Source organism: Neoarius graeffei, chromosome 11 (genome assembly GCF_027579695.1).
Source record: "Neoarius graeffei isolate fNeoGra1 chromosome 11, fNeoGra1.pri, whole genome shotgun sequence".
NCBI lineage: Eukaryota > Metazoa > Chordata > Actinopteri > Siluriformes > Ariidae > Neoarius > Neoarius graeffei.
In genome coordinates this window covers 37,237,326-37,381,504 of record NC_083579.1, presented here as the reverse complement: position 1 = coordinate 37,381,504, position 144,179 = coordinate 37,237,326, and the positions used below count along the sequence as shown (strand labels likewise).

Genomic DNA, 144,179 nt, shown 5'->3' with positions numbered 1-144,179 from the left:
CTATCCCAGCTGACTACGGGCGAAAGGCGGGGTACACCCTGGACAAGTCGCCAGGTCATCACAGGGCTGACACATAGACACAGACAACCATTCACACTCACATTCACACCTACGGTCAATTTAGAGTCACCAGTTAACCTAACCTGCATGTCTTTGGACTGTGGGGGAAACCGGAGCACCCGGAGCAAACCCATGCGGACACGGGGAGAACATGCAAACTCCACACAGAAAGGCCCTCGCCGGCCACGGGGCTCGAACCCAGACCTTCTTGCTGTGTGGTGACAGTGCTAACCACTACACCACCGTGCCGCCCCATACTGAACATTGCTGGGATATTTAAAATCACGTCATAAGCCATTCAACTGAGATAAGCATGAATTCGCAATCATAAGCATAGTGCATAGGGGGTCAAAGATAATGGTTTGCATTATTTTGTTGTTATTGGTTTTAAGCTTTTCTTTTTGAGATGCAATTTGGCCTTTTTTGAAGATTCATTATAAATATAGTAGGTTAAGTTTTAGACTTTGACATTCTGGATTGTAAATTTGATCTAGTCCAATCAGTTATGCTGGTCGCCTTATTGGAGAGTTTTTGTATGCATTCTGAACTTGAATAAACTGCATAATGAGTCAAAGTTTATTATCCATGAGCTTTAAGGAACCAAAATGTAGACAGTGTGTGTGTGTGTGTGTTGTCCTGACAGAAAGAGGAAGAGAGTTGAGAAACTGGTCATTCCACAGTTTCCCCAGCACAGAGCTGTAAACACGCAGATGGACCAAAGCCCAGACTTTCTGCTGTTATGCTTCCAGAATTTCATGTGAAAGTCCAGGACGTCCTGTAACACCCAGCTGGGACATTTTACACAAAACACCTCTCATCAGATAACCGGAGACATGACTTCCTCATAAGGCTACACTTTCAGTTCTGTTCTGTAAAATCAGGACAGCGCCCTAATTAGTGCACTTATTGTCCATCATGCACAAGTGTTCATATGAAAACTTCTTCATGAAGTCTAGTTTATCAGCATTTTTAAAATTTGTTTTGAGGGGATGGGTTTTTTTTGTTTGTTTTTTTTGTTTCATGTTTCCTTCTCCTTATAGAGTGCACTTTCAGTTCTGTGACTGGCAGTTAAAATGCTACAAGTGCAGACTTGGACACTCAAAATGCTGCACTGTTTACAATACGGCGTTACTGTTTTATGGATTTTTTTATCTCTTTATTCTGATCTCAGTCAGCCTGAAGACAGAGTGGTGCTCACAAAATCAATCATCAAATCATACAGTACCTGTTCCAACCGTTACTATCAGGGATAGTGGATATCAAAGTCTACACACCCCTGCTAAAATGGCAGGGTTTTTGTCTCATCTCATGTCATTATCTGTAGCTGCTTTATCCTGTTCTACAGGGTCGCAGGCAAGCTGGAGCCTATCCCAGCTGACTACGGGCGAAAGGCGGGGTACACCCTGGACAAGTCGCCAGGTCATCACAGGGCCGACACATAGACACAGACAACCATTCACACTCACATTCACACCTACGGTCAATTTAGAGTCACCAGTTAACCTAACCTGCATGTCTTTGGACTGTGGGGGAAACTGGAGCACCCGGAGGAAACCCACGCGGACACGGGGAGAACATGCAAACTCCGCACAGAAAGGCCCTCGCCGGCCACAGGGCTCGAACCTGGACCTTCTTGCTGTGAGGCGACAGTGCTAACCACTACACCACCGTGCTGCCCACAGGGTTTTTGTGGTGCAAAAAAATGAAACCAAGAAAAATCCTGTCAGAACTTATTCCAGCTTTAATGCAAAATTGCAATATATACAAAGAGCATGAAAAAAATCAGAAACTTTTTCCGGTAAAAAAAAAAAAAGGAAAATACAAACCATACAAAATCTGGTTTCATTTTTTTAATCACAAAAAAACCCTGCCATTTTAGCAGGAGTGTGTAGAGTTTTTACATCCACTGTACCTGCGTGTTTGTAGTGCAGTGTTTTGTGTTAAACCTCAAGTCACTGAGTCACTTGTCCTTTTTCAAGTTCAAGTCGTTTTTAAAAATAAAGGGTGTTTTTCACTGCAATAATCTGGTGACTTATCCAGGGTGTACCCCGCCTCTCGCCCATAGTCAGCTGGGATAGGCTCCAGCTTGCCCGTGACCCTGCACAGGATAAGCTCTTACAGATAATGGATGGATGGATGGATGGTGTTTTTCCTACATCCAGGCTTTTGCTGATGGACGTAAGAAACCTTCACACCAACACTGCAGTGAAGGAGAACCAAATGAACTCAAACAGCGTTTATGAGAAGTGTTTCGAAAAACTGCAGTAGAATCGAAGAAACAGCTTCAAATATCAGCACAAGTAGAAGCAATTCTGACCGTCTCTCAATTTTATACACACTCTTAATGAACTAGAGTCAAAGCTAGATAATGCGAGCAAAAAGGACGCTGTTGGTGATAAACATTTTACTTTTAACTCTTTCACCTCACTCCGGTTTTATCATTTGTAAAGCGATTAATGGAAATGAACTGAAATGTGCAAAATATGAAATAATACTTACACAACATCAATTATCTTCATACCTAGCTACACATCATTAATGCTAACGCTTGTTCATCTTCAAACCATGGGCATATTTTCTTTACAGGAGAGCGCATCGAATTCACAGAAACATTGGATTTATTTAGTCATTTGATAAATAAAAAAGCTTATTAATAGTGTGATAAAATCTCCTGCATCCTGCACACACATTACAATTTCATGGCCTCAATTTGATGTCTCATGGCTTCTTTAAGTTTTGCTCAAGGAGTAAATGTCAGCATACAATAAATAGAGGATATTACACGGTTGCGCGAATGTATGAAGTTTATCTAAAAGTGGTGAATATATTCACGAGTGAGCGAAGCTAAACATAAGATAAAGTTCATATCTTCGCACCACTGTGTAATGTGCTTCATATTATATGGGCACAGCCACCAAAAAAAAAAATTGCAAGTTAATCAGAAGAATTCTAATCTTGAACCGGTTCACCATTTTGACAACATGCATCCAATCAGTGGGAAAACATTGGGAGTGACGTCATTGGAGTGAAATATCGGGAATCATTATACATACAGGACACTGTTTCAATGGAATAAAAGTCAAAGTCCTTCCCGCACCATTCATGGCACGGATCTCCGTTTCGTAGCCCTCGGCCTCTCGCCTATATTATATAGCTAGGGTTACAGTGGGGGGCTAGTCTTCTGGTAACCGCGAGAGTTTGAGTCCTCACTCACGTTTGTATTGCAGCCTGCCTTGCCAGAAAGCACCATTTTTATGATGGTCTTTGGTATGACCCGACCGTGAGTAGAACTCCCAATCGAGAAGTGGATATGCTAACCACTTAGGCCAACTCACCAGTGAAATAAAAGCATGTATTTTACTTTCTTCTAGCAGGTTTCATTCATTTGGTTTGACAGCATGCAATATTGTTAGCATATCGCTTATCCTACGTGTATTACATTAATCTACCCAATGGAGAATGAGCGTTGAATATGGTTTAAGATATTGCATGGTTGTCAAGACAACATGACATCACAGGTCGGAGACGTAAAACTTCTGCGCTAGCGGGCGACTGTGACCATTTGTAAACAAACATGGCCACCAGGTTAAATACGGAAGATTTTGAGATAATTTTGAAAGAGAAAGACACGTTGAACACCCGAAAGGAATGTGTATGGATAATAATAATATTGGCTGCTTTTTTTTCATGGTATATCAGATATATTCCATTCAGCTAGCATGATATTGAACTCGTCTTTGACTCGTTCAATATCATGCTAGCTGAATGGAATATATCTGATATACCAATCAACACCAGCCAATATTATTTAAATATGTCACTCAGATCCATGATAAATTTCATATGAAAAATGTGAGTTTTTCAACATGAGAAGATAAACTTCATATCTTCAAGCCAACGTGTGATTTTCTTTTTATTATATAGACACATTCCCAAAAAAAATTAACCAAATTTATCAAAACAATTCACCAATTTCCTCACAAGTGACATATATATATATATATATATATATATATATATATATATATATATATATATATATATATATATGTTATGTTATTTACCAGCTGGGAGGTCCGTATCGTGAAATACCGTGACCGAGGTCTTGAAAGTACTGAGCGAGGCCCTCTGGGTGGAGGTCAGTATTCAAGGCCGAGATCACGGTATTTCACCATACGGACCGACATTGAGCTGGTAAATAAGATATTTATTTTTATCTTTACCAAATTCTAGCAGAAAACGAGAGTGCCCGAAAGGGAAAAACCGAGCCGAGCCGCCATTTTGAATCGTCATTCACGGCTGTAATGCAAATGGCTTCCTCCTCAGTATACAAGTGCACTTCCATGGCAGGGAAAAAAAACTACATTTTGCTGCCTATGTAGTCCCCTATTTATACAAAACTGAGTCATTCAGGATTCAGCCATGTTTTTGCTCGGCGTGAGCAACAGTTAGAGGTTTTTAGCTTTCTCCTGAAATGTTTTCTTTTATTTCTTCTTCCTCAGGGTAGTAAAACTCGCTTTCGCTGTGAACACTGTCGTTATCACTATCCATGCTGTAAAATTAATGCTATTCTCCTGAGAAATGCTGGCAAAAATTTACAAGATTTTTGATAATCTTATAAATAAATCTTATAAAAAAAGATAAATGTTGACAAAAAATGCTACTATGTTTGTTGTTGTTGTGAACGAGCGAGTCTCCAGAGGTCCGTAACCGGGGTCCGTAACTGGGGTCCATATCGTAGCATACGCACCCGCTCGCCAGCCAGTCAGAGCGCAGGATTTGATGGAAACCGGACCGCGAAAAAAATAAAGAGATGTATGTCACGGTTTTGATTATCCATGTCCCGGATGTAGCTCGTATGAAAAATATGAGTGACGTATTTCCCAGTAAAACACTCGTGTCCATATAAAATGAAAAAAAAATAAACACAAGAAAAATCTGGCAATATTACACAGAGACATGAACTACACAGAATTGCGTAACCCAACTCTGAATACCAGGAACTTTGGGACTTTGAAGTTGCTGACTCTGAATATGGTGCTTGGAATTCAACAAGAAACATGCATATAATGGACCTTTAAAAAGATTTATGGCACATAATTGGACGTAGTGAGATCTTATCTTCAATATGATGGACAAACTGAACATGCGGTGCTCTTTTTTTCTTCTTCTTTAGTTCTCCAACAGGCGGCACGGTGGTGTAGTGGTTAGCGCTGTTGCCTCACAGTAAGAAGGTCCGGGTTCGAGCCCCGTGGCCGGCGAGGGCCTTTCTGTGCGGAGTTTGCATGTTCTCCCCGTGTCCGCGTGGGTTTCCTCCGGGTGCTCCGGTTTCCCCCACAGTCCAAAGACATGCAGGTTAGGTTAACTGGTGACTCTAAATTGACCGTAGGTGTGAATGTGAGTGTGAATGGTTGTCTGTGTCTGTGTGTCAGCCCTGTGATGACCTGGCGACTTGTCCAGGGTGTACCCCGCCTTTCGCCCGTAGTCAGCTGGGATAGGCTCCAGCTTGCCTGCGACTCTGTAGAACAGGATAAAGTGGCTAGAGATAATGAGATGAGATGAGTTCTGCAACATCATTGTTGTGGTTGTGACTTTTCACATATTTTTAGTCTGTTTTTGCTTTGGGGAAGCATCAGTATTCTGTTTTGTAACAGTTTATGCTTCTGGTGCATATTCAATTTCCCGTGCAAATCTCTCACATGGTGTAAATATACTCAAGCTGTGGTAGGTTGTAGTGGTGTTTTGGAGGATTTGCCCCAGTGTGTACACACACTGCTGTCTCACTGCTCCACTTGTGCAAATGGCTCCTTTGTGTTTCCTTAGAAACAATCCACTCTTAACACATGCTTAAACACACACACTCACGCTCACACGCACACACACGCAGCGGGGTTTCCCACACTGCAGGATTAGTTCAGTTTATTAAACAGACATTTGTGTGGGGAAAATCCGTACTTCACTACACCCTCCTTCTCCTCCTGCAGGCACTGTGTGTGCACGGACATTGTGCGCATTTAGTTTAATAATCAAGTTTCAATTGTGTTTGTTTTGGGTTTTTTTGCCAGGCTTTTTGTCTCAACAGATTGCACAGTGCTGCCAAAAACATGTACGCATATCTTCCTTTTCTTAGAAAGTTTTGCATCATAACTGAGATGTGTTGCAAGCCCAGGCCTGTAAGACATTATTTCCCAAGTGTTAGTGGATTTTGGGGAATGTTTTCTCTCTGATTGCAGTATTAGTAGCGCTCACTGTGCAGCCTGCTCTGATGAAGAGAAAAAAATTTCCCTAACGTCCCAGAATGCTGTTACGGTAACGTTTTCAGCAACACCCTCACTGACTTTCCCTCAAACCAGGAAGTGTTTACTGTTCTGATCATAGCAATGTGCACACGTTGCAGCAGTGAAATCTTACATAAAATGTTATTCTTCAGCTGATCAAGCGCTCTTGATAACTAGATACAAACTAAGGTGCTAACTAATAAAATATAGTTTGAATAATATCCTTGATCAAGTGATTATTGTAGTGATGTTGGATCACGGGCGGCACGGTGGTGTAGTGGTTAGCGCTGTCGCCTCACAGCAAGAGGGTCCGGGTTCGAGCCCTGTGGCCGGCGAGGGCCTTTCTGTGTGGAGTTTGCATGTTCTCCCCGTGTCCGCGTGGGTTTCCTCCGGGTGCTCCGGTTTCCCCCACAGTCCAAAGACATGCAGGTTAGGTTAACTGGTGACTCTAAATTGACCGTAGGTGTGAATGTGAGTGTGAATGGTTGTCTGTGTCTATGTGTCAGCCCTGTGATGACCTGGCGACTTGTCCAGGGTGTACCCCACCTTTCGCCCGTAGTCAGCTGGGATAGGCTCCAGCTTGCCTGCGACCCTGTAGAACAGGATAAAGCGGCTACAGATAATGAGATGAGATGAGATGTTGGATCACGACCAATCTAGTATGCTAACTCATTACGGTGCTATGTAAATAATAACACATGAGAACAATATTACCTGAAACATTGTGCTTATATTTTCTGTAAACTATATCTACGTTGCCACAACTGAATACATAGCTAGCTTGAGTACTAATTAGCAAGACGCCTAACTAGCTAGCAGAATAAAGTAGCACAGTTCCGCACGCTCTCGATGTATCACAGGAATAAAACACAAACTCAACCAAATATCTAAAGAGTTTTAAATTGCTTGATATTTTATTAATTCTTTTTACAGTTCATTCATTTGCAAAGACCTTCATTTGCAATTTGGAAACAGAAACTATGTCAGAACACCGTGCCCTAGATACTAGTTAGTGCACAATTTGGGGAGTTTTGTAAGAATGTTTTTTTTTTTTTTTTACAAAAAATTATAATCATATCTAAGCTTAATTAGGAATATCCACACTGAAAATCCCACAATGCACTGCTGTTGGTACTGGTCGGGAATACCCATAATGTAGTGGTTAGCACGGTCGCCTCACAGCAAGAAGGTTCTGGGTTTGAACAGCGGCCGGCGAGGGCCTTTCTGTGTGGAGTTTGCATATTCTGCGTGGGTTTGCTCCGGTTTCCCCCACAGTCCAAAGACATGCAGTTAGGTTAACGTGGGGCGGCCTTGGGCTGAAGTGCCCTTGAGCAAGGTACCTGACCCCTGACTGCTCCCCGGGTGCTCTGGTGTGGCTGCCCACTGCTCTGGGTGTGTGTGCGTGTGTTCACTGCTTCAAATGGATTAAATGCAGAGGATGAATTTCACCGTGCTTGAAGTGTGCATGTGACAAATAAAGGTTTCTTCTTCTTCTATCATATCAGTGCCTTCTGCATTTCTTTTTTGTAGATTTTTTAAATCTAAGTCTGCGTTTGCCTGGATGTACGATTCCGATATTCTGACACAGATCTGATATTTACTTTTCTTTTGTCCTTTCTGTTTATATCTACTGTATACTGTACATCAGACCTGTATTTACATCATTCACCCACCAAAAAAATATACCATCTGAATCACTTTGGCTGTAGAAAAGACATGATTCTCTTGTTTCCATGGTGATGACTGCACTGTTAGCTTCTTTGTAGTTAAAGCCTTAAGACCTTTAAATTTACATTGTGGACCCATGAAAGACCATTACCAAACTCTACAACAGCCCAAGAAATTTCCAGCCAAATGCATCTTTTCAAACCGCTGCTCGTGCTGCATCGCAGAGCCGAGTAACACGCTCAGGGGATAGAGCTATCTGCCCTCTTCCACATACATAAGCTCACAGAAGCCTGTGTTTCCTCACACAGCTAACACAGTAAGACGATTTATTTCATCTGATGTCTGTCCATCGTGAGTCACGTGTCTTCTGAGCACCAAATAATGAATATTGGACGAGAAAAATAAGTCGTATAATAATAACGATAAATTCGGAATGAACCAGTTAATCAGATGTGAACGACTCCAATGACCAATGTTTTGGATTTAGAAGCTCATTTCACTCACTTTGTTTACATGCATGAAATATTTTGTTTATTATGCTTAATCCAATAAAGCAGGCAGGGTGGAGCGGTTGTAGCAGGATTTCGGGAGTCATTTGTGATAGGAAAGTCCCAGCAAAAGTGAAAGGTAAGATGTATAAGACAGTAGTGAGACCAGCTGTGATGTACGGATTGGAGACCGTACCCTTAATGAAGAGACAGGAGGCAAAGTTGGAGGTGGCGGAGTTGAGGATGTTAAGGTTTGCGATGGGAGGTTGGACAGGATAAGGAACGAGCATATCAGAGGGACAGCATGTGGAGAGCTTGGGAATTAAGCTAAGAGAGATGAGACTGAGATGGTATGGGCACATCCTGAGAAGAGATGCAGAGCATGTTGGAAGGAGAATGTTGAGGATGGAGCTGCCAGGCACATGAAAACGAGGAAGGCTAAAGAGGAGATACATTGATGTGGTGAGAGAGGACATGAAAGTGGCAGGTGTGGTAGAGAAGGATGCGGAAGACAGGGAGCAATGGAGACGAAAGATCCGCTGTGGCGACCCCTAATCGGGAGCAGCCAAAAGAAGAAGAAAAGAAGATGCTTATTCCAATAAAGACAATATTACTACTAAGTAATATTCCTACATGGCTAATGAAAATGAATATTCCTGTTTACATGCAGCTGTGAATACTCCAATTAACATACAACGCCCCCATGTTGGTTTGTGTACAATGCACAGAGAGACCGTAAACATGCAAGAGGCCATGCCACAAAATGCCATAAAAACCCTAAGTGACATGCGCATTCCAAATGTGCTGTACACATATCCAAAGAATGCTCCTAAAAGAAGAAGAAGAAACCTTTATTTGTCACATGCACACTTCAAGCACAGTGAGATTCATCCTCTGCATTTAACCCATCTGAAGCAGTGAACACACGCACACACACTCAGAGCAGCCATACTACAGTGTCAGGGGTTAAGTGCTCAAGGGCACTTCAGCCCAAGGCCACCCCACATTAACCTAACTGCATGTCTTTGGGGGAAACCGGAGCACCCAGAGGAAACCCACAATGACACAGGGAGAACATGCAAACTCCCCTGCTGGCCACTGGGCTCGAACCCAGAACCTTCTTGCTGTGAGGCGACACTGCCACCCAGGCTCATACTGCAATTTATATTTTCTCATTAATATAGATGTCTGTCTCATCTCATTATCTCTAGCCACTTTATCCTTCTACAGGGTCGCAGGCAAGCTGGAGCCTATCCCAGCTGACTATGGGCGAAAGGCGGGGTACACCCTGGACAAGTCGCCAGGTCATCACAGGGCTGACACATAGACACAGACAACCATTCACACTCACATTCACACCTACGGTCAATTTAGAGTCACCAGTTAACCTAACCTGCATGTCTTTGGACTGTGGGGGAAACCGGAGCACCTGGAGGAAACCCACGCGGACACGGGGAGAACATGCAAACTCCGCACAGAAAGGCCCTCGCCGGCCCCGGGGCTCGAACCCAGGACCTTCTTGCTGTGAGGCGACAGCGCTAACCACTACACCACCGTGCCGCCTAATATAGATGTTATAGATATGAACTAGGGTTAGGGTTAATAATATCGGCTTAATGGGAAAATGCGAAATCCAGATTAAGGCTAATATCCGAATGGGATAAGCTGTTTATATGAGCTGTATCATGTCATATAGCATTGTTCGGAATAATTGTTGGAATATTAGTGTGCATGTAAATGCAGGATACTGAATGTGAAACATGGGATGTGAACAGAGAGAGAGAAAGAGAGAGATGGTTGGAGAAAACTGGAGCTCAAGCGGTACGGTGGTGTAGTGGTTAGCACGGTTGTCTCACAGCAAGAAGGCTCTGGATTTGAGCGGCCACCGAGGGCCTTTCTGCGTGGAGTTTGCATGTTCTCCCCGTGTCTGTGTGGGTTTCCTCCGGGTGCTCTGGTTTCCCCCACAGTCCCAAGACATGCGGTTAGGTTAATATGGGACGGCCTTGGGCTGAGGTGCCCTTGAGCGAGGCAGCTAACTCCCAACTGCTCCCAAGGTGCTGTTAGCATGACTGCCCACTGCTCTGGGTATGTGTGTGCATGTGTGTGTTCACTGCTTCAGATGGGTTAAATGCAGAGAGGAATTTCACAAGTGTGTGATGAATAAAGTTGCACTTTCTTTCTTTCTAAAGTAACACCATCGGATCGCAGCCGCAATGCCTTCTGGGTAAACTGCGCACCTTCCTTAGGAGGCTGCGGTCCTTTAACATCTGCAGGAAACTCCTGTGGATGTTCTATCAGTCTGTGGTCGCCAGTGTCCTGTTTTACACCGTGGTGTGCTGGGGGGGGCAGCACATCCAAGAAGGACACATCCAGGCTGGACAAACTGATCAGGCGGGCCAGCTCTGTGGTGACGGTGGCAGAGAAGAGGTCTATGGACAAACTACTGAACATCATGGACGATGCCAGTCACCCTCTGCACACTGTCATCAGCAACCAGAGGAGCCTGTTCAGTGACAGAATGCTCCTTCCCAAGTGCAGGACGAACAGACTCAAAAACTCCTTTGTCCCTCACACCATCAGACTGTACAACTCCTGTCTGGGAGGAGGAGGGGTAACAGGAGGACAGAGGATGGGAAGGAGCAGTAGCCTAGCCTGACTATAAGCAATACCGGACAATGTGCAATATAAAGTGCAATATCTCTCCTACCACCGCCCCCCTTTTCTCTTTTTTTCCCCCTCCTTCCCCGTATCTTCTCATCTCATTATCTCTAGCCGCTTTAAAAGTGGCTTTTAAAGTGTCCAGAAGAACTGTGGCTGGTTCTGTAAGATGCTCAGTAAAACCTACAGCTCATTTCCTTATCAAACTGCACTCATTGTTCCCATCCATTATCTGTAGCTGCTTTATCCTGTTCTACAGGGTCACAGGCAAGCTGGAGCCTATCCCAGCTGACTACGGGCGAAAGGCGGGGTACACCCTGGACAAGTCACCAGGTCATCACAGGGCTGACACACAGACAACCATTCACACTCACATTCACACCTACACTACCATTCAAAAGTTTGGGGTCACTTTGAAATGTCCTTATTTTTGAAAGAAAAGCACTGTTCTTTTCAATGAAGATCACTTTAAACTAATCAGAAATCCACTCTATACATTGCTAATGTGCTAAATGACTATTCTAGCTGCAAATGTGTGGTTTTTGGTGCAATATCTCCATAGGTGTATAGAGGCCCATTTCCAGCAACTCTCACTCCAGTGTTCTAATGGTACAATGTGTTTGCTCATTGCCTCAGAAGGCTAATGGATGATTAGAAAACCCTTGTACAATCATGTTAGCACAGCTGAAAACAGTTGAGCTCTTTAGAGAAGCTATAAAACTGACCTTCCTTTGAGCAGATTGAGTTTCTGGAGCATCACATTTGTGGGGTCGATTAAATGCTCAAAATGGCCAGAAAAATGTCTCGACTATATTTTCTATTCATTTTACAACTTATGGTGGTGAATAAAAGTGTGACTTTTCATGGAAAACACAACATTGCCTGGGTGACCCCAAACTTTTGAACAGTAGTGTACGGTCAATTTAGAGTCACCAGTTAACCTGACCTGCATGTCTTTGGGGGAAACCAGAGCACCCGGAGGAAACCCACGCGGACAACATGCAAATTCCGCACAGAAAGGGCCTTGAACCCGGAACCTTCTTGCTGTGAGGCGACAGTGCTAACCACTACACCAGAAGTTTTTCTCTATTTCTTTTCTCTGTTTATCTGTAATGATGCTGCTGGAATCTTCATTTCCCTGACGGAACCCTTCTAAAGGGATCATCTCATTCTCATTATCTCTAGCCGCTTTATCCCTCCACAGGGTCGCAGGCAAGCTGGAGCCTATCCCAGCTGACTATGGGCGAAAGGCGGGGTACACCCTGGACAAGTCGCCAGGTCATCACAGGGCTGACACATAGACACAGACAACCATTCACACTCACATTCACACCTACGGTCAATTTAGAGTCACCAGTTAACCTGACCTGCATGTCTTTGGGGGAAACCAGAGCACCCGGAGGAAACCCACGCGGACAACATGCAAACTCTGCACAGAAAGGGCCTCGAACCCGGAACCTTCTTGCTGTGAGGCGACAGTGCTAACCACTACACCAGAAGTTTTTCTCTATTTCTTTTCTCTGTTTATCTGTAATGATGCTGCTGGAATCTTCATTTCCCTGACGGAACCCTTCTAAAGGGATCAATAAAGTTTTATCTAATCTAATCTTTTTGGGGGGGGCTTTTTTCACCTTTATTGGATAGGACAGTGTAGAGACAGGACAGGAAATGAGCGGGAGAGAGAGACGGGGAGGGATCGGGAAATGACCTCGGGTCGGAATCGAACCCGAGTCCCCGGATTTATGGTATGGCGCCTTAGCCACCTGAGCCAATCTAATCTAATCTAATCTAATCTAATCTAATCTAATCTAATCTTTTCACCCACACTGAATATTTGGATCCCGATCTGAAACAGCAAATTTTCTTCCCAAACCAGTGGGAAGTGCACGAGGGGAGGTGTTTAGAACAGGAATGAAACGAGGCCCTGAATAAATTCTCTACAGGCTTGTGTTGGAAATCCCCCACCCGGACCGGAGCTCCTCCTCTGTGCATGCGGAGGTTAAACTCCTCCACCCGAGCGGATCGGCTCAGATCAGATCTCTCTCTCTCTCACACACACACACTCTTAAAATGTCTCTTTATCGGAACATGACCGGCACGAGCCCGATGGATTACGGTTCGGAAGGGCGCGCGCACAAAGCGGGGACGGTGACAGACGAGCGTCTAGACAGCGGGCTGGACTCCCTGCGCGAGGACGACACGGAGGATTACTGCAGCGCGCGCGACGAGTCCGTGAGCGCTGAGTTCGCGAGGCTGAGTGTAGACGGAGCGCACGAGGAGCCCTGGATGACCGAGATCACGGAAGACGGAGACACGTGCGTGGTGACCCTTTTGTTTGTTTGTTTATTTATTTATGTATTTATTTATGTCCCCCCCCCTCTCCTCCTGCACTTTAATACCCGGCTGTTTACTAAAGGGTCAAAGTGGTGTTCAGGGATTGAACTCAACCCCTACCGTGCGCGCGCACCTGAAGGGTGGAATTAAAGCTCGCGGTGTTGATTAAACACGTTTGTAATTAAACTGCATGCTAATGTAAACGCATTTAAGCGCTGATTAAACGCACAGACTGTTCCATTCTCATGCCGAAAAAAATGATTTATTTTTTTCTCAAATACTCTTGTTCTTTTAACATTTTTTTTAATAACCTTGTGTTAATGGATCAACACTCCACTGTTAAATGTGCAGCAGCTAGTTTGGAAATGCATTGCATTAAACACCTAAACTAAATATGCAGATCAATCAGGGCAAAGTGTTCACTGTTAAATAAACACTGTAGGGGTTCATCCAGCATGGCTGAGGGCATTAAAGTCTTAACTCAATGCAGTGTTTTTTTTTTGGTGTGAAGCAGTGTTTTAGATCTGTTTAAATACCTATGTGTTGATTGCAATAAGTAGCTGTTAATAATAGTCTATAGAATATACGTATAATGTAATGTAATGCGTATAGAATAACTGCATCTGTGTAGCTTTAGTGCACACACAAGCTCTGCAGGAAGAACTGTTCACTATAGTGCTTTGTACTTTGGCTGTGTGTGTGTGTGTGTGTGTGTGGAAAGTCCCGGGCTGTCTGCCAGTAAGGCCCTTCTAGGAAAAACACCACTGCCTGCAAAGAAAAAAAAGTCACTGCTTGTTTTCCCCCAGTGAGCCGTGTGCAGCACGCACAGTGTATAACATTAAATTCCATTTTTACCGTCACTGATTGTTCCTTATTTTCTTTCTCACAGGTATTTGCATCTGGCTATCATTCATGAAGCCCAAGACATTGCAGCGAAAATGATCGAAATGTTTGTCAAGCACCCGTTCCTGAACAAACAGAACTATCAAAGACAGGTACAAAACCAAAAACTTGTTCGGTTTTGTTTTGTTCTATTGCTAAAGTCGAAGTCGTGAGCAATATGTTAATCCGGATCTTTCCACAGACGGCGCTGCACTTGGCTGTGATCACAGAGCAGCCTCTGGTGGTGGAGCGTCTGCTGAAGGCAGGCTGTGACCCCATGTTAGTGGATAACAACGGCAACACGGCTCTGCACATCGCCTGCAGGACGGGATCGCTCACGTGTTTCGGGCTCCTCACTCAAAACTGCTTGGAGTATCTGCCGTCCATCCTGCAGATGCCCAACTACAGCGGTGAGCTTCAGCCTCACGCTTGTCAAAGCGTCCGTTCCCATTCTCATGAACGCATTAAGATGAAAAGTGCATTAATCAGCTCAAACGTGACTCGCTTCAAATTGTGTGAAATGATCACTTTGAGTGAGAAGTTGTATTTTGTTTTTCCGCAGGTCAGAAATGCTTACACGTGGTGGCCGCACACGGCTTTCTGTCATTGGTGGAGAATCTCATCTATTTGGGAGCAGATATCAATGAACAGGTAATAATAATAATAGCTCTTTTCATATGATTGAAATGCAAATCAGTGCATTACACTGACAAAACAGATCAGTTAAGAAGCTGTAAATATCAAATAAACCTGAAAGATGTTTAAGACCAAGTGTAAATACTGTATAAACAAACAAAAAAAAATGTCTTTTGCATTCTCAGGAGCAGTGTAATGGCAGGACGGCTCTCCACTTAGCCGTGGACCTGCAGAACCTCGAGTTGGTGAAGCTTCTGATCAGCAAAGGCGCTGATGTGAACAGCTTGACGTACGGTGGCCACTCGGCGTATCATCTCACGCATGGACGCCAGAACACCAACATCCAGAAAGTGCTACATGACGTCACGGATCGGGACCTGCGTGATCTGCCTGAGAGCGAGAGCGAGGAAAGCGAAGACGAATACGACTACGTTGGCAACGAGCAATCTGACGATGAGGTGTGTATGTTTTACAGGTCTGCGTATCTACATCCCTAGCAGTGTTGTTGCATTCAGGGTTTTGCAGTAAATTGACATCGTTGTACTAATTTTTTTTTTTTTTGCATGAGCATGGTAAGGTATTTACGGTAGCCCTGTTACTCTAAAAATTACAGTAGTTGGAACTAACACGAAATCGTACAGCCACTATGATATCTGGACAAACAGAGTCCAGACACAACTTATAAAAATGATAAGAAATAAGAAAGCCTATAATCTAAGAATTATAGTGAAAACACAAACCATTTCCTTTGTTTCTTTTTTTTTTTCACTTTTCCTGCTCCTAATTCTGATTTCTCCTTCTTTCCACAGTATGATGACATTAAAATGATGGGGCAAGAGTAGAAAAGTGCTTCAGCGGTTCGGAGAGTTGAGATGATCGCAAAACTTCCGGTCCTGCAAGAGGAGACGTGGGATAAAAGGCTACAGGAGGACATGCTGAGAAAAATGTGACCCTGAGCCTGGAACACGCATGCAGAAGACCACGGATGCAGAGGAGAAATGTGCAGGAAGAAAAGATCCAAGTCATAAACAAACTGGAAGCTAGAAAAAGAGAGAAGACGGCAGATGTGCTGCTAAGGTCCGCGCCGATGTTGAGTTTTAATATCATAATTATCTAACAATACATCATGGTTTACAATAATATCGCCAAGGGCATGTGTCCCTTCCAACATCAATACATCCGAAATAAGGACACTTGGAAAAGAACTAGGATGATGTGGTGCGTTAAATATCGCGGTGTATCATATAACTGATAATTGGCGCACACCTGGTGTCTGGACTGAAGCTCCGCCCCTGCAGTGCTCTTGTATGAAACTGTAATATATTGTGGATAGACAGATTTATTTTTATATGTGTAAATGTGTACAGATGTGTATTCTGTTGGAAATTCCGACATTTTCTGCTAAATTAAAACCCCATAATTGCGCAGTATGTTGTTCCTCTTTCTTCTTTTCTTGGAGCGAGTGGAGGAGGAAGGCGGGCTGTAACCAGAGCTAGTCTGGTTTTTGTGCGTGTGTGTTTTTATGGCTGTGGAGAAGTGTGTGTGTGTGTGTGCGCGTGTGCGCTTGGGCTTCAATCAGCTGAGAAAGGCTGGAATTTCCTGTGGGGGATGAGACACTCAAGATTGGCAATGCTAAAAATCCCCCCATCCGAGTCATTCGGCCTGCCGAAATTCCAGATATGAGACACTTCATGGAAAAAAAACAAACAACAAAAAAAAACCACTCAGCTCTGTTCTGTGAATCTGAACATGATGAATGAATGACACAATGTTTTCCCACAGTGATGGCTTTTAAAAAAACAAAACAGTTTTTCGCCTCTGTGTGGAAGCCAGATATTAAAAGCAAATCCACAGGAACTATCCTGATGTTGAAGAGATTTAATGCAGCATGATAAACTGGAGGCTATACACTTCCAGTAATTGTTAGCAGAGTTCAACTGGGTTTTGTAAAGAGGGAAAGCCCTTGTTTTCATGAGCCTGTCAATGGCCAACATCTTTCAAAGTACCTTAGTGTGAAAATAACCAAGAAATACTTGTAAATTATGGCCACACCGTGTGGAACTTGGACTTAACTTTGTTCATTTTGGTGCAGTTTCATCCTACAATTCCTGTCAGTTCCAGGAAAAATACTGTCTGTACAGTTCCTGCTAAGATATGCAGTTAGAACGGATATGCAATGGAGTACAGATAATGAACAACGAGAACACAAGAGCTTTAGTTAAAAATGATGAAAAATGACTTACTTTACACGCAACTTTGGGCTTTAATATTGGCTTCATTCCTTTTCAGCAAGCATGACTGCAAAATTGCTTCAGAACACAAAACAATGCCGTTACCACCCCAAAAAAAAAAAAAAATCCTTGGGTCCTCTTCCTGAATAAGTGACCACAGTTAGCTTAATGAAGTAAAAAGCTGTTAGTTATCTACTCTTCCACTTATCCTACTCCTACATGACATTCTCCCTCTCTCTCATATAATACATGATTTGACGAGTTTGAATGTGTCACTAGTTTTAGGCTTTATGTGCGCTACTCCTAACGTTAGCTTAAAGGGCTGATGACACGAACATGACTCTATGCAATTTCTTAAATAAACTATACAACATGGCAAACATGTTAGATTTCTGTTATAATTACGTGAAAAGAAGCTGTTGTTACGCGAATATCCAACTTTTAATTGCACAGCGCAAGAAAACTGGGTCCGTGGCTCGCGGCCATGTTGTGACGTCAGCGGAAGAACACGCTGCGGTTCACTGGCTGTTCTACTCTGGTTCTACTCAATGGAAATGGCGCATGAAAACGCCGGTGAACTCTCTAGTGCTAGCTCTTCCTCTTCTGGGAGTCTAGAATTGTGTTGATCTCTTCCGAATAGAATCTATGATAGCCTACCCTCTTTACCCTTTGCCTCTCGTTGCTAGGCGGCAGTTACATGAAAGCCGCAAGCTTTCACAAGCAAATACATGACTGATATCACGCCGACTTTATGATTACATTTATGATTATCATGTAGAATCTATAGCTCTACGTACCTTTATCTTATGTCGTTTCACAACACATGTTCTGACAGGAGGACTGTCTTTGGATCTGGCATAGCTACTAGTAGACCCCCTCCGGAATACTGGCAGTGTTGCCAGATTGGGAGGTTTCCCACCCAGTTGAGCGGTTTCAAGTGCATTTTGGTGGGTTTCGAACATATTTTGGGCTGGAAAACTTCAGCAGTATCTGGCAACAGATACTGCTGACGTTTTCCAGCCCAAAATATGTTCGAAACCCACCAAAATGCACTTGAAACCGCCCAACTGGGCGGGAAACCTCCCAATCTGGCAACACTGTGTAGGCACTGCTGATGGTAGTAACACACATTTGTGCTGAACTGAACACCCAAGAGATTCTTTTAAGCTGGGAAGGGTGTCAAAACAATCCAAATCGAAGTGTTCAGAGCACAGGACGGATGTTGGTGAGGGCTCCCACTTGTCATGAGTGCGCCTGACTTGCTTCACCCACTTCGCATGCAGCTCGGGATCTCTGGGAAACTTGAATAAACTTACCCCATCCTTGTGGGTTTTGGAGCAAAAGCCGGCAACACAACGTGAAGGCATAATAACTATATATATAATGTATAATAATGTCTAATAAAAATACTAATAATAATAAACTGAACACCTGTCGCATCAACAACAAACTGGTAAGTTAGGAGGAAGGTTCTTTCGCTGACGTCATATAGCTCCTCCTCCGTCTCCTGGGTGCTGCTGCCCCGTCAAATTTGCCCAAATAGCCGCGTTTTTTATCATAACTTGTAAAATAGGCGCCTTCGTGAATTAATATATGGATCATCGGGAATTACTTTTTATGTTATAAAACATCCCCAAAGATGTCAAAAACGTGTCATCAGCACTTTAATTTCAGCTCATTCACACAGTTCCTTCTCAGTATATTTGCCTGAGAAGCTAAAAACAGCCATTGTTTAGTTTATGTCGTTCACCAAGGAAACACACAGCGGATTAATCCTGATTAACATTCAGCTTTGTAAATAAATACACATAACATGTTCACTAACTCAGAACTGAACTTCTGAAAATGTACCAGATAGAAAAATGACGTGACTATGTTGGAGTGTGATTCACGACATTATAGACTGTTACATGCACACACATGCGTTTAAAGACATCTGATATTTGATCTCATTAACCTATAAAGCCTGTTGTTTGGGTTAGAATTTGCCTCAAAAATTTCTCTTTGTAGCCTAGAGAATTACTGATCAAGACCCGTATGCTACTGCATGTACTGGGAGATGTGATTTGGATTTGGGGAGATGGAGCTCAGCTCCAGTGGGTTCTGACCACTATGCTATGCTGTGGCAGCCTGCTAGCATAGCTAATAAGTAACAGAAGCTAGAAATGTGAATTGTCACACAAACATCTTGCACTAGTTTTCTCTTACACTCAGGGATTATTTATAGAGCATGCTTTATACATTTAAAACGAAGCTCAAAGTGTTATACGGTGTGAAATAAAACAGCATTAAACAAGTGTTGCCAGGCAAAACAAACCTCGCCCGGTAGCACTTATGATGAATATGAAAGAAGATATTACGAAAAAAATAGGTACCCTATGGGTCCATGTGGCTACTGCTTATAAATAAAATTGTTTTCTGATCTCATGTCCATACAGTAAATATAGTATACTGTATATATTTACTCTATGAAGCTGTAGCTACAAAAATGAAGCGTAATCCAAAAATGAACAATTTAAAAATCACAGAAGTAAAATATACCAAGTGTCTGCACTTTATATTATTCTAATCTTGCCTCTTACAGTTTTCCAAACTGAAACCTCCGAACCAAGGTTGACATACACAGTCTGTCACCATGACCCAAACTCTTATTTCCTGGAAATGGCCCGGCGCTAGAGCTCAGTGGAACGCACTTTTCCTCTGTGATAAGCATAAACATGTCTGAAAGTGATTTCTTTAGTTTAGTCCATTTATTCCGAATGGTGAACCAAATTGCATACACTCACCAGCCATTTTAATCGGAACACGTGTATACACATGCACAGTGTGTGACTGTTACACTCTTACAGCACGATGACGTAGTGGCTAGCGCCTCTATATGAGGCAGTAGACACAACAAAAACGATTTTGACCTTTTTGGTGACCTTGACCGGATGACCCTTAAAATGTTGGAGGTTCTATTTGAGACAAATGCCCATCTATCCTGAAAGTTTCATGAAGATCGATCCAGCTGTTTTCTTGTAATATCGTTAGCAAAAAACCAAAGAAACCCGACTGAAAACAATACCTCGCCCCCGGTGGACTCCGTACCGGGTGAGGTAATAATAATAATAAGAGTGCTCTGAGAGCACAATATCCCCCGCTGGCAACTATATCCATGCTATAAGTGCTTAATACACCCTCATGAAATTGTCAAAGTACAAGTTTGGTAATCAAGGGCCATAACTCTATAGCCTGGGCCCGCCCATCCTAAGCGTGACGCAACACGAGGGCCTGTTGCGAGCTTATGCTGCGTTCATGTGCTATGGGAATTATGGCAAATACCAAATGCCGACATGGAAAGCACACATGAACGCCCCCTCTTGTGGTATTTTCCACTGGGCAACTTGTAGAAAATTTTGATACACGAGTTGCCGAGATGAGATGAACTTTAACCTTTTCAACATGGCGGCGAGCAGTACAAGACACTTGAATGTTAAGCATTGTACGCTACTAAAGTTTTTTTTTTACTAGTATTAGTGGGTAGTTTTTTGTGTCTATGCAATGTTGCGTCATTAACAAGTGTAATATAATACGTTAGAAATCCGTTTCCTTTAAAAATGTGTTGTTATGGTTTGTTTTTACCTATCCAGAGCAGACGCTATTGCTAACGATAGCTAACTAACTATTGCTAACTTGAATCTGGTCCACCATCTTTAATTTGTCAACAACAACAAAAGCATGTGAACACAACACACTGGTAAATACCACTTCCCAACTGGAAAATATCATCTTCCCATAGCACATGAACGCAGCATTAGTCTGGCCAGGCAAGCTATCTACAGCTCTTCCAAGCTCCCGAAAAATCGGGAACCAATCAACTTTGAGTATCTCCAACGGCCCTGGGTAGAGGCGTGTTCAAGGCAGTGACGTAGTAGAACTGTGACCGGAAGCCATAGATTGTTTACAGAATCTATGCCGGAAGCGCTTCATTCACGCTTCCGCATAGATGCTGTATTGAAAGCATTCAACGGAAAGTTCTCATTGAAAACGGAGCAAAGAGCAGCCCTGGAGGTATTTATTGAAAGGAAGGACGTTTTCGCCTTGCTCCTGACCGGCTTCGGTAAGAGTTTAATCTACCAGTTAGCCGCGTCGCGTCGCATACGTCAGAGGAAAGAGTGATGTGATTGGTTTAAGCTTCGTCACAGCCTTTTCTGGCTTCGACCAGTAGCAAACTGAGGCATTTCAGGGAGGCGGGTCAACCACGGGCTCTGGGAAACGGTTGGGCTTAATATCTTGGCCAGACCAATAGCTCGGAGAGCTTTGAAGTCGCATTAGCCAGGCTAATAACTCTAGTAAAATGCAACTGAATTGAATGAAATTGCAATATGTGTATTATCGACATATAACAAAGAATCCTCTCAAGTTTCATGAAATTCCTCCAAAAATTGTGAGAGGAGTTGATTTTAGAAGGTGAGCACCCTTCTCGGGACGGACGGACGGACAGACATCGCCATGACATAATCCCGCTTCAGGGCTTTCGGCCAGCGGGGGATAATAAAAAGGGTAAAATTGGGCAATAATAATGAAATAAACAGAAGCAGTGGCAGAAAAATTCAGTGTAAAATAATTTAAAAAGAGCATACTAGTAGAATAAACGTTCATCTCATCTCCTCTAGCCACTTTATCCTGTTCTACAGGGTCGCAGGCAAGCTGGAGCCTATCCCAGCTGACTACGGGCGAAAGGCAGGGTACACCCTGGACAAGTCGCCAGGTCATCACAGGGCTGACACATAGACACAGACAACCATTCACACACACATTCACACCTACGCTCAATTTAGAGTCACCAGTTAACCTAACCTGCATGTCTTTGGACTGTGGGGGAAACCGGAGCACCCGGAGGAAACCCACGCGGACACGGGGAGAACATGCAAACTCCGCACAGAAAGGCCCTCGCCGGCCACGGGGCTCGAACCCGGACCTTCTTGCTGTGAGGCGACAGCGCTAACCACTACACCATCGTGCTACCCATAAACGTTCAACAAAATATAATGTAAGAAAGTTGCTGAAGTTGAAAATGTTTTCAGCTGCACTCTAAAGTTATTAATATATTAAAGTTGACAAATATTTGTTGGTAACTTTTTCCAAATGTTCTGCATATTTCTAAACTTTTTCTTTTTGTACAAACCATTACTTTATTTTATACTGAGATATTAGCTAACTACCGAGCTAGCTGTTTAACTTTTGATGTTTAGCATAACACCAGGCAGCTAGCTTAATATATAACACTGTATTTGTATAAAAGAATAAAGTATAAGGAATATATTCATTTCGGTCTGCTGGTGTAAGTGTTGTGTAGGAGGTGTAGATAGCCATGTGTGGGATTTTGCACTTTAGCATGGTTTATGCCCAGCATGACTAACAGAGATGTGCTCCGGATTCAACATTTATTCAAAAATCTGTCCGAGTGGCATTTTAGGCCAAATTTATTAAGGGTGTCAAGATGTAGTTTTTGACTGACAAACACTCACAGCAATGTGGGTATATGAAATTAACTAAGATTTCGATAAAAATGAGGTTATTAAGCCAATTTTGAGATATTTTCACTAATTTGTTCATGAAAGAAGTGCTTGAGAGAAGAGTAAAAATGTCTTAATGTTAATCTTGTTAGTTTTTTGTAATCATAGTGGAGCTCCCTGTGCGCAAAGCATACAAAGCAGAGCCTCATACTGAAGAGAATATGGTAACATATCAACCTGATTTTTGATGGCGTTTGACTGACTGTATGACGTCCGTACGGATGACGAACGTGTCCCACCACAGAGAACCCGATTATAAGTGCAAGGCAACGTATCTCATAAACAGGAGCACCGGACAATGAAATTTGTATCTTTATTTACATAAGACAGATGGGGTTTTATTTTTAATTTGCTTTTTAAAAATAATGTGGGATACTTTACAAACATTTTATGGAAAATATTCACAACAGTTTCATATAAAACCAGGTAAAACAGTTTTATTAGTCCACTAGCCTGTTGGACAGGTGACAGCTTCTGTCATGTGTAAGGGCGATCGACGGATGTAAGCGCAGGAAGATTTTTACTGAAAACATGCTAGCAAACAGATAAAAAATGGAGAGAAAGGCAAAGTCATAAAACAGGCAGTGATCGAGTGAGGCACAGAGAGGATATGAGAGGTAATACAATACTCACAGTCCAAAAACACAAACAGGGTCAAAACCAGAAAAGTGATACAAAATACAAGGCTTGGTAAGATTAGACGCAGGGTACAGGACGTATACTTCACAAAGTCTGTGTGTTACTGAGAGTCTTTATATGTATGTGCTGTGATTGCGCTCTAATCAGGAACAGGTACATGGCAATTAGTCCTAACGGTGCTGTGTGTGCCAATGACAGATGTAACCAGACAACTGTTTGACATATCAAGTTTAATATTTGATGGTAACTCTATAGTAATGATGTAAAGTGAAAGCACTGGGTCACTGCTGTCCACCAGGCACCCAGCAGAGTCACACCATAATAAATGTCGTAGTGGTGTTTCTGGCGCAGGGCATGCAGTGTCAAAGAAAGGAATAAATATGTATTTTAACAATGCAGCAATTTATTGATGTGAAATGCACGACACTACACAATTCGATGGTTCATATGCTGTAATATTATTCTTCTATTCAGGTTGATTTTGTGCCTTTGCAAATATTTTGCTCATACACTCAAGAGCTCTGCTTGTAGGCAGTGCCTAAATATCTATATTATATTTTCCTGTATTGAAGATATTTTTATTTGGGATTACATTTTAAAATGGACTATTTAATTTAAACCCATTAATTCTGATAATTACGAGAGGGTCAGTTTGACACAAAAAAAAACAAATCAGAAAAGGTTTAGTGAGATTTTGAGATGAAGAAATAAATCTGTCATGCTGTACCTTTTAAGACCAGATTTTTGTTTAAAATACTGAGCAAGTTCTCCACCAAGCAAGTTTTTTTTAATTATTATTTATGTTATACCACACAAATTTGCCAGCAAATAAATTTGTTTATTAAAGAATGATGCATCATACTTTAAAAAAATAAAATAAAACAGGTTGTTGTCACTTACTTTATAGCAGCTATAAACAGTCGTTCCCTCATCAGCCTTGCCATGTTACTGAGAAACCAGAAAAAGTGTAAACTCCTCTGTCCTGAAGATGTCAGAAAACTTAGTTACAGCTTTATCTCTTACTGTTACAAACCACTGACTCCATAAACATTTCATAAATTACAGAAATACCATCAGATAAGTAACACCATATCATCAATTGCATGTTTATTTTCAATGAACTGTCTGCTGTACAAGTCCCTGTGGATGAGCTGCTACTATAGAAACGATAATGTATCAGAAGGAGTGCATTAATATAAACCTGTGATCGCTGCTGTTATGGAAAGTTTAATAAAGCCCATACTGACTGATGATTTAAATTCGCACTTCTCTCAGAGTGAGACTGCAGTAAAGTGTAAACATGTAGTGTTTGCTGACATTCACACACCACACTGATTGTTGTTAACGTGTGTGTGTGTGTGTGTTGTGTGTACTGTGACCTCTGCCATCTTTAACTTCCCTTTACAGTAAATAGAGATGGAAAGGTAATGTGTGTGGTTTTAGTGATTTAAATACAAACCTGAGAGACTGGCACGGGGCTGTACCTGCGTCTCAGACTCAAGCGTCACTCTCCAGAGAAAACTCACACACTCATGCAAATCACAGAGTCAGAACTCTCCCTCTTGAGTACACACACACACACACACACAAGTGCAAGAACCTTCGATGATTCAGCTTGATCCGAGAAACGTCAGCCGGAAAACCCATCTCTCTCTCTCTCGCTCTCTTTAATTTTTTCTTTGGGGATTTATCACATTTCAGCTTATTAACCCCGATACTGGACCGTCATCTCTATGCAAATACGGGGGGGAAAAATCAGAAAGGACATGTGGGACACGTTTCATTTACATTTCAAGGGAAGTGCTCAACATACAGAGTGTGAGAAAACTCAGAAAATCCTTGTGACAGAAACAGAGACAGACAGACAGTTAGCGATACACAGGCAAAGTCGCCATCGTTTGTGCACGCAAAATATTCAATTGTGCTCAAATACTTTCAGAGAAATTAACCGTTAAATGTTTTAATGACCCAGCACCACAATAACACCCAAATGATTCCACACGTTTGATTAATTTGTGTATCACGTGTGCACATTTATACACAAGAAATAAACGTTTCATTATTTCTTAAGTTATTAAACATTTTCTTGACTCGTCATCACTCCATTAATGAAGCACGTTTATTTTGCGATGCACAAATGAAATGAGATGGATCAAAATACTTTTATTCACATTCTCATCATATGGGGTGCCAACTTCACGAGGTCACAGGCAGAGGTCAAATCTGGAACCTTTAATGGGTCTTCAGCTTCTGTGTAGAACATTACAAGAGCATGGTCCTATCAGAAAGTGTTGGAGAAAACGAGCAGGAAGCTATGAACCCTTAATCCCAAAAATAAAGATCTGAAGAACCATTGAAGGACAGACAGATAACATCACACACACCTGCAGATAATTATTGGCACCCTTCATAAAGATTGTTTAAAAAATATTTTGGAAAATGTCTTTATGGTTAATTAGATTAGTTCAGTTGATATCCGAGCACTGTAACTTTTAATTGAAAACATTTATTCTCATCTTATTATCTGTAGCCGCTTTATCCTGTTCTACAGGGTCGCAGGCAAGCTGGAGCCTATCCCAGCTGACTACGGGCGAAAGGCGGGGTACACCCTGGACAAGTCGCCAGGTCATCACAGGGCTGACACATAGACACAGACAACCATTCACACTCACATTCACACCTACGCTCAATTTAGAGTCACCAGTTAACCTAACCTGCATGTCTTTGGACTGTGGGGGAAACCGGAGCACCCGGAGGAAACCCACGCGGACACGGGGAGAACATGCAAACTCCACACAGAAAGGCCCTCGCCGGCCACGGGGCTCGAATCCGGACCTTCTTGCTGTGAGGCGACAGCGCTAACCACTACACCACCGTGCCGCCCAAAACATTTATTTTAAATTAGAAAATGGAATTTAAAATTTTACTGTAAAAATGAATATGATTTCTCTCATTCTCACAACAACGGTGCCAATAATTCTGCCACTGACTGTAGTTATATGTAAAGACGCACAGGATGACAAACAGAAACCTGTTCTTTCTTTTCTTTCTCTATTTCTTTTAAACTTTAGCATTAGGTAGGTTTATTTTCATGCCTATTCATTTAATCTTCTTGCTCTACTTTCATTTTCAGTTAAATTTTTTTTTTTTATCTTTTATACTTTTAATTTTTTTTTTGCATTTTTATTCAACTTTCATTTTTGGCTTTGTCTTAATCCTTTTTCTCTTTTTAATTTAATGACATCTGTAACACCTCACTTTAAAACACCAAGTTATATGTATAAAAGGTGCTATGTAAATGCAATTTTTATTGTGACTGTTTATTAATTTTATTATTATTATTCCTCTGTGTGTATGTATATATAAAATATATAGGTTTGGTCAGAAGTTTACATACACTCATCATGGTAATTTTGGGCTGTTAATGATTTCCTTGAACTGTTCTTTTTCCAGGGTGGAATGACTGTACATCTTTAATGACCTCAAAAAACAAGAATTGAGTGCACAAGTATGAATTTATTTTGGATTTTCTCTTATCCACACAGGGTCAAAATTATACATATAGACTCAAATATATACATACATTCACTTAAATCTGTTAATAAGTGGTGCTAAAGGTTCGACAAATGTCTTAAAGTGCATATTCTGGACCAATTTCATTTTTTTTATATGAAAGTATGTCCCTTTACACAATCATCCAGAAGGGTAATTTTGCACAAGGCCATCTGTCTACAGCAGAAAGAAAAAAAAAGCGTCTGGAAAAATCCCAAGGGAGTCTGGAGCCAGATTCGTGACGTTACCTGCGGAAGCGCCAGCAGGCTGCGCGAGCTTTGCACGGTTTCAGTGCACAGCCTGTGTAGACCAAGCGCTCCCATTTCTCTCTCATTGTCCGGTCTTTTGGGAAACGATGAGTACTAATCCCATCAAGATTGGTGTTGCTACACCCTCCTACGATACATCTGTTCACCATTTTAATAATTACGTGATAACGTTGAAGAAATTTGCAGAAAACCACCAGGTCGTTTTCTCATAAACAAACCAGCGCTGACGTAGGATTCAGAGGGAGGCGTCCCGCACGCGACGTCACGAAAATCAATGTTTCCCGGGAAATCCAAACGCCAAGTTTTTTCAGAGGCGGACCAATTCGCCTCAAATGGCTTGATTTCAACTGAATTTTTCTGGTATTGCGCAAGGTAAAAAAAATGGCAGAGAATGCAGAATGTGACAGATATTTGACCAAAGTTTAATATAAAATAGGAGAATTACATTGATCTTGCTCCTGAATTTACCTGTGATATGCATTTTAACTTGGCAAGGCCAAGGCTTATTAACTTCTCATTAGTGATCATGATTGACTACAACTTGTAGTTTCTCTTTGTCAGCATAAAAAGGATTTGTTTGGATTGACCAATACTCAGAACCATGGGAAAGTCCATGGAACTCAGTGAAGATCTAAGAAGGAGAATTGTAGATTTACACAAGTTGGGAAGGTCTCTTGGAGCCATTTCTAAACAACTGCAGATTCCAAGATCATCAGTTCAAACAACTGTACACAAGTACAAGTTATTCTGATGTCTCACTCCTTTGGCAAGGTCTGGAAGAAGACACAAACTGTCATCCTCAGATGAGAGGAAATTGGTTAGGATGTTCAGGAACCACCAAGGCTCAAGCCTGCCATGAACTGGAAACTGCTGGAACACCAGTGTCACTGTCCACAGTGAAGCGAGTTTTACATCGCCATGGACTGACAGGGTGCCGACTAAGAAAGAAGCCCCTGCTCCAAAATCGACACCTTCAAGCTCAACTGAAATTTGCAGCTGCCCACATGGACAAGCCAAATGTCTTCTGGAGAAAAGTTTTATGGTCAGACAAGACAAAGATTGAGCTATTTGGCCACAGTGACAAGAGGTATGTTTGGAGGAGTAAAGGTAAGGCTTTCAAACCTATGAACACTGTACCAACTATCAAGCATGGTGGTGGTAGCATCATGCTCTGGGGCTGTTTTGCTGCCATTGGTACTGGTGCATTGCACAAAGTGGATGGAATAATGAAGAAAGAGGAGGACTACCTCCATATTCTTCAACTTCACCTCAAATCAACAGCTAGACGGTTGAAACTTGGACACAACTGGGTGTTCCAACAGGACAACGATCCCAAACACACATCAAAACTGGTTATGGAATGGATAAAGCAGGCTAACATTAAGCTTCTGGAATAGCCTTCCCAAAGCCCCGACCTCAACCTTATTGAAAATTTGTGGACTACTCTCAAAAGCCAGGTCCTTGCCAGGAAACCAACCAATTTGAATAAACTCTACCAATTCTGCCAAGTAGAGTGGTCAAATATCCAGCCAGAATTATGCCAGAAGCTTGTTGATGGCTACCAAAAGCATCTGGTCGAGGTGCAACTTGCTAAGGGACCGTTAACCAAATTTTTGTGGGTGTGTAGGTATACTAGTGCATCTCAAAAAATTAGAATACCATGAAAAAGTTCCTTTTTTCATAATTTAATTCAAAAAGGTAAACTTTCATATATTCTATATTCATTACATGTAAAGTGAAATATTTAAAGCCTTTTTTGTTTTAATTTTGATGATTATGGCTTATGGCTCATGAAAATCAGAAATCCAGTATCTCAAATTATTAGAATATTCCCTAAGATCAATAAAAAAAAAGGATTTACAATACAGAAATGTCCAACTTCTGAAAAGTATATTAATTTATACACTCAATACTTGGTTGTGGCTCCTTTACCATGAATTACTGTATCAATGCGGTGTGGCATGGAGGTGATCAGTCTGTGGCACTGCTGAGGTGTTATTGAAGCCCAGGTTGCTTTGATAGTGGCCTTCAGCGTATCTGTATTTTTGGGTCGGGTGTTTCTCATCTTCCTCTTGACAATACCCCATAGATTCTTTATGGGGTTCAGGTCAGGCAAGTTGGCTGGCCAATCAAACACAGTAATATCATGGTCAGCAAACCATTTGGTAGTAGTTTTGGCACTGTGGGTAGGTGCTAAGTCCTGCTGGAAAAGGAAATTAGCATCTCCAAAAAGCTCGTCAGCAGATGGAAGCATGAAGTGCTCTAAAATCTCCTGGTAGATGGCTGTGTTGACTTTGGACTTGATAAAATACAGTGGACCAACACCAGCAGATGACATGGCACCCCAAATCATCACAGACTGTGGAAACTTCACATTGGGCTTCAAACACCTTGGATTCTGTGCCTCTCCACTCTTCCTCCAGACTCTAAAACCATGATTTCCAAATGAAATGCAAAATGTACTTTCATCTGAAAAGAGGATTTTGGACCACTGAGCAACAGTCCATTTCTTTCTCTCCTTAGCCCAGATAAGACACTTCTGACATTGTCTCTGGCTCAGGAGTAGCTTGATATTAGGAATGCGAAAGTTGTATCCCCTTTCTTGAAGATGTCTGTTCGTGATGGGTCTTGATACACTGACACCAGCCTCAGTCCACTCCTTGTGAAGCTCTTCCAAGTTCTTGAATCAACTTTTCTTGACAATCCTCTCAAGACTGCGGCCATCCCTGTTGCTTGTGCACCTTTTCCAGCCACCCTTTTCAGCAATGACCTTTTGTGGCTTGCCCTCCTTGTGGAGGGCATCAGTGATCATCTTCTGGACAACAGTCAAGTCAGCAGTCTTCCCAATGATTGTGGTTGTGTGTACTGAACTAGACCGAGAGATACACTGTGTTCATATTGTTTTACTCAAACTCGAAATTAAATATTCTAGTATTTTGAGATGTTTTTTTTTATGTTTTTGTACTGTATGCCATACTAATTAAAATTAAAATAGAAAAATGCTTGAAACATTTTAGTTTATGTGTAATGAGTCTATAATATATAACACTTTCACTTTCTTAACTGATGGAAAATATTGAACTTTTTCACAATATTCTAATTTTATGAGATGCACTAGTATATTTGAGCCTGAATGTATAATTTTGACCCTGTGTGGATTAGAGAAAATCCAAAACAAATTCAAACTTGTGCATTCAATTCTTGTTTTTCAAGGTTATTAAAGATGTATTCTGTACAATCATTCCACCCTGGGGGAAAAAAAAAAAAAAAACGCTCAAGGAAATCATTCACAGCCCAAAATTACTATGACATCCATGCCCATGATGAGTGTATGTAAACTTCTGACCACAACTATATTTGTATATAAATTATACATACAAAGCCAGAGAACAAGACTGAAGAACAGAAGTGTGTAGAAGGCAATATGATACACCACCAATATTGTGGTGCATTATTCCACAATGCACTTTGAGATACTGTGATCTCTGTCACCATTTTATTATTTTTTATAATTGGAAAATAAACAGAAGTAGCATTTAAAAAAATATTTTTAATAACCGAAACCTGACCTAAATACTGTGATATGCATTGCCTATCACAGAAATGTCTTAAGAGTATCGTGATATGATATTTTTGTCAAATCATTTGGTCCAGTAGTAGTACAGACCAGCAATGAGACACAGAGATAAAGAGACATAAATATTAAGTTACAGTCAGATGGAGAGAGAAAGAGACAGCTTGTGTATTGATGTTGTAAAGGAAACTGCAGTGTTCCACAGAGCACAGGAGAAAATGAAGTGCAGATACAGAGCGAGTGATAAAACACAGACCGCGTGATGGAAAATACTGATAAAATCCTGGCATTCAGCTGTCGTTAATGTGAAACTCATCTCGAAATGCACTTTAATAAATGCAGACAAGAGAGAAGAATCCACTCTGTATAGCGTTTCATGTTGAGTGGTGAAGAAACTTGCACAGGAAATCACATGTTGCTGCAATAACCCATTCCTCAGAACACGACAAGGAAGCAACAGATTTCGTAAAATAGTTACAGCATAAATAATGCAGGCTGGGAAGATTTATTCACGTTTTAATGCCATCGCCTGAGAAACATATTAAAACATTGGTTTTAGAGAAAGTCAGAGCAGTTAAAAGAAACCAGGACTAATGGATTGTCAAAAACAGTTGTGTTTTATTGAGGTGGTGCAGGAGAAAGCGAAATAAACAGCAGAGAGCAGGGCAGAGGGTGACCTGAATACTGAGGATATGACGTAGTGATATTCTTACAAATTTACTGTCTTCAAATCTCATTCACGCTCAGACAGGGCCACGAGATGGGCGTCGATCTCAGACTGAGACAGAATCCTGAGACGGAAATCAAAACCACACAAAACAGTATTATTAAATACAGTATACAACATAAAACAAAACGTTACTGTCTCCCTGACTGTCTCTTGTGCACTTTTACTGTGTTTACACACAGAGCACTTGTTTACTTTCACTTCACTCACTTTTGCACCAAGTGTGTGTGCGTTTTCACCGAGCTTGCTTTTGCAGTAAGTCATGTGCACGAGTAACTGTCAGAGCACGATGGAAAAAATAAAGTGTAAAATAACAGGATGTGCTGGATCAAGTGCTATTCTGTGTGCTGCTGAATAACGAGTGTGGAAGCCATTTTGTGAAATTAAACCAGTGATTAATGTGATAATTATTCAGGATTATTCATGCAGTAATTCTGTATACTGGTGATACACTTGACTCCTGTTTGATTTATTTCAACACTCGCCACCTTCTCATCGCATTAGTATTATATTCCTTTTTACTTCGCCCGGTACGGAGCCCACCGGGGGCGAAGTATTGTTTTCAGTCGGGTTTCTTTGTTTTTTTTGTTAATAATATTACGGGAAAACGGCTGGATCGATCTTCATGAAACTTTCAGGATAGATGGGCATTGGTCTCAAATAGAACCTCCAACATTTTAAGGGTCATCTGGTCAAGGTCACCAAAAAGGTCAAAATCGTTTTTGTTGTGTCTACTGCCTCATATAGAGGCGCTAGCCACTACGTCATCATGCTGTAAGAGTGTAACAGTCACACACTGTGCATGCGTATACATGTGTTCCGATTAAAATGGTCGGCGAGTAGCCTGGGCCCACCCATCCTAAGCGTGACGCAACACGAGGGCCTGTTGCGAGCTTAGTCTGGCCAGGCAAGCTATCTCCAGCGTTTCCAAGCTCCCGAAAAATCGGGAACCAATCAACTTTGAGCATCTCCAACGGCCCTGGGTAGAGGCGTGTTCAAGGCACTGACGTAGTAGAACTGCGACCGGAAGCCATAGACTGTTTACAGAATCTATGCCGGAAGCGCTTCATTCACGCTTCCGCATAGATGCTGTATTGAAAGCATTCAACGGAAAGTTCTCATTGAAAACGGAGCAAAGAGCAGCCCTGGAGGTATTTATTGAAAGGAAGGATGTTTTCGCCTTGCTCCCGACCGGCTTCGGTAAGAGTTTAATCTACCAGTTAGCCCCGTCGCGTCGCATATGTCAGAGGAAAGAGTGATGTGATTGGTTTAAGCTTCGTCACAGCCTCTTCTGGCTTCGACCAGTAGCAAACTGAGGCATTTCAGGGAGGCGGGTCAACCACGGGCTCTGGGAAACGGTTGGGCTTAATATCTTGGCCAGACCAATAGCTCGGAGAGCTTTGAAATTGCGTTAGCCAGACTAGTCGGTGAGTGTATACAATTCGGTTCACCATTCGGAATAAATGGAATAAAGAAATCGCTTTCAGACATGTTTATGCTTATTACAGAGGGAAAGTGCGTTCCACTGAGCTCTAGCGTTGGGCCTTTTCCAGGAAATAAGAGTTTGGGTCATGGCGACAGCATGTGTATGTCAGCCTCGGTTTGGAGGTTTCAGTTTGGAAAACTGTAAGAGGTAAGAGTAGAATAATATAAAGTGCAGACACTTGGTATATTTTACTTCTGTGATTTTTAAATTGTTCATTTTTGGATTACGCTTCATTTTTGTAGCTACTGCTTCATAGAGCAAATATATACAGTATGCTATATTTACTGTATAGACATGGGATCAGAAAACAATTTTATTTATAAGCAGTAGCCACATGGACCCATAGGGTACCTATTTTTTTTCAAGATATCTTACTTCATATTCATCACAAGTGCTACCGGGTGAGGTTTGTTTTGCCTGGCAACACTTGTTAAATCTTGCTTTTATGTTGCGGTGTATTTCCATTTGACAACAAAGAAAAACGCCATTTCCTTCTTCTATCCCTGAGTTTCTTTTCTTTTTTTCAGGTTTAAAGGCGAGTGTTTGTGTTTAAAGGCCGTGGTCTAGTCTCTATTTTAAAACTCCATCTCAGATGCTTGTACTCAGACGTGTGAACCACATGCAGATGATTTTAATGATCAGAATGTGGAGCTCCACTTAAGTAGCTGCGTAACCCGACTCTTAATATCAGGAACTGTAAAGTTTTGGATTCTGAATGTGCATGCTCTTCTGTGTTAAGTCTGAATATTTTTAGAAACCTGGTCACATCAAAGCATCAGTTGCTAAACTGTAGTGTTGGGGGGGGGGGGAAGCTGTTTGACTCACCTGAACCTGGGTTCGTCTGTGGTGACCACGCCCACTTCCAACTCTGAAGGCTTAAAGTCAATTGACAGAACTGTGGACAGGCAGCTGACGGCAGTCTGTCAGATTGAAAATGTGCGTTACGTTTATATGAATATTTGCAAATTCATTTTAATAAATGAAAGAACAAAGGCACTGTGGAGGAATGTTACAGCCATATGAAGGACATCGTTACCTCGATGGTCTGCTCGAAGGTCCAGTCTAATTTCTTCTTGACCTTTTTCTCCAGGAAGCTGGTCGCCTCGGTCTGTTTGACGCCAGCGGCCGTGGCTTTAAAGCCACAGTAATACCCAGCGGGGTCGCACTTATAGACTTGCGGCCCGCATTCCTCATCCACCCCGACCACGATCATACCTGACACAGGACAGAAACCTGTATTTAGCAGAGCATGCAAAGTTATATCACACTAACTGGCAGGATGCAAAAACCTTTGCACTGAACACAGAACAATGCTGAGGAAGTAGTGTAATCCGGGGAAGTCATGTCCTAATGGTTAGGGAAGCAGCTTTGGGACTAAAAGGTTGCTGGTTTGATTCTCTGGACCAGCAGGAATAGTTGAAGTACCCTTGAGTAAGGCACCTAACCCCCAACTGCTCTCCAAGCTGCTCTGGGTATGTTGTACGTCGCTCTGGATAAAAGCATCTGCTAAATGCCATTAATGCAACGTAACGTAACTCAATTTGTCACAGGACATTTAGTGTGTTTAATTTCACTGGTATCTAGTGTTTAGGAATCAGCTTTTTGGAACACAGCCCTGTGATCGATATCGATATCTCGCTCTCCCACTACACAGTGACGCTGACCTCTCCTGCTCTTCGGACCTGCCTGATCCATCCTTACGCCCTACTTCTGGCTGGATTTCTTATCATTATGCTCCAGTTGAGGATGGCCCCATATGAACAGCCTAAAATTACACTTAGGCTACGTTCACACTGCAGGCTGAAGTGACTCAAATCCGATCTTTTCGCCCATATGTGACCTGTATCCGATCTTTTATTGACAATATGAACGACACAGATCCGATTTTTTCAAATCCAACCCAGGCCGTTTGGATATGTGGTCCTAATTCCGATCCCTATCCGCTCTTTTCATATGCGACTTCAGTCTGAACCGCCAGGTCGCATTCATCCGACTTACACGTCATCAACAAGCCACAAACGTCACTATTCTGCGCTGAAGTAGGCGGCGGGTCTCTCAAAAAAAGTTACAACAACATGGCGCATAATCATGGGCGCAGATAGAGGGGGGGACTCGTCCCACCCAGATTTAAATTCACCTCGTTCGGTCCCCCCCACTTATAGGGAGGAAAAAATGTCTATGCTGTCTTTCTTTGCATAAGGCAAACCTCACGGAAAAATCAAAAGACTAATTACCATTCGGTTTATTGAGGTGCACAGCAGTGTATACATAGTTGCAACAACTCACATAAAACAAAACAAAGACTGATATTCGGTTGGTTGAGCTGCGCAGACTGCACAGGTTGCGAGCTCGAGCTTGGTTGCTATGGTTACTAACAACAAGTTTGACAGGCATATTGGGGTTGGTTTGCTGGCAGCTTTGTCCCCCCCAGTTTTTTGTCCCTCCCAGTTCAAAAAACGTATCTGCGCCCCTGCGCATGACATCAATGCGAGGGACGCTTCGGGCTGTGAAGGTTCTGAATCTTCTCAATGGAAGGACGCAGAGGTTAGGGAGCTGATTTCCATTTGGGGGGATGCAGCTATTCAAGCTAGATTGGATGGGTCATACCGCAACCGGGCGGTTTTACTTCCGTAAACACTGGCCATGCTCACTGCGTGTGACGTCGTCGTATCCTGCAATGCGCATAACAACAAGTTTGACAGGCATATTGGGGTTGGTTTGCTGGCAGCTTTGTCCCCCCCAGTTTTTTGTCCCTCCCAGTTCAAAAAACGTATCTGCGCCCCTGCGCATGACATCAATGCGAGCCCGAAGCGTCCCTCGCATTGATGTCATGCGCAGGGGCGCAGATACGTTTTTTGAACTGGGAGGGACAAAAAACTGGGGGGGACAAAGCTGCCAGCAAACCAACCCCAATATGCCTGTCAAACTTGTTGTTAGTAACCATAGCAACCAAGCTCGAGCTCGCAACCTGTGCAGTCTTTTAGGTCGCTTTTCGTTCATACTGAGGATCACATACAAGTCGCATATATTTGTTAATGTGAACGACCTCACAAAAAAATCGGATATCACAAAAAAATCGGAATTGAGCATTAAGCCTTGCAGTGTGAACGTAGCGTTAGAAAACATCTCTGGAGCATTAATACAAACAGTTTTGTTTCGATGGCTTAGGACTACAATTGACACAATAACTTTCGGACTGCAGTTGCCATGAACAGTTCTGCACTCAAATTTCCATCAGTGAACAGTTGATAACTTCAACAAAACCGACTTCACATTAAAACTATAATTATTTTCCTATAATTCCTAACAATTGCACTTGTTGACTATACAGGACACACTTATAGAAGCGAGTTCTTTATAATCGTGCTATCTGTTATCACCCAGATGAGGATGGGTTCCCTTTTGAGTCTGGTTCTTCTCGAGGTTTTCTCCTCAGGGCGTTTTTCCCTCACCACCGTCGCCTCAGGTTTGCTCATTAGGGATCAATTTATGAATTCATTTGGTTTAAAATGTATATATTTCTGTAAAGCTGCTTTGTGACAATGTCTACTGTTAAAAGTGCTGTACAAATAAAACCGACTTGATGTCTGATGTGACTTACAGCAGCCGAGCGGTCTCATCTCTGCGTTCTGTGTGTACACCTGAGAGATATCCGCGATCCTCTTACACAGCATGTCCACTGGGATCTCGTATCCGTACTTATACATCCAGTTAGCAGCTTCATAGCGAGCCCTTTGTACCTGCGACCTGCTGTCAGCTACACACACACACAATTTTGCAAAAACAACACACTCACAAATGTTTCAGTCCTCTTATACCACAGCAATTTACTAACAATTCCAATTTTCTATTTATTAAACATATCACACTTTCTATCCATTTCTAGTTAGATTCAATACTATGAAATGTCAAGTTACTTCCTGTTCTCACTTTATTGCTTCTTATCTTAATGAGAAAGCATAAACTCAAACGTGAACATAGCGCTCACCTGTCATGCCGGTCATCACACAGCCGATGTTCTCCGTTATTCTGAATAAGTGGGTAACGGTGGAGGCGTCTAGGAGTTTATCCTAAAAACAGTGAGAAGGAAAACTGTTGTAGCCATTAATAACTTGTGTGTTGTAAATATATCTGAATGTTACTATTATTTATGCCTTTTGAATCTGCATCGATTTGTTAAACTGGTAAAATGACACTCTTTATGATAGTTTATTCTTATCTTTACGGTAAAGCCATGGCGTGCTGACGTCACCGGTGAAAATGGCAGAGGTTAGAATTGGAATTGTGTTTTAGGTAGAAGAGCGATTGAGTGACGGTTTTGATTTACTTCCTGTGACCTCATGTTACAAGTTTCAGTTAATTTTCCTTTCCTTTTTGCATTACTGGAATTATCAAGTCCTTTGGGTTGATATTGTTTGTGTCAATAAATGGAATTTAATTTTTCTAACAAAGGAGTCAGAAGTGTGTATGAAACAACTACCTGCTCATTCACTCCACGGTCTCAACTTGGAAAATGGAAAACTTTGAAAGGCCAATACAAAAACAAACCATTAAAGGGGAAGAAAGGGCAATATATAGAGTAAATATAACAATAAAACACACATTAACGAACCTTATTCAAGACTTACAAAAGTTTTTTGTTCTAAGGTTGGAAAGTTCTAGTGTTTTGAAAGTAGCTTGAGCAAACTATTTCCGCAGTTTGAACAGCCCGCCATGATATTAATTTTATCCAATCAGAATGCACGTTCATTTTCTCTGCGTAACACTCATGACGTATGTATGTGCCCAGTTGTGTTGGCTCATTGAGGTTGGGACGAGCACGTGTGAATCGGAAAGTAGGATGAATTGTAAGTGATCGGCTACACAATGCCACAGTGTGTTGCTTTCGGGTGTAATAACAGGACCGACGGAAAGCATAACGATCCTCCAGACGTGTCTTTTCACTCGTTTCCGCTGAAAAACACCAAGCGAGTTCGAGCTTTCTTCTCTTCTTTCGTCATCACCGGAGTCGAGAGTACCTCTCCTAGGTTCAAACTGGTACCCTTCTAAGCCATAGCCTGCTTGCAGTGTGTCTTGCGGGATCTCTTCGTACGATTCGACAGAGCTGTCGCTTTCAGTTGATGCGCCCGACGCCATAATTACACGCTTCTCTCCTAGTGCAGTGGGTAGGGCTGACGTCACGGTCTTTTAAAAATGGCGACTCTTGTGCGGTTTAGCGTACCGACTATTATACAGTGGTGCTTGAAAATTTGTGAACCCTTTAGAATTTTCTATATTTCTGCATAAATATGACCTAAAACATCATCACATTTTCACACAAGTCCTAAAAGTAGATAAAGAGAACCCAGTTAAACAAATGAGACAAAAATATTATACTTGGTCATTTATTTATTGAGGAAAATGATCCAATATTACATATCTGTGAGCGGCAAAAGTATGTGAACCTCTAGGATTAGCAGTTCATTTGAAGGTGAAATTCGAGTCAGGTGTTTTCAATCAATGGGATGACAATCAGGTGTGAGTGGGCACCCTGTTTTATTTAAAGAACAGGGATCTATCAAAGTCTGATCTTCACAACACATGTTTGTGGAAGTGTATCATGGCACGAACAAAGGAGATTTCTGAGGACCTCAGAAAAAGCGTTGTTGATGCTCATCAGGCTGGAAAAGTTTACAAAACCATCTCTAAAGAGTTTGGACTCCGCCAATCCACAGTCAGGCAGATTGTGTACAAATGGAGGAAATTCAAGACCATTGTTATCCTCCCCAGGAGTGGTGGACCAACAAAGATCACTCCAAGAGCAAGGCGTGTAATAGTCGGCAAGGTCACAAAGGACCCCAGGGTAACTTCTAAGCAACTGAAGGCCTCTCTCACATTGGCTAATGTTAATGTTCATGAGTCCACCATCAGGAGAACACTGAACAACAATGGTTTGCATGGCAGGGTTGCAAGGAGAAAGCCACTGCTCCTCAAAAGAACATTGCTGCTCATCTGCAGTTTGCTAAAGATCACGTGGACAAGCCAGAAGGCTATTGGAAAAATGTTTTGTGGACGGATGAGACCAAAATATAACTTTTTGGTTTAAATGAGAAGTGTTATGTTTGGAGAAAGGAAGACACTGCATTCCAGCATAAGAACCCTATCCCATCTGTGAAACATGGTGGTGGTAGTATCATGGTTTGGGCCTGTTTTGCTGCATCTGGGCCAGGACGGCTTGCCATCATTGATGGAACAATGAATTCTGAATTATACCAGCGAATTCTAAAGGAAAATGTCACAACATCTGTCCATGAACTGAATCTCAAGAGAAGGTGGGTCATGCAGCAAGACAACGACCCTAAGCACACAAGTTGTTCTACCAAAGAATGGTTAAAGAAGAATAAAGTTCATGTTTTGGAATGGCCAAGTCGAAGTCCTGACCTTAATCCAATTGAAATGTTGTGGAAGGACCTGAAGCGAGCAGTTCATGTGAGGAAACCCACCAACATCCCAGAGTTGAAGCTGTTCTGTACGGAGGAACGGGCTAAAATTCCTCCAAGCCGGTGTGCAGGACTGATCAACAGTTACCGGAAACGTTTAGTTGCAGTTATTGCTGCACAAGGGGGTCACACCAGATACTGAAAGCAAAGGTTCACATACTTTTGCCACTCACAGATATGTAATATTGGATCATTTTCTTTAATAAATAAATGACCAAGTATAATATTTTTGTCTCATTTGTTTAACTGGGTTCTCTTTATCGACTTTTAGGACTTGTGTGAAAATCTGATGATGTTTTAGGTCATATTTATGCCGAAATATAGAAAATTCTAAAGGGTTCACAAACTTTCAAGCACCACTGTATTTACAATTACCAAGATATTTCGTTGTTTTCTAGTACATAAATTTGATAGAATACGTTACTTTGTCACATCAGCAACCGTATATATATTGCCCTTTCTTCCCCTTTAAGTGCTGCTGGAGATCAGTGATGGGAATTCCAGCTCTGTTCAGTAAGCCAGTTCGTCAATAACTCTTTCAGCTCCCAAATGACTCACTGACAGTTTTTAAAAACCTGACGACGTGATGAGTCTAACTATGAGTGAACTTGTTTAATGAACTCCTACTTTACCTTGGAATGAGCGTAATAACAACATGAACATGCTGTACCATTTGATAACATTTATTTAAATAATCATTATACTAAATCAACAACATGCTACGAAGGTCACTGTGCCCTGTTATAGCTGTGCTTCACTGTAAAGAGAGAGAGAGAGACAGACAGTCATAGGCCTGTTTTGTTAAAACGTCTTACAGGAACTTTTTTCTGAGTGACGACGACGGCGCAGTCTTTCCCCCGCACCGCCACTGAGGTCAGTCCTCCCTGATTAATGGCCTTGAATGCATATTCTATCAGAGGGGAAAAAAAGAAATTAATTCAAAATCATGTAGACATTCCATCAGTTATCATCAACAGAGACAAAAATTATCTGCTGGTGGAAACTGAACCACGTTAACATGTTCTCTGATTACCAGAAGTGCACAAAACACACAATGTGTCATTATTAGAACCTTTGCATAAACATAATGATGTTATTAATATTAATGAGGTTTCTTAATTACTATTCATGTGCAAAACTGTCACTGTGGGAAACAATGTGTGAACAGTAAGCGCGTTATTTACTGAAAATAAAACTGTGCAATTGCTAAACTTACTTGCTTAAACATTAAACACTGAACATATTTTTAAATACATACACGTCTACAGCACAGCTCATTATCAGTGTATGTGTAGCTAAATGTGCTAACTGCTCCACCCACTGCTGTTCTTTAATAAGTGAATTTCTCTCCAATCTTCTGACCTCATATTATACCACTTACACTTTCTTTGCCAAGAGTGACATGAAATAAATAATAGCTTTAAAGACTAAATAAGCTAAGCCAAGCTATGCTAAGCTAAGCTAACGCTAGTGTTGCTGTCCATGACTGAGCATTGACACACTTTCGGTTTTTTCAGCACACTGTCGCTCACACATTTACCCACCGACTTGATAAAGTCTACCCTCCGGAGAAAAGATGGTGATGTGGCGATCAAATCCCGCACTCGAACCCCGAGACATTGCAATTTATTTATTTATTTAAAACAAATCCCCAAAGATGTATAAATATCAGAGCCGGTTACTTCTTACTTCAGCAACTTTAATTCCTACCCGTATTCCGACAAATCCCGCCTCCTGTAAATTTGATTGGGTAATTAGGTTGTATTGCAGCGTTGCGTGAAAGGTTAATCCAATCACAGCACCGGATAAGGCCACTCAAGTAGCCAATCCTAACAAGGAGGCGGGATGTTACCGCAATTCAGGCGGGATAAATGACGAGCAACACCAAATGGTATGAAGTATTTAACAACTCCGGAAACACTTGCACCAACATTCAAGATGGTGGAATCATATCCGGGTTACGGGGCTGGCTAGTATTTGTGTATATACTAAGATCTTGACTCACCAAAATGATGACTACAAGTTTGTTAGACTGAAACCAATATTGAAATATTAAATTCACATTTATATTGGTAAATGGTCAAATGTTTGACCTCAGTTTTTGTGAAAATAATATATATACTTTAAATATAAGATCAAAGAACAATATAATAAGTTAATATAAGCAGTTTTGTGTCTATTTCCTACACATACTGTATATACACAGTTATTATTTTATTATTATTTTTCCACAAAATCTGAGGTCAAACATTTGACCATTTACCAATATAAATGTGAATTTAATATTTCAATATTGGTTTCAGTCTAACAAACTTGTATATTCATTATTTTGGTGATCTTAGTATACATACACACATATATACATATATATATATATATATATATATATATATATATATATATATATATATGAGTGATTCCACGCTTATGGGTACTGAAATGGGGACATGAACTTATTTTTAAAAATTCACCTAAAACCATTTCTTTTTTTTACCATCAGGTCACAAAACATGTAATCTTTAATGAATGATATGTTAAAAGATAACTTTAATTTTCTGAGATGTAATAAAAACATATTTATATGCCAAAGTCAAACCTATGAGTTCCAAAATGATGTCTGTTACATTACTTCTGTTGCGATTGTCCATCTCGCGTCTGTTACAAATTAATTACAATCTAGCTATATACCATGTTAATCTTATTGAAAGAATGTGTATGTTTATTCTACTACACATGTTTATTAATTATATTTGCTAAAACATCACCTTCCTATGTTTCAAAAAGTAATTCTACATTGTTAAAATTGAGAATATATATGTCCACAACACTTCTGTTACGTTCTGACTTTGGCATATAAATATGTTTTTATTACATCTCAGAAAATTAAAGTTATCTTTTAACATACCATTCATTAAAGATTACATGTTTTGTGACCTGATGGTAAAAAAAGAAATGGTTTTAGGTGAATTTTTAAAAATAAGTTCATGTCCCCATTTCAGTGCCCATAAGCGTGGAATCACTCATATATATATATATATATATATATATATATATATATATATATATAAACAGCAGTAAGCCATAATAAATGAAACAAAGTCAATATTTGGTGTGAGACGACCCTCATCTCATCTCATTATCTCTAGCCGCTTTATCCTGTTCTACAGGGTCGCAGGCAAGCTGGAGCCTATCCCAGCTGACTACGGGCGAAAGGCGGGGTACACCCTGGACAAGTCGCCAGGTCATCACAGGGCTGACACATAGACACAGACAACCATTCACACTCACATTCACACCTACGCTCAATTTAGAGTCACCAGTTAACCTAACCTGCATGTCTTTGGACTGTGGGGGAAACCGGAGCACCCGGAGGAAACCCACGCGGACACGGGGAGAACATGCAAACTCCGCACAGAAAGGCCCTCGCCGGCCCCGGGGCTCGAACCCGGACCTTCTTGCTGTGAGGCGACAGCGCTAACCACTACACCACCGTGCCGCCTGAGACAACCCTTTGCTTTAAAAAACAAAACAAAACAGTAGTCTCAGGTACAGTGAGTGCAGTTCTATAAGGAAATGAGCTGTAGGTTTTACTGAGCATCTTACAGAACCAGCCGCAGTTCTTCTGGACACTTTGACTGTCACACTCGCTTCTTCATTTTGCACCAAAACCCAGCAGCCTTCATTATGTTTTCTTTTTTAATCTGAAAAGTGCTCTTTTATGTAATATGCTGCTCAGATACAAACATCTGTTTTTCTGTAACATTTAATTTTGTGCTGGAAAATGAACGTTTGGACTCTAAAATGTTTTTGTACCGACTCGATCATGTAAAAGTCGTAAAATAGAAACCTATGACAAAGTTTGTATGACAAAATAGGGTGCCTAAGACTTTTGCACAGTACTGTATATATCATTTTAATCCATTTCAACTCACACAGAAAACCATTCTGCTTATTTCTTCCCCCTTTTTTCTTTATTATTGGTTCCCAAAGCAATATACAAAAAAGTTTAACTATACGAACATCACATTAACCAGCAAATCCATTTCATTCTTAATTTGTATAGTTTGTACACATTTTACACATCATTATTTAGACACAGCCACCTCTGTGGTACTTCATATGTGCTCCGCTCTCCTCCATTCTCATCATAGGGTATGTGCCACGTATTTCCACGGCTCTGGACTATCGTATCGTAGAGTGACATCCTCTGAAATTAAAAAAAAAAAAAATTTGAGATGTTCCTGCACAGATCAATGTGGCTTTATTTCTGTATTTGTCCTCACCTGAAAGCGAATCCTTTTCCCTGGGATGAAGTTGCTGAGCACAAGCTGATGTCCTCGCTGCCACTTGAAGAAGAGGCGTCGTGTGGCGCTGTCCGGGAGACACGCCTTGTGATCCCTCATCAGGTCACGGCTCACAAAGTTACAGTGGTTCCCAGAATGCAATGCGGCGTACAGCAGAAACGGGTCGTCCTCCGAGCTGAAATCAGGCCATAGAAACAGCTAGGACATGTTTACTGTGTGACATCACAACTTTTGTAAAAAAACAAAAAACAGGGGGTGCATGTGGATGTGCTGTTACCCTACATGAAAATAAAAATTCATTATCTGCACTCCATTTAGTCATCATTGGTGTAATAGATTTCCTAATGTTTAGCGAGTCTGGAGAGGAGTTTATTCTGCTACTTCACATTAATTATACCCTCTGCCAAATGTATTTTTTCTTCCAATTATCTGCTGGATATGGACACACATCAGCAGTGTACTGTGTGAGTGTTTGACTGCGTGTCACTCACATGTTCTCAGTGAAGAAGCAGTGTGCTTTCTGTTTGATCTGGTTCATGTTGTGTCTGTTCCAGTTTCGTGATGGCTGCTGCATGTGTTTTCTGCCCAGAACCAGAACGTTCAGACCCTGAAGCTCTGAGACCACCGCTAACAGCTACAGGGGACACACACACACACACACACACACACACAATGCATTGTGCGGTTGAGTGGACAGATTGCCTCTGTATTCTCTTCAGTGTTTACACGGAGCAGAAAATGCTGCTTGGTGGAGATCCACAGAGACTGGAATTCTGAACTTTATCTAGATAAACGTTTATCAGACTGCAAGGCATTTCCACCCACAGAGCGGCTGCTCACAGGATGTTTTTTGCACCGTTCTGTGTAAACTCTAGAGAGTTGTGGATGAAAATCCCAGGAGATTTCTGAAATACTCAAACCAGACTGTCTGGCACCAACAGCCATGAAATGCCCAGAGTCACTGTGGTTAGATGTGAACATGAACAGAAACCTGAATCTGTGTGATTGTATGTATTACACTGCTGACACGTGATTGGCTGACTGGATAATTGCTTGGATGATTAGGAATAGAGGTGTTCCTAATAAACTGGCTGGTGCATGTATTTATGTACATATTTAAATATTCAACTTTTTTTTAAATAACTGAAAAAATAATTAACATTTTTAAAATATATATATATATATATTTTTTTCATACAGTTTTTCATGGGGCGGCACGGTGGTGTAGTGGTTAGCGCTGTCGCCTCACAGCAAGAAGGTCCGGGTTCGAGCCCCGTGGCCGGCGAGGGCCTTTCTGTGTGGAGTTTGCATGTTCTCCCCGTGTCCGCGTGGGTTTCCTCCGGGTGCTCCGGTTTCCCCCACAGTCCAAAGACATGCAGGTTAGGTTAACTGGTGACTCTAAATTGAGCGTAGGTGTGAATGTGAGTGTGAATGGTTGTCTGTGTCTATGTGTCAGCCCTGTGATGACCTGGCGACTTGTCCAGGGTGTACCCCGCCTTTCACCCGTAGTCAGCTGGGATAGGCTCCTGCTTGCCTGCGACCCTGTAGAAGGATAAAGCAGCTAGAGATAATGAGATGAGACAGTTTTTCATATTTGATTATTATATACGGTACTGTGCAAAAAGTGTTGTGAGAAGTAATGGCAACATTATAAAGAAATAAATGCTTTACCTTTTTTTATGTCCCAACTTTTTTGAAATGTGTCCCAAGAATCATTTGGAAATGTGTTTATTTTGAAAAAAAAAAAAAATCACGAGGTGAAACATCAAATAAATGTGCTGTTGTATTGTTTCGAGTGCAACACAGGTCAAAAATGATTGACAAATCATTCTTTTCAGTTTTAACTTCAATTTCAACATACCGTCCCAACTTTTTCTGATTTGGGGTTGTATTATGGTAACCAAAAAATTCCTCAGAAAAGTTTGTCACAGTTAAATCACTGTATTCCAGTTAATACGGAATACGATTATTCATGTCTCAGCATTGTTACAGTCAGTGATTACATCACTGTCGGGGAAAAAAGGAAGCTGCTGAAGAAAGTTTAGTTCTTAATGATGATGTGAAAATGCTGTTTGTTGATGGTGATATTTATTCATCAGGGTGGTGGTGATGATGATGATGATGAGTTGCCACGGGATATGTCTGACAGGGATTCCCCCCGTGTTGTGGCTGTTGTGTCCGAGACGCACTGTGTGAGAATCACACAGCAGCGGGTGGGAAAGTGACTCATCCCCAACCTGCATGCTGGACACACTTCCTGCCTGGTACATAGGAATCTGTGTTTCATACAAGCGAAGGAAATGCGCCGAAGCTGCCGAGTAAAAGACCAAATGCTAATAATAACTGGCTGAGGAAAAATCTGGAATGTTACATAACAGAATAACGAGCTGTACTGATGTTCACATCCTTCTTCCTGGAGTTATGAATAGCAGCACCTTATCGTACTGTAATTAACAGACAAGGAAGTGATGCTCAGCTGGGGAATATGGTGCCGGTTTTACAGATTTCTCTAAACTCCTGTAAATACAAATCAGTGATGCTGCATGAATAATGATGCGCTGTTTTTATACACATTTACTTCACAGTTGGTGAAAAAGGAAAGGGTTAAAAGGTTCTCTGATGAACCACAGCGTTCTTTGGAACCTTACATTCTACATTATATATTTATTTAGACACGGAGGTTGTGCATCACTTTAGTCGCTCATTATTAGGTGATTAAAACTATTTTAATCATTTTATTGTCTGAAAAAACTCACAAATAAATAAAGGTTGCTGATAGCACAAGACAATTTTAAACTAGAAAAGTTATGCATTACCGAATATATATATATATATATATATATATATATATATATATATATATATATATATATATATAAAAATGTACGTACATGTTCATCTCATCTCATTATCTGTAGCCGCTTTATCCTGTTCTACAGGGTCGCAGGCAAGCTGGAGCCTATCCCAGCTGACTATGGGTGAAAGGCGGGGTACACCCTGGACAAGTCGCCAGGTCATCACAGGGCTGACACATAGACACAGACAACCATTCACACTCACATTCACACCTACGCTCAATTTAGAGTCACCAGTTAACCTAACCTGCATGTCTTTGGACTGTGGGGGAAACCGGAGCACCCGGAGGAAACCCACACGGACACGGGGAGAACATGCAAACTCCGCACAGAAAGGCCCTCGCCGGCCACGGGGCTCGAACCCAGGACCTTCTTGCTGTGAGGCGACAGCGCTAACCGCTACACCACCGTGCCGCCTACGTACATGTTTTAAAACTTTGTTAGGGTGTATTCTTTTTAGATATTTTTAATTCAACATTTTACTGTTTATTTTAATATACATTTATTATATTATTTCATCAATGCATTTTTTTATTTTCTTGTTTATTTTACTTCATATTTAATATATCGTTTTATATGCTTACGCTGATATAATTTATATTTGATTTAAACAACGGGGATTTTTCACTCATTTTGAGACAGAAAGCTGAATTTTAAAGAAAGCGATCGAGGTTATTCGTACAGGATAACAGCTTTCTGAGTTTCTGATTTGTCGTGAAGTCCGGATGTTACATGCGAAATTTGAAATACGGTCAGTGAGTGGACGAGGGTGTGTTTCCTCTGTTCTCTCACACACTGCTATTATCAGCAGTTGGTATCATTTCTGCCGATTCATCATAAGGAAGTGAACCGTGTCCTGAACATGAGCTGGAAATCACCACACTCGCCAGAACGACGTGTTTAACACTCGAACTTTAACCCTGTCATGTGAAGAGGAAAGAATCAGCAGAGCACTAAAGATTTAAAAAAAAAAAAAAAAAAGACAAGTACGCCGAGTCCTGTAGACTGGAACAACGGAACTTATCCTCATGGCTAGCGTGGTACCAACAAGGGTACGACCTTTTGTACCTTCAGCGTGCATCTTTCAGCTGGGAATGTAGAATGTGTACCTTTACAATAAGTTAACGTACATTAAGGAGCACTGAAGGACCTGTACTGTTAAAGCTAATTACAGCGACACCACATGCAGGTAAAAGATACAAAGGAAAAGTCCAAAAGCAACGAGGAAAAGTACTGTTCAGTACCTTTATTTCTCAGACTGTACACCATCAACAACTCTTAAATGGTGTCTATCGGCTTTTATCTCAGAGGTACAAAAAAAAAAAGTCATGATTGCGTAAGTATTCACTGTCAGTGCTGTGAAACTCCTAAATGAGTCATGTTTACAGCCTCAATTTTTATCTTGCGAATTAACAACTGCACGAGTCACACATTTTATGAGTAGCTGAGTTTCTTGCTCTGGTTCGCCCCCTAGTGGAGCAACAGCTCTTTTTTTTTTTCCCCAAACGATTTTTACATTCAGTTGCAGTTGAGATGATTTTAATTTAGAACACAGATTGTAAATTCATTCAGTGGCCTGAACTAGAACTTACATCAGACCGGTTCCTGCCTGCAGGCTGTATGTTTGACACCCCTGGATTAGTGGTTGACCTCTGACCTTTTCCCATTACATTACGTAGACCTTAAAAGGATAGAAATGAAGCGCAGCGCTCACGTGTCTCTACGTTGATGCCGGCGGGTGAAATGGACAGAGTAGGGGAATAAACACAACTGAAAATGGCCTACTAGTCAAAGCCAAGAAACATTTTGAGAACAGAAAACTGGAACAAGGTCAGACGCGAAAATAAAACGAGCAGGGACTCACATTCACACCCGTGGAGGAGGCTCTTAATTAATCAGAAGGCTTTTCCCTTTTTCAGCGCTGAGTAATTGTGGGTTTTCTGAATTATTAAGCTCGCTGAGTGGAAAGCGTCCGGTTAAGCTACGCAATTAACATGCAGTTAGATTTCACCCTCACGTTTTCTTCATTGAAAGGCTGTTTTCAGACACTTTACAGACTTTACTGGTTAATGTAGCATTCCCTGAAATTAACAACAGCAACAACACACATCACTTATGAGAACTTCACAATTATATGATAATTTCATACATAAATATTTATTACTGGTGATTTTTTTTACTGGTTTTAAAAAGACATCATGTACAAAGTGTAAGAACTGCAGACATGATGACGTATTAAAGTAACAAATAAAATACAGTACAGTGTGCAAAAGTCTTAGGCACCCTCTTTTTTTCATACAAACTTTGTTATGGATTTCTATTTTATGACTTCTACATCATCGAGTCAGTACAAAAACATTTTAGAGTCCAAATGTTCGTTTTCCAGCACAAAATTAAATGTTACAGAGAAAAAAAAAAAATTGTACCTGAGCAGCATCTATATAATAAGCGGCAAAGTTTGTTTGTCTTGAACAAACGTCACCATTTCTCAACGGATTTTCATCAAATTTGGCAAGTAGGTCCGGGGATGACCTGGAATTTTGCAAATATAAACAAAATTCATGTATGGGCCCCAGGGAGGTCCCTGAGGGGCACAACATCCACCCACCCCCTCCATCAATGCCTTTCATGTTATATTTATCAACACAAACTCTTGACAGATCTTCACTAAACTTGGCACGTAGGTACAGGAGGTAGCCACAATTTGGCAGAACTCAGAAATTCCAGATTTGGGCCCCAGCGGGTCCCTGGGTGGTGGATGTTTGGATTTTTGCTCGTCTTGGGTTCACATCACCATTTCTCGACGGATCTTCGCCAAATTTGACATGGAAGCCCGGGGGCAACCTGGAATTTTGCAAAACCCAGCAACACCCAGGTAACCTGCTAGTATTACATAAAAGAGCACTTTCCAGATTAAAAAAGAAAACATCATGAAGGCTGCTGGGTTTTGGTGCAAAATGAAGACGCAAGTGTGGCAGTCAAAGTGTCCAGAAGAACTGCGGCTGGTTCTGTAAGATGCTCAGTAAAACCTACAGCTCATTTCCTTATAGAACTGCACTCACTGCACCCGAGACGACTATTTTTTTTTAAAGCGAAGGGTCGTCTCACACCAAATATTGACTTTGTTTCATTTATTATGGCTTACTGCTGTTTATAGTATTTTTTTTAATGTTGAAACATTTCATTTCATTATTTTTAAGCCATTTTTGGTCTACAGTATTTCTTTACATGTGCCTAAGACTTTTGTACACTACTGTATATTTAATGTTAACATTAAGGGTTGCGTGTTCATCGTTTATTATGCTATTTTAATAAGCATTTCAGTGAATAAATAAGGTATTATTTTTATTTCTCATCTGATTTTCCAAATCCACTGTCTTAAAAGGAACAAAAAAAGGAACGTTCTCTTCTCCCACAAATCCGACAAAACCCAAGTCTGAAGTTTGCTTCTTTAGTTTTCTACACAATGCTTATGTCGCTGGCTTGTAACGACTCCATCATCACACGTACCTGAATAGAGATCATTTCACTCAGTCACATTTTACATTTCAATATAATTTCTACCATTTTACAACAGGATCTAATCTGATGAAAGGGTTAAAAAAAAAAAAAAAAGAAGAGCGTGACATCACTTTGTAATTTGTGGCTCGCAGTTTGAAAAGCTTATCAATCTGAATTGAACCGAACACGCTGAACACTCACCGTCTCTGATTTTACACACTTCGGTGTGATATTCGCGACATTCAGGCCATCGATGATGACATCAAACGCAGGTCTTTTCTTCACAAAGCTCTTAAAACTTTCCAGCTCCTGTTAAAAAAAAAAGCCACAAAGTTATTTTTGGTATTTGTGCAAGCTGAGAGGAAAATAATTCAGAGAAGAACCACACAATGTTTTTGTTTATAAACTTACACTCACTGGCCACTTTATTAGGTACACCCACACACCTGCTGTTTTATGCAGTTCTCTAATCAGCCGATCCCTCGACAGCAGCACAATGCATAAAATCATGCAGATACAAATCAAGCGCTTCGGTTAATGTTCACTTCAAACATCAGAATGGGAAAAATTGTGATCTCAAAGTGTGACTTTCACTGTGGTATGGGTGTTGGTTTGAGCCAGATGGACTCATCTCATCTCATCATCTGTAGCCGCTTTATCCTGTTCTACAGGGTCGCAGGCAAGCTGGAGCCTATCCCAGCTGACTACGGGCGAAAGGCGGGGTACACCCTGGACAAGTCGCCAGGTCATCACAGGGCTGACACATAGACACAGACAACCATTCACACTCACATTCACACCTACGCTCAATTTAGAGTCACCGGTTAACCTAACCTGCATGTCTTTGGACTGTGGGGGAAACCGGAGCACCCGGAGGAAACCCACGCGGACACGGGGAGAACATGCAAACTCCGCACAGAAAGGCCCTCGCCGGCCACGGGGCTCGAACCCGGACCTTCTTGCTGTGAGGCGACAGCGCTAACCACACCACCACCGTGCTGCTCCCAGATGGACTGGTTTGAGTCTTTCAGAAACTGCTGATCTCCTGGGATTTTCACACACAACAGTCTCTAGAGTTCACGCAGAATGGTGCGAAAAACAAAAAACACTGAGTGAGCGACAGTTCTGTGGGTGGAAACAAACGCCTTGTTGATAAGAGAGGTCAGAGGAAAATGGCCAGATTGGTTTGAGCTGCCAGGAAGGATAGAGCAACTCATAGCAACTCTGTACAACCGTGGTGAGCAGAAAAGCATCTCAGCACGCAACAGCAGAACAAAAAATTGGGTTCCACTCCTGTCAGCCAAGAACAGGAATCTTAGAATCAAGAACAAGTTCCTATTAAAGTGGCCGATACGTGTATGTCACTATTGCACAAATATGAACGTTATTAAACTATTAAAACACACTGCTGCTGAACTGTGATTCTGATTGGTCAGAAGGGTGTTGATTAATTCTCTAGAACAGCAGCTCTGACAGTAGTGCAGCTGCAAATCACAGGTTTATATGAACGCACTTGTTCTAATACGTTACTGTTTCGATAGTAACAGCTCATTCACAGGGACGTGTACAGCCAACATTTTCTGTCTTATTAACAAAAAATGATTGTGGTCTAAGAGGAATAAAAGACTCTGGGATGTGCTGTGTGTGTGTGGAGGTTGCAGGACTTCAGTGTAAATATACACACCACCGTGGAATGCGATGTGGCATACGAAGATCGTGTGGATTGTGCATTTTGTGCAGAACTGAGGCACGTGTTGTGGAGATGAAGCTCTGAGGTGAGGGTGGAGCGTTCCTGGCTCGGCTCCAGCTGGAATTTCCCCGCTCTGTTTGCTTTCAAGTTCTGTTCAGTATGTTCTTGGCGACACGCCAGCTTCCCATTCAAACCAAAACAAAGGAAGAAAACCCAATGAGGAAGTCCGAAAATTCCGTGACCTACAAGTTAGAGGAGATGATGATTGATGTTCTGTCTCTGAACAGATGTGTGTGCAGATGAGCAGATTTGTATGCACAGACAAGCTACTGTGTATGCGCAGACAAGTAGCCGTGTGCATGCGCAGACATGTAGCCATGCGTGTGCAGACGAAAAGTTGTGTGCATGTGCAGATGAAAATCCATGTTTGCACACACATGAGTAGCCGTGAGTCTGTGCACGTGTGCAGATGAGTAGCCGTGTGTGTGTGTGTGTGTGCAGGCGAAAATCCTTGGGTGTGTGCATAGAAGAGTACGGGTATGAGTCACAGCATTAAATTTACAACTTGAACACAAAAACGAGTAGCCGTGTGTGTGCAGATGAAAAGCTGTGTTCATGTGCAGGCGAAAATCCTTGGGTGTGTGCAGATGAGTAGCCTTGTGTATGCACAGAGGAGTAGGTGTGTGTGCGCGCGCGCAGAAGAGCAGCTGTTAAACGACATTCTGTCTGTGTGATGAGCAGCTGTGTGTGTGTGCGCAGATGAGCAGTCATGTGTATGCGCAGATGATGTTTGGTTAAAGTCACAGCATTAAATTTACAACTTGAACACAGAAACGCAGCGGTTTTTTTCTGCTCCTCAACAACTGGAATGTCCTTTAAACATCCTCTGAACCAATTGTGCTGAAGCTGTCTCACTGCTGCTAGAGAGACAGACAAGTGTCTCAGGGTCATGTCTCACAGATCGAGTGGAATATATCGCTTATAAAGTATTTATTAGCATCTAAATCTTAATATCTCTCACTCATTACTGTATGCACTGGAAATACCTGTCTGTCTCTACACACCTGACCACCTGCACGTGTCTGTCTGTATGCACACATCTCTCTGCAGATCTGTCCATCACTCTGTACACAGCTGTCTGTCTCTCTGTGTACCTGTCTGCCTTTGTCTCCCCTTATCTGTCTGTCTGTCTCCCCTTATCTGTCCGTTTGTTCCAAAAAACTTTGTCTGTACATTTTTTCTGATGATTGATGCTTCAGCATTGTTAATGTATATATATTTGTGTGTGTGTGTGTGTGTGTGTGTGTGTGTGAGAGACAGAGAGAGAGCGCGAGAGGAAGCAGGAACCAATTCTTGTGTTTATCCAAAACTAAAAGTCTCTCTGAACCAAAGTGTTGGCAGCAGAACACACACACACACACACACACTTTCAGTTCTGTCACTGCAGATTTATATAAGTTCCTGATACCAAAACAAGAATGTGAAAAAAAGAATGTGAGGGAATAACCACAAGTACACTTTATATATATATGTGTGTGTGTGTGTGTGTGTGTGTGTGTGAGTGAGAGACAGACAGACACCGGTTTGGTCTGACTGGATGACGTGGCTTTAATAACCAGTTTTACTCCTCCAGGGTTCCAGGATTAAGTGCTGTGGGCATTCGCACTGTGTGTAGTTAAAACACTGAAATGTAATATTTATGACTTATTATTTATAATTATTTATTGTAAATGTATGCAGTATAATCTGCCGCATGCAGGAAAAAAGAGACACATTAAAGAACCACATCCCCTGCATGCTTTTTTGTATTTTATTCCCCTTGTTTGGTTTTTTTTTTCCTGACTGTACTTTATTATTATTATTAGGGCGGCACGGTGGTGTAGTGGTTAGCGCTGTCGCCTCACAGCAAGAAGGTCCGGGTTCGAGCCCCGGGGCCGGCGAGGGCCTTTCTGTGTGGAGTTTGCATGTTCTCCCCGTGTCCGCGTGGGTTTCCTCCGGGTGCTCCGGTTTCCCCCACAGTCCAAAGACATGCAGGTTAGGTTAACTGGTGACTCTAAATTGAGCGTAGGTGTGAATGTGAGTGTGAATGGTTGTCTGTGTCTATGTGTCAGCCCTGTGATGACCTGGCGACTTGTCCAGGGTGTACCCCGCCTTTCGCCCGTAGTCAGCTGGGATAGGCTCCAGTTTGCCTGCGACCCTGTAGAACAGGATAAAGCGGCTACAGATAATGGATGGGTACAATGAGTGCAGTTCTATAAGGAAATGAGCTGTAGGTTTTACTGAGCATCTTACAGAACCAGCCGCAGTTCTTCTGGACACTTTGACTGTCACACTCGCTTCTTCATTTTGCACCAAAACCCAGCAGCCTTCATTATGTTTTCTTTTTTTAATCTGAAAAGTGCTCTCTTATGGAATATGCTGCTCAGATACAAACATTTTTTTTTTCTGTAGCACTTAATTTTGTGCTGGAAAATGAATGGACTCTAAAATGTTTTTGTACCGACTCGATAATGTACAAATCATAAAATAGAAATCTATAACAAAGACTGTATGGAATAAAGGCTGCCTCAGACTTTTGCACGGTACCGTACGTGTTTCTATTTGTAGATGATCAACGTTATTATTAACGGAATCACGGTTACGTGCGTGTATGAGAGAAGCTCGCTGACATTTCACATTTTAAATGGATGAAAAGTGATATGTAAATAAAGCTATAATTACACACAGAGGCAATTCTAGAGTCTGTTGTGGCCCCAAGCAAAAATTTCCAGGGGGCCCTTCTGACCAGTGTTCATCACCAATATGTTATATTAAATAATCTGACACCAATGAAAAAGGTATGAAACCAAAGTTTTTTTAAATTCCAAATGTGAAAATACAATGGTAAAGAACAATAAAAAACAAAATAAATAAGCCCTCAGGCCCCGACTCTCAGGGGTCCCTGGGCAAGGGGGCCCCAAGCAGTTGCCTGGCTTGCCTGTTCACAAGCTGCACGTCTGGTTACACACGCTGTAATATATTTATCCTTCCTGAGAACAGGAGTATATGTATAGTATGTGTGCGTGCGTATGAAGGCGTGTTTGTTGATGCAGATGTTGGCTTTGTTATCACGACATGTCAGAGCTCAGTGAGAACAGAGAGTGCGGGGATTCCCACTCTGGGGGAGAAGGTCACGTGTGTGTATGTGAGCGTGACTCCGCCTTGCATGTGTGCGTGCAGAGGGTGTGGCACAGCAGGGTACATAACCATTAACCAGTAACACCCCCATCCCCCCCAACACACACTTGCTGTTCTGCAGGATTATTTACACTGCAGCTGTAAAAGCATGAACTCTCATTATTTCTTTCCATTTAGATCTTAAAAACGGTCTCAGATCACACAGTAGAACCCTTTTAGGAGGCTAAGAACCTTTAATTATCCTATGAATCCTGTAAAAAACCCTCTAGTTGAAACTCTTACAGGTTCTAGTTATTAAGAAGAAAATAAGAAGCAATAATTTGGAGCTTAGAATGCACTCTTTCGAAGTTACCACACTCTTTAAATAAAAAAAGGGGTTTTCAAGGGTTCACTGGATAATTAATGGCTCCAAGTTTCTAAAATAAAGGCTCTGGTTTCTAATACAGAACATTTACCAGGTCCCCTGAGAGACATTTGAAACCCCTTAAAGGGCTGATGACACGAACATGACTCTATGCAATTTCTTAAATAAACTATACAACATGGCAAACATGTTAGATTTCTGTTATAATTACGTGAAAAGAAGCTGTTGTTACGTGAATATCCAACTTTTAATTGCACAGCGCAAGAAAACTGGGTCCGTGGCTCGTGGCCATGTTGTGACGTCAGCGGAAGAATACGCTGCGGTTCACTGGCTGTTCTACTCTGGTTCTACTCAATGGAAATGGCGCATGAAAACGCCGGTGAACTCTCTAGTGCTAGCTCTTCCTCTTCTGGGAGTCTAGAATTGTGTTGATCTCTTCCGAATAGAATCTATGACAGCCTACCCTCTTTACCTTTTGCCTCTCGTTGCTAGGCGGCAGTTACATGAAAGCCACAAGCTTTCACAAGCAAATACATGACTGATATCACGCCGACTTTATGATTACATTTATGATTATCATGTAGCATCTATAACTCTACGTACCTTTATCTTATGTCGTTTCACAACACATGTTCTGACAGGAGGACTGTCTTTGGATCCGGCATAGCTACTAGTAGACCCCCTCCGGAATACTGGCAGTGTTGCCAGATTGGGAGGTTTCTCGCCCAGTTGGGCGGTTTCAAGTGCATTTTGGTGGGTTTCGAACATATTTTGGGCTGGAAAACTTCAGCAGTATCACTGCTGACGTTTTCCAGCCCAAAATATGTTCGAAACCCACCAAAATGCACTTGAAACCGCCCAACTGGGCGGGAAACCTCCCAATCTGGCAACACTGTGTAGGCACTGCTGATGGTAGTAACACACATTTGTGCTGAACCCAAGAGATTCTTTTAAGCTGGGAAGGGTGTCAAAACAATCCAAATCGAAGTGTTCAGAGCACAGGACGGATGTTGGTGAGGGCTCCCACTTGTCACGAGTGCGCCTGACTTGCTTCACCCACTTCGCATGCAGCTCGGGATCTCTGGGAAACTTGAATAAACTTACCCCATCCTTGTGGGTTTTGGAGCAAAAGCCGGCAACACAACGCGAAGGCATAATAACTATATATAAAATGTATAATAATGTATAATAATAATACTAATAATGACAAACTGAACACCTGTCGCATCAACAACAAATTGGTAAGTTAGGAGGAAGGTTCTTTCGCTGACGTCATATAGCTCCTCCTCCTCATTCGTCTCCTGGGTGCTGCAGCCCCGTCAAATTTGCCCAAATAGCCGCGTTTATCATAACTTGTAAAATAGGCGCCTTCGTGAATTAATATATGGATCATCGGGAATTACTTATGTTATAAAACATCGCCAAAGATGTCAAAAACGTGTCATCAGCACTTTAAAGTGCATATTCTGGACCAATTTAGTGTTTGTTTTTATATGAAAGTTTGTCCCTTTACACACTCATCCAGAAGGGTAATTTTGCACAAGGTCATCTGTCTACAGCAGAAAAAAATAAAATAACAAAACGCCCCTGGGAAAAATCCCAAGGGAGTCTGGAGCCAGATTCGTGACGTCACCTGCGGAAGCGCGAGCTCTGCGCAGTCTCAGTGTAGACCGAGTTTAGCAGCGAGCGATTTTGCACTGAAATATGGAATTGTCACCTGAGCGCAATTTGGGAAATGATGAGTACTAATCCCATCAAGATTGGTGTTGCTACACCGTCCTACGATACATCTGTTCACCATTTTAATAATTACGCGATAACGTTGAATCGAGCTAAGGGTCCCAGCAGGGGTGCCAGAGAAATCCAATCCTACATGCACACAAGGAATTCAAGCTATTGTATGAGGTACATTGTGCACCCGAGCCACAGGTGGCGCTACACGCCCCATCGTGTTGGTACACTTCCGGTTGTCGTCATGAAGAAGAGCTATTCAAGAGAAGTTATCAGTTCCGTTTTTTTGCTTACAATTTAACTTGTCTTAATAAACACAAAGTTCAATTGTTTTGTTTTTATTGACATTCTTCAGATGTTGGACATATATACACACACACACACACAAATACACTACTACTGTTGTCATGCCGACCGAGGCTGTTGTGTTTCCCGCTTGTGGTCTCGTCACTCGTCACTTCCTAAAGGGAAGTAAGTAGCTTGACAGGGTTTACATGCACCAAGTAGCTCGGCTACAATTGCATAATCTAGGTCGCGTAGCTCGATTACGAGAAATCCAGTTCGTCTCGATTTCAGCCGAGCTAAGGTGTTTCCATGGCATTTAGAACTTCGATTTCAGTCTAGCTACGGCAGAAATTCGATTTTCTCTATGTGCATGTAAACGCACTGACTGATTTTCGTGATGTCGTGCGCGGGACGCCTCCCTCTGAATCCTACGTCAGCGCTGGTGTGTTTATGAGAAAACGACCTGGTGGTTTTCTGCAAATTTCTTCAACGTTATCACGTAATTATTAAAATGGTTAACAGATGTATCGTAGGAGGGTGTAGCAACACCAATCTTGACGGGATTAGTACTCATCGTTTCCCAAAAGACCGGACAATGAGAGAGAAATGGGAGCGCTTGGTCTACACAGGCTGTGCACTGAAACTGTGCCAAGCTCGCGCAGCCTGCTGGCGCTTCCGCAGGTAACGCCACGAATCTGGCTCCAGACTCCCTTGGGATTTTTCCAGACGCATTTTGTTATTTATTTTTTTTTTTGCTGTAGACAGATGGCCTTGTGCAAAATTACCCTTCTGGATGAGTGTGTAAAGGGACATGCTTTCATATAAAAAAAACAAAACTGGTCCAGAATATGCACTTTAAATATGAAACAAAAGCCACTGCAGGACATTTTACTATGAAGAGATTCCAGCTGGAAGTACAGTCAGCTATTGTACATACTGTTTTCTTTAATCAGTCATCATTATCATCATCTTCTCCCTTGTCCATGTGGACCCTATTGATCCATGTCATATTAATTGGAGCATAGTTTTATGCCGGATGCCCTTCCTGCCACAACCCTCCCATTTCTGGGCTTGGGACCAACCGTTCACACACATTCACACCTATGGGCAATTTAGAGTAGCCAAACCTAACTGCTTGTCCTCCGTCGGCTCCTGGGCTCGAACCCAGAACCTTCTTGCTGTGAGGCGACAGTGCCAACCACTGCACCACCGTGCCGCCCATTTTTATTTAATCAGCAATTTATTTATTTAATTAAATAAATCCCTGAGACACATCCAACTCAGTCCAAATCAGTTGTTCATTTTAGCCATGAAATGATGAAACATTTCTTGTTTTAAAGCCAAAAATTGTTTTGAGCGTACTGTACATATATCATTTTCTTCATTTCGAGATTAAACAAACTAATGCAGCATACATGGCGCTTTCATTCCTGTATACACTACGAATCAAAAGTTTAGACACGAGATTAAATATTTGTATATTGCTATATTAAATATAAAGGCTTCTAAATGAAATTTGTTGCTAAGACTAATAAATAGAAGTGTAAATAAAAATGTGGCTAAATTTATCAGGAATATTATTAAAATATAAAATAGCTTGGATTTAATACTGCATCATTCCGTATGTAGCCCCTTTCACATATTGTTTCTTCTTTCAGCTGCTCCTGTTGGGGGTCGCTACAGCGGATCATTAGATTTGGCATAGGTTTTACTCCAGATGCCCTTCCTGACGCAACCCTCCCCAATCTACCTGGCACTAAGTATGCACTGGCTTATGCAACTCCAGTGGCTGGGTATTTTACTAAATCTTTGGACTGTGGGAGGAAACCCACACAAATACGGGGAGAACTTGCAAACTCCACCCCATCGGCTGCGAGGTTCGAACCTGGAACCTTCTTACTGTGAGGCGACAGTGCTAACCATTACACCACTGTGCCGCCCTGTAGGCCCTTTCACATATAAAATTTGTTAATGTATGAGGTACAAACAACATGGAATAGATAAATTTTCATTCCCACTCAACCTTCCATAACAGAAAAGTTACAGATATTGTGTATCGTGGATACAGTCACCTGACTGTGTTTAACAGAATGCTACTGAGCGCCAACCTTGCGAGGCCGGATCTCATCTCATCTCATTATCTCTAGCCGCTTTATCCTTCTACAGGGTCGCAGGCAAGCTGGAGCCTATCCCAGCTGACTACAGGCGAAAGGCGGGGTACACCCTGGACAAGTCGCCAGGTCATCACAGGGCTGACACATAGACACAGACAACCATTCACACCTACAGTCAATTTAGAGTCACCAGTTAACCTAACCTGCATGTCTTTGGACTGTGGGGGAAACCGGAGCACCCGGAGGAAACCCACGCGGACACGGGGAGAACATGCAAACTCCATACAGAAAGGCCCTCGCCGGCCCCGGGGCTCGAATCCGGACCTTCTTGCTGTGAGGCGACAGCGCTAACCACTACACCACCGTGGCGAGGCCGGATATGACGTATAATTCCCGAGGTAGCAAGTCCATGAGACACGCGCTAGTTAGCAACACGGCACAAGTCACACTGCATCACGTCTCTAATGAGAGAGCTCTCTTCCTGTTTCTAAACACTTGTTTTGTTCAAGGAAAGGCTAGTTATAACATTTTTGCTTATACACTATATTGCCAAAAGTATTCGCTCACCTGCCTTGACTCACATATGAGCTTAAGTGACATCCCATTCCTAATCCATAGGGTTCACCCTATATGACTTCGGTCCACCCTTTGCAGCTAGAACAGCTTCAACTCTTCTGGGAAGGCTGTCCACAAGGTTTAGGAGTGTGTTTATGGGAATTTTTGAGGTCACACACTGATATTGGGCGAGAAGGCCTGGCTCTCAGTCTCCGCTCTAATTCGTCCCAAAGGTGTTCTGTCGGGTTGAGGTCAGGACTCTGTGCAGGCCAGTCAAGTTCATCCACACCAGACTCTGTCATCCATGTCTTTATGGACCTTGCTTTGTGCACTGGTGCACAGTCATGTTGGAAGAGGAAGGGGCCAGCTCCAAACTGTTCCCACAAAGTTGGGAGCATGGAATTGTCCAAAATGTCTTGGTATGCTGAAGCATTCAGAGTTCCTTTCACTGGAACTAAGGGGCCAAGCCCATCTCCTGAAAAACGACCCCACACCATAATCCCCCCTCCACCAAACTTTACACTTGGCACAATGCAGTCAGACAAGTACCGTTCTCCTGGCAACCGCCAAACCCAGACTCGTCCATCAGATTGCCAGATGGAGAAGCGAGATTCGTCACTCCAGAGAACGCATCTCCACTGCTCTAGAGTCCAGTGGCGGCGTGCTTTACACCACTGCATCCGACGCTTTGCATTGCACTTGGTGATGTATGGCTTGGATGCAGCTGCTCGACCATGGAAACCCATTCCATGAAGCTTTCTGCGCACCGTTCTTGAGCTAATCTGAAGGCCACATGAAGTATGGAGGTCTGTAGTGATTGACTCTGCAGAAAGTTGGCGACCTCTTCGCACTATGCGTATCAGCATCCGCTGACCCCGCTCCGTCAGTTTACGTGGCCTACCACTTCGTGGCTGAGTTGCTGTCGTTCCCAAACACTTTCATTTTCTTATAATACAGCTGACAGTTGACTGTGGAATATTTAGGAGCGAGGAAATTTCACGACTGGATTTGTTACACAGGTGGCATCCTATCACAGTTCCACGCTGGAATTCACTGAGCTCCTGAGAGCGACCCATTCTTTCACAAATGTTTGTAAAAACAGTCTGCATGCCTAGGTGCTTGATTTTATACACCTGTGGCCATGGAAGTGATTGGAACACCTGATTCCGATAATTTGGATGGGTGAGCAAATACTTTTGGCAATATAATGTATCTGCTGATGTTTTCTTTGCTTGTTGTTTAGAATTCGCCGCTGGTTGCTTTACATCGAGGCAGTACGAGTCTAGCAGCGTCACGACCTTTCACAACAAGTAAATCGGATGTTCTGATTCCCACTGGAGCCATAACAAAAGATTTCCGTAAATGTTACTAGGTTGCCAGGGGATAGTAGAGATGAAAGTGGAGCAAAGGAAAAAAAACCTGAAATATGGGGGGGGGGGGGCAACGTCCCCTGAAAATATTTTAATAACATAACACACAAAACCCTGCATTCTAGTGCATTTTAGTACTTATTTTCACTAAAACAAGTTAAAACTTTTAAGCCTTTTTCTTTCATGTACATTAATGATTAACATGTCAAAAATATCAAATTTAATTCCCCTAGTTAATGAGTAATTTTCAGGAGTGCATTTAGAAAACGCGGTGATTTTCCTGCTACAAAGTTCATTACTTTGAAAAAATCAGACAGTTGAAGGTAAACTCAGCAAAATCCCAAAACAGTACTGTTAAAAAGTAACAAGTCTGTTAGAGTTTCTAAAGCTTTCAGGTTTCAATGTTGGGGACATTGAGCCTCGTTTATCAATCTTTTAGGCTACATCCACACGACAACGGCAACGAGATTTTATTAAAAAAAAATATCGCGTCCACATGGGCAACAGATCAGTAAAATATCAGGTACATATGGCAACGCAACGGTTGCTGAAAACGATGCAATACACATGCCACACCTCTAGGGGCGCTGTAAGACGGTCCCATCGGAGACACCAGAACAATAGAAGAAGTAGACGCATGCGCATAAACCCCTTCTTCTACCCGGCGTGAAGCACTCAGGAACAAACACACAACAACAAGAAGAAGATGGCTGCAACTACGCGAGGAAATCGTGCCTTCTGTGTGTACAAATTAGTTTTATTAGTGTGCATAGTTTTATATAACTTAATTTTCTTATTGTGTGTGAACATTTTGAAAAGCATTTTTATATAATTTATATAACTTTTTATAGTGTGTGTGAACATTTTGAAAAGCAGTCTTATCCAATAAAAAAAAAAATTCAAGAAATGGTTCAGTTACTTGTTTATTTAAAAGAAAGGCTGCATACAAAAGTGAATGCAATGCAGTGGTTCATACAAAACAGCGAGAGTGCTGCTTGTTCTAGTCATGTGGTTGTGACGTCATCGTAAACAAATCCGTTCTACTCATCCAGACGACTTCGCAACGGCGCCGTTGCCAGATTTTTTCACTCTGGAACCCGTTCTCAAAAAATATCGTTGTGGGGCACCCAAAACGCCGGTGCCGTGTGGACGCCAGGCCGAAACGATAAACAATTTTATCAGATTCACCTGAATCCGGTGCCGTGTGGACAGGGCCTTAGTAGAGTTGTGCGTTTGCATAAGCTAAAGTGAACTAAAACTTCCAATTCATATTTATGCGAGTTGAAGCCAATTGTTTACATTAGTTCGTATTGTCTGTAAATTTAAACACGCCAATGAATACCACATTTCTCATGTAAATCAGGGGCGTAGCTAGGATTTTTCAGTGGTGTGTGTGTGTGTGTGTCACACACTGACTGGCAGCCTGAGTACATTATGTAACAAAAAATAAATTACCATTGCTAGTTTTAGGCAGCTTAGAAACCGGCTCTTCCATTATTGCTGTTTCTTCCACGTTTTCTTGATGTTGTGTTCTAGAAACGGCACTAAAACTTAGCTTCGAAACCACAAAATGCAACTTTGATGGAAAAAAATATATATAATAAATTGCTTACCTTTCTTCATGTTGAAAGAAGGAGGAAAGTTTTGCTTGTTTTGACATGGCGAATTATTAACACAAGAGGAAATACTTGTAATTCGCAACTAAAAAGGCTGCAGCTACACTGGCAGCTTGAACAGGCTTTCTAGTGCGATTGTGTTGCGCTTGCGCAGAACGGTGTCAGTCCTGCGCGCCTTAGCTCGTGCACCTGAAGGTGCACCTTACGAGCTCCGGCACGCGTGGCGTTAACAAAGAACACCTGTCTTTAATCAATGAACTATGTTTGGGCTATTTAAGGACTGCGCCCATGCAAGGATGATGTGAAGTATTACGCCGCGTCTAGGAACACGAAAAATACGAAAAATAAATTTCTCCATGGGGCGGCACGGTGGTGTAGTGGTTAGCGCTGTCGCCTCACAGCAAGAAGGTCTGGGTTCGAGCCCCGGGGCCGGCGAGGGCCTTTCTGTGTGGAGTTTGCATGTTCTCCCCGTGTCCGCGTGGGTTTCCTCCGGGTGCTCCGGTTTCCCCCACAGTCCAAAGACATGCAGGTTAGGTTAACTGGTGACTCTAAATTGAGCGTAGGTGTGAATGTGAGTGTGAATGGTTGTCTGTGTCTATGTGTCAGCCCTGTGATGACCTGGCGACTTGTCCAGGGTGTACCCCGCCTTTCGCCCGTAGTCAGCTGGGATAGGCTCCAGCTTGCCTGCAACCCTGTAGAAGGATAAAGCGGCTAGAGATAATGAGATGAGATGAATGAAATTTCTCCATTCGGAAAACCGGAGATTTTCAAGAGTTTTGTCAAATATCCGGATTTACGGGTCATTAGCGGAAAAAATCCGGAGGAAAATCTAAAAATCCGGAATTCTGGGAAAATCCGGAACACTTTCATGACTAGGATAGATTAATGTTTCGACTTTGTTGTTTTGCTCCCATTCCCACACAAGACAGTTACAGCATAATAGCGGACAATATATTAATTTTAATGGAAAATGTTCAGTGCGAGTGGGAATGGGGTACGAGTTATTTCACAGTGGTCTTCATTATTATTGTAAAATAGTACAAAAAAAACCCCACCTTTGATGAACAGGGATGTACAAACTTGACTCATAAGGAAATGAAAGCTCTGACAGAGAATTCAGAGGAAAAATTACAAAGAACATTAACAAGGAGCATAATAATAAAGAACAATCAGGAAGTTCAGGCGTTACAGTAAACCTGTCTGTTCTTCCTGAACACTACAACATGAGTCACTTTTACAAATAATTAACACTCACCATGGGAACAGCAACCACTTCTAATGTCACAATTACACCGTACACGCACCTCAAAAACAAACACTCTACAATAAACCAAATTATTCGTTATTTTACTTTGAGACGCACTGAATATTTAGAGGGTTCATGCTTAAAATAGTAGAATACTCAGACACAGATAGAACTGAACTTTAGGCAGGTGATGAGAATATTATGTGATACCACAGATTATAGTGTAGTGGAGCTCCTTACTTAGGAGAATATGGTAATGCATCGACCTGATTTTTGATGGATTTTGCGGCTGTACGATGTCCGTACATACCAACGACATACAGTTGTGGTCAGAAGTTTACATACATGAATGTCATGGCAATATTTGGGCCTTCAGTAATTTCTTTGAACTGTTCTTTTTCTGTGGCAGAATGTACAGCATACAGCTTTAATTAAAAAAAAAAACACTAGATTTGGTGCAGAAGTTTTCATTTTCATTGAGTTTTCTGAAATCAACACAGGGTCAATATTATACATCCAGGGTCAAAAATATACATACAGCACACCTAATATTTGGGTAAAATGTCTCTTCGCAAGATTCACCTTGACTCATTTTTGTTTCCCATGAACAAGCTTCTGGTAGAATTCTGGTTGGATATTTCATGACTCTTCATGGTAGAGTTCAATTAAATTTTTTTTTCATGGCATGGACTCGACTTATAAGCACGGTCCATATATTTTCAATAGGGTTGAAGTCAGGACTTGTTTTAAGCTTAATGTTAGCCTGCTTTATCCTCCACAACCAGCTCTGATGCGTGTTTGGGTTCATTGTCCTGTTGTAAGTCCCAAGTCGTGTTCAAGTTTCTGATGGTTTATGCTGAAGAATTCTGAGGTAGTCCTCCTTCTTCATTATTCCATCCACTTTGTGCAATGAACCAGTTCCACTGGCAGTAAAACAGCCCCAGAGCATGATGATCCTACCACCACCACCAGCTGGTACAGTGTCTCTCTGTACATGGTGGTCATTGTGGCCAAACAACTCAATCTTTGTCTCATCTGACCATACAGCTATCCTCCAGAAGGCTTTTTCTTTGTCCGTGTGGTCAGCTTCAAACTTTAGTTAAGCTTGAAGGTGTCGATTTTGGAGCAGGGGGTTATTTCTTGGATAGCAGCCTCTTAGTCCATGGTGATCTGAACTGCAGACAGTGATCCATCAGCTTCCAGTTCATGGCAGAGCTGTGCCATGGTGGTTCCCAGCTTGTTCCTGACCATCCAAACCGATTTCCTTTCAGCGGAGGGTGACAGTTTGGGTTTTCTTGAAGCAAAGTGGCTTGGCAAAGTGACTACACCTCACAATAACTTGCATATAATTGTTTGAACTAATCTTGGGATCTGAAATTGTTTAGAAATTGCTCCAAGAGACATTCCTGAGTTGCGTACATCTGCAATCCTCTTTCTCATATCTGCACTGAACTCTTTGGACTTTCCCATTTTACTGTATGTTGGTCAATCCAATGAGTGCTGTAAACAAACCCTTTTTATGAAGGCACAGAGAAGCTACCAGCTGTAGTCAATCATCATCACTAACAGGAAGTTAAGAGACCTCGGCCTTGGCAAGATAAGAGACAGACATTTTGGAAGTTTCAGCACCTCTGAATTAATAATCTAAGTGAGCTTATGTATATTTTTGACCCTGGCTGTATCATTTTGACCCTGTGTTGATTTCAGAAAACCCAAAGAAAATTAAAACTTGTGCACCAAATTCTAGTGTTTTTTTTTAAAGCTGTATGCTGTACATTCTGCCACAGAAAACGAACATTTCAAAGAAATTACTGAAAACCCAAATATTGCCATGACATTCATATCCAAGATGACATTCATGTCACTGTATGTAAACTTCTGACTACACTATACATGTACCACCACAAGGAACCTGATCGTAAGTGCAAGGTACTGTAGCTCATAAATGCTTGACCACTGAACAACAAAATTTATATCTTTACTTATATCAGATAACCACAAGTTGGCCTAGTGGTTAGCGTGTCCATCGGGAGATCGTGAGTTCTACTCATGGTCGGGTCATACCAAAGACCATCATAAAAATGGTACCTACTGCCGTCTGGCAAGACACGCTGCAATACAGATGCGAGTGGGGAGTCAAACTCTCGCGGTTACCAGAGGACCCGCCCCCCACTGTAACCCTAGCTATGTAATAGGCGAGAGGCTGAGGGCTACGGAGATCGGCGCCGCCCTATGCGCCACATGGCGTGGAAAGGACTTTGATTTGATTACATCAGATAGATGGGTTTTAATCCAATGCTTATTTTTAATTTGCTTAAAAAAATAGCATGGGATTATTTTCTAACACATTTTACAGAAAATATTCACAACAGTTTCATATAAAGCTAGTTAAAACAATTTTATGAGTCCACTAGCTTGTTGGACAGTTGTAACCAGACAACTGTTTGAAATATCAGACTTGAACTATCAGGATTGCAGCTCAAAGCCTTGGAGCTCATACGCTGCATTCGGTTGAGGAGTCTGTTTTCCAGTAGGTGTTTTTTCATAGCGAGCAACGTATCTTTGCATTGTATGCTTTTTTTTTTTTACCTAAACGATTTCTTACTTTGCACACTCGTGTAAACATAATTATTGTTTAGTTCAATTATATTATGAGCATCTTTCCTGAGTTTTCGATAATACAAAACTACCGCGGATTGATATCATTTAGTTCCTATGTCCGATAATATTCGATCATAACTCTATAGTAATGATGGAAAGTGAAAGCGCTGGTTCACTGCTGTCCACCAGGCACCCAGCAGAGTCATGTCATGGTGTTGTTTCTGGCGCAGGGCATGCAGTGTCAAAGAAAGGAATAAAGATGCGTTTGTAACTGCGATGTGTATCTCATTATTGGTATCACTGTCACAAGACAACGCAGCAACTTATTGATGCGAAATACACGACACTACACAATTCAGTGACCTAAATGATGAATAATATTATTATTCTGTTCAGGTTGATTTTGTTTTTGTGCCCTTGCAAATACTTTACTCATAGACTCATCAGGAGCTCCGATTTCAGGCAGTAAGTAAATAAATAGGGGTTGTTTTACAATCAGGGTACGCAAGCTAAAAATCACATTTAACACTTATTATCTTCAATATCAAAAGGCTTGACTAAATAAACTTGGTTGTTTATTGTAGCCCTGTGATAGCTCTATTTACCATGCAAAAAAAAATTTGGTGATAACGTTATTTTTGGTGAATGTATGGCAATACAGTGGGGCAAAAAAGTATTTAGTCAGCCACCAATTGTGCAAGTTCTCCTACTTAAAAAGATGAGCGAGACCTGTAACTTTCATCATAGGTATACCGCAACTATGAGAGACAGAATGGGGGGGAAAGAATCCAGGAAATCACATTGTAGGATTTTTAATGAATTAATTGGTAAATTCCTCGGTAAAATAAGTATTTGGTCAACTACAAACAAGCAAGATTTCTGGCTCTCACAGACCTGTAACTTCTTCTTTAAGAGGCTCCTCTGTCCTCCACTCGTTACCTGTATTAATGGCACCTGTTTGAACTCGTTATCAGTATAAAAGACACCTGTCCACAACCTCAAACAGTCACACTCCAAACTCCACTATGGCCAAGACCAAAGAGCTGTCAAAGGACACCAGAAACAAAATTGTAGACCTGCACCAGGCTGGGAAGACTGAATCTGCAATAGGTACACAGCTTGGTGTGAAGAAATCAACTGTGGGAGCAATTATTAGAAAATGGAAGACATACAAGACCACTGATAATCTCCCTCGATCTGGGGCTCCACGCAAGATCTCACCCCGTGGGGTCAAAATGATCACAAGAACGGTGAGCAAAAATCCCAGAACCACACGGGGGGACCTAGTGAATGACATGCAGAGAGCTGGGACCAAAGTAACAAAGGCTACCATCAGTAACACACTACGCCGCCAGGGACTCAAATCCTGCAGTGCCAGACGTGTCCCCCTGCTTAAGCCAGTACATGTCCAGGCCCGTCTGAAGTTTGCTAGAGAGCATTTGGATGATCCAGAAGAGGATTGGGAGAATGTCATATGGTCAGATGAAACCAAAATAGAACTTTTTGGTAAAAACTCAACTTGTCGTGTTTGGAGGAGAAAGAATGCTGAGTTGCATCCAAAGAACACCATACCTACTGTGAAGCATGGGGGTGGAAACATCATGCTTTGGGGCTGTTTTTCTGCAAAGGGACCAGGACGACTGATCCGTGTAAAGGAAAGAATGAATGGGGCCATGTATCGTGAGATTTTGAGTGAAAACCTCCTTCCATCAGCAAGGGCATTGAAGATGAAACGTGGCTGGGTCTTTCAGCATGACAATGATCCCAAACACACCGCCCGAGCAACGAAGGAGTGGCTTCGTAAGAAGCATTTCAAGGTCCTGGAGTGGCCTAGCCAGTCTCCAGATCTCAACCCCATAGAAAATCTTTGGAGGGAGTTGAAAGTCCGTGTTGCCCAGCGACAGCCCCAAAACATCACTGCTGTAGAGGAGATCTGCATGGAGGAATGGGCCAAAATACCAGCAACAGTGTGTGAAAACCTTGTGAAGACTTACAGAAAACGTTTGACCTCTGTCATTGCCAACAAAGGGTATATAACAAAGTATTGAGATGAACTTTTGTTATTGACCAAATACTTATTTTCCACCATAATTTTCAAATAAATTCTTTAAAAATCAGACAGACAATGTGATTTTCTGGATTTTTTTTTCTCATTTTGTCTCTCATAGTTGAGATATACCTATGATGAAAATTACAGGCCTCTCTCATCTTTTTAAGTGGGAGAACTTGCACAATTGGTGACTGACTAAATACTTTTTTGCCCCACTGTATATGTCATATTTAGCAAAATTACTCGTGTCATTTAGAAAAAGTGCTTTTCTGACCACAGGTAGCTCCAAAAGGGATGCACTTAAATCATTCTTTATACCATAAAACAAATATTTGGTTCCATATCATTGGAAACATAGTTAAGTTTTAATGTTGAATGCCAGTAAGTTTTCAGACTATTTTGATCAAATTAATATGTAATGCCGCTTTTCCACTACCAACGCGGCTGAGTTGGGCTGAGCCGTGCCGTGCTGAGTCGAGCTGAGTGGGGCTGTTGGAGTTGCATTTCGACTACAACTGCGCTGAACCGTGCTGGCTGGAAGTGGGTGGACACATTGGGTGGAGTTAGCGAAAGTGGGTGGACGTCACGTGATGTCGTTAGGCGGCGCAAACAGTGACATCAGTGAGCTTTTAAGCGGTAGTCTTACGACCCGGATAGTAAACAATAAACATGGAGGACATGGAGTGGTTTGTGTTGCTGGTCTTCGTGCTGTGGCTTGTTGTCACCGACAACAGATACTGGCAAGAGCGTATAGATGAGGCAAGGCACATAAGGCTTCAGAAATTCTCGTAATTCTTCTTCTTCCGGGTTTACGGTGTTTACAGATCCCAGCGTGCTCGCGGGGCGTGTGTGGGCATGTGAGGACACTCCTCCTCACCAATCAGTACACAGGGGAGTGTCTGCTCATGCCCCTAGCCCCACTCGGCTCGGTTTGGCTCGCTTCAGCCCCACTCCAAAACCGTACGAGTTTTGGGTGCTGAGTAGGGCTGAAGCGAGCCGAGTCGTGCTGCTCTGAGGCAGTCGAAACGCGAGCCGTGTCAGGCTGAAGTGAGCTGAAAAAGGGTAGTGGAAAAGGGCCATAATTGTGTAAAAAAAAATGTCCTCTCCGAGACAGCTAATTTTTCAATATAAAATAACATATCTAAAATGATTTTCATCCTAAAATGTGGTCAAGATATTGGGACATAAATATTAGAGACAACTAACACAAAGCTTACAGCCTTATATTTCAAAGCACTATGGAAGTAGTGGATTCTGAATCGTCAAAAAAAAAAAAGTCCTCTCCGAGAATCACTTCATTTGTTTCTCCCAGCCCTGCTTAAAGCTACACTTAATCTTGTTATAATACAAACTATTACACATGCCTATCTGTTCTTTAACTTGTCCTTCACTTAAAAACTGGTACAAGAACCAGTTTGAATCAATTTGAATTTTGGATCCCTGTGAAACAAACTTTGTACCCTGATTGTAAAACAACCCTTAGATAAATCAATAACTTTCAGTTTCACTAAAGCAGCAGTTTATGGTTGAGTTTAGTGCTCATGTGGTAGATTATGTGGAAAAGAGAACATAATGCATGTGAGAAATATTAGTGTGCAGACAAGGCTTTGTTTATTTAAAGAAAAATGTGCCGAACATGACTTTATGTGAAAATGATGCAGCAGAACAGCCTTGCTTTATCATGACGCTTGACTTTAAACCTTTGATCATCTCTTTTCATGCTTCACAAGTTTATATTAATGCGCTCACTCGGATACGTTATCTTTTCTATAGTAACACCTTGTTCACAGGGACTTGTACAGCAGACGCTAAACTAATACACTGCAACTGCACTATAGCAACATTTTTTGCTATGAACTTTGGCATACAACGAACTAAGTTTGTGCCCCCCGCATTTAGTGACGATGAATTGGAGTCTTCAGAAACGCATCGCTGAGCCATGCGCTTCTCTTCCCCTTCAGAGACAAACAATAAGTAATAAAGTCCATGGTCAAGTTAACAATACGTGTTAACGTCATAAAACAAAAGGTTTAACGAACCTCACTTAGGTGTCGATCGCCAACAGTTCTAGAGAACGGTGATCAAAAGGATCGATAAAAGGACGAAATGACTGCTGACATCATCGGTGATTTGTAACACATGAATGAACTGAATGATGAAGATTTAGAAACCATTGCGAATCAGTGGGTGGATACTGACAATGAGACACTGGTAACCTCCATCATTTCCATAATGGATGAAGAAATCATATATATCATCTCATTATCTGTAGCCGCTTTATCCTGTTCTACAGGGTCGCAGGCAAGCTGGAGCCTATCCCAGCTGACTACGGGCGAAAGGCGGGGTACACCCTGGACAAGTCACCAGGTCATCACAGGGCTGACACATAGACACAGACAACCATTCACACTCACATTCACACCTACGGTCAATTTAGAGTCACCAGTTAACCTAACCTGCATGTCTTTGGACTGTGGGGGAAACCGGAGCACCCGGAGGAAACCCACGCGGACACGGGGAGAACATGCAAACTCCGCACAGAAAGGCCCTCGCCGGCCACGGGGCTCGAACCCGGACCTTCTTGCTGTGAGGCGACAGCGCTAACCACTACACCACCGTGCCGCCATATTATATACTGTATGTGCGCGTGATTATATGATATTATGGGTGTCTGTATATGTATGGATGTGTATAGTTATATGTATACACTGCATATATGTATTGTATGTGTGTATATATATATATATATATATATATATATATATATATATATATATACACACACACACACACACTATAAAAAACGTAATACGTATCTGTATATATGATTTGATCGATATTATACCATGTTGGAATGTTTTCTTTTTTGTTTGTTGCTTTTGTTTTCTTTTATATATATTTTTATTATGGCGGAAAGTGACGTTTGATTAGCGGTGGTATAGAGGGTTAGGATTTGATAAGTTATTTACTTCTTCCTAATCCTTTCCGAACATTATTATGTTACTGCCTTGTGGCTACACTATTCTGTTGGTTCATGATGATGTTTTGATTATTGCATTTTTAAAATAATTTTTTATTATTATTTTTTCTTCTTTACTGTTCGGAATCAATCAATCATCGCATCCATTCATGATCCTTTAACTCTGTCAATAAACTGCGATAAATTCCTGATAAGGAGAATGTGCCTAAAATTAAAGCAGTCCAGGATTACAAGTTCCTTCGGCAAGTAAAACTGATGGGCCACTAGTATCATGTTTTTACTTACTGAAAGTTTACAATATTCACCTTATTTTTATGACACTGCGTCATGTACGCGTGCGCGCAATGGCTCACCTCGAACTGCTACTCACATGCATGCTGCACTCAAGCTCGTGAGAACTAATTGTCGTGCACCTGCTCCTGATTAGAGCGCAATCACAGCGTGTGCTTATAAGGACTCTGGAAAAAAGTAAAAAAAAAAAAAAAACAGACTTTGCAAAGTACGCGCATTGTACATTGTCTCTTCTGGTTTTGACTTTGTTTTGTATATTTGGATTCTACCTTTCATTCTTGCCTCAGCTATTCTGTTTGTGCTTCGCATGACCCTCGCCTATTTCCTGATTCTGCTTTCGCAGTACATTTTGGATCTGTTTGTCTGCCTGCTTGTAAATAAACACTCTTTCTGCAATTACATCCGTCCATCCACCTCCTTTACATGACACATAGAAAACAGTGACTTATTTCCTTTACTTGGTAAATATGTAAGTGAATTAAGTGTAAATATAAATTAAATACAGCTGGTCTTGTTTTATGCAAGAGTGAGTGTTTGGTGTGACAAGTGGGTCTGATTCAGTATTATGACCTTTTCGGTATAACGAACTATTTGGACATCTAGCAAGGAGTTCATTATTGCAGAGTTGCAGTGACAAACAGAGTAAAAACGTGTGTAATCAATAACATGGGGACGTTTTCAGTAAGATGTTTATGCAACATGTATGGAAGGAGTCTCCAGTGTCAGTGCTTTGTAACAGTCAGATGTAAAGCTTTCTGCGTCCACTTAAAGCTTTCTGACATCTTCAGAATACACGAGTTTCCGCATTGTGCTTTCTTGGTAACATGGCAAGCTGTGTCTTTTTTTTTGTCTTATTAAATTGAAGCGAGAGAACAAAGAGAGGCTGGTAAAGGAATGATGGTTTATAAATGCTATAGCGCAAGTGAGAACAGAAACTAACTTGTTTCGCAGGTGTTCCACAGAATTAAACATAACTATAAATGGACACAAAGCCTAACATATTATTTAATAAATCAAAAACTGTAATGACTTGCAAATTTCTGTGTTATAAGAGGAATAATGTCTGATTTGCGTCAGGCTACATCACTCCACCCCGGGGTTGATTATTTTCCTATAAAAGCACAACCCAACGGAGATGAATAAATGAACTAAACTGATCATCAAATTTGCATTTGTAACACTACTCATAACACACTTTATTTATGTTAGATTAGTGACTAGGAATGGAAGTGATGCTTAATAAAACACGTCTCAAAACTTCATGAACGTGCTGTCAGGAATATCAAAGATCGGTGGATACGTACCACAGATAAGACAGCATCGTAGAGTTCTGTGCACCTCATGTACGGCCCAAATCACAACATTTTTTGCAGAAATCCACTAACGGTAGTTTATAAACAGACTTTTGCAATGCTTATTAATGCGTTATAAAGGTGTGCTTCTAATAAAAAAATGTGTGCATGATCTGTGGGAGGGTTTGCAGAGTCCTGTGGTGGTTTCACTTCAGCAGTGTGTGTGTGTAGCCTCTAGACCCCCCTAAAAAACACACACACACACACACACACACACACACACACACACACACACACACACAGGGACTTTCCATGGTCACTCATGTGAGAGGCCTTTGAGGGCTGAAATGTGAAACCCCTTTGTGCCACGAACGCGCCTCAGCCATAACACCCACAAACAACTGTCTCACCACACACACACACACACACACACACACACACATAGCGTCCACAACTCTTACAGAAAATTCAGCGTGTGCTGATGCTAAAATTTCACACAGTGACGCTAATCTAACGACTTAGTATTTAATTATTTTATCACAGATTATTTGACACGATATTGCATTTGTCCTGCAGACCCTTAAAACCAGATGCACTTTATTCAACGACCTAAAAAAATACCCAACCAGGCCGCCTACTCCTGAACAACACACTGCATATGGAAGAAAAATATACATACGTCTTTAGACACTGTATATGTAATGCCTCATCTAAAGTGAAAAAGCATTACATTACGAACATATAAAGAATATAGATATATTAGTAATACCTTTACCTTTTATTTAAATTTTTAATTTAATACATTCAAATTAAAAAAAATATATAATGAATATAAATACTTTATGTACGCATACAAATATATTTGGAGTGATTTTGAACATCAGTATTGTACATATTGAGTAAAGCGTTTGCAGTAACAACACTGTGCATGTTAAAACATCATGTAAAATTACCACAGGACTGATTATAAATAAACTGTACGTGTGAAAAGAGATTTGAGTGGAAACGATTTGTACAAAAACATAAATAACCATCATGTTCCTGCTGCAGTAGGAATTTCAGTGGAGACGTGTGATACCTTGTGTTGACTATCTCCTAAATCTGGCTGGTGTGTATGCAGGCTAAACTGAGACATGCACACACGCACGCACACACACACACACAGGAGTGTGTGCCCTGGAAAGCCCCTAACTCACATCTAAATGTGGCAGTAGGCAGCAAGTCTGCAGGCCTGCACTCTATTTACATCTGCAGACTGAACGCCTAGGAAAAAAAAGCACCGTGAACTCCAGGAACAATTAAAGTGAAACAATCTGGTGAAAATGAAACGGACTCAATTTTACTCTTTTTATATATTTTAGGGGCGGCACGGTGGTGTAGTGGTTAGCGCTGTCGCCTCACAGCAAGAAGGTCCGGGTTCGAGCCCCGTGGCCGGCGAGGGCCTTTCTGTGCGGAGTTTGCATGTTCTCCCCGTGTCCGCGTGGGTTTCCTCCGGGTGCTCCGGTTTCCCCCACAGTCCAAAGACATGCAGGTTAGGTTAACTGGTGACTCTAAATTGACCGTAGGTGTGAATGTGAGTGTGAATGGTTGTCTGTGTCTATGTGTCAGCCCTGTGATGACCTGGTGACTTGTCCAGGGTGTACCCCGTCTTTCGCCCGTAGTCAGCTGGGATAGGCTCCAGCTTGCCTGCGACCCTGTAGAAGGATAAAGTGGCTACAGATAATGAGATGAGATATATTTTAGGTCATACCTCCCTCCTAACATGCTAAACTGGTGGCAGTATGCTTTCATTGCTTATTTGCTCCATTAGCATCTGCGGGATGCTAAAGATGAAAACGTCACATGCTAAATTTGTCTCGGCTGGACATTTCACTTTAATCCACAACATCGCTTTAAGTGCTGCACACACTCGCACTGTAAATGGAATGATGGGATTGCATTCCCTGAGACAGACACAAATGACACACACTGCTCAAATGTCCAAAATAAGGACAGAAGACAGGTGTCGATACGAGTCTCCAGATGGGATAGACTTTACCTCACTGTCCAAACAGCTGGCTTACACCAGGCAGCTGCTCATAATATTATGCACGCTAAATATCGTGATGTTCAGTGTAAATAATTATTGGCATGTGCAATGTTTAAACCCTTATCTGTAGCACACTAAGATTTAAGTATTTTTATAATCATATTCAAAAATCCTGCTTCACGTCAGAGCAATCAATGAGTGAGCAGATCCATGAAGAGGAGTGAACTGGGGAAATGAATACACCGATGGGATGTCGCTGCCATCTGGTGGTCACTGTTGTAAATGTAAAGCATGCACAAAGAAGGTGAGGACTGACTGCCCTGATCTTGAAAGGGTAAGGCATTAGTTAATCAGCTGAGCTTAACTTTGTAAAATGCATTATGACAACTTTCCCAGAAAGCATAGCAACCAGCCGATACTTATCTGACATGAATCCATTAACGATGCTGTACTATTATAATACCTATACTGTTCCTATAGTATTCTCATACTGTCCCTATACAATTCCCATATAGCTCTCGTACCATTCCCATAGTGTCCCAATATAGCTCTTATAATATTCCAATACTGTCCCTATATAGCTCCACTACTACTCCTATACTGTCCCGATATAGCTCCCATACTGTACCATTCCCATACTGTTCCCATACTGTCCCTATATAGCTCCCATACTGTCCCCCTATAACTCCCATACTGTTCATACTTTCCCTCTATAGCTCCCATACTGTTCCCATACTGTCCCCCTATAACTCCCATACTGTTCATACTTTCCCTCTATAGCTCCCATACTGTTCCCATACTGTCCCCCTATAACTCCCATACTGTTCATACTGTCCCTCTATAGCTCCCATACTGTTCCCATACTGTCCCTCTATAGCTCTCATACTGTCCCTATATAGCTCCCATAGTGTTCCCATACTGTCCCTCTATAGCTCCCATATTATTCCTATGTAGCTTCCATACTATTCAAATACTGTCCCTATATAGCTTCCTTACTGTTCTCGTACTGTCCCGATATAGCCCCCATACTATTCCCATACTGTCCCTATATAGCTTCCTTACTGTTCTCGTACTGTCCCGATATAGCCCCCATACTGTCCCTATATAGCTCCCATACTATTCCCATACTGTCCCTCTACAGCTTCCATACTATTCCCATACTGTCCCTCTACAGCTTCCATACTGTTCTCATACTGTCCCTCTACAGCTTCCATACTGTTCTCATACTGTCCCTCTACAGCTTCCATACTATTCCCATACTGTCCCTATATAGCTCCCATACTATTCCCATACTGTCCCTCTACAGCTTCCATACTGTTCCCATACTGTCCCTCTACAGCTTCCATACTGTTCTCATACTGTCCCTCTACAGCTTCCATACTATTCCCATACTGTCCCTCTACAGCTTCCATACTGTTCTCATACTGTCCCTCTACAGCTTCCATACTGTTCTCATACTGTCCCTCTACAGCTTCCATACTGTTCTCATACTGTCCCTATACAACTCTCATACTATCCCAAAATAAAAGTCAAAGTCCCTTCCCACACCATGTGGCGCATAGGGCGGCGCCGATCTCTGTTTCCGTAGCCCTCTGCCTCTCGTCTATTATATCAGTGTTTCCCAACCTTTCTTGAGCCACGGCACATATTTTACATTTGAAAAAAAAAAAAAATTTTATATATATATATATATATATATATATATATATATATATATATATATATATATATATATATATGAGTGATTCCACGCTTATGGGTACTGAAATGGGGACATGAACTTATTTTTAAAAATTCACCTAAAACCATTTCTTTTTTTACCATCAGGTCACAAAACATGTAATCTTTAATGAATGATATGTTCAAAGATAACTTTAATTTTCTGAGATGTAATAAAAACATATTTATATGCCAAAGTCAGTACGTAACAGAAGTGTTGTGGACATATATATTCTCAATTTTAACAATGTAGAATTACTTTTTGAAACATAGGAAGGTGATGTTTTAGCAAATATAATTAATAAACATGTGTAGTAGAATAAACATACACATTCTTTCAATAAGATTAACATGGTATATAGCTAGATTGTAATTAATTTGTAACAGACGCGAGATGGACAATCGTAACAGAAGTAATGTAACAGACATCATTTTGGAACTCATAGGCTTGACTTTGGCATATAAATATGTTTTTATTACATCTCAGAAAATTAAAGTTATCTTTGAACATATCATTCATTAAAGATTACATGTTTTGTGACCTGATGGTAAAAAAAGAAATGGTTTTAGGTGAATTTTTAAAAATAAGTTCATGTCCCCATTTCAGTACCCATAACCGTGGAATCACTCACACATATATATATATATATATATATATATATATATATATATATATATGGGCGACACGGTGGTGTAGTGGCTAGCGCTGTTGCCTCGCAGCAGGAAGGTCCGGGTTCGAGCCCCGTGGCCGGCGAGGGCCTTTCTGTGTGGAGTTTGCATGTTCTCCCCGTGTCCGCGTGGGTTTCCTCCGGGTGCTCCGGTTTCCCCCACAGTCCAAAGACATGCAGGTTAGGTTAACTGGTGACTCTAAATTGAGCGTAGGTGTGAATGTGAGTGTGAATGGTTGTCTGTGTCTATGTGTCAGCCCTGTGATGACCTGGCGACTTGTCCAGGGTGTACCCCGCCTTTCGCCCGTAGTCAGCTGGGATAGGCTCCAGCTTGCCTGCGACCCTGTAGAAGGATAAAGCAGCTAGAGATAATGAGATTAATAAATAAAGCCAAAGCCAACGTGTGTGGGGGTGGGGGGTCTGGGAGGGATACCCCCCCAGGAAAATTTTGAAAATAAGGCCTTACAAACCACTTTTCCTGCAATCTGAGCTGTAGTAGATAAAAAAAAAATCTGTTGTCTTTTTTATATATTTACATGAAAATATGTTTCAAATCAATAGGAGTATTGTTTGTTTGAATTCAAAATAAAATCACATTCTACATTCAAGGGTATGGTTATAATTTATGATTAACAAAAATGACAAACTAAAGTCACATTAAACTTAAGTTCTATTAATTATCAAAATGTTCATATATTAAATAAAATTTCTTAGGGTGACTGACCTTTTCTCCCTATGTCCTCATTAGTTGCATATGATTTCTTCAAGAAGTCTTTTGAAATATTTAAGTTTTCAAAACTGTCAGCATTAATTCAGATTTACTGACTATCATGTACATGTTCAATGTATTAAATCAAACGAATGCTAAGTTTATGGGATAATGTCTATGTACACTTTATACAATTATTTATAGTTCAGTCACTTCTCATTTTCATTTGATCATTTCGACGACTTCTTCAGCTTTTTGGCCAAAGACAAAAGCTTGTCAGTCCTCTCTTTTGTAAGAACTGTTATGATTGGCTATCATGCTCTCGCCATCGATGTTTTGGCCAATTACATTGTAGATAACACGTATTCTACCACGAGACTTAGTGAGACTAAAGATGGCAAAAATGTAAACGTGTAACATCGTCGTAGGAATGAATTACGCTTGAGTATCACGAAGGAACATACCCCAACCCCCCTCAATAAATGAAAAAAAATCTCAACGGATTTGGCATAATATAAAAAGGTCGATTTTTACTCAGAAAAAGCGGAACTCTGCCGAAAACTCTCATCCCTGCTATCGCTATCACCGCTGTCACACCCGAAGCATTGTTTGAATGGCAACAGGTAGATACACAGGTTAATTAGCTACCTGCTGCCATCTATTGGAAGAGTATTTAATTGTTCTGCCGGTCACTATATGTCGCTGGCATAGACGAATGAACAGGGGCGTCACTAGACCCAAGACCATACTGGGGCACAAAAGGGGCACAGGAAATGTATGCGAGCGCGCGAAGCGCGCGAGCTAAAAATTTTGCACTATATTTATATTTATATTTTTTATATAATATATATTACATTTTATGTAATATATATTATATTTTATGTAATATATATTTATATATTGATATTTATATTTAGAAACGGCCTGCTTAAAACTAGTCACTAGAGCTGTAAAACTCAAAATGATTACGAGGACACTGAATCCAGGTCAATCATTTAATAATAACAGTATGAATATTTGCAACATTTGTGATAATAGCAATGTAATACTTATACTGTTGGTAATATTGTAAAAGAACATATTAACATACAATACAACACCGCCGAGTTTTTAAACTCAACCAAGAGTACTTAATGGCCAACAGTATTCACACTTGATACCTTTTAAATCACCAAACATATCTTTGTAAGCACACGCATTTTCAGCATTGAACATCTCTAAACACAATCCAAAAGCCTCTAAAAGCACCACTGTGTGTGTGTGTGTGTGTGTGTGTGTGTGTGTGTGTGTGTGTGTGTGTGTGTGTGTGTTACAAAAATGACAGTGGAATTACTGTCTACTAACCTGTAAACAGTTGAAAAACACGGAGAGATGGTTTCCCCTGCTCTGAATTTCATTGCATCTGAGGGCTGCTGGAGTCTGCGGTCCCCATAGCAACCAAGATGTTACTCATGTCACGCGCACACTTTTTTCACATTGCTTAGTGTGCGCGAGGCCAGCCAAAACTACCAATGTAAAAGCATTGTAGATGGTCTTCTTCACGCATCGGTTAGCCTACCCCACGTTATGAATTAATTAAATTGCAGCTATTCCCAAGTTTAAAATTCAGAGCGTTTCGTCACTGGATTTTTTTTACTGGGGCACTACAGATCTATACTGGGGCACGTGCCCCAGTAAAATACCCCTGGCGACGCCGATGCGAATGAAGACAAATTATTTGCAGTAAATAAATAATTTTCGGAACAATTAAGTGAAATTGGATAATGTCCCACAGTACACCTGATGATCTCTCACGGCACACTAATGTGCCACAGCACAGTGGTTGGGAAACACTGTATTATATAGCTAGGGTTACAGTGGGGGGGCTAGTCCTCTGGTAACCACAAGAGATTGCAACGTGCCTTGCCAGACGGCACCATTTTTTATGATGGTCGTCTCCGGATCGAGAGGCAGACATGCTAACCACTAGGCCAACTAGTGGTTTGTCCTGATATATCTCCCCTACTATTCCCATACTGTCCTGATATAGCTCCTATACTGTTCTCATATTGTCCCGATATAGCTCCCATACTGTCCCGATATAGCTCCCATACTGTCCCAATATAGCTCCCATACTGTTCTCATACTGACCCTATATAGCTTCCCATACTATTCCCATACTGTCCCGATATAAAAGTCAAAGTCCCTTCCCACACCATGTAGCGGCGCCGATTTCCATAGCTCTCTGCCTCTCACCTATTACGTAGCTAGGGATACGTGGTGGGGGGGGTCCTCTGGTGCCTTGCCAGACGGCACCATTTTTTATGATAGTCTTTGGAATGACCCAACCGTGAATAGAACTCACGATCTCTGGATCGAGAGGCGGACACGCTAACCACTAGGCCAACTCACGGTATGTCCCAATATATCTCCCCTACTATTCCCATACTGTCCCTCTATAGCTCCCATACTTTTCTCATACTGTCCCTCTATAGCTCCATTACTATCCCTGAATAGCTTCCAAACTATTCCCATACAATTCGTACTGTCCCTCTATAGCTTCCACACTGTTCTCATACTGTCCCTCTTTAGCTTCCATACTGTTCTCATACTGTCCTTCTATAGCTTCCATACTGTTCTCATACTGTCCCTCTATACCTTCCACACTGTTCTCATACTGTCCCTCTTTAGCTTCCATACTGTTCTCATACTGTCCCTCTATAGCTTCCATACTGTTCTCATACTGTCCCTCTATAGCTTCCACACTGTTCTCATACTGTCCCTCTTTAGCTTCCATACTTTCCCCCTATAGTTCCCATACTACCCCTTACTGTCCCTCTGTAGCATACTATATTAGTATAGTATTACTATCCTCTTCATACTTGTCAGATCTGCGGTTTGAACCCCGGTCTCCAGAGTAAGAGACAGTTGCTGCGTTCATGTGCTATGGGAATTATGGTAAATACCAAACGCCAACATGGAAAGCACACATGAACGCCCCCTCTTGTGGTATTTTCCACTGGGCAACTCGTAGAAAATTTTGATACACGAGTTGCCAAGATGAGATGAACTTTAAACTTTTCAACATGGCGGCGAGCGGTACAAGACACTTGAATGCTAAGCATTGTACGCTACTAAAGTTTTTTTTTTTTTACTAGTACTAGTGGGTAGTTTTTGGTGTCTATGCAATGTTGCGTCATTAACAAGTGTAATATAATACGTTAGAAATCCATTTCCTTTAAAAATGTGTTGTTATGGTTTGTTTTTACCTATCCAGAGCAGACGCTATTGCTAACGATAGCTAACTATTGCTAACTTGAATCTGGTCCACCATCTTTAATTTGTCAACAACAGCAAAAGCATGTGAACACAACACACTGGTAAATACCACTTCCCAACTGGAAAATATCATCTTCCCATAGCACATGAACACAGCAAGTGTAAGATCCCCTGAGCCAACACAATGGATGAACTGGTCCCAATTGCAGAGGGACCCAATCACAAGAAGGTTGCTGAAGCACTTTCCTTTAGATCTGGCAAATTCCAAATAATGCAGGTGTTGAACCAAACAGGTCCCATATGAGGTCCCAGTAACAGAAAAATTCACAAAAGGAAGTCCAAACAGGTAGCACTTTAACCAGTCCCAAGAGCACTTTCCAGGAAAAGCAGGCCAAAGGCAAAGACACAAAAGATCCAAAAAATGACACAGACGAGATTCCAAAGACTGAGAGCAGCAAAACAAGCGCTAAGAAACTTAGGCACAGTGTCAAAATAGCGGTCAAAAGGTTTCAAACTCAAGGCTTACATTCTCAGGAGCACAGCAGACTGTAGAACTCAGCAAGGAGCACAAGGCGAGGCACACAATATATACCTCCATGCTAACTAGACACAGGTGTAAGAAATTAGCAAAATACACTCAAATGGGCAACACGGGTACATCTAGTGACGTAAAAAAAAAAAAAGGTGCTGCAACGTATGAAAAAGTACCAAATCCTGACAATACTATTCTTATCCTTTCCCTATATAGCTCCAATACTTGTCAGATCTGGGGTTTGAACTCAAGTCTCCCGCTTGAGAGACAGTGTAAGATCTCCTGAACCACTACAATGGATAAACTGGTTCCAATTTCAGAGAGACACAAATCACAAGAAGGTATCTATTCCCATACTGTCCCTATATACAGTGCCTTGAAAAAGTATTCATACCCCTTGAACTTTTTCACATTTTTCCACCTTACAACCACAAGTCTTTTATCGAGATTTTATGTGATAGACCAACACGGAGTAGCACATAATTGTGAAGTGAAACGAAAATGATAAATGGTCTTCAAAATTTTAAACAAATAAAAATCTGAAAAATGTGATGTGCATTAGTATTCAGCCCCCCTGCGTCAATACTTTGTAGAGCCACCTTTTGCTGCAATTACAGCTGCAAGTCTTTTGTGGTATGTCTCTACCAGCTTTGCACATCTAGACACTGAAATTTTTGCCCATTCTTCTTTGCAAAATAGCTCAAGCTCAGCCAGATTGGATGGAGAGCGTCTGTGAACAGCAATTTTCAAGTCTTGCCACAGATGCTCAATGGGATTTAGGTCTGGACTTTGACTGGGCCATTCTAACACATGAATATTCTTTGATCTAAACCATTCCATTGTAGCTCTGGCTGTATGTTTAGGGTCATTGTCTTGCTGGAAGGTGAATCTCCTTCCCAGTCTCAAGTCTTTTGCAGCCTCCAACAGGTTTTCTTCCAGGATTGCCCTGTATTTAGCTCCATCCATCTTCCCATCAACTCTGACCAGCTTCCCTGTCCCTGCTGAAGAAAAGCATCCCCATAGCATGATGCTGCCACCACCATGTTTCACAGTGGGGATGGTGTGTGCAGGGTGATGAGCAGGGTTAGTTTTCCACCACACATAGCGCTTTGCATTTAGGCCAAAAATTTCAACTTTGGTCTCATCTGACCAAAGCACCTTCTTCCACATGTTTGCTGTGTCCCCTACATGGCTTCTGGCAAACTGCAAACGGGACTTCCTACGCCTGTCTTTCAACAATGGCTTTCTTCTTGCGACTCTTCCAAAAAGGCCAGATTTGTGGAGTGTACGACTTATAGGTGTCCTGTGCACAGATTCTCCCACCTGAGCTGTGGATTTCTGCAGCTCCTCCAGAGTGATCATGGGCCTCTTGGCTGCTTCTCTGACCAGTGCTCTCCTTGCTCGCTCTGTCAGTTTAGGTGGACGGCCATGTCTTGGCAGGGGCGGACTGGCAATCTGTGCGTTCTGGAAAAGTCCAGAACGGCTGTCCGGTGTACAGCCGCCGGCCCTGTTCAATAACCAAAATTTTCAGTCTATCAACTAACAACAGGTGGCGCTAAGACGATAATTTATCCGTCAATCATTATTCCATAGGCCTAAAAGCCAACAAAGAAGAGTAACGTTAGTGTCTGTCAACAGAAAGATGGCAAGCAGAAAATGTAAGGAGAAAGGTGGATGGGAAAAGTTAAAACAAAAGAAAGTGAAGTCACTTGAAGAAGATGCTTCAAAATGTAGAAAGCTCACAGAGCTTTCTGGCAGCAGTGCAACTGCAAGCAGCAGCAGTAACGATCATGTCACGTTATCACCGAGCGAGACTGAGAACCAGGTGGACATCCAACCTGACCAACCACATGCTGATGATGATAGTCATGATGAGGGGCAGGCAGCTGAGGGAATTTCACCGGAGGAGGAGGTACCAGTAAGTGACAACGACATAAAACCATAGCATAAAACAGGTTACGTAAAGGCCACTCATAGACCCCTCTCAGAGTAGGCCAATCTTCTATTGACTGGATTTGCAGTGTGATGATCAGAAATATGTGCAGGGGCAAAGACAGGTTTTTAATTTGGGCACCATGGCGAGCGTAGCAAGCCTAAAATTTTTTTTTTTTTTACTATTTTCGCGCGTAGCGTGCCGAAAATTTTTGACGCATCATTTTTAGTGCAGCCCTTAAAGAATAATAAATAATAATAATTATTATTATAATTAAATGTATGAGTTAAGCCATGTTTTTAAACATGAAAAGTAAAAAAATCAAGTACTAGATATAATAGCTTATGCTCAGGGGCGGTCTTAACATAGAGGCATAGGTAGGCGGCTGCTTGGGGCCCCCCACCAGCGGTTGTAGTAGGGGGGCCCCCAACCAACCTCAAAAAAAAAAGAAAAAGCCCCTTATCATGATTCATGAACACTTCAAAAGTATGGTACATTTTACTAATATTCCTAAGAAATACGTTGAAGTGTGAGTGTGAATGGTTGTCTGTGTCTATGTGTCAGCCCTGTGATGACCTGGCGACTTGTCCAGGGTGTACCCCGCCTTTCACCCGTAGTCAGCTGGGATAGGCTCCAGCTTGCCTGCGACCCTGTAGAACAGGATAAAGTGGCTAGAGATAATGAGATGAGATGAATACGTTGAAGTAGTAGTTAAAATGTCCAGTTCATGGTTATCTGTCCCTACACATACACCCCATACTTTCACAATGAAATGGACTAGTCCATAACGCTGCGCAGCGCAGCACGAAAGGTAAACACATAGTGACCGGAGTCTGAACAACGCGAAAATGAAAAGGAGTTACCCAAGCGGATCAAAAAAAAGAAAAAAGCGAAAAGACGCTGAGAAATATGTGACAATGCTGCCTAAGTTGGGAAACTTTTTTACAACTACTGTTAGCAATAGAGACCGCGACAACATCATCAACATCATTCAAAACATTGAACATGATGCCGGTACAGCAGCTAGCTGCTGTGAAGCGGCACTAGCTGAGGAGGATAACATCAAGCAAGACACGTTGTTGCCACCTTCCATCACTGACAGTGTCAACGTTGACACAAATGAGGTGGAAGAGTTATCCAGTGATGGCCATTTTGACACCGATGATGATGACCATATTGTTAGTTGGTGACAATTTTTTTTTATTATTTTACATTTTCCTACATCTGGCTGTGCACTATGTACGTGTGAAGACCTGTGAGAAGACATCAACAAGTAGGACTCTGATGTGGAGAACAATCTCTCTTTTCTCTCTCATAGACTCTCTCATTCATTCACTCACCCTCTCTGTCTCACACACAGAACACTCTCTCTCTCTCTCTCTCACTGACACATACATTCACATGGATATGGAGTTGCTTACAGCCAAATGCCACCTCATCTCTCCTCAGTCCACACTTCTTACCTCCCCTCACTCACTCACTCACCCACCCACCCTCTCACACACACACACTCACTCACTCACACACACACACAAACACTCACTCACACACTCATTCACTCACACACACTCTCACACATACACACAAACTCATTCACTCTCACACACACAAACACTAACTCACTCACTCACACATACACACAAACACTCACTCACACACTCAGTGCGTTTACATGCACATAGAGAAAATCGAATTTCTGCCGTAGCTCGACTGAAATCGAAGTTCTAAATGCCATGGAAACACCTTAGCTCGGCTGAAATCGAGACGAACTTGATTTCTCGTAATCGAGCTACGCGACCTACATTAAGCGATTGTAGCCGAGCTACTTAGTGCATGTAAACCCTATTGAGCTACGTAGTCGAGCTACGTACTTCAGCACTGCCCCTTCCGGAAGTGACGAGTGACGAGACCACAAGCGGGAAACACAACAGCCTCGGTCGGCATGACAACGAATCATGACAACAGCATGAATCTTTTCTTTTTGTGGCATTGTTTGCACTGTTAAAATTTAGCTCACTTACTGTATCACCAAATACATCTGTACAGCTGTTGCATAGCTGTGAATTGTGTACATAAACAAGTCATTGTATTTGTGTGCATGTGTATGTATATATATGTCCAACATCTGAAGAATGTCAATAAAAACAAAACAATTGAACTTTGTGTGTTTATTAAGACATAAGTTAAAATGTAAGCAAAAAAAAAAAATTTTCTGTAAGCAAAAAATGGACTTTAGAAAAATATGCAATTGTGCAAAATAAGTTGTCTTACAAAACAGTGGTCTGCGCCGGACAGTTTGTAGCCATACAGTCTGTTAGAGCAAGCCTAACAGCTTGAGCACGGAACTTGTGAACACGGAATAACTTTGTTTATACACTTGAATAGCTCTTCTTCATAACGTCAACCGGAAGTGTACCAACACGATGGGGCGTGTAGCGCCACCTGTGGCTCGGGTGCACAATGTACCTCACACAATAGCTCGATTGCCTTGTGTGCATGTAGGATTGGATTTCTCTGGCACCCCTGCTGGGACCCTTAGCTCGATTACCGACAGCAGCTCGATTTGGATGTGCATGTAAACGCACTGACTCACTCTCACTCACACACACAAACACTAATTCACACACATACACTAACTCACTCACTCTCACACACACAAACACTAACTCTCACACACACACACACAAACACTAACTCACTCACACACAAACACTAACTCACTCACACACACACACACACACACAAACACTAACTCACTCTCACACACACACACAAACACTAACTCACTCTCAAACACTCACACACACACACACAAACACTAACTCACACACACACTCTCACACACACAAACACTAACTCACTCACTCACTCACACACACACACACACACACACACACACACACACACACACACACACACACACACACAAACTCACTCTCACACAAACTCACTCACTCTCACACACACAAACTCACTCACTCACACACACTCACACACACACAAACACTAACTCACTCACACACACACAAACACTAACTCACTCACACACACTCACTCACACACACACACAAACTCACTCACTCACACACACTCACACACAAACACTAACTCACTCACACACACACACTCACTCACACACACACACACACACTCACACACACAAACACACTCACTCTCACACACACACACTCACACATACACACACACAAACACACTCACTCTCACACACACACACTCACACATACACACTCACACACAAACACACTCACTCTCACACACACAAACACTAACTAACTCACTCACTCACACACACAATCATGTACATAGTTTTATTTACAGAATGTTTGAAATGTTCTGATCTTTAAAAAAAATAAACAGTGCTGGTTTTCCTGGCATTTTGGCAAAGACAGATGTTATCTGAAATCTTATTCTCTGTTGGGTTCCATCATGACTATTAGTTTGTGCAGTGCTACACTTTGTGTGTTCTCTGCTTTCCATCTTCATTTTGGAGTAAAGAAGTGTATGCAGGGTTTAAAGGGGAATGTTTTTTTTCTCCTCTCCAACCTTTACTTCCCTATAGATTAGCTTTACCTGCCTATCCACCATGCAGTCGGTACATTTTTTTTTGTTTCGGATCGGATGAGGGGGGCCCCATACATACCTTCACCTGGGGCCCCCAATTTGCTAAATCTGCCACTGCTTATGCTATATTTTGTAAGCCTAATTATGATCACAGCATCTATTTGGGTGCACATCTATTTCAATTCAACTTCCAATATAATTTGGTATAAATTAATTTGGGCATAAATGGGATAAAAATAATTTCACTTAAGTTTAAAAATAAGCTGGTACAAAGCAGATTACATAAAAGTCTCACATAAAATATGTAATAAAAATCCATAGCGTACCTGGCAACTGTAAGGCAGCTGTTGCAGACGACAAGTCAATGACCTCGACCTTGTCAACAATATCGTCTGATGTCTTCTGACTGTTCTGTCGTGTGATAAACCTCCCCATTCCCCCGCCTGTAGACTTAATAATGCCATCGATTGTGCGTTTTCCATGAATATATGAACTGCTGTTCTTATTATGTGATTTACCAGTTGTCTTGGGTCTACCACGACCCGGCATGACGACCACTTGTCAATCTATACTATCAACAGTATCACAAACCGACAGCCACGTGTTATCATGAATCGTTGAGAATTTCACAACATAAACAAAGAAAGTATATTTTACGACATTCAGACGTCAGAGACTCAGACGCGGTTTACGGTAATCGCTAGACGCATCTCATGTTCACTTCATGTTATGAAGCAACTGAACAACAAATTGAAATATATATGCCAAAAAATTACATTTAACAATAATTTAAAAATATTTTGGGTTCTCCACCCTTATGAAACAGGATTTTTTCTTCTAATTTGGGCGATTTCATATGTTCTATTTTGGGCCTTTTGACAAGCCCGTAATTTGGGCGCCGTTATACGGTATGTAATTGGGGCTGTATTTGCCCTTGATGTGGTTTATTGCTGTCAAAACAAACACGTAACTACCAAGCAAGCCAATTATAAATAGATAGGCAAGCACAAATGGCCACGATTTCATATGTTCACCTCTGCATAATTCATGCAGATTAGGCTCTTTACGTTCAAGAGAACCAAAGCTCTAGCCTATCATTAACCCAAAGTTTGAGGGGGAGAAGTGTTTTCCATTTTGGCACTATTTATCTTTGTCTTCTCTTTCGTGGTGCGTGGTGGAATGTCTGTGGAATAGGCTACAAATGTTGTTTGAAGGATGATTGGTTGAATGGTATCATAACTAATCACAGCAGCACTGCATTGTGCAATTTGTTAATAGTCTAATTTTAGATCTGTTTGTCAGGCTTACTTACCAAAAAATCAGCATAATATTAAAACTATAAAATGTGTCAAGCAGGCTAATTCTTACACAGAATAGACCTAAAAGGCTAAAAATGTCATTGGGATTTAGGAAAAACCTCCAAATCTGTTTTATTCTTCTTGTCTGTAGCCTAGGTATCAAATGCTATGTTTATCCAAAGTTTTGGCTGGTTTTTAAAAATAGAATTTTGAGGTATAAGTACAGGTTTAAAGGCTGTCATTCCAAATAATACTATTAAACAAATGTTAAATCAAGCATATGTCAGTGCACAGTGTGAAGGGTTTTCCTAGATGCCATTGCATAGTTTAGATATAATCAACAATAGCATTAGCATCCAACTTCATCTTTTCAATTGTTTGTTTATTCAGGTTGAAGACAGTGGCAGCTCAAAAGATGACAGGGAGAGTCCAGGAAAGTGCCAGAATGAGGGATCAGTGCCCCAATATTTGTGTGGGTTTTGTTATGACAGACAATATACCACTGTAGCACTTTACTATAGCACTATAGTATAGTGGGCCTATTTGGGGGGAAAGTCCAGGGCCGTTTTTTGGTCCCAGTCCGTCCCTGTGTCTTGGTAGGTTTGCAGTTATGCCATACTTTTTCCATTTTTGAATGATGGATTGAACAGTGCTTCTTGAGATGTTCAGAGCTTGGGATATTTTTTTATAACCTAACCCTGCTTTAAACGTCTCCAGAACTTTATCCCTGACCTGTCTGGTGAGTTCTTTGGTCTTCATGATGCTGTTTGTTCTTCAGTGTTCTCTAACAAACCACTGAGGCCTTCACAGAACAAGTGTATTTATGCTGAGAGTAAATTGCACACAGTAGGACTCTATTAACTAATTAGATGACTTCTGAAGGCAATTGATTGCACTGGATTGTATTTAGAGGTATCAGAGTACAGGGGGCTGAATACTAATGCACACCACATTTTTCAGATTTTTATTTGTTTAAAATTTTGAAGACCATTTATCATTTTCGTTTCACTTCACAATTATGTGCTACTCTGCGTTGGTCTATCACATAAAATCTCAATAAAAAACTTTTAAGTTCGTGGTTGTAAGGTGGAAAAATGTGAAAAAGTTCAAGGGGTATGAATACCTTTTCAAGGCGCTGTAGCTCCCATACTATTCCCATACTGTCCTCATATGGCTCCCATACTATTCCCATACAGTCCCTCCTGCTCCCATATTATTCCTATACTGTCCCTATACAATTCCCATACTGTGCCCATGCTGTCCCTCTATAGCTCCCATACTTTTCCCATACTGTCCCTATACTATTCCCATACTGTCCCTATATAACTCCAATCCTATTCCCATACTGTCCCTACACTATTCCCATACTGTCCCTATATAACTCCAATTCTATTCACATACTGTCCCTACACTATTCCCATACTGTCCCTATATAACTCCAATTCTATTCCCATACTGTCCCTATATAACTCCAATCCTATTCCCATACTGTCCCTACACTATTCCCATACTGTCCCTATAGAACTCCAATTCTATTCCCATACTGTCCCTATACTATTCCCATACTGTCCCTATATAACTCCAATTCTATTCCCATACTGTCCCTATACTATTCCCATACTGTCCCTATATAACTCCAATCCTATTCCCATACTGTTCCCATGCCGTCTCTATAAGATTCCCATATTGTTCCCTTACTGTCCCTATACAGCTCCCATACAGTCCCTATTCTATTCCCATACAGTCCCTATTCTATTCCCATGCTGTCCCTATTTTATTCCCATGCTGTCCCTATACGATTCCCATACTGTCCCTATTCTATTCCCATGCTGTCCCTATACTATTCCCATACTATTCCCTATATGATTCCTGTATTGTTCCCATGCTGTCCCTATACTGTTCCAATGATGTTCCCAAGCTGTTCCTATACTATTCCCACATTATTCCTAAACTGCTCCTATGCTGTTACTATAATGATGCCTTGCTTTTCCAATACTGTTCCCATACTGATCCAACAATGCTGAGATACTATTTTCGTAATCTGACCCAACACTACTCCTACACTGTTCTGATGCTTATACTATACTATTCTGATACTGATGTGTGTTAGCTCGCTCGCTAACTATGCTAGTTTCTGAATGCGAGAATTTGTGCAGGTCCCTGCAGTCCTGTCAGTGCTGCACATCTCCTGTCAGGTGACTTGCCTCTGCAGTGTGTGCATTTTTAAATAAGACATGAACAGAAGTTATAGGATGTGCAGCGAACCTCAGGTGTGGTCTTATTGAAGACGTCCCGGCCCTCGATCACATCCTCCATCACTCTGTGTTTTAGCTGAGTGTATTCCTCCTCTGTCAGCTGGATGGACTCCAGTTCTGTCCCGCAGCCCTGACACACTCCTCTGTTCAACAATTCAAACACGCTCATTTCGTTTGTAAATTATTTTATAATAGTACTTTGTATCACTGTGCTTTCAGAGCATTTCTCTGGATTAATGAATCTGTCAAATAAGTGTATTTTAATTTCTGCATTAGTCATCGTTCTACTCCAGCATTTACAGCTAAAAGCATCTGGTTTTTCTTAAAAATCCCATACAGTGGGGCAAAAAAGTATTTAGTCAGTCACCAATTGTGCAAGTTCTCCCACTTAAAAAGATGAGAGAGACCTGTAATTTTCATCATAGGTATACCTCAACTATGAGAGACAGAATGAGAAAAAAAATCTAGAAAATCACATTGTCTGATTTTTAAAGAATTTATTTGCAAATTATGGCGGAAAATAAGTATTTGGTCAATAACAAAAGTTCATCTCAATACTTTGTTATATACCCTTTGTTGGCAATGACAAAGGTCAAACGTTTTCTGTAAGTCTTCACAAGGTTTTCACACACTGTTGCTGGTATTTTGGCCCATTCCTCCATGCAGATCTCCTCTACAGCAGTGATGTTTTGGGGCTGTCGCTGGGCAACACGGACTTTCAACTCCCTCCAAAGATTTTCTATGGGGTTGAGATCTGGAGACTGGCTAGGCCACGCCAGGACCTTGAAATGCTTCTTACGAAGCCACTCCTTCGTTGCCCGGGCGGTGTGTTTGGGATCATTGTCATGCTGAAAGACCCAGCCACGTTTCATCTTCAATGCCCTTGCTGATGGAAGGAGGTTTTCACTCAAAATCTCACGATACATGGCCCCATTCATTCTTTCCTTTACACGGATCAGTCGTCCTGGTCCCTTTGCAGAAAAACAGCCCCAAAGCATGATGTTTCCACCCCCATGCTTCACAGTAGGTATGGTGTTCTTTGGATGCAACTCAGCATTCTTTCTCCTCCAAACACGACAAGTTGAGTTTTTACCAAAAAGTTCTATTTTGGTTTCATCTGACCATATGACATTCTCCCAATCCTCTTCTGGATCATCCAAATGCGCTCTAGCAAACTTCAGACGGGCCTGGACATGTACTGGCTTAAGCAGGGGGACACGTCTGGCACTGCAGGATTTGAGTCCCTGGCGGCGTAGTGTGTTACTGATGGTAGCCTTTGTTACTTTGGTCCCAGCTCTCTGCAGGTCATTCACTAGGTCCCCCCGTGTGGTTCTGGGATTTTTGCTCACCGTTCTTGTGATCATTTTGACCCCACGGGGTGAGATCTTGTGTGGAGCCCCAGATCGAGGGAGATCATCAGTGATCTTGTATGTCTTCCATTTTCTAATAATTGCTCCCACAGTTGATTTCTTCACACCAAGCTGCTTACCTATTGCAGATTCAGTCTTCCCAGCCTGGTGCAGGTCTACAATTTTGTTTCTGGTGTCCTTTGACAGCTCTTTGGTCTTGGCCATAGTGGAGTTTGGAGTGTGACTGTTTGAGGTTGTGGACAGGTGTCTTTTATACTGATAACGAGTTCAAACAGGTGCCATTAATACAGGTAACGAGTGGAGGACAGAGGAGCCTCTTAAAGAAGTTGTTACAGGTCTGTGAGAGCCAGAAATCTTGCTTGTTTGTAGGCGACCAAATACTTATTTTACCGAGGAATTTGCCAATTAATTCATTAAAAATCCTACAATGTGATTTCCTGGATTCTTTCTTCCCATTCTGTCTCTCATAGTTGAAGTGTACCTATGATGAAAATTACAGGCCTCTCTCATCTTTTTAAGTGGGAGAACTTGCACAATTGGTGGCTGACTAAATACTTTTTTGCCCCACTGTATCTGTCTTAGCAGAAACGAGCTTTATCTAATTTTGGATTAAGGTCAGAACTATAGTTAGGACAAATGTTTAATAAATGGTAGTGGAATTAAATTGTATTTATTTAGTTACCCACTGGGGATCCACAGAAGTAAACGTCCCTCTCCAGTTTTCATCTGGTAAACTGTAACGAGATAAAACATGACGTCTTCAGAGATCCACTTTCCAAATGATCGCAATAATGATGGTTAAATGAATATTAAAAGAAGAGAAAAAAAGAAAGCAAACGAGGGATGAGAAGATATACTGATAGACCTTGCTATAGAAATCTGAAATAGTTATACAACTGAATCAGTTAACTTTGTGCTGTACTAGTGTGCATATATTGGTAAGCCACAAAAATACAACCCCGATTCCAAAAAAGTTGGGACAAAGTACAAATTGTAAATAAAAATGGAATGCAATGATGTGGAAGTTTCAAAATTCCATATTTTATTCAGAACATAGATGACATATCAAATGTTTAAACTGAGAAAATGTATCATTTAAAGAGAAAAATTAGGTGATTTTAAATCTCATGACAACAACACATCTCAAAAAAGTTGGGACAAGGCCATGTTTCCCACTGTGAGACATCCCCTTTTCTCTTTACAACAGTCTGTAAACGTCTGGGGACTGAGGAGACAAGTTGCTCAAGTTTAGGGATAGGAATGTTAACCCATTCTTGTCTAATGTAGGATTCTAGTTGCACAACTGTCTTCGGTCTTTATTGTCGTATCTTCCGTTTTATGATGCGCCAAATGTTTTCTATGGGTGAAAGATCTGGACTGCAGGCTGGCCAGTTCAGTACCTGGACCCTTCTTCTACACAGCCATGATGCTGTAATTGATGCAGTATGTGGTTTGGCATTGTCATGTTGGAAAATGCAAGGTCTTCCCTGAAAGAGACGTCGTCTGGATGGGAGCATATGTTGCTCTAGAACCTGGATATACCTTTCAGCATTGATGGTGTCTTTCCAGATGTGTAAGCTGCCCATGCCACATGCACTAATGCAACCCCATACCATCAGAGATGCAGGCTTCTGAACTGAGCGCTGATAACAACTTGGGTCGTCCTTCTCCTCTTTAGTCCGAATGACACGGCGTCCCTGATTTCCATAAAGAACTTCAAATTTTGATTCGTCTGACCACAGAACAGTTTTCCACTTTGCCACAGTCCATTTTAAATGAGCTTTGGCCCAGAGAAGACATCTGCGCTTCTGAATCATGTTTAGATACGGCTTCTTCTGTGAACTATAGAGTTTTAGCTGGCAACGACGGATGGCACGGTGAATTGTGTTCACAGATAATGTTCTCTGGAAATATTCCTGAGCCCATTTTGTGATTTCCAATACAGAAGCATGCCTGTATGTGATGCAGTGCCGTCTAAGGGCCCGAAGATCACAGGCACCCAGTATGGTTTTCCGGCCTTGACCCTTACGTACAGAGATTCTTCCAGATTCTCTGAATCTTTTGATGATATTATGCACTGTAGATGATGATATGTTCAAACTCTTTGCAATTTTACACTGTCAAACTCCTTTCTGATATTGCTCCACTATTTGTCGGCGCAGAATTAGGGGGATTGGTGATCCTCTTCCCATCTTTACTTCTGAGAGCCGCTGCCACTCCAAGATGCTCTTTTTATACCCAGTCATGTTAATGACCTATTGCCAATTGACCTAATGAGTTGCAATTTGGTCCTCCAGCTGTTCCTTTTTTGTGCCTTTAACTTTTCCAGCCTCTTATTGCCCCTGTCCCAACTTTTTTGAGATATGTTGCTGTCATGAAATTTCAAATGAGCCAATATTTGGCATGAAATTTCAAAATGTCTCACTTTCGACATTTGATATGTTGTCTATGTTCTATTGTGAATACAATATCAGTTTTTGAGATTTGTAAATTATTGCATTCCGTTTTTATTTACAATTTGTACTTTGTCCCAACTTTTTTGGAATCGGGGTTGCAGCTGCCTTTAATATTAAACACTAAGACATACAGTCCTGTGCAAAAGTCTTAAGCACATGTAAAGAAATACTGTAGCCCAAAAATGGCTTAAAAATAATGAAATTAAATGTTTCAACATAAAAAAAAATACCATGAACAGCAGTACGCCATAATAAATGAAACAAAGTGAATATATGGTGTGAAATGACCATTTGCTTTAAAAAAAAAGTCTCGTCTACACCAAGACTCAGCTGACTTCAACAACTCACATGATGGCAGAGTGAGCCAACAACCCACAGATCACCGTGACGACTCTCTAGGCTGCTAACACCGTTCACACCCAGCCTCCAGTGACCCTAACACCTACAGGATGGCTGAGAGGGTCAACAACCCACGTGACCTCAATGACTTTAGTCCACTAGAGGATAAATACCTGGAACTCCCCACCAGTCAGACAGAACTGAAGAAGCCTTTTGGATGAGAGGTGAAACGTCTTCAAGGATTTCAACCAAGTCCAGTTGCCTTCTTTAGCACCTACGGATTCTTCTGGACACTTTGACTGTCACACTCACTTCTTAATTTTGCCGCAAAACCCAGTAGCCTTCATTATATTTTCTTTTTTAATCTGAAAAGATACGATTTTTTTCCTGTAACATTTAATTTTGTGCTGGAAAACGAACGTTTGGACTCTAAAATGTTTTTGTACTGACTCGATAATGTCGAAGTCATAAAATAGAAATCTATAATAAAGTTTGTATGAAAAAACTAGGATGTCTAAGACTTTTGCACAGTACTGTGTGTGTAAAAATGATTTATCGATTTTTTTTTTTTATCATAGCAAATTTCCCAAAAATGCCGCATTGTTGTTCGACCATCACTATGACCCCGGGGCATGGCTCGTTTGATTGACCCAACACTAGCTTTTGAGGGAATGGCAAAGGGATAGATGATGATGTTACTACAAATATATCATACTGTTCCAAACCTACTGAGGCCTTTCCTTACCTTTCAAACCATGCTTTAATGCTTCGGACCACCTTCTCCTCCGGATAAATTTGGTTTTCTCTCATGTAGGTCAGGATGGCCAAGATTTCATCTTTGTGTGCACGCTGACTGACACCACTCTCAAATAAACACTGCCATGTTTCCTGATTGGGCGTCAGTCCCTGATTCATGAGCTCACCATACAGGCGCCATGCTGTCTCTCTGTCCCCATGGAGAACAGCCCCGTTAACCGCATCGCCGTAATTCCTGGATGACGGTGTGATGACCTTCTTAATGTCTTCCAGGATGATCAGGGCTTCCCTCCAGCGCTCAGTCTGACTCAAGGCTTTTACAAACAGGCTGTACGCTCCAATGTCCAGAGTCTTAAAGCAGCTCTTCATGATGTCGTAGACGTCAGAAACTTCTGAGTGATGACCACGAGATACACAAAGCACCAGATACTTGAGCAGCAGTTCATACGGCAGGGTTCCGCTTTCAGCAGCGACATAGCTGAGAAGAGATTTAGCAATGCTGATGTCAGCCTCAATGGCCAGCATTCCCTCCATCATCCTCAGCTCGAAGCGCTCTGGTCTGGATGAGTTGCTTTTTAGATCTCGCCATTCTGAAACGCTCAGAGCCTGATCAGGAATTTCAGCTATAAAAGCTGCCCGGCCTTTCAGTGAACCCGTACTGACCTGTTCCTGATCCTGGTCCGCTCCTGATTTCCTCTTTAAAATCTCGGCAGTTCTTCTGGCATTGCCGGCTGCAAACACCGACTTTGGGAAAGAAGTTCTCTCTCTTTGAGTGAAGCCTCTGTGCTTGGTGCCCTGAAGCTCTGATGGTCTTCTCTCTCCTTTGGTGCAGAAGGGATGATTATTGGGCTGGGGATTCTTTTGTGGTGCACGTTGGTGATAAAGAGGATGCCTAAGTAGGGGGCACAGATGCTTGAGACAAGTCCATGAATTTGTTATCATAAAGGATGCCATTGCAAACTGGTTTTTCAGCTGATCTGACAGAATTGTGGAAACAGAATTACAATAATTCTGACATGCGAGATGTTTTATGCTAAATGACTTGACAACTGACTTCAAATTACATCTTCAAGAGCTCATATGAACTTTTGTGCATCCAGTTATCCAGCTATAATAAACCAGACGGCATTGAACATGCATTATTGCCACCCTCGTTCAAAATAAAGCGCTAGCACACAAAAAATGAAAGTAAATCAGAGACCAGAGCAAAATAATCAATCTTCTGTTTATCTTCCTTCAGTTAAATCAGAGTTCACTTACATTTAAACTTCTTAAATATAAAAGAAAACTGATAACTACCTAAACTCCTCATGTAAGTCTCACAGCAATGCGGCGGCCAGAGTGACGTCATTGACACCGCGACGCGTCCCAAGACGTCATTATTGTGCGACAAATGCGGAAATGTAAACAGTCGGTTGATCGTATGAGTATTTCTGAGGAGGAAACGTACACCTTCTGTTTATTATCGGAATCTTTTTTATAAACTAGAAAATTGCAGATATGACAAGCGACAAAAGTGAACACTGGAAAGATATTCTGAAAAGAAGACTGGCCTCGGCCAAACCTGGTGCGATGTTTTAATTATTGAATAAGCTAATTTGCTAACGTACTTTTGAGTCATTCATTATCATCATCAATTATTCATTATGAAGACTGACCATCTGAATATAAACAAACTGAAAATAAATATATAAATATAAAAAACTAAATGATCAATACATATCTGAATATAAAATTAATGGATTTCTTTCTAAACTCTTGGACTTTTCTGACTGAAATAAACTTATATTTGGCTTTCCATTAAAAAAAAAAAATCTGGCTTCCAAGAACATGGAAATCACCTACAAATTTCTTAAAGCTTAATTTAAAAAAAAAAGTCATTTCTCGTTAAATGGTCAAATGTGGTATAAAAGTCCTGCTTTGTAAAAAAAAAAAGCAGATGGAAAATGATATAAAATCTACAGGTAACCTGTATAAGCAGCTAATGCAATGTCCAGGAGTCTCTGTTACACACTTTATAAACTCTTCACAGAGAAGAAACATTTGAAATAAGAAGTCTCTTTGTTTTACAGACAGCAAGAGTGAAGAACAGAAGAAAGATGAGGAGACGGAGCTCTTCACGAAATATTACACTGAATGGAAAGGAGGAGGGAGTAAAGACGCAACATTTAAACACATCCCTCGCTTCTACTACAGAGTGAGTGTCGTTTTCCATCCAATAACACTGGCGTTTAGTATAATTATACTGCAGTGTATGGGGATCTTTTTGTACTGGGCCCAGTTTCTCAAAAGCATTGTTACGTTCAAATGATCTGAACCTGTTAGAGAGAGATACAGACAGACAGACAGTGAGAGAGCTGCATCTTCAGTTCGCAGTTTGAACAAGCAGCTGAAAACATTTATTGTTGTTTTTCCCTTTAGTTTTATATTTGTTCTATCTTTAAACATTTTGAGCACATTTTAAACATTTAATTTGTGTGAAATATATGTTTTACTTTGAGCCACAATTCTGTGCTTTCTCAGTTTATTGCTTTTTTAAATTTTGCTTGTTTTCAATTTATTTTTGGTTAGAGAAAAGGGGGGCAATAGGCCCTGCCGGGTATTCGGCCCAACTACATTGAAAATGCATGGAATTTATCAGGAGCCAATCAGAAAGTGTGATAACTGAACCCAGTAAAATTAAATAGAAACTGAAAGTTGGACTCTTCTGCTGGGCGATTATTGCCCCACACGTGGGGGAAACAGACGCTACTGTAAAAAAGTTGACTTGTTGGAAAACTGGTGCCCTTTTATCATTGGATTTGACACCAGTTAATTTGTAATTATGTGTTTGCTTGTTCTATTACTCTGTTAATAAAGTTACATTATATATACCATATTTTTTTAAAGACAAAAAAGTGTGGGGCCTAATGACCCCTTTGCTCCTACTTATTTTTTTAAGCAATTATTTACTGTATTTTGATTTTTTTTTTAGAAAGTAAATTTTCATTCCATTCTTAAAATATTTTATTTTCCCTATTTTGTGTTGTTGATGCACATTAATTGTCCGTATGTATCAACAGCTTCCTGCGGAGGATGAAGTGCTGCTGCAGAAACTGCGAGAGGAATCAAGAGCTGTGTTTCTGCAGAGGAAAAGCCGAGAGCTCCTCGACAACGAAGAGTTACAGGTAAGAAAGTGTTCTGTTTCTGTTTTCTCCTGATGTCTTCTTTAAACCGTGCTCCTGTTGAGATGCACATGTTTCAGTATGAACATTTCTCATCGCTTTGCAGTGCCGTTATGTGTTTTTATGGTTATGTCCTACATTTGAATAATGTTGTTGAACTTCCAGGTTCAAAGGTAGCAGATTACCGTAATTACTGTAGTAGCACTGCTAGTATATATTCTTCAAATAAAATATAACTATTGCAATCAGGCTAATGCAAAAAAATTGAATATATAATGTTTGACTGTATAAAAGACAGTAAATTCAATTTTTATTTAAAGTTATATAATGTGGTGTGAGATTTAATGTGATATTTTTATGCTTGTGTATTTTTTTTTTTCACATAGAACTTGTGGTTTCTCCTTGATAAACATCAAGTACCTCCTGCGAGCGGTGACGAAGCCATGATCAGCTACGAGAGTTTCCTGAAGGTCGGAGAGAAAGCAGGAGAAAAGTGCAAGTAGGTGGACAGAAAAAATGGGAGCCATGCTGTCCGATGTGTTTAATATTAATAACAAGACTCTGTTCCTGTTCCTCAGACTGTTCTTCACTGCCAGAGTGTACGCCAAGCTGCTTCATAATGACCCGTACGGACGCATCTCCATCATGCAGTTCTTTAATTACGTCATGAGAAAAGGTGAGGGATTATACACTATCAGATCTGCAACAGTCATGGTGTGTGTGTGAATGAGAGAGAGAGAGAGAGAGAGAGACCGCATTGGCCTGTACACACAAACATGAAGCTTCAAGGCATAGTGTAATGTGAATATAGTTTAATATCTGTCCTGTCTTCTCCTCTCCTGTCAGTGTGGCTTCACCAGACGAGGATCGGTCTGAGTCTGTACGATGTCGCGGGACAGGGATTTCTCCGCGAGTCTGTGAGTATCCTCACACATTTACAGCGCGTGTCCTGTCATGGAAATCTGTGCCTCAAAAGTAGCCAAAAAATAGACTTGCATGAAAGAAGTTGCCTTGGAGCGCCTTTAATTTCACAAAACCAACACAAGCACTGAACGATACCCGGATACACACTGAGGTCCAAGTTCTCTTCCATTAGTTTTTAAGTTGTGTCCCTCTTTAGGAGACCCGCCCCAGGACCGCCCCAAAACAAAATGGCAGCTCCTATTAAAATCATTGTAAAAAGGTTTAATGATGAGCCTGTGTTGGTCACGCGAATTGCCTTTACAGCGATAATCAGTGGTGGATAACACAAGATGATCACACACAGACACAAGGTCCTCTAAATATTTAAGCTCAGACTGTATCTAGGCTCAGCTTAAAGGAACTAAGTGTTAAAATGCCTCCGAAGTATAACATAATCATAAATTCATGCTAAATAATACAACAATTTCATCATGGTCTCAGAAAGATAATTGTAGCCAGTAATTCAGTTGTGTGTGTGTGTGTGTGTGTGTGTGTGAGGCCCATAAAATATTGAAATGAGAGAGTAGTCTTTCTAAACCAGAGGGAAGATGTCACAGCTTGACCTACATACACCGGAGTCTTGTCATCAAGATAAGAAATAACTGTGGCTACAGAGATGGGAATCCTCACACATTCTGATGCTCCAGAGGCATAAAATAATCTCACAATCCCAGAGCTCCAGATCTCTACAGACTTCATGGTACAGTGGTGCGACTCTTCATGCTTACTGGTCTCCTGGCCCCTCCTGTCCGCTTCTGCTCAGCCCGCTCAAGATTGCTGTCTGTCCTGGCTCCCCATTGGTGGAATGACCTTCCCATCGAGGTCGGAACTGCTGACTCCATGACCACCTTCAAGCACAGACTGAAGACTCACCTCTTCAGGCTGTACCTCTCCCCTTCTCTCCTGCCCACTGTGTAACTGTGTTTCAGTCTAGACCAGTGTTTCTCAACCACTGGGCCACAATCCCCCACCCCCAAGTTGAAGATAATTTTTACTTGTAGTAGGGTACCGTTGCTGGGTTGCATCCGACGTCACATCCGTTTCATTAAGCTACGGTCACACTACAGCTCGCGATGCTTTGCGATGGGTTATCGATGAAAATGGGACATTTTGGTGGCGATATACACATGAGCTAAAAGTTGTGGTCACAGAGCACGCGAACATTTGACTGTCTGGCGTAGCTCGAGTGGCCACACACACTCACAGAGCGCGTGGTGCATGTTCTTGGGATCCAGTCATTACGGGAAACACCTGATACTGATTTGAGCGCCATCAGCAGATACGGACGCTGTTTTCACAGAGGCGTTGCGAAGTATTATCATTATCACGGTCACGTTTGTTTCTAGCCATATTTATAACGCTGTTTAAATATTCTGTTTTATGATTCTGCTTTTGTTTGTGTTTTGTTTTTGTAAATACCACACCTGCTAATAAACACTCTTCCTGCACTTAGATCCGTCTACCGCCGTCTATCTTGTAGTGTCCTGATCCCCAGATCTTTAACCCAGCCACATATAAAAAGTTGTACGCCTCCATGTTCTTCCAGGTTTCCATCTGTGTGTCCGTGTGGAACGATGTCTGCAGCACCAGGTAGTTTGAGATGTCAGGGAACTCAATGGATGGATGTTCCAACTCATAGGAAAAATCCTTCTTTGTTAGCATGTAAAGATCTAATCCCATTGAGTGGTTTCTATATCCACTTCTTTTGAATGGACTTCTTGGTTTTAATAACTTGCTTGTTTGCTGTACACAAACATGGCAATAAGTTCTTGTGTTAATGGACCAGACTCCACTTTTGGATCATTAATCCCCTTTTGACTGAGAATGCCCTGCATGCATGGTTTTATGTTGGCTTCTGGCACATCCGTACAGTTTTAAATACAATACCTACCATTAAAACAGTTTGTTCTTATTGCATTTATTTAATTCCTGGGCTCCCATCTGTAACAGGGAGTGATGTGGCATTCCGTTAATACACTTTACAGCGGGATTATTAGATTCTAATACAACCCTGATTCCAAAAAAGTTGGAACAAAGAACAAATTGTAAATAAAAATGGAATGCAATGATGTGGAAGTTTCAAAATTCCATATTTTATTCAGAATAGACCATAGATGACATATCAAATGTTTAAACTGAGAAAATGTATCATTTAAAGAGAAAAATTAGGTGATTTTAAATTTCATGACAACAACATATCTCAAAAAAGTTGGGACAAGGCCATGTTTACCACTGTGAGACATCCCCTTTTCTCTTTACAACAGTCTGTAAACGTCTGGGGACTGAGGAGACAAGTTGCTCAAGTTTAGGGATAGGAATGTTAACCCATTCTTGTCTAATGTAGGATTCTAGTTGCTCAACTGTCTTAGGTCTTTTTTGTCGTATCTTCCGTTTTATGATGCACCAAATGTTTTCTATGGGTGAAAGATCTGGACTGCAGGCTGGCCAGTTCAGTACCCGGACCCTTCTTCTACGCAGCCATGATGCTGTAATTGATGCAGTATGTGGTTTGGCATTGTCATGTTGGAAAATGCAAGGTCTTCCCTGAAAGAGACGTCGTCTGGATGGGAGCATATGTTGCTCTAGAACCTGGATATACCTTTCAGCATTGATGGTGTCTTTCCAGATGTGTAAACTGCCCATGCCACACACACTAATGCAACCCCATACCATCAGAGATGCAGGCTTCTGAACTGAGTGCTGATAACAACTTGGGTTGTCCTTCTCCTCTTTAGTCTGAATGACACGGCGTCCCTGATTTCCATAAAGAACTTCAAATTTTGATTCGTCTGACCACAGAACAGTTTTCCACTTTGCCACAGTCCATTTTAAATGAGCCTTGGCCCAGAGAAGACGTCTGCGCTTCTGGATCATGTTTAGATACGGCTTCTTCTTTGAACTATAGAGTTTTAGCTGGCAGCGGCGGATGGCACGGTGAATTGTGTTCACAGATAATGTACTCTGGAAATATTCCTGAGCCCATTTTGTGATTTCCAATACAGAAGCATGCCTGTATGTGATGCAGTGCCGTCTAAGGGCCCAAAGATCACGGGCACCCAGTATGGTTTTCTGGACTTGACCCTTACGCACAGAGATTCTTCCAGATTCTCTGAATCTTTTGATGATATTATGCACTGTAGATGATGATATGTTCAAACTCTTTGCAATTTTACACTGTCGAACTCCTTTCTGATATTGCTCCACTATTTGTTGGCGCAGAATTAGGGGGATTGGTGATCCTCTTCCCATCTTTACTTCTGAGAGCTGCTGCCACTCCAAGATGCTCTTTTTATACCCAGTCATGTTAATGACCTATTGTCAATTGACCTAATGAGTTGCAATTTGGTCCTCCAGCTGTTCCTTTTTTGTACCTTTAACTTTTCCAGCCTCTTATTGCCCCTGTCCCAACTTTTTTGAGATGTGTTGCTGTCATGAAATTTCAAATGAGCCAATATTTGGCATGAAATTTCAAAATGTCTCACTTTCGACATTTGATATGTTGTCTATGTTCTATTGTGAATACAATATCAGTTTTTGAGATTTGTAAATTATTGCATTCCGTTTTTATTTACAATTTGTACTTTGTCCCAACTTTTTTGGAATCGGGGTTGTAGAATAGATGAGCCAAAATAATTGGGGATCCTTTTTAATGGGCCCCGACTTGTTACAAGTATGAATAGGTGGGCCTTAAAGCAGAAACGGTTGAGAAGCCCTGGTCTAGACCAGCCCAGGCTGTGTACGTTCTAGCCTGGGGTTAGCCGTTTGAATTCTCCATTTCGTTGTACTTTGTATGGTTGGTTTGTTTCCTTGGCTGTGAGTAGTAATACTTCAACAGAATATTACACTAGGTATTGCTGTCACTTGTTCAGTTGGCACTAGAACGTTCTTGTCTACAAGTTCAGCACGTCGCTCTGTATAAGATCGTCTGCTAAATGCCATGTAATGTAATGTTACTGCTTTTAAAACGTTATTCCATCCATTCCATTAAACATCCAGGCTTCATTAGGGCCGAGTGATGGGACAGTATGATCTTGACATTGCAATAAATTCTCTGAGACTGCTGAACGTATCATCAGCTTTCAGCTCCATCACTACTCACATTAACACGTCAGTGTGTGGGGGTTTTTTTTTAACCCTTTTCTCACTTTCCCACTTGTTCCTATCCAGTTTGTAGATTTTCCTTATGATGATATTATGTATGGAGATATATTTTAGTCATATTGCTCAGAGCAGAGCCTCAGAGTTGAAACATATAAGTGTAATAGTCCTGATTATGGTTAAAGTTGATTATGAAAAAAGAATGTTTCATTCACTGATTATTTTTCCCCCGCATGTGAACATACACAGGCTTACAGTATATATGTACTGTATATTAGAGTGTATATGTGTATAATCTAGAGCCCTGCACTCCCGCGGGGGACCCGCGGGACCCGACGCAAAGCAGTGCGGCGCGGGACAAATTTTGAAAGCTCATTGCGGGCGCGAGGGGGAGTGCACAATGCAGGAGCAGGCGGGAGAGGTGATAAGCTGCAGTCCCGCTAACTAAAAACGTGTTTAAAAATAAAATTTATAAATTATTAATTTATGTCTATCATATATAATTTGTGCTGGATATTTTATTTGGCATTAATAAAACATTTTAAGATGCCTAAATTTGCGGATGTGGTCTAATCTCGCGTATGTTTCCAATTCCTTTCCGCTTTTCCGTGTTTGAGATCTCCGATCATGGCAGAAGAGCAGAGCTCCTCTAGTGAAGCTCACAGTGCTTCAGAAGTAAGTGCTGCTTTAAAAAGAGGAAAATTCTGTCCCGCGCAGACCTCTACTGTAGATATTTATGCTCAAATCCACTCAAAGTAGGGGGCGGGGCACCATCACGCTGTGTCTTTAAATTATATTAATTTCTTATAGGCCTACTTGTATTTCCTAGAATGTAAATGTGAGATATAAGCTATATGATATGTACAATATTCTTAATATCCAGTGTAGATTTTGGTAGGTGTGTTGGGTATCTCTGTAAAGCCTCAGCTGCACATGCCGCCTGGCAACGCGCACCCTCGCTACGTGCGCTAGGTGAAGGATCGGTCAGTGGAAAGCTCAGCATGTTTAATTCCCCAAGCCAATGACAAGAACTTTCGTGAGAAATAATGCAAACGTCTGCATCATGCGGGATTTGCGGGCGGGAGCGGGACAAAATATGGCAGGTGCGGGCGGGAGCGGGACTGCAGAATGTGGGAGCGGGACTGAAAATTCTGTCCCGCGCAGACCTCTAGTATAATCTGATAGACCCACACACACGTACACTGTCATGAGATCCTTATAGATTATACGTAGTGGATCATCCAGCTCTGTATATGAACCGACGACCGCAGTTATCCTCTCGTCCATCTTCAACATCAGTGTGAATGACTGAAGCCCCGCCCCTGACCATTTTCTATTGGCTAACGAATAGCCACAAACTGAAATGTGTTTGTGAACACAACATAACGGCAGCTCATGTTCTTGTTTTCTTTGCATTTAGGATTTGGAGAACTACATCCTGGAGCTGATCCCCACTCTGCCTCAGCTGGACGGGTTGGAGAAATCCTTCTACTCTTTTTACGTCTGTACTGCTGTGCGCAAGTTCTTCTTCTTCCTCGACCCTCTGCGCACAGGTTCGTTCATGATGGCGTCTCTCATTCACTTGTTGTTATTGGTTATACAATTTATACAAAAAAAAGAGAACACACTACAGTTCTGGGACACGATACAGAGCATTTTTATATAAAAGTGTTTTTAAAAAGTGGGTGGAGTCAATGAAAATTCATTTGTCCTATGCAGTGTGAATTTATTAATCCTGAAAATCACCTCAGCATAAATTAATCCATCAGGAAGCATCTCATCTCATTATCTGTAGCCGCTTTATCCTGTTCTACAGGGTCGCAGGCAAGCTGGAGCCTATCCCAGCTGACTACGGGCGAAAGGCGGGGTACACCCTGGACAAGTCGCCAGGTCATCACAGGGCTGACACATAGACACAGACAACCATTCACACTCACATTCACACCTACGGTCAATTTAGAGTCACCAGTTAACCTAACCTGCATGTCTTTGGACTGTGGGGGAAACCGGAGCACCCGGAGGAAACCCACGCGGACACTGGGAGAACATGCAAACTCCGCACAGAAAGGCCCTCGCCGGCCACGGGGCTCGAACCCGGACCTTCTTGCTGTGAGGCGACAGCGCTAACCACTACACCACTGTGCCGCCCCCATCAGTAAACCTTGTAGTAAATTTGTATAATCCTGTTTCTGCCAGATTTAAACAAAACTACTCCATTCATTAAATTTTAATAATGACGAGGTTTATCCAGATTCATCAGCATCTCGGAAGAATCAGCGCATTCCTTACAAATGAAAGGCTGCAAAATTCGTACTGCATACCAACCGCATGTCCACGCCTCCAATAATAGCTGCTGTAGGTGCAATTGGTCTTAAGTGATCAATCTCATTAAATCAGTCTCATTAAATCAGTCTCATTAATACCATTAATCTTGGTACTTAATAATAAATTACCAAACAGCTAAATTATGGTATATTCCAAATTATCATGATCACTTCCAATGCAGCAATAATGTACCACTTACCAGGCTACAGCCAATGGCACTCATACACCTTGGAATTCTTTGAGATTGTGTGACTTCAAAAATATCGGTACAACAACAGACACAGTTGAACAGAATAATTGAATTTATTATAACAAAGATAAAAATGAATAATAGCAGTTGAAATCTTCGGCAAACAGTGAGGTATGTGTGTGTACATGGGAGTGCGCGTGTGTGTGTGAGAGCATGTGTGCATGTGTGTGTGTTAGGCCTGTGACCTAAAACAAAAGAATTAGCTCTAGGTTGCTAGCTAAGGTGTGTTTGTGTGTGACCACGTGGTGGAGACAAAAGAATTAGCTCTGTGTTGCTAGCTAAGGTGTGTTTGTGTGTGACCACGTGGTGGAGACAAAAGAATTAGCTCTGTGTTGCTAGCTAAGGTGTGTTTGTGTGTGTCCACGTGGTGGAGACAAACTAATTAACTCTGTGTTGCTAGCTAAGGTGTGTTTGTGTGTGTCCACGTGGTGGAGACAAAAGAATTAGCTCTGTTGCTAATGAGACAAAACAGATTAGCCGTGGTAGCTTACTCCACTAGCTTATAACATTACTAAATCCACTGAAGTCTTGATGAGGTCAAAATATATGTAATAATGAAATTAAAGGTGTTAGGAAGGAATAGAGAGCATGCAAAAGCCTATCTATTAAACAACAACTGAGAGAACATAGAACAATGTAGAACACAAAACCAGTGTGCACAATTAAACAATTCCTGAGTTTAAATTCACACTACTTCATAAAGCTAATTCCTAAGACTAGTTTCTGCCCAAAAATGCCATTCTTACTTAGTATCTTGCTCCTATGCAAGATTACGTAGAGATGTTCCAAGACTTTTGGAGTCCACAGGAGCACGTGGGGCTTTCCGTGAAAGCAGAGGATTTCTTGGTCCGAACGCTTCGTAGTTCGTGGAGAAAAGTCTCTGATCAAACAATGTGCACAGCGCTTTTAGTCAGAAGGAATCCGGTCGCTTCTAACTTTTAATTAAACTGCTTGGGCGGCAGTCGTAATGTTACTGATAATAGACAAACAAACCGGCTGTAGCTCAACCGAGAGAGAGAGATAGCACGATTTAAGTAATTCTACCGTGGCCAATGGTAAACAAAAACCGCGCTGAATCGTTTTTCTCGGGAGAAAGACGTCTTTATCTTGGGTGCTCGGAGGAGCGGATCTCCTTGTGTCCATGTGCTGATCTCACGCGGAGCCAAAAGAGAAAGAAAGGAAGTTTGCTCAGTTACTTATGGCTTCATGGAGGATGTGACGTAGGTGATCCCGCCCAGGCGTGACGTAGGTCAACATGGAAGTTGGTTGATGGGATCTGTAGTCCTTAGAGAGACGGGCTGTTGTACCTACACTGCTTTTATATAAAAAGCTTTCATTCACTGTCACCTATGAACAGAACACACACTTTTGATTTTATGTTTTAATTTTTTGACGCGTTCCACTTCTTTCCACCTTTAATCTGAGGTATTTTAGACACGCAGTTGCATTTAGGTTTGACTTCTGGAAGTCCTCTTAGACATTCTGAACAATGCAGAAACCTTCTTCACGTATTGTTTTCTGTGTGTACATTGTATATGACAAAACAGATGGTATTCTCATCTCATCTCATTATCTCTAGCTGCTTTATCCTGTTCTACAGGGTCGCAGGCAAGCTGGAGCCTATCCCAGCTGACTACGGGCGAAAGGCGGGGTACACCCTGGACAAGTCGCCAGGTCATCACAGGGCTGACACATAGACACAGACAACCATTCACACTCACATTCACACCTACGGTCAATTTAGAGTCACCAGTTAACCTAACCTGCATGTCTTTGGACTGTGGGGGAAACCGGAGCACCCGGAGGAAACCCACGCAGACACAGGGAGAACATGCAAACTCCACACAGAAAGGCCCTCGCCGGCCCCGGGGCTCGAACCCAGGACCTTCTTGCTGTGAGGCGACAGTGCTAACCACTACACCACCGTGCCGCCCCACAGATGGTATTGTTCTTTGTAAATCACTCGGAACAGACCCGCTTATGTATACAATCGTTTTGTATACGACTGATCCTCTTGCACATGCAAATTAGCCCACGTTATTTGGGATCTTATAAGTAAAACACTGTTACCGTTTATCTGTTACGTTAGTGAGGTGAGAGTTTCCCTGTTTCTCTGAGAATCCTGAAATATTCAACGTTTATTCAGGAATACAAACCACTGATTTAAACAGTAATTCTCATGTTTAAAAATGTTTTTCAGGTAAAATTAAAATTCAGGACATCCTGGCTTGTAGTTTTCTGGATGATCTGCTGGAGGTAATGAAGATTTATTCGTTAACATGGAGCGTGCATGTTAAATGTTATGAATTTTATTATAATCCATGTGCATTAATGTGCAGCTCAGAGATGAGGAACTGTCTAAAGAGAGCCAGGAGTCCAACTGGTTCTCAGCGCCATCTGCACTCCGTGTTTATGGTAAACAAAAATATTAAAAATCCCATTCCTTTCGAATAATTATCATAGCACAGTTTAGTATTTTTTTTAAGATTGTGTGTGTATGTGTAGGTCAGTACCTGAACCTCGATAAGGATCATAATGGGATGCTGAGTAAAGAGGAGCTGTCTCGTTATGGCACAGGAACATTAACCAGCGTTTTCCTGGACCGTGTGTATCAGGAGTGTCTCACCTATGATGGGGAAATGGTAAACACACACACACACACATTATACCCAGTATCACAGCTGTTAGTATCTGCGTTTATGGTTTCCTCTGAACAATTTTCACAGTATTTGTTTTAGTTTGTGTTGGAGACAGCGGTTTGCATTTTCGCTGCACGTGTAAAGTAATATTGTGTGTGTTTCAGGACTATAAGACATACCTGGACTTTGTCCTGGCGCTGGAGAACAGAAAGGAACCAGCAGCACTGCAGTATATCTTCAAACTGCTGGATATGGAGAACAAGGGCTACCTCAACGTCTTCACTCTCAACTACTTTTTCAGGGTCATAAAAAGATTTCCATTTATTTACTGAAGCGAAACACACTCTGCTCTCTTCATTATTTCACTTTTAATGCACTTCAGCTCTCAGGCTTTGTCCCAAAAATTAGGGTTTATTATTGTCACACTTTATACTACCGTTCAAAAGTTTGGGGTCACTTTGAAATGTCCTTATTTTTGAAAGAAAAGCACCGTTCTTTTCAATGAAGATCACTTTAAACTAATCAGAAATCCACTCTATACATTGCTAATGTGCTAAATGACTATTCTAGCTGCAAATGTGTGGTTTTTGGTGCAATATCTCCATAGGTGTATAGAGGCCCATTTCCAGCAACTCTCACTCCAGTGTTCTAATGGTACAATGTGTTTGCTCATTGCCTCAGAAGGCTAATGGATGATTAGAAAACCCTTGTACAATCATGTTAGCACAGCTGAAAACAGTTGAGCTCTTTAGAGAAGCTATAAAACTGACCTTCCTTTGAGCAGATTGAGTTTCTGGAGCATCACATTTGTGGGGTCGATTAAATGCTCAAAATGGCCAGAAAAATGTCTCGACTATATTTTCTATTCATTTTATAACTTATGGTGGTGAATAAAAGTGTGACTTTTCATGGAAAACACAAAATTGTCTGGGTGACCCCAAACTTTTGAACGGTAGTGTATATTTGATGAGATGTGTGTGCTGTAGGGTAACTGTGTTATAATGGTGTGTGTAGGCCATTCAGGAGCAGATGAAAATCCATGGACAGGAACCAGTCTCTTTTCAGGATGTCAAGGTGTGTGACCTTTTGACCTCATTGTTTGACAGGTTCTCTGTAATTTCTCTTCAGCTGATGAGCAGCATAAAGGAGAACTCGGCTAAGTGGAAATTAAGCGTACAAGACAGCGAGTGTGTGTTGCACAGAACTAATGCAGCCTGTGTTAATACCTGTGTGTGTGTGTGTGTGTGTAGGATGAAATCTTCGACATGGTGAAGCCTAGAGACCCGTATAAAATCACGCTGCAGGATCTCGTGAACAGCGGTCAGGGCGACACAGTCACCAGCATCCTCATCGACCTCAACGGCTTCTGGACCTACGAGAACCGAGAGGTGCTGGTCACTACGGATGAGAGCAGCTCAGCCGACTTAGACGACACATGACCACAACAAACCCTACGGAACTTTAAACCTGGAGATGTAGTCTGGGTTTGTAGGTTTAACCAATATTAGTGTCAGTGCTGGAATTATTGGCACCCTTGGTACAGATGGGATTAAAAAAAAAAACCCGATTCTAATAAATTAAATAAAATTTCCAAACACCAATCTTTAGTACAGGTGCCAGTAATTCTAGACAAAAGGTGTATACAATTCAGCTCATTTTTAACTTCATTTATTACACAGGATGAGTGTTCAAGAGTTTATTAAAGAAAGTCACATTATTATATAGTTTTTTTTTTAACAAGCTAAACCATATTAAAAAGAGTAGTGCATTTAAAGAAACTATACATAAATTATACAGTTTTTCAAAGTTGTGATTTGAGATCGACAAACATTAAAGAATGTCAATTTCTTCATTTTTACATCCTGAAAAAACACCCGCACGCACACACATCAGAGGAGGACATTATTTCATCAGTTTTTAATGGTCACTGCAACAAAATGAGTGAAAATTAAAAAAAAAAAAAAAAATCATCCTTGGTGTAATAATGATTTCTAAGTTCACACAAATGTTTATGCTCTCATGCTTCTCGAAGTTCTATTAAGACTGAATTGTTTTTCCTCCCCCCCCCTTTTATTTATATTAAAAAAAAAAAGTGAAATCACGTGATAAATTTCAGATATGATAATTGTCCAACCTGGTCATCACTACAAGACCATGACATCAACTCACACCATTAAATGCCACTTATCTAATCATTAACACCTTTATAAACAGCATCCAAATAAAATAAATGTGCGAGATCAAACAGCTGAGCAGAGAAATTAACTGTGACACAATAATTAAAATAAAGCGTACAGACTGAGGATAAACCTCCCCAAAATAAGTCAACAGATTAAACTAAACCCCACCTCTGTTGTTTTTATTGGCTAATCCAAACATTTCTGTCACTCTATAGGATCTGATTGGTTTGTAGTTTCGGCAGCCAATCTGAAACTCCTTCAGATTTCCTTAACTTCGTATTAATATGAAATGAAGATTGGATTTTTTTTTTGCCCAGTGAAATTGAGAACGCAGCCTTTGTAATAGTGAACAACACTGAATGGAAAAAAAATGCTCACAAAAAGGGTTCGTTTATGTGAAATTAAAGACATTACATAATTTATTTAGAAGTAGGGGCATTGGGGGGGGGGGATTTGAAATGGAAAAATCAGTCCAGCAGTGTATGAATCAGATTACACACCAAGATCTAGTGCGACTTGAAAGGAAGGAGGAAAGAAGAAAAAAAACTGAGTAAAGAGACAACCAGTCAGTGCCAAGTTTCCCAAAAGCATCGTAGCACAAAGTTAATCGTTAAATGGTCGAGCGAACAGCACAATGAACACTCTCTCTCCTAGTTAAGATGCTCTTAGCGTTAAGATGCTTTTGGGAAACCCACCCCTGGAACAGTTTCTCGCGTGCTCTAGTTGACAGACGGGGATTAAACAATGACACGTCATACTTTTTATCTGTTTATAGTTACATTTAAATGATTTGGAATGCCCATTAAATTAGTTACATCCTGTTTTCACTGACATAGCAACTATAAACAAATAATTCCCTCACCAGCCTCTCTTCATTTCTTGGTGTCAATAAGACCAAAAAAAAAGAATGTACTTTGTCATGTTACTGAGAGACTGCAAGCGTAAACTCCTCTGTCCTGAAGATAGTGAAATGATTATTTTTGCATCGATATCATATTGTCTCACACCCCGAATCATACGCGTAAAATCACAACTCTTAGGCTGTGTTTTTCAGATATTAAATGCAATCATTCATTCATATATGACCACCCACACACTTGTTTTTACACACACACACAGCTATAGAAATGAACATTTAAGGAGTACATTCACTTTGGATAGTTTCCTTGGTTAAATATATTATTTAAAGAAATTAATCAGTGACGTCACAGTCCGAGAGAGAGTTTAATGTGGAGAAAAGGCACTTGATCATGATGATGACTCCTGTTCAGCTTCAAAGCTCATGTTGACGAAAGAACTCGTCCCTTCAGGCTGCTCCACAGCTGGATTCTGTTCTTTGTCACGATGCTGATTGTCGAAGCGCCGCTGGGCTTCTTCAGAAAGACGGTCTTCCTCCTCGGCCTCTTCCTCCTGAGGACGCAAAGCCAAAAATTCGATCACGCCAAAACGATTTATAAACCGTTGTAAGATTTGTCTGTGTATTAACACACACACACACACACACACACCTCTTTCTTCATCCTGTAGTACTCATCGATTGCATACTGATACTTGGGCGTGGTGATGCCCAGCAGTGACGCCAATTTCTCTCCCAGATAATCACACACTGAAACCAAAACAATCAGCATCAGCAGCAATCACATACAGACAGACGTTACACCTGAAACATGGGTCATGATGTGGTGTGATCGTCATAATTAAGAAAACCTGCATCTGGTATCCCATGTACAAAATCTGTGTGGAGAAAAATAAATCCAGCCACCGAGTGTAAATTTGGGTGTCCATTCCTGCTTAACATGTTTATACGTTAAAGCATATATATTTTTATTATAATATATATATATATATATATATATATATATATATATATATATATATACACACACACACACACACACTGCTCAGAGTAAATGAGTGCACCCCCTTTGAAAAGTAACATTTTTAACAATATCTCAATGAACACAAACAATTTCCAAAATGTTGACAAGACAAAGTTTAATACAACATCTGTTTAACTTATAACGTGAAAGTAAGGTTAATAATATAAACTTAGATTACACATTTTTCAGTTTTACTCAAATTAGGGTGGTGCAAAAATGAGTACACCCCACAACAAAAACTACTACATCTAGTACTTTGTATGGCCTCCATGATTTTTAATGACAGCACCAAGTCTTCTAGGCATGGAATGAACAAGTTGGAGACATTTTGCAACATCAATCTTTTTCCATTCTTCAACAATGACCTCTTTTAGTGGCTGGATGCTGGATGGAGAGTGATGCTCAACTTGTCTCTTCAGAATTCCCCAAAGAAAATAATTTCTTTACACCACAAAGGTGAAGGCTACAAGAAGATCAGCAAAACTTTACTTAGCAGTCAGAATACTGTCGCAAAAGTGGTACAAAAATTTAAGAAAGATGGAACTGCAACCATCTCATAGAGACGTCCAGGTCGTCCATGGAAGTTAACACCTCGACAGGAGCGTCTTCTGATGAGAAGGGTTGAAGAAAATCGGCATGCAAGTTCACTGCAGTTATCTAAAGAAGTAGAAAGCCAGACTGGGGTGACTATTTCCCGTGACACAATACGGCGTACACTGCAGAGGAATGGCATGCATGGATGCCGTCCACGAAAGAAGCCTCTCCTAAAGCCCAGGCACAAAAAGCCCACCTAGAGTTTGCCAGGGCCCATGCTGACAAAGATGAAGACTACTGGGACTCTATACTCTGGAGTGAAGAGATCAAGATAAATGTTTTTGGAACTGATGGCTTCAAAACTGTATGGTGTCGCAAAGGTGAGGAATACAAAGAAAAATGCATGGTGCCTACAGTGAAACATGGTGGTGGCAGTGTCCTTATGTGGGGCTGCATGAGTGCTGCTGGTGTTGGAGAGCTGCATTTCACTGATGGCATCATGAATTCACAGATGTATTGCTCTATACTGAAAGAGAAGATGCTACCATCACTCCGTGCCCTTGGTTGTTGTGCACTTTTCCAACATGACTAAACACACATCTAAGGCCACTGTTGGATTTCTGAAGAAGAACAGGGTGAAAGTGATTCAGTGGCCAAGTATGTCTCCTGATCTGCACCCAATCGAACAGCTATGGGGAATTCTGAAGAGACAAGTTGAGCATCACTCTCCATCCAGCATCTAGTCACTAAAAGAGGTCATTGCTGAAGAATGGAAAAAGATTGATGTTGCAAAATGTCGCCAACTTGTTCATTCCATGCCTAGAAGACTTGGTGCCATCATTAAAAATCATGGAGGCCATACAAAGTACTAGATGTAGTAGTTTTTGTTGTGGGGTGTACTCATTTTTGCACCACCTTAATTTGAGTAAAACTGAAAAATGTGTAATCCAAGTGTATATTATTAACCTTACTTTCACGTTATAAGTTAAACAGATGTTATATTAAACTTTGTCTTGTCAACATTTTGGAAATTGTTTGTGTTCATTGAGATATTGCTTAAAATGTTACTTTTCAAACGGGGTGTACTCATTTACTCTGAGCACTGTATATTATATATATATATTACACACACCTCACTTTTTAAGTGCTTGTGCACAAACACTTGAGTATTTGGAGCTCTGGAACCCACAAACTCTGAAATAAGGCACCTCTCTTTTGGGCTCCTATGTGCGCCTCTTCCCTGGAACAGCAGGAATGGCTGAAGTGCCCTTGAGCAAGGCACCCAACCCCTAACTGCTCCCTGGGCTGCTCCAGGTATGCTGTACATCACTCTGGATAAGAGCATCTGCTAAATGTCATTAATATAACGTAATGTTTTTTTCTACGTCACTGATTAGAATCATCCTGCCTCTTCATCTGAGTATCTCCACTCATGGCTTGAGAACTGCCTTTGCTTATAAATATCCATTTGCAAAGTACTACCTGATTGGCTGGAAGAAGAGGGGGTGGGGTGAGCAGTGGCTCATTATCATTTAAAGGAAGAGGAACTTAAATCAGCCGTTTTGAGCAGGGCTGTTTAGACGGGCTGTGGTGTTTTATCCTTGTGGTCTTTTGACCAAAGCATGTCACAGACATTTCATTGCGACCTCAGGGAACTGTATCAACTTGTGGAAAAGACGTAGGTCACCTTTAACAGTTTCAGAGGCTCAGGGTTCAGTTTTTCCTTATTGCAATGCATTATATTTTTAAATTTTATTTGCCCTTCAATGTGCACTTTTTTAAACTAATATTTACACAGGCTTTAGGAGGAAAATGATACTTCTCGTCTCATTCACAGACCTTGGATGATGTGTCATTTGTTAATCATTATTGTGATCGGTCCTACTGATGTGACAGAAGCTGTGTCCATAACACGCCACGATAAATCACAGCTTTTCTTATTTAGCTCAGCTGAAGAATAGTGTTGATTCAGGAGAATTATGTAAAATACAGACGTGTGTGTGTGTGTGTGTGTGTGTGTGTGTGTGTATATTAAAAGGTCCCATGGCATGAAATTTTCACTTTGAGGTTTTTTAACGTTAAAATGAGTTCCTCTGACCTTCTTAAGTCACCCCAGTGGCTAGAAATTTCATAATGTGTAAACCAAACTATGCCCAACATTTGAGAATGGCGCGTCAAAACGGCGCGTTGATAAACTCTTCCCTTTACTACGTCAGCAAGGGAGATGATCCCCACGCCCCCCCTCTGGATTCCCACCCACTGTATGGATTGCCCCGCCCAGTTGTAGTGAGGAGACCATAGAGGACACAACATGGCATCACCTAAGCGAGCGAAACATGGAAATTGCGCTGTACATGGATGTGACAACACAGAAAAGAGTCTGTTTTTACTGCCAACGGGAGAGCCCCTGAAGACGCAGTGGCTTAATTTTATTTACTTCAATAATACGCCGTCGAGTCTACCTAAGACGGTGTATGTTTGTCGGAAGCATTTTCCTGAGGAATGTTTCCACAACTTGGGACAGTACAGGGCAGGTTTTGCACATCAACTGTCACTGAAGCCTGGGTCCGTACCAAGCATCCCTGCCGCATCAGCAACAAACACCGAACAAGTAAGTGTATAACTGGTCGTTTTGCCGTGTTTTAAAATCGGTGCGTTAGCCTAGCAATGGCTACATTAGCTGTGCAGCTAACCGCTTCCTGCAGTTAGCCAGGTACTCTGCGCTACAAAACTAAAGAGCATGCAGCATGCTCTGTTAAACTGAGTTTAGTCTGGAAATTGACTGTAACTTATGAGCTTATGTTTGACTATTGCTCTGCAATGCATGTCTTCTGTTGGATAAGCGCTATGTTGCTGTAGTTGCTGCTTCTATCCTCTTTGGTTATGGAGTGCGTGTTCAAGCCTAGGGTATTATACGTTCGTAAACTACCACTCCGAACACTCTCACTCTCTGTTCTCTGGGTCACGTTGAGTTTACGAAAGGAGTCCGAGGGAGAACGGGGTTTTGTCTTAGCAGCGTGGCTACAGGCGCTGATAGCAGCGAGTATGTGCGTGCGCAGCTTGGTCAAGCCCCTCCCCCCATGGCCCGCCCCCACCCTCTACCCTTCCCCGCCTCCTGCTTCTCATTAGCAAAACGACACACTGCGAAAAGCGCTGAAATGGGGCTTTCTCCCAGGAGGCTATATTTACGTGCCGAGGGTTCATTTCGAGAAAGGCTGCGGATATAACATCCGGAAACCTCCACGAGCCCGTTTAAAGCATCAACAAACCACCATGCCATGGGACCTTTAACTGTGCATATAAAAGTTGTCTCCAGAAAGCGGTGAACTGTTCCAGCCTGTGCAGTGTGGTGGTGTTACCTGAGACGGTGTTCGTGGCCACTCTCCACATGTGGAACCAGAAATATGGACCCCACTTCAATTTTGACTACAAACAAAGAGACAAAGTGAGCTAATGGATCTTAGGAAATTGACTGAGATGTTACACACACACACACACACACACACACACACACACACCGCATCAATGGTGCTCATAGTGGCCTGTTTACGTCGCTCCTCTTCCTCTTCCTCATCCTCCTCGTCCGTGCTGTACTCCTCCATCGTCTCACCGCTGGCAAAGTAAATGGTTCTGCGTGGGACCTTCTGCTTCTTTACTGCATCGCCGAGTTCCACGCTCTCAAAGTCCTTCACCACACTGGAGCTCTGCAACATCATTGACTCATTTATTATTTATTATTATTTCATCAAAGCTCCAGCACTAATTCACTATCATCATTAACAAAAAACACTTTTTTCTTCTTTAGGAGTCAGGAATATGTGATGGTGAAATAGATCCCGAGCTAATTTTTTTTTATAGGTTAGAATGTTTTTATAAACATTTGAGTTTACAGAACTTTTTGGTTCCTTGAAAGGTTCAATCCATCAGCTTTGCTGGGTACAGGGTTCCTACACATTTTCAAATTTAAAATTCCAGACTTTTTCCCATACTCAAATTCTCAGGTTTGGAGACTTCAGCGAACAAACAACTACTCATATATTTAAAAGAATTACTTGAAAATCAAACATGTACTCACATTATGACATACCACCAAAATGCATACCATATTTAGCTTGGCCTAAAATTTGTATCAGTGCCCTGTTTTTGTCATAAATATATATGTGGCAGATCACAGAATCCAGGGACACATGTCGGCCCGGGGGCATTTTGAGTTATTGACAGATTCAGAAAGTACAGTTTCTAAGCTTTCCAATGATGCCTTCCATGTGGAGATCTGACAATATTTGAAGAATGTGTGGCCTTTTGAAAGTGTATACTACTTAAAACAGAAAAAGGAGAAAATCGCCCTCAAAGTTTTCCATCTCAGCTACTCTGGGTGCAGGGCGGGCACATAATGCTGCTCATTTGCATGACATTAAGGAAAGCTCTACCCCCTACGAGCTAGCACGATACTACTTTCATGTAAACAAAGATCACCACGTCAATTTTCCTTCCATGCAAAGTATGCCCAACACAATTATGAAGTACAAAAATAAGTCCTAAAGTATACTTTAATGTTTTGTGGTTGAAAAATTGCTCACACCGTAAGAAAGAAAGATAGCACGATGATGACACAACTAACACAACACTAGTTTCATGTAAAGCCTCGGTCACAACCAGCCGTATGTGCTCCCACAGCCGGTCTACATGCAAAAAACGCAAGAAACGCACAGAGAGCGCGCATGAAACGCACGAGAGCACGCGTGTGATGTGCTGATTTTCGAGCCGCAGAGGTTCTTTGTCATGTCAAACAAACTCTACGGGCGCTTACGTTTTTTTCAGGTTGCAAGACAAACTTACGGCCAACGCGCGTCTTTCTCCGTGAACAAAAAAAAAAAAACGCAGCAATTTGGGAAACGCCAAAAAAAAAAAAATCACACGGCCAAAAAATCGTACGTCCGGTTGTGGTGATCTCCGATGTAAATACCGAGTGTCTGTTTGCTTCGCGGTGTTTCAGCTCCTCTGCGCTCTGTTTAGTAACTCATTCCATAGCGAAATCACACGCCTGTATGCAGCTTAAGTAGCCATGCGCTCAACTCGGATCATACAGCTGATTCGCAAAAAAAAAAAAAAAAAAAAAAAAAAAAAAGAGTTAAATCATCATGTGAATGGCCCATATGGTAATTTACCCACACCCCCCAGCAGGCTACAGTCCTGACAAAAACGAGACAATTTGCAACAAAAAATGTATGCTTTTCCAACAAAACAATCTATTATCTGAAATACTGATTGCATTCTTCAAGATCTCAACTTGCACATGATGGAAAAAAACAAAAATCACAAATTTCGAAAAAAAATGATTCTTTTGCGATTATCTCGGATTCATTTCGGCCGACGTGCGTCCCTGGATTCTGTGATCTGCCACATATATACACACATTACACAAAATACAGGATGCCACTGACGCACACTTCAAGACATTAAAACACAGGTGCGTGAAGATGTCAAGCACATACAGGGTGTCCCGAAAAAAAAGTAAACACACTTTTAATCACTGTAAAGTACTATATGTGTTTATTAAAATCCATGTAATTTTCAAAGAGTAATAGAATTTACAGACATTTTATTATTTAGTCACCGCCTGTTCTCAAACTGACATCCATTCTGGTCCAGTCACTGCTGACAATGCAAATCACATTCAGTTCTCTTGGTATTTTTGGACATTCACTTTCAGTGACTGTTGCAGGTCTCATAGCATAGACTATAAACATCAATTATGGCCCTTTTCCACTACCCTTTTTCAGCTCACTTCAGCTCACTTCAGCCCGACACGGCTCGCGTTTCGACTACCAAAAACCAGCACGACTCAGCTCGCTTCAGCCCTGCTTAGCCCCTAGAACTCACACCGTTTTGGAGTGGGGCTGAAGCGAGCCAAAGCGAGCCGAGTGAGGCTGGGGGCGTGAGGAGACACTCCCCTGTGCACTGATTGGTGAGGAGGAGTGTCCTCACATGCCCACACACACCCTGCGAGCGCGCTGGGATCTGTAAACACCGCAAACCCGGAAGGAGAAGAATTACGAATTACGAGAATTTCTGAAGCCTTATGCGCCTCGCCTCATCTATACGCTCTTGCCAGTATCTGTCCGCGTTGTCGGTGACAACAAGCCACAGCACCAAGACCAGCAACACTAACGACTCCATGTCCTCCATGTTTATTGTTTACTATTCGGGTCGTGAGACTACCGCTTAAAAGATCACTGATGTCACTGTTTGCGCTGCTTAACGACATCACGTGACGTCCACCCACTTTCACTAACTCCACCCAATGTGTCCACCCACTTCCAGCCAGCACGGTTCAGCGCGGTTGTAGTCGAAATGCAACTCCAACAGCCCCGCTCAGCCCAACTCAGCACGGCACGGCTCAGCCCGACTCAGCCGCGTTTGTAGTGGAAAAGCGGCATTAGGCCCACTTTACACGGGGACGGTCTGAAACAAAAACGCAAAAGTCCGTTTTTGTTCTCACTTTTTTCCGCGTCTACACGACCGTTTTCAAGGAGGAAATCTGCGTCTATACGGTGACGCATAAATGTGTGGAATTCAATTGGATGTTGTAATAGAGTGTGCCGAGTGGATGGAGTAGTCAGTCAGAATGATGAGCAAAACAAGGAAAATTCTTGTACAAAAATAGTTTTCTTTTTATTCTTAAGCCGGCAGTTAACACAAACAGGACAAACAACAAAAAAAAAAAAAACACTGATGACAAAACCAAACAAAAAAAAAATAATTCTGGGACAAAATGCCCACGCAAGCTAGGCTACTCTGGCATTACTCACACAGAGCTCAAGTCACGCGTCCTCTCCCTGCAGAGGCCATCTCCCCAATGAACAGTGCAGCGCATATTTAAAAGACTACGGCACAGTCTTAACACAATTAAAATCAATCAACACATCTAGACAGATTTTAACAGTTCTAAACATTTTCACTGCATGCATTACACTCCTACAACAATGTGCAGACCTTAAATATTACAACAAACACTTACGTAAGATTTTTAGACCATTTCTCTCCGCTCTAATGAGCTGCTTTCCCGCGCATCGCGGAAGAAACCTGGAAAAGCGCTTTCAGACCTGCATTCTGGTTTGGTCCCGCACCCGGAAGACTACAGCAGGTAAATGGCTACAAACATTTCTGGCTGATGTTAGATAAACTCTAGCAGAAAAGGATTCAGATGTTAAACGTGCGCACTTAATGAATCTTTACACGCTATTGTTTATAGTGAAAACTAATAAATGCTTGCGCTGTTTAAACCTGTATCGCGTCTTTTACTATGAACACATGGACCAAACATTTCAGGTTTACATATCTAAAAGTTGTAACAAATGTACCCGTAACAAAACATACTTGTAAAGCCCCCATTACCAAACCCACAACAGACATACAACACAGATTGTATTTGGAATGTCTTTGCAACTGTGGTTTAGTCCACTGCACTTGACCATTGAAACATGACCAGCGGGAGGAACCGCTGTTTAGTGACAGACGCATTGCGCTCTGTCACAGATGTGCATGCCAGGCGGTGCTGTGAAAGACCTCCGCTATGTCTGCACGCATGCGCAACATCTTCCGTCTTGTCTGATCTGCACATCTGCGCCGCGAAAACTTTGACTACTCTGGCTATGGTAAGTAAGAAAGTACGTAAAAAAGTAAGAGCATACTATACCCGCCTCTGTTCATTAACGGTATATGTGCAGATTCGGTATAGATGTTCGAAGGACTCCTGGACGTTTATTAAAGCTGCCAGAGCAGCTTGAAGGTCCGTTGGATCGATGTAATCAGACATGCTCTTACTTTTTTACTTACTTTCTTACTTCCCGGGCTGGCATGTACAGTATATGACATATGTATGACGTAAACTCGTACCCGACGTGAGCAGATCCGAGCAGAGTTTGGCGTATTGGGTAGTTTAGACGGATATGCAACGGGGGCCGTTTTTAACTTATCCACTCTGGAAGGCGTTTTCAATTTTTTCCGTTTTTCAGCCTCGGAAACGCCGTCCCCGTGTAGACGAAAGGCACTTCCCATAAAATATTTAGTCGTTTTTACCCGACAGCGTCCTCGTGTAAACGGGCCCTTAGAGGCAGTGATAAAACAAAGTGATGTCTGTAAATTCTATTACACCTTGAAAATGAAATGAATTTTAATAAACACCTACTTCACAATGATTCAAAGTGTGTATACATTTTTTTCGGGACACCCTGCATGTTGTGCACACACAAGTTTACTGAAGCTTCTAATTTGAAAACAGTCATTATGGCATTTTTTGTATTTACTATTGTGTTTTATGAAGGCCCTGTGTTAGTTCCACTGTACATCACATTTTGTCCACATACCAAGAGATGGCAGACATGGCCGAGACGTGGCCACCCTAACCAGTATGTAATGGCTGCAGTGCCCTTGAGCAGGGCATTTAACCCCACATTGCTCCAGGTTGTAACCATGTTGTACCCTGTAATAACTGTAAGTGGCTTTGGATAAAAGCGACAACTAAGGCCATGTTTACATTAGACCGTATCAGCGGATCATCAGATTAACGTTTTTAAAAACGATTAGCGTGCACACAGCAACACCAATACACGGATACGCTCGGCTCCGCAGGCATCCTGCGCTCCAAATCACTCTGCCCTGAACAGCGAGTGCCCTCTGGAGGGTGCGCACTCCGGCCCTGCGCAGCTCACAGAGCGCGCGAGTGAAGTGCACGAGCAGTGATTCGGGACTGAGCCGCTGTGTGTGTGATCCCAGCGCATATCACTTACCACTCGCAAGTGGAAGGATGGCAAGCCTAAAGACAATCATAACTACACAATGGGCAGTATTTGCATCAGTATTTGCAGTATTTTCATACTTTTATACTCTTTAATGAAAGGTGATACAAGGCGGAAGTCCGCGCCGTTTTTCAGCAGTCGCGTCACATGACCAACGCCAGCGAATCAGGAAGCCGGATGTCACAGTGACGTTGTCCAATGACGACGCCAGCTAGAGCTCAGCACAGCGTATCCGCGCATTCTCAATGTTTACACAGCACCGGAGCTGACACGATCTGGATTGAATACGTGGACGCTGGCGGATTCCCGTTTCCCGGCGTTTCCAGGCGTTTTAATGTAAACGGACAGTGCATCCGCGAAGAAAACGAGACAGATACGGTCTAATGTAAACTTGGCCTAAATGTAATGTAATTATAATAATAATGTAATAGCAGCATTGTTCAGTTTATATGTATGTTTGCGTACACAGCCTTCATATTTTTGTTGACAGTTTTTTTTGTCTTGGGTCGCTTGTTTTCAGGGTCCATGTGCCTTATTTTTCTAGCAAATTCTGGCAACACTGCCAAATAAGCCATAAGCATTTTTACACTGACTGACTATGATGTGTGTTCACGCGTGTTCAAGAGGCGTTTTGTAGCAGGGGTTTTCCTGCGTCTTGTCCAAAGTCTTGCAAGAAGCAAGCAGGTTCAGGGGGTGTGGCGGAGCGCGGCGGAGCGCATGCCAGTACAACAGAACACCCGTTTCCCTCCCTCCGCATTTCAACACATTTCTTTGGCAAAATTCAACTGAATGTCGGAATGTTGAGCTTCATTTTACTATGTAGCGGCAAAGGTCTGGAAACACATTTCTCCATACCCTAATTTCCATTTTCCATACTTTTCCAGACCTGGAAAATACTAAAATCAAATTCCATACTTTTCCATACTGTGTAGGAACTCTGTGGGTATTTTGACAATGTTATAGACGCATACAACACCCGTTTCTACAATAACGCTTCTTTTTGGTATCTTCTGTACATTTTTCTGGCCACAAGCTTCAGGATCCTGAACGCTGCAATCTGGCTCTCTGCACATCCATGTGCTGTTTTCACTTGCTCACTATCCATTAACGTCAGTTTCTACCAGCCGGCGGGTGTGACGTTGCACGATAGGCTTTCACCCTCATTTTCCATGCTGTTCGGTCCCTTGTGTCATTTGCAGTGAGGCTGGTCACGTTTAGGTCATTTGTGACCACTTCACATCATGTTTTGTGTGGCTTACCCCTTCTTTTCCGCCCATCAACCTGGATGTTCCTTATGGTGTTAATCCAGCTCTCAACCCTTTCTACATGTCCAAACCATCGCAGCTGCTTACATCTGATAGCAGTCACGAGGTCAACCATCTCGAGCCTTGCGCGCAAGTCACTCACACTGGTAACATCATTAGGTTTGACACCACACATCCACCTTAGCATCACCCACTCGTTTCTCTCCAGCCTTGCCATGTCGATCTTCCTAGGGGCCCAGCACTCCCTGGCGTACACAGCATGGCACCCCTAACACAGCTATCATACACCCTACCCAGTGTTTGAAATGACAAGCTCTTGCAAGACCGTATAGGCAGCAGCTCCCTGAATTTGCCCCAGGCGGCTCTCACCCTAATGACTGTGGCAGCCTCACAGCCACCACCAGCACAGATGGTATCTCTTAGATAGCAAAACGAGTCCACCACATCCAGATGGTGTTCACCAACCATGACGTGGTCATTTCAGCAGGAGAACAAACGGAGAAGTACGAAAATCCCTAAAGTTAATTATTTCTGCTTTTGGTTAAAACTGGAATCGATTCTTTAGTTCCTAGAAATCAGGACGTTAGAAGTTTAAAGATTCTTTTGGGGCTTTTTCCACCTTCATTGGACAGGACAGTGCAGAGACAGGAAATGAGCTGGAGAGAGAGGGAAACGACCTCAGGTCAGGATCGAACCCGGGTCCCCGGATTTATGGCATGGCGCCCTAGTTGACTGAGCCACGGCGCCTCCCAGGACGTTAGAAGTTTATTGTGAAGTCAGGACATGTGGGGAAAGGCTAAATCTATCAGAATCTGTTCGAAAATAACCTAACCAGTTTACGACATCATCTCCAATCCAACAGATGCCCCTTTTCCACCAAAGCAGTTCCAGGGCTGGTTCGGGGCCAGTGCTTAGTTTGGAACCGGGTTTTCTGTTTCCACTGACAAAGAACTGGCTCTGGGGCCAGAAAAACCGGTTCCAGGCTAGCACCAACTCTCTGCTGGGCCAGAGGAAAGACCCGCTTACGTCAGCGGGGGGGCGGAGTTGTTAAGACCAACAACAATAACAAGACCGCGGAAGATCGCCATTTTTAAGCGACGAGAAGCAGCAGCTGTACAAACACGAAGTCATCCATTATTATTATTATTGTTGCTGCTGCTGCTTCTTCCGTGTTGTTTTTGCTTCGATATTCGTGCTAAGGTTTATGCAAACGTAGCGACGTAACTGACGTATACAGCGACGTAACTGACGTGGCTTCTCTTAGCACCGCGAGCTATGGAAAAGCAAACTGGTTCTCAGCTGGCTCGCGAGTTGAACGAGTTGTGAACCGGCACCGGCCCCGAACCAGCCCTGGAACTGATTTGGTGGAAAAGGGGCAACAGTAAATCATTTTAGTCAAAAGTTGAATGTTTGTTTACTCATTGTGAACGTTACTCAAAATTAAATCTTGGTTGACCTCTAATTTTCTCAAACAGTGAAAAAACCAGAAGTTCCCTGTGGCAGCGGGGGCGTGGTCAAGCACCGGTCTGTGACAGGAGGGTGGAGTCAGGGAAGGTAAGTGGCAGAATCACGACACCTGAGAACAATTAACCTGTGTCTGTGTGTGTCTTCCCAGTGACAGCGCCCTATTTAAGGAGGGAGAGTGAGAGCAGAGGGGCTGATCTCCGGACTAGGCGCTGGCTGTGTGTGTCTGTCTGTCTAGCCCATAAGATTGTTCACTGAAAAGTGTGGCAATAAAGCCATTTTGCAAACCTGATCTCTGTCCTGCCGTCCTTAGTGCTCCACCCACACGTAGGGAGCGTTACAGTGGTGCCGAAACCCGGGACGTGGAGCACCAAATCAGCAGCCCCATGGAATCCTCCCCGTTCGCCGATCTGGTCCACGCCCTCGCCACGGCTCAGCAAAGCCAGCACCAGGCACTCGTCACGCTCCGAAAGGAGCAGGAGCAGCGCTTCGAAGCCCTGGTGCTGGCCCAGCAGGAAGACCGCGAGGCGTTCCGGCATCTCCTCGCGTCGGCGGGGTCCACCAGCGCTCCGGCCGCGGGCCCGTCTCCCCTCATCGTCACCAAGATGGGCCCGCAGGACGACCCCGAGGCGTTCATCACGTTGTTCGAACAGGTCGCCGAAGCCTCGGGGTGGCCGATGGAGCAGCGCGCGGCGCGCCTCCTCCCCCTGCTCACGGGAGAGGCACAGCTGGCCGCGCTACAGCTCCCCGCCGACCGCCGGCTGGCCTACGCGGACCTCCGCCGGGCCGTCCTCCAGCGCGTGGGGCGCACCCCAGAGCAACAGCGCCAGCGCTTCCGCGCGCTGCGACTGGAGGAAGTTGGCCGGCCGTTCGCGTTTGGCCAGCAGCTCCGGGACGCCTGCTGGCAGTGGCTGAGGGCCAACAATCGCGACGCCGAGGGAATCGTCGACCAGGTGGTACTGGAACAGTTCGTCGCCCGCTTACCAGCCGGAACCGCGGAGTGGGTCCAGTGCCACCGCCCGGCGTCGCTGGATCAGGCAGTCGAGCTGGCGGAGGATCATCTGGCGGCTGTCCCGGCGGCAGGACAGCAGATAGCATCGTCTCTTCTCTTCTCTCCTCTTCTCTCTCTCTCTCTCTCTCCCTCTCCTCCTGTGTCCCGTCCTCGCCCCATTCCCCCACCGCGGAGGCGGGGGCCGGCTCCACCCCAGCCGGCCCGCCGCACCCGCGGTGCCCTCCCGTTTCTCCCTTCTGTGTCTGTCTCTCCCCCACCTCAGGTGAGTGAGCCCCAGATCACCGGTGCAGAGGGAAAGCCCGGGCCGGTTTGCTGGCGCTGCGGGGAGCCGGGCCACCTTCATCAGCAGTGCACAGCAATGGAAGTGGGCGCGGTGGTTCGGATCCCCGACGCGCCAGAAGCCGCCCTCGATCGGGCCGGAGCGTATCGCATACCGGTGAGTATCCAAGGGGCTACATATCAGGCGTTGGTGGATTCTGGTTGTAATCAGACCTCAATTCGCCAAAGCCTGGTTCAAAACGAGGCATTGGGGGGAGCACAAGGGGTGAAGGTGTTATGTGTGCACGGGGATGTTCACAGCTACCCTTTGGTGTCGGTCCACATTATTTTCAGAGGGGAAAAATTTATAGTGAAGGCGGCGGTTAATCCTCGCCTTACCCACTCTCTAATTTTGGGGACTGATTGGCCGGGATTTCGGGGTTTAATGACACGCCTAGTCGAGAGTGGGTCCTGGCATTTGACAGGGGGAGGTCCCGGTGTCGCTTTGGCGGGAGCAGCTGTCACAGAGCCGTCTACGTCATCTCCGCGTCAGAGTGAGGAGCCGCCGGCTCCTCCTCTCTCTATTGGGGAATTCCTCGCGGATTTCCCATTAGAGCAGTCGCGAGACGAGACTCTGCGGCATGCGTTTGACCAAGTGAGAGTAATCGATGGTCAAACGCTCCCGCCGAACGCCACCCCGTCCTTCCCCTACTTCGCTATTATGAAGGATAGATTATACCGAGTGACGCAGGACACTCAAACTAAAGAGCGAGTCACGCAGCTTTTAATTCCGAAAAGCCGCCGGGAATTGGTATTCCAGGCGGCTCACTTTAATCCCATGGCTGGACACTTGGGGCAGGATAAAACACTAGCCCGAATAATGGCCCGATTCTATTGGCCGGGGATTCGCGGCGATGTTCGTAGGTGGTGTACGGCATGCCGCGAATGCCAGTTAGTAAACCCAGCGGCCATTCCAAAAGCGCCTTTGCGCCCTCTACCGTTAATCGAGACCCCGTTTGAGAGAATTGGGATGGATCTCGTCGGGCCATTAGATCGGTCCGCCTGTACAACAAGGGTACGCGCCTTAGAGAGTTCACTCCGGGAGATAAGGTACTCGTACTGTTGCCCACGTCGAGCTCCAAATTGATCGCCAAGTGGCAAGGACCCTTTGAGGTCACACGGCGAGTCGGGGATGTCGACTATGAGGTGAGGCGAACGGACAGGGGTGGGGCGCTACAGATTTACCACCTCAACCTGCTTAAACTCTGGAACGAGGAGGTCCCCGTGGCGTTGGTGTCGGTAGTTCCGGAGAAGGCGGAGCTGGGGCCGGAGGTTCAAAAAGGAACATTGGCATCACGTACCTCTCCGGTCCCCTGTGGAGACCACCTCTCCCCGACCCAACTCACGGAGGTCGCCCAGTTGCAGACCGAGTTTTCGGATGTGTTCTCGCCCCTGCCCGGTCGCACTAACCTCATAGAGCACCACATAGAGACACCCCCGGGGGTGGTAGTGCGTAGCCGCCCTTACAGGCTACCCGAACACAAAAAAAAGGTGGTTCGGGAAGAACTTCAGACCATGCTCGAAATGGGCATCGTCGAGGAGTCCCACAGTGACTGGAGCAGCCCGGTGGTCTTGGTACCCAAGGCCGACGGGTCGGTCCGGTTCTGTGTGGACTATAGAAAAGTCAACGCGGTGTCTAAATTCGACGCATACCCAATGCCTCGTATTGATGAGCTGCTCGATCGACTCGGCACTGCTCGATTTTATTCGACACTGGATTTGACGAAGGGATATTGGCAGATCCCCTTGACTCCACTATCCCGAGGAAAAACGGCCTTTTCCACACCGTTTGGTTTACACCAATTCGTCACCCTTCCGTTTGGGCTGTTTGGGGCGCCTGCGACATTTCAGCGGCTGATGGACAGAGTCCTCCGCCCTCACGCCACGTATGCGGCAGCATATTTAGATGACATCATCATCTATAGCAATGACTGGCAGCGGCACCTTGAACATCTGAGGGCCGTCCTTAGGTCGCTGAGGCGAGCGGGGCTCACAGCCAACCCAAAGAAGTGTGCGATTGGGCGGGTGGAAGTACGGTACCTGGGCTTCCACTTGGGCAACGGGCAGGTGCGTCCCCAAATTAATAAGACGGCAGCAATTGCGGCCTGCCCGAGGCCCAAGACCAAAAAGGGGGTGAGACAGTTCCTGGGGCTGGCTGGCTATTATCGTAGGTTTATACCTAATTATTCGGACGTCACCAGCCCGCTGACTGATCTCACTAAAAAGGGGGCACCAGATCCGGTCCAGTGGACGGAGCAGTGCCAGCGGGCTTTCTCAGAGGTAAAGGCTGCACTGTGTGGGGGGCCACTTCTACACTCCCCTGACTTTTCTCTCCCCTTTGTGTTGCAGACCGATGCGTCGGACAGGGGGCTGGGGGCGGTTTTGTCCCAGGAGGTGGAGGGGGAGGACCGCCCTGTCCTGTATATCAGCAGGAAGCTGTCGGTGCGTGAGGGGCGCTACAGCACCATAGAGAAGGAGTGTCTGGCCATCAAGTGGGCGGTTCTCGCCCTCCGGTACTACCTACTGGGGCGCCCTTTCACCCTCTGTTCGGACCACGCGCCCCTCCAGTGGCTCCACCGCATGAAAGATGCCAACGCGCGGATCACCCGTTGGTATCTGGCGCTCCAACCCTTTAATTTCAAGGTGGTCCACAGGCCGGGGGCGCAGATGGTCGTGGCGGACTTCCTCTCCCGTCAAGGGGGGGGGGGGGAGTCGGCTGCAGGCCGGACGGCCGCCCGGCCTGAGTCGGGCGGTGGGGGTATGTGGCAGCGGGGGCGTGGTCAAGCACCGGTCTGTGACAGGAGGGTGGAGTCAGGGAAGGTAAGTGGCAGAATCACGACACCTGAGAACAATTAACCTGTGTTTGTGTGTGTCTTCCCAGTGACAGCGCCCTATTTAAGGAGGGAGAGTGAGAGCAGAGGGGCTGATCTCCGGACTAGGCGCTGGCTGTGTGTGTCTGTCTGTCTAGCCCATAAGATTGTTCACTGAAAAGTGTGGCAATAAAGCCATTTTGCAAACCTGATCTCTGTCCTGCCGTCCTTAGTGCTCCACCCACACGTAGGGAGCGTTACATTCCCCTTGTTAGAACTAAATCTACTTTGACCAAACCTAACAGTTTTTCTCTGACTATTGACAATGTCATCATTTCTCCTTCCTCTCAGGTTGAGAGTTTGGGCATCATCCTCGACAGTACCCTTCACTCTGAAGCACAATCACTTTGTCTGCATATTTTCACCTACGCAATAACAATCGTTTACGTCCGTCTCTTACACCTCATAAACACTGCTATTATTATTATTATTATTATTATTATTATAATAATACATGCCTTAGTTACATCTCACATTGATTACTGCAATTCTATCCTCTCTGGTCTTCCTCTCAATCTTCTTCATAAAGTTCAGCTGGTTCAGAATTCAGCTGCCTGCATCAGTACCAGAACCCCTGCAGTAGAACATATTACTGCTGTCCTCCAGCAGCTTCCTCTTAAATACCGGATCAATTACAAGACTCTGCTTCTCACTTTTAAGGCATTTAATAACCTAGCACCTCAGTATCTCTCCAACTTACTTCACATCTGCACACCTTCTTGTACTCTTAGGCTGCTGGGCCATAGAAGGTTCACGCTGCACGCTGCATGCTGCACGCTACACGTGAAGAACCGGACCCTGGGCCATTAAACTTCATGCTTGGATGTTCACGTGTTGCGTCTGTTCTACTTTGACCGAGTAACCAACAATATGGACTCTTCGGATGACGACGATTGCCTCATTCTGCTTTTACTGAGACAGAGGAAGAGAAAAAGGAACAGAATTTGGAGCCGAGAACACTTCCTTCTGAGAGAAACCCGTGGTGAATTTCACCGAACATTCTATAATCTGCTTGACAATCCCGATGAAGAACTATTTTTCAATTATACCATTCAATTATATTTTTTCTGAAGTTTTCCCCTGAAAGCATAGAGTTATCTCCCTAGACCCGTTCTGATTGGCTGGCGCGGCGGTGACCGCATGCATTGACTGGAATTTCCGTCTTCACGCCTAGAAAAAAGTGTGCATGTTCATTTCACGCTTCACGCGTGAAGTGTGCAGCGTGCAACGTGAACGCCGTTCTATGGCCCAGAGCAAGTCATGCTACGTTTGTCCACTTTTCTTTACACACGTGTAGCGTGTAGCGTGCAGCATGCAGCGTGAACCTTCTATGGCCCAGCAGCCTTAGGTCTTCTTCCACCGATCTCGTTACACCTCCGGCTCGTTTGAAAACCATGGGGTTTAGAGCCTTCAGTTGGGTTGCTCCTCACCTCTGCAGCTCTCTTCTTCATGACATTTGTAATATTGAGTCTCTTTCAACCTTCAAATCCCGCCTTAAAACATACCTTTTCAAAACTTGCCGGTTCTGTCCAATTTCAGCACTTAATGACTCTTCCAACTTTATTTTTTGTATTTTAAGCTTTGTATGTTGATTTTTATTCGGTATTGTAAGGTGTCCTCGAGTGCCTTTAGTAGTAGTTGTTATTTATTATTATTAGCAGCAGCATTCCTACTCATGGGAAATCAGCACACAGAGGTGCACAGAGCTAATCACTTTGCAGCCTTCGAGGATCCTGAAACCTTGTGACCAGAAACGTGAACAGAATATAAACTATATCAGATGTTTCATGAGTATGAGTCTAGATAAACACGATCGAAACATTAGTGTTAATATTTCTACAATTAAACCTGTTTCAGCATCATTCATCATCAGAAACGTTTACAGTTGTTAAATATAAAATGATTTACACCATCATCAGCCCAGAACCACAGGGTGGGACTCTGGAGTAAGATGAAATGGAGCTTGGGCTATTAATTCCTGGAAAACTTTAGCCCGACCGCAGGACTCGTCTATAAACTGGTTTATTGTGTTGACACTCTGTATTTACACAAAGTAAGTTTATACAAAGAAAAATGTATTCAACACAATGACAAACAGAATCAAGTCCTGTTTCGCTGCAACAGGCTGAACACAATTTATCTATCAAATTCACATGTTTATATGAAAAAAACAACACATTTTCACTCCAAATATATTTCGGTCTAGAAATAAATGCAAACATAAACCTAATCAGGGTTCCTGCTGGTGCTCATCACTGACAATCCATCAGTGACAAAGAGAAAATTACTAGCAGCTGTCACAGTGACGAATGTATCTGTCATCTTTATCATAAGTCATCCTTTATAGAAATCCCTCCACAAATCCCTCCGTTTGCCGAAATACAACCACAGTGAAGAGACGGCAGGAAGCCAGAGTGTAAACAATGAGCATGTGCTTGTGACCAGTAAAAATCAACTACACATAATGACCAAATGAGCGCCAACCTTTTGACCAATCGCAGTGCATCTTAATCAGCCTGGTGTGGTGGTGTCTCTGCATGAACCAAATAATGGCACAGTCTAAGCTGACGAACTTTTTTTGGGCAGGATTCTTCAAGCACTGAAGATGATTTAAAGGCTGAAACAGCCACGGGGAGGCACACTCGGATTCCCTACCGTCCCCCAGCACACCAGACAGCGTCAGTAATACAGGGATAGGTAAAAAACACTCGGAGCTCCCACCGTCTCCCAGCACACCAGACAGCGTCAGTAATACAGGGATAGGTAAAAAACACTCGGAGCTCCTACCGTCCCCCAGCACACCAGACAGTGTCAGTAATACAGGGATAGGTAAAAAAAAAAAAAAAAAACACTCGGAGCCCCTACCGTCCCCCAGCACACCAGACAGCGTCAGTAATACAGGGATAGGTAAAAAACACTCGGAGCTCCTACCGTCCCCCAGCACACCAGACAGTGTCAGTAATACAGGGATAGGTAAAAAACACTCGGAGCTCCTACCATCCACCAGCACACCAGACAGTGTCAGTAATACAGGGATAGGTAAATAAAACACTCGGAGCTCCTACCGTCCCCCAGCACACCAGACAGTGTCAGTAATACAGGGATAGGTTAAAAAAAAAAAAAAAAACACTCGGAGCCCCTACCGTCCCCCAACACACCGGACAGCATCAATAATACAGGGATAGGTAAATAAAACACTCACAGCCCCTACCGTCCCCCAGCACACCAGACAGCGTCAGTAATGCAGGGATAGGTAAAAAACACTTGGAGCCCCTACCATCCCCCAGCACACCAGACAGCATCAGTAATACAGGGATAGGTAAAAAACACTCGGAGCCCCTACCGTCCCCCAGCACACCAGACAGTGTCAGTAATACAGGGATAGGTAAAAAACACTCGGAGCTCCTACCGTCCCCCAACACACCGGACAGCATCAATAATACAGGGATAGGTAAATAAAACACTCACAGCCCCTACTGTCCCCCAGCACACCAGACAGCGTCAGTAATGCAGGGATAGGTAAAAAACACTTGGAGCCCCTACCATCCCCCAGCACACCAGACAGCATCAGTAATACAGGGATAGGTAAATAAAACACTCACATTCCCTACCGTCCCCCCGCACACCAGACGGTGTCAGTAATACAGGGATAGGTAAATAAAACACTCACAGCCCCTACTGTCCCCCAGCACACCAGACAGCGTCAGTAATGCAGGGATAGGTAAAAAACACTCGGAGCCCCTACCGTCCCCCAGCACACCGGACGGCGTCAGTAATACAGGGATAGGTAAATAAAACACTCACATCCCCTACCGTCCCCCAGCACACCAGACGGTGTCAGTAATACAGGGATAGGTAAATAAAACACTCGGAGCCCCTACCGTCCCCCAGCACACCGGACGGCGTCAGTAATACAGGGATAGGTAAATAAAACACTCACATCCCCTACCGTCCCCCAGCACACCAGACGGTGTCAGTAATACAGGGATAGGTAAATAAAACACTCGGAGCCCCTACCGTCCCCCAGCACACCGGACGGCGTCAGTAATACAGGGATAGGTAAATAAAACACTCACATCCCCTACCGTCCCCCAGCACACCAGACGGTGTCAGTAATACAGGGATAGGTAAATAAAACACTCGGAGCCCCTACCGTCCCCCAGCACACCGGACGGCGTCAGTAATACAGGGATAGGTAAATAAAACACTCACATCCCCTACCGTCTCCCAGCACACCAGACGGTGTCAGTAATACAGGGATAGGTAAATAAAACACTCACATCCCCTACCGTCCCCCAGCACACCGGACGGCGTCAGTAATACAGGGATAGGTAAATAAAACACTCGGAGCCCCTACCGTCCCCCAGCACACCGGACGGCGTCAGTAATACAGGGATAGGTAAATAAAACACTCACATCCCCTACCGTCCCCCAGCACACCAGACGGTGTCAGTAATACAGGGATAGGTAAATAAAACACTCGGAGCCCCTACCGTCCCCCAGCACACCGGACGGCGTCAATAATACAGGGATAGGTAAAAAACACTTGGAGCCCCTACCATCCCCCAGCACACCAGACAGCATCAGTAATACAGGGATAGGTAAAAAACACTCGGAGCCCCTACCGTCCCCCAGCACACCAGACAGTGTCAGTAATACAGGGATAGGTAAAAAACACTCGGAGCTCCTACCGTCCCCCAACACACCGGACAGCATCAATAATACAGGGATAGGTAAATAAAACACTCACAGCCCCTACTGTCCCCCAGCACACCAGACAGCGTCAGTAATGCAGGGATAGGTAAAAAACACTTGGAGCCCCTACCATCCCCCAGCACACCAGACAGCATCAGTAATACAGGGATAGGTAAAAAACACTCGGAGCCCCTACCGTCCCCCAGCACACCAGACAGTGTCAGTAATACAGGGATAGGTAAAAAACACTCGGAGCTCCTACCGTCCCCCAACACACCGGACAGCATCAATAATACAGGGATAGGTAAATAAAACACTCACAGCCCCTACTGTCCCCCAGCACACCAGACAGCGTCAGTAATGCAGGGATAGGTAAAAAACACTTGGAGCCCCTACCATCCCCCAGCACACCAGACAGCATCAGTAATACAGGGATAGGTAAAAAACACTCGGAGCCCCTACCGTCCCCCAGCACACCAGACAGTGTCAGTAATACAGGGATAGGTAAAAAACACTCGGAGCTCCTACCGTCCCCCAACACACCGGACAGCATCAATAATACAGGGATAGGTAAATAAAACACTCACAGCCCCTACTGTCCCCCAGCACACCAGACAGCGTCAGTAATGCAGGGATAGGTAAAAAACACTTGGAGCCCCTACCATCCCCCAGCACACCAGACAGCATCAGTAATACAGGGATAGGTAAAAAACACTCGGAGCCCCTACCGTCCCCCAGCACACCAGACAGTGTCAGTAATACAGGGATAGGTAAAAAACACTCGGAGCTCCTACCATCCCCCAACACACCGGACAGCATCAATAATACAGGGATAGGTAAATAAAACACTCACAGCCCCTACTGTCCCCCAGCACACCAGACAGCGTCAGTAATGCAGGGATAGGTAAAAAACACTTGGAGCCCCTACCATCCCCCAGCACACCAGACAGCATCAGTAATACAGGGATAGGTAAAAAACACTCGGAGCCCCTACCGTCCCCCAGCACACCGGACGGCGTCAGTAATACAGGGATAGGTAAATAAAACACTCACATCCCCTACCGTCCCCCAGCACACCAGACGGTGTCAGTAATACAGGGATAGGTAAATAAAACACTCGGAGCCCCTACCGTCCCCCAGCACACCGGACGGCGTCAGTAATACAGGGATAGGTAAATAAAACACTCACATCCCCTACCGTCCCCCAGCACACCAGACAGTGTCAGTAATACAGGGATAGGTAAATAAAACACTCACATCCCCTACCGTCCCCCAGCACACCGGACGGCGTCAGTAATACAGGGATAGGTAAATAAAACACTCGGAGCCCCTACCGTCCCCCAGCACACCGGACGGCGTCAGTAATACAGGGATAGGTAAATAAAACACTCACATCCCCTACCGTCCCCCAGCACACCAGACGGTGTCAGTAATACAGGGATAGGTAAATAAAACACTCGGAGCCCCTACCGTCCCCCAGCACACCGGACGGCGTCAGTAATACAGGGATAGGTAAATAAAACACTCACATCCCCTACCGTCCCCCAGCACACCGGACGGCGTCAGTAATACAGGGATAGGTAAATAAAACACTCACATCCCCTACCGTCCCCCAGCACACCAGACGGTGTCAGTAATACAGGGATAGGTAAATAAAACACTCGGAGCCCCTACCGTCCCCCAGCACACCGGACGGCGTCAGTAATACAGGGATAGGTAAATAAAACACTCACATCCCCTACCGTCCCCCAGCACACCAGACGGTGTCAGTAATACAGGGATAGGTAAATAAAACACTCGGAGCCCCTACCGTCCCCCAGCACACCGGACGGCGTCAGTAATACAGGGATAGGTAAATAAAACACTCACATCCCCTACCGTCTCCCAGCACACCAGACGGTGTCAGTAATACAGGGATAGGTAAATAAAACACTCGGAGCCCCTACCGTCCCCCAGCACACCAGACGGTGTCAGTAATACAGGGATAGGTAAATAAAACACTCGGAGCCCCTACCGTCCCCCAGCACACCGGACGGCGTCAGTAATACAGGGATAGGTAAATAAAACACTCACATCCCCTACCGTCCCCCAGCACACCAGACGGTGTCAGTAATACAGGGATAGGTAAATAAAACACTCGGAGCCCCTACCGTCCCCCAGCACACTGGACAGCGTCAGTAATACAGGGAGTAGGTTTCAAAACAAACAAACAAAAAACAAAATGCTGTCAACGAACAAGCAACTGAAGGGAGCTCCGTTTCAGGCAGCATGGTGTGTTGAGTTCCCGCAGCTAACGCTGTGGTGTCGTTAGTCCCCATCACTCGGGGCTAGAGCCCCCTCAGGTATTTTCACCTTCAAAAAAAAAAAAAGTACGGGACTAATAGAAAACAACTGATGTGGAGGTCATCTGGGATTTTGAATGTTGTAATATAATAATATAGTTTAGCACTGGCATCTTTGTGGTCCTAAAGGAGAGATATGTGAGTGAGAAATGAGATTTTTATTAAACTGATGATTAATTTTACTAGTGACATTGTCAATTGACACATGCTTCAGTTTCCTGAGACATTATGGGTGATGATGATGATGATGATGATGATGATGATAAGGAAACAGAAACTAAAGTGAAGAGCAGTGCAGAAGTCACTAAGAAAAAGATTTCATGACCTTTGAATGTGTGTGGGTGATGATAAGATCTTGTAAAGTGAGATATAACCCGATGCCAATCACTCTTAAAAACCACAAGCCCCAGGAAAACTGGACTGAACCCCTGGTCTGTTGAATAGCTCGAATAGAAACAGCCCTGGTCTGACTGACGGTATGATGAAAACCGCGGTGTCATTCTGTGTTCGGTTCGTAAATCGACAGGAAAATCGGATTCCTTCAGGGTTGTTTGTTCCCAGACTCTTCTCGAAATCAGGTTTTGTGTTGAAGTAAAGGCTAAAGCGAGTCCGAATATCTCTCTTGAATAATTCCATGCTAAAATAATCTGAAGTAAACTCAGACTAAAGAGGTTTATTTTAGCTTGATGGTGCACAGGGCGCCCAAAATCAGAGTCTCTCTTATTAGAAGCTGCAGTGGAGGCCGGATGCTCTCTGTACCGGACAGGCCTCGCTGTATCTCTACTAATATTTGAATTGTGCCAGTTTGGTTGGTATAAACTTTGAGAAGTCAGTAACTAAGAAAAAGTGAAGAATACTTCCTTGACTTTATTTTTCAAGGAGGAAAAAAGTAGAGAATATTTTTCGGAACCCTGTCTAAAAATAACGAAGAATTAATAATCTCGGTCTTTACAGTAAACAAATTAAACTAAAAGCACCTGAGCCGGAAATAAACCTCGGGTAGTTTTAATATCAGGCTAACTTCCTTAGCAACAGCTAAGGAGCTAAATAACTTGTACTTCACGAAACAAAACCAGACGCTGTGTTTAAACGAAGCTAATAAAACTTTTAAAATTAAAGTACTTTATTTATAAAAGTTCACCTACTTTCTCAGGTTCCATAGTTTGTCCCAGAGACACGTTAGCGTTTGTAAGGTACAGCGACAACTCCGCCATTTCCTTTTCTTTGTTTTGATACTCAACTTAACCCTTTACTCTTTTCCCCACCCGTTTTTTTCCGAACAACTTCCGGATTCTTCGTCATCTTGTTCTTCTTCGTTAGATTGTAGACACCAGTTTGAAGCTTTAGCGCCCTCTGTTGATCATTGACAAAAACTAACAATGTAAAGCGAGAGTAAAGGCCAGAACTCTTGTTTCCCTCTGTTATTATATTGTCTCATCTCATCTCATTATCTGTAGCCGCTTTATCCTGTTCTACAGGGTCGCAGGCAAGCTGGAGCCTATCCCAGCTGACTACGGGCGAAAGGCGGGGTACACCCTGGACAAGTCGCCAGGTCATCACAGGGCTGACACTTAGGCTACGTTTACACTAGACCGTATCTGTCTCGTTTTCTTCGCGGACGCACTGTCCGTTTACATTAACCCCCCTGAAAAAGCGGGGAAACGGGAATCCGCCAGCGTCCACGTATTCAATCTAGATCGTATCAGCTCCGGTGCTGTGTAAACATTGAGAATACGCGAATACGCTGTGCTGAGCTCTAGCTGGCGTCTCATTGGACAACGTCACTGTGACATCCACCTTCCTGATTCGCTGGCGTTGGTCATGTGACACGACTGCTGAAAAACGGCGCAGACTTCCGCCTTGTATCACCTTTCATTAAAGAGTATAAAAGTATGAAAATACTGCAAATACTGATGCAAATACTGCCCATTGTGTAGTTATGATTGTCTTTAGGCTTGCCATCCTTCCACTTGCAAGTAATAAGTGATATGCGCTGGGATCTCACACACAGCGGCTCAGTCCCGAATCGTGGCTTGTTCACTTCACTCGCGCGCTCTGTGAGCTGCGCAGGGCCGGAGTGCGCACCCTCCAGAGGGCACTCGCTGTTCAGGGCGGAGTGATTTGGAGCGCAGGATGCCTGCGGAGCCGAGCGTATCCGCGTATTGGTGTTGCTGTGTGCACGGCTAACGGTTTTAGTGTCAACGCGAATCGTTTTAAGAACGTTAATCTGATGATCCGCTGATTCGACGTAATGTAAACGTAGCCATAGACACAGACAACCATTCACACTCACATTCACACCTACGGTCAATTTAGAGTCACCAGTTAACCTAACCTGCATGTCTTTGGACTGTGGGGGAAACCGGAGCACCCGGAGGAAACCCACGCGGACACAGGGAGAACATGCAAACTCCGCACAGAAAGGCCCTCGCCGGCCACGGGGCTCGAACCCGGACCTTCTTGCTGTGAGGCGACAGCGCTAACCACTACACCACTGTGCCACCACAATTATATATAATTTACAAAAATAATTATGTAATATTTCCTCTCCCTGTTGTTAATACATTTAAATATTTGAGTTACTTGTGCGATTATCAACACATATCAGCTTCAGTGAAATTTATTGCTTGTCAGTTTTAGGTCATTCATTCATTCATTCGTGCTTCAATTATTAATTCCTTAACAATTTCCCAGCTTGGGATCGATCGATTGATCGATTGATCGATTGATCGATCGATCTATCTATCTATCTATCTATCTATCTATCTATCTATCTATCTATCATAACAGCAAATATCCCAAACTTGAACTCTGGCTTCAGAACATATTATTTATGATGGCTCTTCCTTCTGTGGCTTCTTGAAATGAGATACATTCCTCAAAAATAACCAAATATAAAAATACAAGTTAATATACATGTAAGTCTCAGTGTTTAATCTGTGTATAAAAGTTGGAGTTGATCATTATTTTCAGGGTGCACAGGGAAACACTGACTGCAGCGATACCAAAGGCTCCAAGCCCCCTATAATGGCTTTGACACCCTGTTTCGTCCACATTATGTCCAATATGAATCATTTGGAATTCATGAAGAAGGAAGTAATCTGGCTATAAAATATACAATGCCCTCGGAGATGACTGGCCCCCTTGTAAAGATTACTAAAAAGAGTGAGAAGGAAAAAAAAATCCACATTTTGGTGAAGTCGCTTCATCTCACACTGAAAAAATGAGAAAAATCCAACCTTTAATTGAAATCAATTTATTCAGAAAAAAACAAATCCCTCATCAAGAGATAATTATTTTCAACAAAAACACATGTGCCACAAGTATTGGAACCCCACATCAAATACTTTATACAACCTCTCTTTGCCAGTAAAACAGCACTGAGTCTCTTCTATGACATTTTCTAAGGTTGGAGATACAGAGCAGGGCATCTGAAATCATTCCTCTTTACACACTCTCTCCAGATCATCCAGGGTCCTCGGCCCTCTCTCGTGCTCGCTCCTCTTCAGCTCACCCCACAGGTTTTCTATGGGGTTCAGGTCAGGGGACTGAGATGGCCATGGCAGAAGCTGGATTCTGTGGTTAGTGAACCATTTTTGTGTTGATTTGGACAGATGCTTGGGATCATTGTCCTGCTGGAAGATCCAGTGATGACCCAGTTTTAGTTTTCTGGCAGAGGCAGCCAGATTTTTATTTAAAATGTCCTGCTGTTCCATGGAGTCCATGATGCCATGTACCCTCACAAGGTTTCTAGGGCCTTTGGAGGAAAAACAGCCCCAAAAACATCACAGAATCTCCATCATATTTTACAGTTGGGATCGGGTTCTTTTCATTATAGCCATCTTTCTTTTTACACCAAACCCTCATTGAGTGTTTGTTGCCAAAAAGCTCCATTTTTGTTACATCAGACCATAGAACATGGTTCCAGTCAAAGTTGTAGCGTTTCACAAACTTCAGGCTCTTACATTTGTGGTTAACTGACAGAAAAGGCTTTTTACTGACAGACCTTCCAAATAATCTGTTGGCATGGAGGTGGTGTCTGATGGTGGTTTTGGAAACCCTAAGATTTTACTTTTTCTTGTAATTCACCAAAAGTGATCCTTGGATATATATTTTTTCCTGCCTCTCTTACCCTCCTCCTCACTGTACATGGGGACAAAATAAACTTGGGTCCTCTTCCAGGCAAGTTTGTAACAGCTCCAGTTGGTGTCCACTTTTTAAAAAAATTATTATCACCCTAACAGTAGAAATGGGCATTTTCAGATGAGTAGCTATTTTTTTTTATAACCATTCCCTGACTTATGAAGGTCAACACACTTCTCCCTCATTTGGTTTGTGTGTTCTCTTATCTTTCCTATGTTGATAAATGACTAAGGGAATTTTGTCTCTGTCACCTTATATTTGTCCCCCAGTTAATCAGGAAGTAAGTGATTACAGATTGAAGGTTCCTACACACTCCAGTCAACTAAAAAACGCTGTACAATTTAAATGGGAAACATACTTCAGTTACATTGTGTTCACTTTCATTTGCAGGGGTGCCAATAATAGTGGCACATATGCTTTTGTTGAAAATAATTATTTCTTGATGACGGATTTGTTTTTCTCTGAATAAATTAATTTCAATTCAAGGTTGGATTTTTCTATATATTTTTTCAGTGTGAGATGAAGCTACTTCAGCAAAAGGTGGATTTTTTTCTAACTCTTTTTACTAATCTTTACAAGGGGTGCCAATAATTGTGGAGGTCACTGTAAGGTCTTTCCACTGATCTCTACGTAAAATATTCTTACATATCTTTATAGCACTCCCCTTCATTCTTATTGTTTCTTTTCCAGTTCAGCCTCTGATCGTTTTTTGAACGGCTCTTTTCCTACTATAATTATTTTTATGGAGATTATTTCAGTTTTTTCTCTTATACCGTGTATCTTTCTCTTTTGTGTATTTCTTCTTCCTTTCTATTTAGGACAGTTGTTGAAACAGGACTATTTTCTCATGTTTGCCATTTTCGCTTCCTTCTCACACTCATGTCTTAACAGTGTTTATTGGTCACATAATTCACATCACACATGAATCGATCCTGATAGAGTTCAGTAACTTACAGATTATTCCTCAGTGCTCTCACCAACAGCTCACACCTCATTCTCTTCAATACACACTGGCTTTTTTATACTATTGAATTGTTATTTTAACGTTATTATTGCCTGGTGTTATTTAGGTTTTCTTAAAATTTATGTCAATTTTTTTTAATGTTTTGGAAATATTAATTTGTATGGAAATATTTTATAATAAATGATGTATTACAATAATGTATTGTTTTGTTATAATTAAGCAAATTGTAAATTGTAATTATAAGTAAATTGTAATTAATGAAGGACTTGTTTAATTTTATTATTATTAGATGATTGATTATACATCATTTGTAACTATAGCAATGGATTGGCATAAATCTGTTTCTAAATAGTTAATTTGTAATATCTACATGTAAAACTCTGTTCCATTTCATTTTTCATTCTGTGCAAAAGAATGGATATCTATCTATCTATCTATCTATCTATCTATCTATCTATCTATCTATCTATCTATCTAAAATTGCTGATCTGGAACAGTATATGAGGGTTCACATGCCTCCGGACAACAGGAAATGACATTAGTTTTGTGGACCCTGACCCACATGCTGTCTCCATTTCTGTGGAAACCAGAATTGTTCAGTCATCTTGTAATGCCCACTTTGTTTTCTTCCCTGTTGGGCACATATTGTCTATGTATTTTCTATTTGGTCAAATGAATGAATGAATGAATGAGGCAGCACGGTGGTGTAGTGGTTGGCATGGTCACCTCACAGCAAGAAGGTCCCGGGTTTGAGCTCAGCGGCCGACGAGGGCCTTTCTGTGTGGAGTTTGCATGTTCTCCCCGTGTCTGCGTGGGTTTCCTCTGGGAAATCTGGTTTCTCCCACAGTCCAAAGACATGCAGGTTAGGCTAATCGGTGACTCTAAATTGAGCGTAGGTGTGAATGTGAGTGTGAATGGTTGTCTGTGTCTATGTGTCGGCCCTGTGATGACCTGGCGACTTGTCCAGGGTGTACCCCGCCTTTCGCCCGTAGTCAGCTGGGATAGGCTCCAGCTTGCCTGCGACCTTGTAGAACAGGATAAGCAGCTATGAATATGCAGTAATTTTCCTGAATGTATCAATGATGATAAAATGTATTGAATACTGTACATTATGATTAAAACACAAACAGCCCCACAAAAATCAACCATTCACACACTGACACACGTCCAGTGCGTTTTTTTTCCTCAACAGCTAGACGAATACCATTGCTGCGTTCATGTGCTATGGGAATTATGGTAAATACCAAACGCCGACATGGAAAACACACATGAACGCCCCCTCTTGTGGTATTTTCCACTGGGCAACTCGTAGAAAATTTTGATACACGAGTTGCCGAGATGAGATGAACTTTAACCTTTTCAACATGGCGGCGAGCGGTACAAGACACTTGAATGCTAAGCATTGTACGCTACTAAAGTTTTTTTTTTACTAGTACTAGTGGGTAGTTTTTGGTGTCTATGCAATGTTGCGTCATTAACAAGTGTAATATAATACATTAGAAATCCGTTTCCTTTAAAAATGCGTTGTTATGGTTTGTTTTTACCTATCCAGAGCAGACGCTATTGCTAACGATAGCTAACTAACTATTGCTAACTTGAATCTGGTCCACCATCTTTAATTTGTCAACCACAACAAAAGCATGTGAACACAACACACTGGTAAATACCACTTCCCAACTGGAAAATATCATCTTCCCAGAGCACATGAATGCAGGGCATGTCCAGTTTTGTAGTTTCCTAGGCAGAGAGATCTGACCGTACTGATGCGATGTGCGTGGTAATATGGCGGCCAGTCTGCCGAGCCAATCAACCATCCAGATATTT

At 42.5% G+C, this 144,179-nt stretch overlaps 5 protein-coding genes across 7 annotated transcripts; 2 read left to right on the top strand and 3 right to left on the bottom strand.

Annotated features, from left to right (window-relative positions):
- The first annotated feature begins 13,157 nt into the window (after positions 1–13,157).
- On the top strand, positions 13,158–16,431 carry nfkbiab (nuclear factor of kappa light polypeptide gene enhancer in B-cells inhibitor, alpha b). Its single transcript, XM_060933793.1, has 6 exons — positions 13,158–13,467; positions 14,376–14,481; positions 14,571–14,778; positions 14,931–15,019; positions 15,190–15,462; positions 15,814–16,431. Exons 1-6 carry the CDS (start codon positions 13,223–13,225, stop codon positions 15,844–15,846), a joined length of 954 nt encoding a protein of 317 aa, XP_060789776.1. The 5' UTR covers positions 13,158–13,222; the 3' UTR covers positions 15,847–16,431.
- A 14,997-nt stretch (positions 16,432–31,428) lies between these two features.
- On the bottom strand, positions 31,429–41,245 carry psma6a (proteasome 20S subunit alpha 6a). The gene is made up of 7 exons (XM_060933792.1): positions 41,067–41,245; positions 40,338–40,432; positions 37,032–37,113; positions 36,645–36,800; positions 34,080–34,258; positions 33,869–33,963; positions 31,429–31,621 (listed from the first exon to the last, which is right to left on the bottom strand). Exons 1-7 carry the CDS (start codon positions 41,140–41,142, stop codon positions 31,564–31,566), a joined length of 741 nt encoding a protein of 246 aa, XP_060789775.1. The 5' UTR covers positions 41,143–41,245; the 3' UTR covers positions 31,429–31,563.
- A 2,242-nt stretch (positions 41,246–43,487) lies between these two features.
- Positions 43,488–97,816, bottom strand: prorp (protein only RNase P catalytic subunit). Of its 3 annotated transcripts, none has more exons than XM_060933788.1 (7): positions 97,748–97,816; positions 93,580–93,631; positions 91,538–91,670; positions 50,384–50,491; positions 44,318–44,460; positions 43,806–44,001; positions 43,488–43,729 (listed from the first exon to the last, which is right to left on the bottom strand). In XM_060933788.1, the coding sequence occupies exons 1-7, from the start codon at positions 97,797–97,799 to the stop codon at positions 43,598–43,600; spliced, it is 816 nt and encodes a 271-aa protein (XP_060789771.1). In that variant the 5' UTR covers positions 97,800–97,816; the 3' UTR covers positions 43,488–43,597. The 3 variants fall into 3 exon arrangements, with proteins under 3 accessions (XP_060789771.1, XP_060789770.1, XP_060789772.1); XM_060933787.1 differs by lacking the exon at positions 97,748–97,816 and adding an exon at positions 96,438–97,739 and having other exon boundaries at positions 93,584–93,631; XM_060933789.1 differs by lacking the exon at positions 97,748–97,816 and adding an exon at positions 96,438–96,527.
- Positions 97,817–97,843: 27 nt separating this feature from the next.
- On the top strand, positions 97,844–112,132 carry ppp2r3c (protein phosphatase 2, regulatory subunit B'', gamma). Its single transcript, XM_060933790.1, has 13 exons — positions 97,844–98,015; positions 98,521–98,645; positions 99,511–99,615; positions 99,999–100,111; positions 100,191–100,288; positions 100,459–100,529; positions 106,094–106,226; positions 109,449–109,504; positions 109,588–109,663; positions 109,754–109,890; positions 110,052–110,189; positions 110,902–110,961; positions 111,138–112,132. Exons 1-13 carry the CDS (start codon positions 97,949–97,951, stop codon positions 111,324–111,326), a joined length of 1,368 nt encoding a protein of 455 aa, XP_060789773.1. The 5' UTR covers positions 97,844–97,948; the 3' UTR covers positions 111,327–112,132.
- fam177a1 (family with sequence similarity 177 member A1) lies at positions 111,569–138,512 on the bottom strand. The gene is made up of 5 exons (XM_060933791.1): positions 138,394–138,512; positions 118,000–118,185; positions 117,841–117,907; positions 113,576–113,673; positions 111,569–113,477 (listed from the first exon to the last, which is right to left on the bottom strand). Exons 1-5 carry the CDS (start codon positions 138,460–138,462, stop codon positions 113,316–113,318), a joined length of 582 nt encoding a protein of 193 aa, XP_060789774.1. The 5' UTR covers positions 138,463–138,512; the 3' UTR covers positions 111,569–113,315.
- Positions 138,513–144,179: the final 5,667 nt, after the last annotated feature.

Bases quoted from the DNA above. Each gene is read 5' to 3' on its own strand.
- psma6a (XM_060933792.1), bottom strand. From the start codon at position 41,142: ATGTCTCGGGGTTCGAGTGCGGGATTTGATCGCCACATCACCATCTTT. The intron at 40,433-41,066 runs GTGGGTAAATGT...CCCCTCTGATAG, and splicing joins GGGTAGACTTTATCAAGTCG to AATATGCATTCAAGGCCATT. The intron at 34,259-36,644 runs GTAAGTCACATC...GTCCTGTGTCAG, and splicing joins GATGAGACCGCTCGGCTGCT to GTATGATCGTGGTCGGGGTG.
- nfkbiab (XM_060933793.1), top strand. From the start codon at position 13,223: ATGTCTCTTTATCGGAACATGACCGGCACGAGCCCGATGGATTACGGT. The intron at 14,482-14,570 runs GTACAAAACCAA...ATCTTTCCACAG, and splicing joins AACAGAACTATCAAAGACAG to ACGGCGCTGCACTTGGCTGT. The intron at 15,463-15,813 runs GTGTGTATGTTT...TTCTTTCCACAG, and splicing joins ACGAGCAATCTGACGATGAG to TATGATGACATTAAAATGAT.
- fam177a1 (XM_060933791.1), bottom strand. From the start codon at position 138,462: ATGGCGGAGTTGTCGCTGTACCTTACAAACGCTAACGTGTCTCTGGGA. The intron at 118,186-138,393 runs GTAGGTGAACTT...ATGATGTTGCAG, and splicing joins AAACTATGGAACCTGAGAAA to AGCTCCAGTGTGGTGAAGGA. The intron at 113,478-113,575 runs GTGTGTGTGTGT...TTGCGTCCTCAG, and splicing joins ACTACAGGATGAAGAAAGAG to GAGGAAGAGGCCGAGGAGGA.
- prorp (XM_060933787.1), bottom strand. From the start codon at position 97,402: ATGGCATCCTTTATGATAACAAATTCATGGACTTGTCTCAAGCATCTG. The intron at 50,492-91,537 runs GTTCGCTGCACA...TTTTTTTAACAG, and splicing joins TCAATAAGACCACACCTGAG to GAGCTGGAAAGTTTTAAGAG. The intron at 43,730-43,805 runs GTGAGGACAAAT...TTTTAATTTCAG, and splicing joins GGAAAAGGATTCGCTTTCAG to AGGATGTCACTCTACGATAC.
- ppp2r3c (XM_060933790.1), top strand. From the start codon at position 97,949: ATGACAAGCGACAAAAGTGAACACTGGAAAGATATTCTGAAAAGAAGA. The intron at 98,016-98,520 runs GTGCGATGTTTT...TTTGTTTTACAG, and splicing joins ACTGGCCTCGGCCAAACCTG to ACAGCAAGAGTGAAGAACAG. The intron at 100,112-100,190 runs GTAGGTGGACAG...CCTGTTCCTCAG, and splicing joins AAAGCAGGAGAAAAGTGCAA to ACTGTTCTTCACTGCCAGAG.